The sequence below is a fragment of the Crotalus tigris genome, unplaced genomic scaffold (genome assembly GCF_016545835.1).
Source record: "Crotalus tigris isolate CLP2741 ecotype Arizona unplaced genomic scaffold, ASM1654583v1 scf7180000017639.5415321, whole genome shotgun sequence".
In the NCBI taxonomy this organism is placed as follows: Eukaryota; Metazoa; Chordata; class Lepidosauria; order Squamata; family Viperidae; genus Crotalus; species Crotalus tigris.
This window is the reverse complement of record NW_024096532.1, coordinates 497829-625105: the sequence shown is the minus strand read 5'-3', so window position 1 is coordinate 625105 and position 127277 is coordinate 497829. Positions and strand designations below refer to the sequence as shown.

General features: G+C 42.4%; 3 protein-coding genes across 17 annotated transcripts; all 3 read right to left on the bottom strand.

Moving 5' to 3' along the window:
- Positions 1 to 9567: 9567 nt before the first annotated feature.
- On the bottom strand, positions 9568 to 34484 carry LOC120304438 (D-box binding PAR bZIP transcription factor). Of its 2 annotated transcripts, none has more exons than XM_039334993.1 (5): positions 34180 to 34484; positions 33228 to 33481; positions 24665 to 25000; positions 17714 to 17934; positions 9568 to 11343 (listed from the first exon to the last, which is right to left on the bottom strand). In XM_039334993.1, the coding sequence occupies exons 1-5, from the start codon at positions 34284 to 34286 to the stop codon at positions 11128 to 11130; spliced, it is 1134 nt and encodes a 377-aa protein (XP_039190927.1). In that variant the 5' UTR covers positions 34287 to 34484; the 3' UTR covers positions 9568 to 11127. The 2 variants fall into 2 exon arrangements, with proteins under 2 accessions (XP_039190927.1, XP_039190928.1); XM_039334994.1 differs by lacking the exon at positions 34180 to 34484 and adding an exon at positions 33942 to 34172.
- Positions 34485 to 36383: 1899 nt separating this feature from the next.
- ISOC2 (isochorismatase domain containing 2) lies at positions 36384 to 45705 on the bottom strand. 4 transcript variants are annotated; one of them, XM_039334988.1, is made up of 6 exons: positions 45553 to 45705; positions 42768 to 42906; positions 41073 to 41285; positions 38235 to 38305; positions 38018 to 38135; positions 36384 to 37190 (listed from the first exon to the last, which is right to left on the bottom strand). In XM_039334988.1, exons 2-6 carry the CDS (start codon positions 42897 to 42899, stop codon positions 37110 to 37112), a joined length of 615 nt encoding a protein of 204 aa, XP_039190922.1. In that variant the 5' UTR covers positions 42900 to 42906; positions 45553 to 45705; the 3' UTR covers positions 36384 to 37109. The 4 variants fall into 4 exon arrangements, with proteins under 4 accessions (XP_039190922.1, XP_039190923.1, XP_039190924.1 ...); XM_039334989.1 differs by lacking the exon at positions 45553 to 45705 and adding an exon at positions 45502 to 45550; XM_039334990.1 differs by lacking the exon at positions 45553 to 45705 and adding an exon at positions 45497 to 45547.
- A 4243-nt stretch (positions 45706 to 49948) lies between these two features.
- Positions 49949 to 126918, bottom strand: LOC120304436 (myosin-10-like). 11 transcript variants are annotated; one of them, XM_039334976.1, is made up of 44 exons: positions 126843 to 126918; positions 114065 to 114423; positions 111621 to 111777; positions 110349 to 110376; positions 109276 to 109378; positions 107887 to 107913; positions 107123 to 107215; positions 104519 to 104582; positions 104082 to 104180; positions 102740 to 102883; positions 100168 to 100263; positions 99513 to 99631; positions 98618 to 98770; positions 96462 to 96635; positions 95943 to 96116; positions 94509 to 94623; positions 94171 to 94239; positions 91563 to 91756; positions 90798 to 90919; positions 90326 to 90395; positions 90047 to 90207; positions 88076 to 88184; positions 86906 to 87037; positions 85227 to 85433; positions 84222 to 84359; positions 82072 to 82195; positions 81569 to 81740; positions 78878 to 79090; positions 78584 to 78728; positions 77680 to 77886; positions 76748 to 76852; positions 75147 to 75299; positions 74439 to 74687; positions 72949 to 73161; positions 70679 to 70891; positions 66835 to 66996; positions 65288 to 65416; positions 64650 to 64738; positions 62795 to 62918; positions 62487 to 62695; positions 61225 to 61333; positions 60367 to 60539; positions 57408 to 57431; positions 49949 to 53385 (listed from the first exon to the last, which is right to left on the bottom strand). In XM_039334976.1, exons 2-44 carry the CDS (start codon positions 114419 to 114421, stop codon positions 53196 to 53198), a joined length of 6108 nt encoding a protein of 2035 aa, XP_039190910.1. In that variant the 5' UTR covers positions 114422 to 114423; positions 126843 to 126918; the 3' UTR covers positions 49949 to 53195. The 11 variants fall into 11 exon arrangements, with proteins under 11 accessions (XP_039190910.1, XP_039190911.1, XP_039190912.1 ...); XM_039334977.1 differs by lacking the exon at positions 107887 to 107913 and adding an exon at positions 107366 to 107386; XM_039334978.1 differs by lacking the exon at positions 57408 to 57431.
- Between the last annotated feature and the right edge of the window lie 359 nt (positions 126919 to 127277).

Genomic DNA, 127277 nt, shown 5'->3' with positions numbered 1-127277 from the left:
GTCAACTAAAGCTCAAATTTGAATCAGCACTAGATAAGGGTCAGTGGAATTCAAGGGGAGCTGGACTTGAATCGTTTATGGCAAGGTAAGGACTCTAAGCTTACGAACATATTTAATTCCACCCCCCGGCACAGTCTGCTCTTCTACAAAAAGCCCTTTATAGCCTGAATCCAAACTACCTGAGGAACTATCTAATCCCAGTGGGATTGGCCCCTCCCACTCCTGCAGAAGGGGCATGCTGCAAACCCCATTGACCAAGGACTTTTGTCTGCTGGGATTCAGAAAAAGAGCCTTTTCTGCCATGGCTCCCACTCTCTGGAACATTGTGGCCCTCAAGGTGAGACCCACCTCCCTTCTTGGCCTTCCAAAAGGGCTTGAAAACAGGCTCTGCCAATTGGCTTTGGGACTCCAATGGAGCAGTCTGTCGGGTATTCTGGGAATTGAAGTCCACACATCTTAATATGGGGAAACTATACTATGCTGTACTATGTTGAGACAGCCTAGAATGGCATTTAATTTTTTTTAGCAACCACATCACACTGTTGATTCAGTTTAACACATGGCCTGTTGAAGTCCCTAAATTATTTTCACACTTATTTTTTACCTGTTTCCCACCTGCACATCTCATTTGCTCCTACCTCAATGCAGAATTTTACATTTATGGGTAGCTTGCTTCCTTTTTCTCCTGACTCATTTCACCCTCCTTGTTGAAATTATTTTGGATGTGACTCCAGTCCTTGACATTTGTTTGGACTGCAAATTGAATGACTGTTTCTTACCACCTTCATCCAGGTTTATAAGGCTGTTCAAAGCAATAGCATGCCCGAGATTCATTTTTAACTTCTCCCCTGAATGACAAGCTGTTGGGAACAGCCACTTCTATCATCTATTAATTCTTTTTTAATCAGCTTTGATGATTAGAAATCTGTTGACTGTAGATGAGTTTATTGGTTAACCATGATGAGAGACTAACAGCTCCTATGCTTGTAATCAAATCCAATCTAACATACAGATAGAAGGACACTGAAAAAAGTGATGTAACTATTTTATACAACTATTGCAGCATCCCCGTGATCATGCAATCAAAAAAATTCAGATGCTTAACAACTGATTCATATTTATGATGGTTGCAAAACATTTTGACACACACATGATTTCAAGAGCAGACAACTTTTTAGTGGTCAGGAGGTAGATAGACAACATTCAGGGTGGAATACCGGAACTCTTAAGTATGGAACTATAATTTTGGTGGAGTCCTGGCAAAACTGGATTTTTGTTGTTTTTCCTGAGGTTTGGAAGTTTAAATGTTTAAACTACAACATCTGCCTTTCCCCGGTCCTTGGGAAGGACTCGATAGGTGGATAAAAATACCAAGCCCAGTCTAAACATCTGACTGACAGTGCAACAAACAAAAATAACAACAGTATTGTTAATAGAGGAATCAGTGCAATGGCAGACAGCAATGGTGAGGACACTCATTATCATCATTGCTGTTTGTCATTGCATTGATTCCTCTGTCAACAATACTGAACAAGTTAGGCCTGTCAGGCTATCCCACCTTCTTTACATGGACAATCTGAAGCTGTATAGAAAAATAATCTGAAATAGAATGGGTGCTCAACGCTGTCTATAAATGCAACCAAGATTTTGCAATTAAATTTGGTCTGGACAAATGTGCCCTTACCATCAACAGAGGGAAAATAGCGAAAGCTTAAAAAATGAAAATATCCAATGGAAATAACATGAAAGAGTCTGAATGAAGAAGACTACTACAAATACCTGGGCATCCTTCAAGTTGACAACTTCAAGCAGACTGAAGTCAAGAAGAAGGTTAGACATGAATACATCATGAAGAGTGAAGAGGATCTTAAAGTCACTGGAGGAAATACCATCAAGGCAATTAATACTGGGGCAATTCCAGTTATTAGATGCACAGCTAGAAAAGTGAACTGGACTCAAGCAGAACTAATAAGATAGGAAGACTAGAAAGATAAAGACAATGAGTCGTGCCCTTCCCTGTTTGTCAACAAGGAGCATACATGGGTGTGGAATGTTGCAAGTACACCAGACAGTTGAAGAAGAAGAAAAAGAGCCCTGGAAGAATATCTGAAGGGCACTGAACCTAGTATACCATGGAGGGTTACTACCAAATTAGCCTACAAGAGATAATAAATTAAAGAATAACTTTAAAAAAAATGGCAAGGCAAAGTATTACATGGCTGGTACAAAAAAAAACCCTTAATGGGCGAAGCAGATAACAAGACCTGGCAATGGCTAAGAGCAGGGAAGTTGAAGAAAGAGTCAGAGGGCCTAATTCTGGTTGCACAAGACCGAGCTTTAAGAACAAAGATAGAATTGAGAAGAAAGTAATAGAAAATGTCACCTCTGCAAAGAAGCTGAAGAAACAGTGGACCACCCAGTTAGCTGCTGCACACAGACTAACTACAAACAACAGCATCACAAATAGCAACAATGCTTAATAATTATTATAAGAAAGACAAAACAGTCTGGATAGTGGATGTTGTAGTATCTGGAGCAGCAGAATAAAAAGAGAAAGAACTGGAGATAGTCATCAAATACAAAGATCTGCAAACAGAATTAGAACTATGATAAAAGAAGGCAAAGATAGTATCAATAGTACTATAATAGGCGCCTTGGGTACAGTCCCAAAACAACTGGAGCATTAACTGAATACCATTGGTATTGACAAAATCACCCTCAGTCAATTGCAAAAGGCAGCTTTAATGGAACAGCTTAAATCAGGGGTCTTCAAACTTGGCCCTTTTATGACTTGTGGACTTCAACTCCCAGAATTCCTCAGCCAGGCACGCTGGCTGAGGAATTCTGGGAGTTGAAGTCCACAAGTCATACAAGTTTGAAGACCCCTGGCTTAAATCCTTTGATGATCCCTTTAATAAAATTAAACAACATCTGCCTGCCCAGGTTCTTAGGAAGGACTCAATAGGTCAGGGGTAGGCAATTTGAATATCTGGCTGACTATGCGACAAACCATGAAGACCAACACCATCTAAGGAACTGGCAGCTCTGATTTACCACTGTTGTGTATAATAATAATAATGGGGTTGCACTACAATTTTTGTATGTTCCATATTTTAAAAGAATGAGAAAGATTTTGGAGGGGGCTATGAAGAGAGTTGGAGAGGCACCGAGTATTTTTCCCCTCCCTTTTTTATCAAACAAGTACCCTAGGAGACCTAGAATTGTAATTGTAAGTGCGACTTTGGTCACAAGGTGGCAGCCATGTTGTGGATTAAACATCTTTTTTCAGCAAATGTTAAAAGTGTCTGTAAACAAAAACCAAGGGAGGGAGGCAGAGCGTAAGTATGAACTTATAAATAAAATGAGCTGCAAAAACCTTGCTTCGGCTTTTCTCTACAGCATCCTAAGAAAAGTTTCCTTCTGTCCTTTGGCTTCTTCCAGCTGAGGGTTATCTTGTAAATCAGAGCTATTTAAAGCTTTACTTTAAACCTCTTTATAAAAATTCATATGTAGGCACCTTGATCCACAAAAGATATCTCGTATGTATCCAAATGTGCAGCCCAAATGTTGGAGATGTGGTTGTTTGGATGCAACGTATTATCATATTTGGTGGTCATGTAGAAATATAAAGGTTTTTTGGATCAAGATTTGGTGGAATATTCAGAAGATTTTTAATAGAAGGATAAAATTTACACCACAATTGTTTCTGTTAGGTATTATTGATGATTGTGATGGTAAAGAGATTATTTTAATGTTGAATTTAATTACAGCAGCAAGGTTGCTGATTGGGCAATACTGGAAGAAGGATCTCTTGCCTACTTTAGAAGAATGGTTTCTTAAAGTTTCTTATTTATCCGAAATGGCAAAAATTTCGGCATATCTGAAAGACCAATCGCAAGACAGAAATATTTTGGTGTGGAAAAGATGGGTGAATTTTATACAGAATAAATATGATATTAGAAAGTATTATTTAGCTTTTGAATAATATATATCTAAGGGTAAGCTTTTGAATAACTTATGTTTAAGGATGGTAATTTTTGTTTTTATGTATTGGAGTTAAAGTGTTTAAAATTTTGCTTTTTGGATGTATATATAATTGTTTGATGTTCATTTAAGTTGTATGTTTTTTGTTGTTTTTAACCCTGTATTCAGCTCTGGGAAGTAGGGGGGAGGGGTTGGGGGGTTGGGAGGGGGGAGTATTTTATTGTAAAATTTTATAAACTTTTAATAAAAAAAAATTCATATGTAGTCTTTTCCTTTTCCAGATTCAGTTTGACCATGACGATGAGCCATCATCATTTAATATAGTAGAATGTTAGCCATATTGGGCTTGAAGTTGACTTAATCTTGGTTTCAGGTGACATTCATACTATGTATATTTTATTTATTTAACTTACTCTGTTGGCAAGGGTTGAGTGTTGTCAATGATTTATCTTGCACTAAATAACAGGGAAGGTTGGTTGATTTGGCTCAACAGGGGGCCCAACAGCTGATTGTCTCATTTCTCTCTCTCACACACACACAAAAACACACATAAACACAAACACTGTTAAGAAGCCATGGTTTGTTTTAAACATGGCTTATTAAAGATTCAAAGCATTCCAAATCCATTTTACAAATGAACCACGTTTACATGCTTTGTGGTTTGTTGGTCAGCTCCTGTTTTGTTTCCCCTCCCTTTTTTCAAAAGTTGATTTGTATCACTCTCCAGACTGTTTACAGTGTTTCTCAACCTTGACAATTTTAAGGCATGACAATTTTAAGGCAATGCTGGCTGTGGAATTCTGGGATTTGAAGTCCACGTGCCTTAAAATTGTCAAGGTTGAGAAATACTGCCTCCAGAGGATTATTTACAACCTTGGTCAGAGTTTTGTTTTTCAAAAAAGATAAAGAAGAAGAGGAAGCATAAACCATCAGCTCTATAGCTCCTTTTGTCCATCTGCTAAGCAAGAAATGGTCAACCTATGATACGTGTGTCAAGACATTTTCGATGATCTGTGCCAACATTCACCAACATCAATCAACAATTATTCTCAAAAGCAAGCCCCGTCCTCACATGATTTTCTAGGCTGTGGAGCTGTCTGTGAGAATGGGAGGTGCTCTTGAATGGCCTGCAGGTCCTCGGGAAAGTCAGGCAAGAGGGCTCTGCTTTTTCAGTGCCTCTGGAGCCTCTAAAAATTGGGCAAGAATGGGGCATGCTTTGCATAGTTTTCAGAGGCTGTGGAAGAGCATTCTCCAAGGCCACAGGGGGCTATTAACAGAAAGATCCTGGGGAGTGGTAAGTTACTGGGGCAATTGTACCATTCTCCAAAACTTGCACAACTTGGGGAATGGTGCAAGGAGGCCTTTTTGAGTAGCTGGGGTGGCTCTGGGACTGAGGTCAAAGCCTGGGTTTCTACTTTATAGAGAATTGTTTCTCATGCGCACACACATATGAAAGAGAGAGGGAGGGAGGGAGGGAGGGAGGGAGGGATACCAGTAGAGTCAAATTAGGCATTTTCTAAAGTTGTGTTTAGATGTTTAGACCTGGTCCAGTTAGTCACGCATCATGCTCTGTTTAAAATTCCCCATGCCATTTATGGCTTAGCACAGTTTACCTAGCCAGTGATTGTCTCTTGCTTTAAAAAAAAAATATGTACTGTTTGAATGTTTTCATTTTTTTTTTACTGTAACTGGGGTTTCCACAACGTATTTTAACTTTTGACAAAGTCCCATTACAAAAGTTATTTGGAGTCTGCTTATTCTTTCAGATGCTGAATAATAATAATAATAATAATAATAATAATAATAATTATTATTATTATTATTATTATTATTATTATTATTATTATTATTCAGCATCTGAAAGAATAAGCAGACTCCAAATAACTTTTGTAATAATAATAATAATTATTATTATTATTATTATTATTATTACTACTACTACTACTACTACTATTATTACATAACTACTTTGCTTGACTTTCTAGTTCATGTTGGCTAGCCATGCAACTTTCCTACTGCAACTGTGACTAGTAAACAATTCACTTAATACAATGGGATGTTGTTGCTCTGAGTAATAAGAGCTATTATTTTATCACTTTCAGGCTTTCTTTGTGGGTGTGTATTCATTACAGAATTACCCTCTCCAGGCTCTGTTCTAAAAATATGCATGGACTAGCTATGATGTGGGAGGCTTTGACCCAAGTTTGAAATAGCTTGCATATCTCCAACCATGGAGAGGTGTTGCTACTAGTTGGTCTCCTTTCTAATCTAGACCCAGCTGCTAATTTGACTTGAATCCTGTTAATTACATGGAAGAATAACCAGCAGGAAATGGGTATTGCAGGATAGCTCATGAAATTAAGGAATTAGGAGCAAGTCACTCCTCTGCTGTTGCCAAAAGGATTCCAGAAAAGAGTCTTTGAAGTCACAAGGAGTAAAGACCCTTTGAGACTGCAGTTTTATTACATCAATGTAGGGCAATGTGAGACATATCTTAAGGTTACAAAAGGCCACTGTTGCCTGGAGGGCTGTGTGTGTTGAACACATCTATGGGGATGAGCATGACAAGTCAGACAGAGACTAACTTGAGCCTGACAATAGCAGCTGAAAACTACAGTTAGATTTGGAGTTGTATTCAAATCTCAGTGCCTAATATTTTATCTAGAAGCACAGAAGCTGGAATTGGAGCAAAGGTTTCCCTGTCCTCAAGCTACATGTAATGGTATATGGCAGGGATAGGCAATCTTGGTTCTTTTATGACTTGTGGACTTCAACTCCCAGAATTCTGGGAGTTGAAGTCCACGAGTCATAAAAGAGCCAAGGTTGCCTACCCCTGGTATATGGCAATGACTTTGAGGAAGAGGGGGGAGGAAGAGATGATGTCTAGAGAACAATCAGATAAGAGACAGCATAGCCCCCAACTTTATAAAGGGCAGAGAAAGAAACCCAGAAAGAAACATCCCTAACTTCTCAGGCTGTGAAAAAGATGGCGGGAGGTTTATACTGTCAGACAATGCAAGATTCTGATGAAATAAAGTAGAAGTAATTCATCTGGTCCTGTTTCCTATCTGGGAAAGTTGACATCCATTTTACAAATCTGAAAATACAATTCTCCTGTCACATTTACAGCCTGAGAAGGCAGTTCTTTTCTTGATCTCTGCCTGTTATGCAGCTGGGGGCTATGGCTTCTCTTATCTGATTGTCTGTTATACCTCCCTCTGAGCCTGAATCTGCAGAGGAAAATGAACTGGAACAGGACCCTATGGAGCCCAAGGGAGAGGTATTTGTGGCTTCAGAGGAATGTGGGGAAGAGCAGGCCAAAGCAGGCCAGGTCCCTTCAGGATTGGAACAGGAGGAACAGGAGAGACAGAGTTCAGGCGATGAGCAAGGGCCACCCCCACCTGATCCTAGAGCATGGAGAGTGGAGAGGAGGGAACAATGCAGGCAGGCTCAACTACTCAGGAGGAGAGCATCTCACCCTTCTCCACAAGGAACACCTGGAGAGCGAGATTTAAGGAGATGCTGTGGGGAGAGGCATTTGTTGGAAACAAGTGCTGGTTCTTGGAGTGTTGTGTATTGTTGCTGATCTCTTGTTCTGTGACTTCTGTTTGGAAATCTGGAAACTCGAACTATTGGATTGACTGACCACGTTACTTGTTGTTTAAAGACCTCTGATTGTTATTTCAGATTCTCTTTTGAAAACTGCTCAGGCAAGCTAGGATTCAAACAGGCTCATTAAGTTTATGTTTCCTTCTTTGTTATCTCTATGGCCTTGAGTACTTTCTTCTGCTAATCAGACTGTATTTGAACCTACTTTCAGTCAGAGTCAGCTGAAGGGGTGTGTGTATGTGTTCTTTTGTTGGAGGATTGCCAGCAAATGTGGGAGCATTTGGGGAAAATTTGGAGCAATAAAAGAACTGTTTGAATTGCCAGCTGACTGCATTGCCTCTGTGCTGTGCCCTGGGTCATCACATTGTCCCTTAGGCAGCATCCCTTCCCTCTCCCTCATTTCCCAAGGTCACTCCTATATACCATTATATTGTGTGACATCCCAACAGACGGAGTATAGGCTTGCAATGGCCTATTCAAGATTTGATCTGCTCAACCCTGGCTGGCTTTACCTATGCTTCTGCTATGCAACTAGATCTCATTCATGTCCTGCCTAACTCCACCAACTGAGAGGAGGATATTAAAGTAGAGTTTCCACCAACATGTAACTTGATTAAGGAACTTTTGGCCCTACAGATAATGCTGGCTCTCTTATAAGCTCTAGCCAGTGTTGCTATATTTTAGGATAATGGGAAGCTGTCAGCATTTCAGGAAGCTACAACTTTAAGCAGTGAAACTCCTGTCTTACAGGACACCCTTCATTTGCCTTTATTCCATGCATCTAATGAAATACTACTGCATAGCAATTTATCTACATAGATCGGAATCATGCAAATGATGGTAGTGAGGGGTCTTTGGTGCTGTCTGAGCTTGGTTGTTTTCTTACAGATGTTTCATTACCCAAACTAGGTAACATCATCTAGCACTGATGATGTTACTTAGTCTGGGTAATAAAATGTCTGCAAAAAAATAGCCAAACTTGGAGAGCACTAAAGACCGTTCGTTTCAACCCCCAGCTACAAATATTCTCCTTTAATGGTAATCCATAGCATTCCCTGACACTATGGAAGCAAAGGTTGGACTTTGATGAAGTAAACATAAGGAAGGGTATTGACCCCTTTGAACATTGGTGTTGGAGAAGATTCCTGACAGTACATGAACAGTGAAGAATACAAACCAATGGATCAGAAATTAAATCAATCAGAGTTCTCATTTGAGGCACAGGTTCAAATTATCCTACTTCAGACACATTATGCGAAGATCTCCCTCCCTGGAGAAGACTCCAATGCTGGGAAAAGTGGAAGGAAAGAGAAGAGGGTGACCAGCAACAAGATTGTTCCAGTTAGTCGTAATGAGAGCTGAAGACTCAGTAGGGACAGATCATCATGGAGAAAACCTCAAGTCAACAATGACTTGATGTGTGTAATCATGATAGGTAGTTCTCAATTTATAATCATTCACTTAATGACTGTTCGAAGTTACAATGGCACTGAAAAAAGTGATCACACTGTTGCAGCATCATGTGATCAAAATTCAACACTTGCTGTCTGGCACGCAGCCAGATTTACTTAACTGGGGCAAGAAAGGTTCTAAATGGGGCAAAACTCACTTAACACTTGTCTTGCTTAGCAACGGAAATCTTGGGCTCAACTGTAATCATAAGTCAAGGACTACCAGTATGTGGCAACATTATATATTAGTCTTTCAGGTGTCACAAGATGCTCTTATTAGAGCAAAGTTGTTTTCCTTCTTCAGTCTCGCCCATGTGTGTAGTCTCCTCCAATCTTTATAGCAAGTGAATTGTAAAAATAAAAACAAAACAGGAAAGTGGTTGCTTGATCCAAAGCCAAAAATGACCCAGTCTGTAAAAATAGAAACTTGATACAGTGCAAAGGAACTATCTCGTGGGTATGTTTGCATTACATCTACGGACAGATATGTGAACAGAGACAGAAAAATTATTTGGTGATAGTATTTTTTTTAAAATCCCATCTTCCTTTATTCCTCATTGCTTGTAGCATATAATTGTAAACATCTTTTGGGAGAGTTGGGGAACTGCCCTCAAAGCCCTCTCGAAAAGTTCTTAACAACACTGTTACATGGAAAATTAAAAAGATTAGGAATCTCTCCAAAGGAGATTTTAAACATGTTTGCCCAGCATTTCCTTTCTGTACGAAAGAACCCTCCTTCCCTTAACAGAAGAGCATAATCTCACAAGTCTTGCCTGGAGTGAAGGTGGCTGTGTGTATATACACGTATATACACGCACACATACAACCACACATTTTGTCTATTTTACAAAAAAGTGATGAAACAAAAGTTTATATATACACACACACATGTGCATATATATATAGTGTGTGTATATATATGTACGTGTGTGTATATATATATATACATGTATATATATATGTATATGTACATATATATATATATACACACACATATGTACACATACATACACATATACATATAATATAATGTGTGTGCATGTATTTATATAGATTTCATATTTAGAAGGGACACAAATGAGGTCTCGTGTTTTATCATTTCTGTACACATGACACTACGCTGGGCAGTGCTAGGAGGAAACAGATGCAGTCACTTGCCTTTTTTTAACTAAAAACAGAGAATAATATAATTGAAACAATTAAACTAAACCCCATAGCTTTGCCATCAGATGTAAAGTCCCCTTCGGCCAAGTGTGAAAATAAAATGAGACCCGTTTGATTTAATTTGGCATTCTATAGACAGAAGAGTCCTGATGTTTACTGATCTCAGAAGAAAGGATTTTTCCATTCAGGGTGTCCAAGATTTTGAGGCTTCCTCGAGAGGGGCATGTAAAGTCATAGTGGTTTATTGGGGTAGGGCTGAGCCCAGAAAACCTGGATATCACATCCACTTTTGTAGTCGGTTTGCCTGTCCCTTAATCGCAACTCCAGAGTCAGTGGATGAAATGAGAAAGGGTTAAACTGTGTGCAATCATCTGCTGAAAAATCTACTTGTGTGTGACCGAGCTTAGGCACTGAGATTTGCCTAAAGAGCTCCTTGGTCATCCATATCCAAGTCCCATCCAAATGCCACACAGACAGTGGTTTGCAGCGTGATGGTCTCTGACTGAATTGCCTTTTGGATCGAGAGTTCATCCACAAGCCAAACCCTAAGATACAGGTGTAGAGAGAACGTGCGTGCACATGTTAAGTGTTGTGTGTGCAATACATCTTCCAACGTGCTACAGAGCCCTTGTGTCTTCCAGGTATCTACGATGCCCAGTTCAACATCTTGGCTGCTGTCCTGTTCTGGGTGAGGGGCAGGCCATGCCCACCCAGGAACTCTCCTTTGCGCACCCAGAACCATGGTTAGTCCCTGCAGGTGGAAAGTGCTCAATGCAGACCTTTCCCTCATTCCAAACATCTGTTGTTGGATTATTTGTTTGCCCGGTTCGGGAAGACAGGGGGTCTGGGTTGAAAAACCAGGGTGGCCCTACCACCTCGGCGGGATCTTGGAGAAGAGCACAGCGCCCTGCTGTGGATTTTACAAGGTGCCGTGCTGAGATTCATATTTAGAGAGGATGCTGCGGTAGCGGGTTAGTTCCTGGCGGATATTGGCCACTTCTTGGCGAAGGACCGCATTCTCCTTCTCCAAGAAAGCCGCCCGAACTGTGATTTGATTCTCTTTCAGGCGGCGTGCATCTCTTGAGCGTTTTGCTGCCTCATTGTTCTTGTACCGCCTGTTCCAATATTTTTCATCCTGGTGCAACATGTAAAAGGGGGGGGGGAGAAGAAAAAAGTGGCATGTCAAAGAAAGAATTACATAAGCATTGCACACTAGATAATTCTAACCATTTCCCACAAGGCTCTGCACAACTTAAATGTTCATAGGCAGCTCCTACACGTACTTGACAACAGTTGACTGTCCAATTCAGGGTGAGATTTGTGCTCTTAAAAAGCAATACACTGTACATGAATACCAATGGCCATATCCCTGGATGGTTTCATCTTCCAGGCTGAGGAAACTCATGGTCAAATCTCCATTCAACCACAAAACATCACCATGGACGAGTGATCTGAAATCTAAGGAAGGTTTGGCTTGCCCAGATAGGAGACAGTTCTTACTTGACTTTGGATAATCTAGGAAAGAGCAAATTATACCAAGCGGAATTTGAATCTTGCAAGTGAAGGCTGTAAATGCAACCATCTACCAAAAGGCAAGACCTTTAGATGGCTTCAAAGATTTAACTCACCATGTTTTGTATCCGGATAACTGAACTTTCAGAACCTCGTCTTCCAACGCTTACAGTAATATCTGTGTGAATGCATTCTACTCTCTCCGTGAGCTCAAAGTTCTATGAAGGTCACAGAAGACTGCCATGTTCCAATATATTTCCAAAAATAGTTTAGCAACAGGCATTCATCCACTGAAGTGGATTCAGACTTGGTCCCACAAGAGTCAATGAAATCCATTGGCCTTCCCTCACGTGATTTCAGAGCCTAGGTACAGTTAAGTCAGCTCCAGCCAATTCGTTTCAATGATCTGGGCTATGAGCAGATGGAGAGATCGATATAACTGGAGCAAAATGCACAAAAATCTGGCTTTCTTCTCTTTTTAAAAAGTAGGGGAAGGGAAGAACTGGACTGACACCATGATGCCGTTAAAAAGAAGGTTAAGGGTATTCTTCTATTCTTATGCAACATTCTCCTCTTTCTCAATTTTTTGTTTCCCATATTTAGAGGGGATTGAAAGGATATAAATGCTGTTTTACTTTTATGAGGCAAACAACACTAGGAAAGGAGACCAGGCGTCCCCAGCCTTCTGCCAGCTGCATGGGCTTAACGCATGCAGCTGGCAGAGGGTTTTAAATGGATTTTAAAGGTATCTTTAGGTCCAGTGTTTGGATCTAAAATGGGAAATCTGGGACAGTCTTTCTTGCTGACCTTGTTGATGGCAGGCTCCTTTAAAAAAAGAGACTGATAGCTATGGTGAGCACACCCACTCTGGATTTCCCATTTTTTGATACAAATATTCACTCGTTTTGAATAAATTAGTTTGGTCTGGTGGTTAAGGCATCAGGCTAGTAACCAGGCGACTGTTGAGTTCTAGTCTCACCTTAGCCATGAAATCCCACTGGATGATATTCTGTCTCTCTCTCTCTCTGTCTCTCTCTCTCTCTGTGTCTCATAGTAGATAAATAAAATACAGTTTAGCTTTAGATAGTGTGCTGTATGATGCCAGCTACTCAAAAAGTCCCTGGCTCTTTCCTTTTGCTAGTGTGTCTTTGTGATTCATTGTATTGTGGGAACTAACTAGAGCCTTGTCAAGTTGAGCTTATACAGCCATCGTATTAAACAATCATGTGGTTTTAGTTCTCTGGACATAAAATTTCATATGAACATAGGATTGCTGTCATATTAACCAGGGATAATAGGACTGGCACAAGCTATTTACATAAGCAAAAACTCTAATATCTAAGCCAAAGTATACTAACTTATCAACTGCAGTGATTCACTTAACAACTTTGGCAAGAAAGGGAGTAAAATGGGGCAAAACTCACTTAACAAATGTCTCACTTAACAACATAAATGTGGGGCTCACTTGTGGTCATAAGTTGAGGACTACCTGTATTTTGTTTTTATCACAAATACTCTGTAAACCCATTGTTAAGTAAATATCTTTGCCCAATGGCTTTGCTTGCCAGAAGATCACAAAAGGGAATCACATGATCCCAGGACACAGCAATGGTCATAAATATCAAACAGTTGGCAAGTGTCTGAATTTTGATCACATGATCCTGGGAATGCTGCAAAGGATGTAACTGTGAAAAATGGGCATAAGTCACTTTTTTCCCCTGTGCCATTGATAACTTTGAATGGTCACAAAACGAACTGTTGTAAGTCAAGGACTCCCTGTACATGAAAGTTACTGAGTATAGTTAAAACCAATCTCCATTTTCATCCTGGCCCTGCCTACTGTTAAAAGTGCATCTTTGGGTGACCCTCTAAACATGATCCCTGTCCTACCAGAAACAGTGGGTTCTTAATTTAGACTAGTGTTTTTCAAATTGGCTAGGCTAGGGAATTCTGGGAGTTGTTGTTCTATACATTTTCAGTGGTGCCAGAAAACAAAGTAGTCCATCCATGCCAAGAAAAAAGAGAGGAGAGAGGAGAGAGGAGAGAGAGAGAGAGAAGTTTTAGGATCATGTACATTCTTTTATTTTTATTTATGTGTCAGTATTTTAATAAACACCAAATAAATATTGGTGGTGGTGTGTGCCGCTATTTGCCCAATTAAGGAGAAATGGATGGTGCCTTCCCAAGTGAGGTGCAGATTTTGCCAAGAAGTGTGAAGTGATACTGATGGGGAGTTTAATTACTCCAATATCTGCAAAGCTTCCTAATTTGTCTTCTTGGCAACATTCTCCTTCAAAGAGCAGAGGAAAAGTTTAGCAGCCATTTGAAAAACAAAAATGAAACATTATAGGCAGGTGGCCCAGAATACTAGAAAAAATGCCAGGAAATAGAACTGAAAGAAGGAGCTGAGTAGATGAAGGATGCTAGAAATAATAAATAAGAGCCTTTTTAGATAAATACAGAATAAAAAAAAAGATTTGGCAAATTAAACAGGTGAGCAAAAATGGCAAAATGATAACGAAGAAAAAACAGATCTATTCAACTTCTATTGGTACTCCATCTTCTCTAAGTTGAGAAGTGGAAATGAATGAACAGGACTGAGATAAAGTAAGGAATTACAGATAGTCCTCAACTTACAACCATAATTGAGCCAAGAGTCACAGTCGTAAATCTTGCAGGCTGTTAAGCAGGTCACCAAAGGACCATGCCTGATTCTATAACCCTTTTTTGTGGTGGTCATTAAGCAAACATTGAAGTCACTAACTAAATGGCCACAGTTGCTAAGTGAACACTGCAGTTATTAAGGAAATGCTGTAGCTGTTAAGTGAACTCACTGTACCCAATGGGTCGTGTTTGTTGCCAAAAAACAATAAATTGTGGTCATGTGACTGCAGGACACACCCATAAATATGAGCCAGTTCCCAAGTGCCCAGATCATGTGACCATGGAGGATGGGGGGGATAGGAATTTTGAAACCCAGTTCTAAGAACTTTTTGAGGGGGTCCGTTGTAACTTTGAAGAATTGCCAAGCTACCAGTCATAAGTTGAGGAATACCTGTAGCCTGCAGTATTTGGCTCAAAAGCAGAAAACATGTTTCAGAGCAAATGTTACTTGCTCTCACCTGAACTCCTTGTCACTATCTCCCTAACTCAAACACATCTCCCAGCCCAGGAAAAGTTCTGAATACACCTGTATTGGATCCAATAGCACCTTTTCCACTCTGTAACCAAATATTACACATGTTTAAACAAGAATGCTTCTTAACTTCGAATGGGTTTCGATCTCTAGAACAGTGGTTCTCAACCTGTGGGTCGGGACCCCATCTGGGGTCGAACGACCATTTCACGGGGGTCACCAAACAACACAGCCCGCCATTTTTCCCCCCTTTTCCTTAGCTGTGCTACTCCCTTTTATTCTATTGGCTTTTGAAAGCCAATAGAATAGACTCTCTTGAATAGAGTCTAATTCTATTGGCTTTCAAAAGCCAATAGAAATTGTCCAGGCTGTCTCTGCCCTGCTGAGCCTGCCAAAAGTCCCATTTTGCAAATGGTGCTGCACCAGTTGAGTAGTCCTCAATTTACGACCGGTTGAGTAGTCCTCGACTTATGACCGGTTGGGGGTTGCGGCATTAAAAAGGTTGAGAACCACTGCTCTAGAACAAGATGAATAGCATTCTAGAGCAGAGGTACCTTTTGGCAGCAGGGATCAGTTCTGTGGGGAGAGGTTTTTCCACGGCCCAGAGAGCACATGGTTTTGTGTGCTGCCTGCATCTCGCGGGTGGGGCTTTGCTTGTTTGTGCAGACCGGTTGCTGGTATGCCGTGGCCCGCTACCGGTCCACAGACCAGGGATTGGGGACCCCTGTTCTAAAATACTAAGTCACAAACCTGTCAGTCTAGCACTGATACCTAGGAAGATCCCAGGGATCATAAAGCAATCAATCTATAAGCACCCTGAAAACAACGCAATAGTTACCCAAAAGTCAAGATGGCGACTTCAGGATCAAGCTTTTCTAAATTAATTTTACTTATTTGACTGTAACTTCCTGGTCGATGATGGGAATGCCAAGGAGGATTATTTCCAGATTACACAACTAATAGTTTCACTACATCCTACACAGGTCAGATTCCCCAGTCAAATTGGCAGCCAGTTCTCCAAGGGCATTGCATTTGAAGAAAACAGTGAAACCAAATCAACTGGCTTGGGAAAGATCAATGAACACAATCCTGGGACAAGAAACAAAGTTCTATAAAGACAGAACGGAAGAACAGGGCACAGTGGGGCTAGGACAGCCCTACAGAAATACTTACAAAGATGTCATGCATGACTAGAATAGCAGAACATGGAATAAATGGATTTACATTACAAGAAGGCTTTGTAGATTAGAAACAAACATTTAAGAAGAGTAGAACTACTTTGGCAGTAGAACATGATGCCTGGAGATGGCGTGTTCTTCTTCACAGATGCATTCAAGCAGAAGCTGAAACCCCTCCACTGAAGAAGCCTTAATCTGATTTCCTACACTGAGCAGGAAATTGGCTCGATGGCACTAAATATCCAATGCATCTTTCTTCAACATCCCCTCCCTGCAGATGTGCGAAATTCAACTCAGAATTCTTAGCAAGGGTCATGAAAGTGCCCCGGTGAGGGTGGGATATAAATCAATAAAGAAACAAATGCTAACGAAGGCATTCTGAGATCAAAGGATAGGCATCATAAATAGGGAAAAGCAATCAAATGAATAACAAGTGAAATCCTTCAAGGCAGTGGTCCCCACCCTTTCTGGCACCAGGGACTGGTTTTGTGGAAGACAATTTTTCCATGGACTGGGGGAGAGTGGGAGGGTGATGGTTTCACATGCAACCTAGATCCTGTGCATGCACAGATGAAGCTTTGCTCGTTTGCCTACTCCTAACAGGCCAGGCACCAGTACCAGTCCGTGGCCTGGGGGGGTTGGGGACCCCTGCTTCAAGATGTTTGACCACTTGTAAATATTCTCCTTCTTTTGTCATCATCCCCCCCCCCCGCCATTATAAAGCTATTACAATGGAGGGATAGGACTAGGAAGAGAGAGTTAAAATCCTCACTCTACCATAAAGCTTCCCTGAGATTCATTTCTATTTTTAGCCTCATTGTTGTGAAGAGAAAAAACTGAAGGTATCCCATTTTCATCTCTCTGTGCTTAGGGCCATGGACATTTTAAAAATACTCAGACCTAACCTAAGCAGAGCACCTCTGTGCTGTTCATTGAACCATGCATTTTCTTTTTAGCCTGAAATAGATCATACAGGTAATTTTTGACTTAACGTTCACAACTGGAACCAAAATTTTGGTCACTCAGCGATCCAGTTATTAAATGAATGATCATTAAGTGACCAGATTCGTTTTTTACTGTGATCATTAAGTGAATCACATGGTCAGTGAATGAATCCCATGGTCATTAAGCAAATCCAGCTTCCCCAACTAGTTTTGCTTGTCAGAAGATCATTGAGAAGGTTGCAAATCAAGATCACGTGACTGCAAGATGCTGCTGCAACAGTCATAAATGCAAGCTGGTTGCCAAGCCCCAAATTATGATCATATAACCACAAGAGTGATATGATGGTCAAAACTTTGTCATTTTTTCCCCAAGGCCATCATAACTTCAAACTGTTGTTAAATAAACTGTCATAAGAGGGGGTCTACATATAAGTAATTTAAAGAACAGCAGAGAAAGACTGGGCTTGCGCTAGATCTAAAACCCTCCTCCTAAATCATTCTCAATCAATGCACAGCCTGACTATTCATTATATGTGCAATTAATACATAAAACAGTTTATGATCTTGCTTTTATTGCTTGGTTTGTGAGTAACTTTGTTCTCTCTTGATCTGAATACTATACTCCCTTCCTTAAAGAAACAGCCAAGCTATTTCAACCAGGTTAAGGAGGATGGGAAAACGAAAGCAAGAGGTCTCTGAACCCCAAGCAGTGGCCTATGCTTGTTCTCAGCTCACCTTCTGTTCATCAGGAACCTGTATTTTCCGGGCCTTTTTCATGATGGGCTGGGGTTTAAGCTCCTCTTCTGAGAACCGATGCTTGCGAGGGTCAAAGGTCTCGTGGCCTGGAATGCTGGACAGTGCCAAATCAGCAGGGTCAGGGTCAAAGTTCATGAGGACCTCCACAGTCTCAGGGTCTACCGGGCTGGGTGTGCTTCGGGACACTGGAGTGATAGGACCTGAGGCAGGTTAAGGAGGAAAGTAGATGAATTTTGCACAAAGACAGAAAAGCACCAACAAAAGTATCTGCTCGTAACCTACCTCTACCTGATGATCATATATGCAACCATCCCTTTTGCTTCCCGGTGCATCTCATCTCTTCACGAAAGGGATTAACTGATATTGTGGAGAGCAACAGGGACACAGGGTTATGTCTCTTGATAACCTAGTACATTTAAGTCTTCCTGAGGATTAAAGGCATGCAGAGGGGCTGGGAAATTTATGCAGGTTAAGCAGCACCCCAACCCCATTCAAGTAAAGGTGGATTTTCTGGAGCACTCCGTGACTGACAGGGGCTTAAGAAACAGCCAGAGAAGAGGCATAGGGGCAAACTTGTTCTGGCAACTGCAAATCGAGGGATGGTTGAATTAAAAGAGTGTGACTCAAATCTCAGCAACTTTAAGAAGTGTGGACTCCAACTCCCAGAATTCCCTAGCCAACTGGCTGGGGAATTCTGGGATTTGGAGTCCACACTTCTTAAAGTTGTTGAGGAGGAAAAACGCTGCTTTAAAAGTTTATTAAGTTACCCTGCCTGGGACAATATAGCAGGGAAGGAGAAAGGCATTTTGTGGCTGGCAGAACCAGAGAGGGCTTAGAGTTGTGCAATGTTGAAACACGCCTATGCAATGGAGGAGGAGAGCAGTTGCCAGAAAACAGGGACTCAATATATCTGAGAGTCCTCCCAACCTTTAATTCTCCCCTAACCTGGAGCAGCACCCCCCCCCCCGCTTCTAACTTCAAATTTCCTGGGCCCTCCTCCCTCTTCCTCAAGGTTTAAGGATTTAGAAAGTGAGCTTAAAATGCAAGGTCACAAAGCAAATATAATCTCCACACATTATAATATGCACTTTTAAATGCTCACCCCCAACAACCTGCAACTCAATCAGCTGTTAAGATTCATCCTGGATCCAAAAGTCGCTTTTTCACTTAACCTCCATTTCCTGTTCTAGCCAACATTTTCATGGCCAGCATTAAAGCTTTTTCTTGCTAGCAAACAAGAGCATTGCTGTCCTTTTGTCTTCTCCTGTAATGGAGCCGCTTTCTGTGGAGGAACTCAGGTACTTGTGCCTGTTGGAGAAGCCAGGTACCCTTGTTTCCCACAGCCCCCCTCCCCCTCCCCCAGACATCTGCCAGTTACCCCTTGGAGACCCCAAATGACCGCCCTGCTGAATTGCTCCACCCACCTCTGTTTGCCGGAGAGCCCCAAGGCTAATCTGCCTGGCTTTGCAACCCCCTGCTGCTGGCCCCTCGTGGGAACCTGCCTGCTGGGAGAGCCACACAGGCACCCCTGGAGAGGCCCTGCCCGCCTGCCTCACACCGCAGCCCCACGTGCCCGCTCGCCCCGCCCTGCGCCGAGGAAGAGGCAGGCTGCCAGCTGGCAGGAGCAATGAGCGCAGAGCCCAGCCGAGCGACATGTGTTCGCAGAGGCAGGGTGAGAAACGTGAGCGAAAGCAGGAGGCTCCATGCACAGACACGAGACTGGGCCTTTCCAAGCGGGCGTGGTTGACACAGGGCTCTGGCACAGCAGTAACACGGGATTCCCCGCAGCCTCCTGGCACGCTAGAGCTGAGTCTCTACTCCAGGATATATGCACACGCATTCAAACGTGCACGGGGAGGGAGGGGGGGGCTTCAGGCTTCCTCCTTTAGGTGGAGAGGGAGAGACCCACACCTGATGTTCAGAAAAGGGGGAAACTTCATCCCCTCTTATAGGCGGAGGGGAGGAAAGGCCTTATGTCTAGGATCCCCAGGTTGTGGGGCAGTGTTTGGGCAACAGGGAGGCTTTCCTGTTTTTAAATGGAGGCTGTTGGTATCCAGAAATGCTGACAGAGCTGATGAAGCAATAGGAAGGGGGGGGAGGATGGGGGGGGGTAGTACAGGGCAAATATCAAGAGAATATTTGTAGTTCAGGATTGAATTGTGGGGGTCTTTGATGCTCTCTGAGCCTGGTGATTTTCTTGCAAGACGTTTCATTGCCAAACTAGGTAACTTCATCAGTGCACTAAAGATGTTATCTAGTTTGGTAATGAAAGATCTGCAAAAAAAACCAAAAAAAAAAAAAAAAAAAAAAAAAACCCCACCAAGCTCAGAGAGCACAAAAGACCCTACAGAGTTTTTAGAGGAAGAGGTGACTTAAATGTAAGAACATCTAGAGAGGGGGAGGCAATTTATATTTAATGTTTTGGATTATATACCCCCCTCCCCAGATATAAGAGCTCCAGTTATTTTCTTTAGATTTAAGTAAAAGAGAAAAGTGTTGGCAGTGGTCTTAGATTCACTGATTAATAGATCTGGATTAATAAAACAATTCCTGTGTTCATTTCACACAGTGTGCTGAAACAATTAAAATGTTATGGCATAATGCGATGGCCTGATGCATACCACAGACTAAGATGATGGCTGCATTGCCTTTCCATGGAGCTTTACTGTGTAGTGGGAATCCAGCTTATGTCTTAAAAGGAAGAGATGGAGCATTCAGGAATGCTGAGTGTTCCAATTAATAGTGAGCTAACCAAGTTAGAGAAAGTGAAGGATCATAATTGAGGAGAAACTTTATAGGATGTAGGGGGAAGGAGGAAGGGAGAAGGAAGGGAGGGCTGATGTACCATCAAGTCTTAAAAGTTTGAGAGGGACCATATACATTTATCAAACATAGGAATTAGAAATTCACTTAAAAACATGCATCATTTGGACATCAACTTAATTACATCACCTTCACACAGTATTGATTACATTGTTTGATGTGATTAAATCATTATTGATATGTGAGTCAATCTGGAGCACCACTGATCTAAGAATAACTCCAGAGCAGTGTCTCTCAACCTCAGCAACTTCAAACTGTGTGGACTTCAATTCCCAGAATTCCCCAGTCAGTTATGTTGGGAATTGAAGTCCACACAGCTTAAAGTTGCTGAGGTTATGCTGCTTGTAGAGTACAATTCCGTGTTGCATATCCTCCAAGGAGTCCCAAACATTGTGGATGGAATCAATTCACCTTCACTAATCTGCTCCCTCGATATTTTTCACCTTAAACAGCAAGCACCAGATTCCCATCCGAAGCTCTGTAAACTTCCTCTTTTCTCTCAACCTCTCAACAATCACACTTTGAAATGGAAGCAGAAAAGCCATATTCGGAATCAAACCTGGAGGATCGCTTTCTAAATATTATCCAAACTTCTTATTATTCTGTTTTTAAAAATCCATACATTCCACTTTTCTATTGGGAATCAGAACAAGGCTCAAGTCAGAAATGAAGTCTAAAAACAATATTATTATCACTCTGAGCTGGGGTTTGCACAGTGCTGTGAATTTGATTACTGAATTAATTCATTTTCTGATGTTGCTGAAGCATAAACTATTCAAACAGGTTGGACTTGTAAAATGTGCTAATCCTTCCACCAAAGCCTAAACAAGGCTAAAACTAACTAAACACAGCATGTTGTGCAAATCCAGATAAAGAAATGGAAGTTTAGAAGTAATTGTCTTCAACATGGGGGTTGAATACAATACTTAACTTCTCAGAAGTCCCCGGAGCCTATGAGACTGTTAAAGTAATAATAAAGCTGAGTATATACATTCATTTGCAATGTTTTTACTGTTGTAAATTGTTTTAAATCTCCACTCCTTTCTATTTATTCTTTAATACATCAATTCTATTATAACATAGAATTTTCATCCATTGGATCAATTCTCAACAGGTATACCTCTAGCTATATGGACTACATCTCCCAGAATCCCTTGCAATATCTATAATTAAAATTCCCTGACTGGGAATTCTGGAAGCTGAAGTTCAGACATTGATGAAGATTGCAGTGAACTTTGATCAAATCAGGATATGCTTATTTTCAGAACACCGCATCTTCAGTTGCTTCTAGATTAGTCCATAAAATCTCTTTTCTGATCCTCTCCACAATAAAAATAGCTTAAAACTTCACTGAAATTCTAAAACTTCCAACAGGTAGAGAAAAGAATTGCTATACAAATCAGGATAGGATCAAAAATAGTGTTCGTTCCTAGGTGCATGGTGTGTGTGCTAGCAGTGCACAATTCTTTATGTATCAGTCTGTATGTGGCAAGTGAAAATCAGGGTAGGAATGAGAGGTTGGACTTTTCAGCAGCCAGGAGAAGGCTGTCACTGCCACCACAACCAAAAGGTGGGACTGAAAACTATTCGCAATTAGGAGGAAATGAAACTGACAGTCCTTGCCACAATTAGGCAGGTGCTTGAAACTGCCTTCCTTCCCTGTTCTGACCCAGTGAGGGTGCTAAAATATTTTTTTTTATCACCTCCACACCAAATACACCATGTTTCAAAGAATAGTCTTTTTGCTGATATCTATGGAGATTCTCAGTCATCCAGGTCATACTTGTCTCAAAGGTGCTTTTTTTCCTTCAAAAGGCAACTGAATTGTTTTTTCCTTGAGGAAGATGAAGGAGGAGAAGGAGGAGGAGGAAGAGGAGGAGGAGGAGGAGAAAAAAAGAAAGAAAGAAAGAAAATGTTTCACTTCTCATTCAAGAAGCTTCATCAGTTTTGATGAACCTGTCCTTCCATTCCCCCCCCCCATCCTATCAGAACCTTTCCTTCCATCTTCTCCCCACCATCCATTCTCAACTGTCAGTACCTATCCATCTCCCTGCCATCAGAACTGATAAAGCTTCTTGGATGAGAAGCAAAACTTTTTTCCCCCTTCTTCTTCTTCTTCCTCAAGGAAAAAACAGCCCAGTTGCCTTTTGGGGAAAAAAAGCATCTTTGAATCTTTTTGCAGATGTTAATCCAAGAATAAATATGATTTGTAATAATTTTAGAGTTCTTTTTAAAGTAAGGATTGGTCAAACAGGATATAAAAGAGAACATTTCGCACAAGGGTCAAAATAAGGCATTAAAATTGAGATCTGGAGCAGAGGGAAGAAAAATTGCACCATTCTCTGCTCAGAGCACTAAGTCCTTTTCTCTTCATACAGATTTAGCCACAGGAAGAAAAGTAGTTGGGAAGGAATGATTCAGAACAAGAAAATTCTCTAACAGAGGGGAAACTCTTCTCTTTTGCTGCTTTTTCATTGCAAATCATAGCTTCCACAACCTATTTTTGTATGAAAAATATTTTGTTATATGCATCCATGTGTAACCTGTGGCACATTCTCAAGATTTTGTGCCTTTAAACAAAAAATAAATTACAATATGACTTTGCCCTCTACAGGTTCAAAGAGCAAGTTTAAATTACGCTTTCTTCTTATCCCAAAGAGCAGGGATGGGGAACACTATGGCCCTTTTATGACTTGTGGACAACTATGCTGGCTCAGGAATTCTGGGAGTTGAAGTCTATAAGTCATAAAGAGGCCATAGTTCCCATTTCTGTCACTGAGGCACTGCAGAAGGAAAACAAAACATATAGCAGTGATGGCAAACCTTTTAAAGACTGAGTGCCCAAACTGCAACCCAAAACTCATTTATCCATCATCGAGTGCCAGGTGGATGTGGCCCATTGGCTGGGTGTTGCCAATTGGGTGGGTGTGGCCAATTAGGTGGGCATGGCTGCAGTGGTAATGGCAGACTGGGTGGGACTAAAAAGTTCAATCAATCAATTCCAACTTTGCAAGATCTTTTTTTTCCCCACGAGAAGTTGAAATTGACTGATTGAACCTTTTTTTTTTTTTGCACACGGCGGCAGAGGCCTAAAGCAAAAAGGTTTTATAAAACCCAGCTGAAGGCCTAGGATTGGGGTGACGGCGCATGTGCCCACAGAGAAGGCTCTGAGTGCCGCCTCTGGCACCTGTGCCATAGGTTCACCACCACTGGCATATAGCAATGCCACTTGGAATTTGCACCCTAGCTTTATAAGGGTGTTTTCATAATACTATCAACAAATATTTGTGTGAGCATCTGTGGTTTTAGGCCTACAATTAGTGTGTGCAGGATGTGACATCTAAAATGTGTGGAAGCTGAGGGAAAAAAAACAGACTGTGCGGTCCTTGGTGGTTTCTTGCAGACATTTCATTACCCAACTAGGTAACACCATCAATGCAAATGTTGCCTAATTGGGTAATGAAAGGTCTCCAAGAAACCACCAAGCTCAGGGAGCAACAAGGACCCCATAGTTCAGTGGTTCTCAACCTTTTTAATGCCGCGACTCCCAACCGATGGTAAGTTGAGGACTACTCAACCGGTCGTAAGTCAAGGGCTACTCAACTGGTGCAGCACCGTTTGCAGAATGGGATTTTTGGCGGGCTCAGCAGGGCAGAGACAGCCTGGACAATTCCTATTGGCTTTTGAAAGCCAATAGAATTAGACTTTATTCAAAACAGTCTATTCTATTGGCTTTCAAAAGCCAATAGAATAAAAGGAAGTAGCACAGCTAAGGAAAAGGGGGGAAAAATGGCGGACTGCGTTGGGGTCCCGACCCACAGGTTGAGAACCATTGCCATAGTTCAACCTAGCAAAAACAGACTTTGGGAAACAGTTAAATGGAGATTCTTACAGTTCTCTTACAAATCTCATCCCAAAAGCAGAACCACAGGAGCCAATCACTTTTTTTTTTCATCTTTCCCCCCCCCCCTATACCAGGGGTAGGCAACCTTGGCAATTTCATGACTCGTGGACTTCTGGGAGTTGAAGTCCACAAGTCATAAAAGAGCCAAGGTTGCCTGCCCCTGCCCTACACCATCCTCTTGCCCAAAGTACAGCCAAATTTACCTGTTTTGCTGCAGTTTTGGTCATAATCACTGCCTACCAGACCTTCACCAGATGAAGAACAGATCGAAGACGATGACGCGCAAGAAGCTGGCCGACTAAGATCCACCACTACCCCGCTGGAAGGCGAGGCGGTGGGCTGGCTGCCTGGGGAATATGACTGATGGGCTGGACTTGGGGGCAAACCATTTTCCAGCAAAAATTCATCCAAGTCAACGTATTCAATCTCATTGTAGGGCAAGGTGCGTTCCCACAGGAGGGACCCCAGATATGCACAGTGCCCAGGTCTTGAGACGCTCATATCGTCCTCCATCTTACGCTCCTTGTCTTTGATCACACCTGCAATGGAACAAAAGCAGCAGGGGAGAGCAAAAGGGAGAAACGCAGGTTAAAGAACAAGATTAGTGAAATGTGTATAATCTAAGAATAGGAATCTACTGAAATGCGATCAAAAATAAGACAGGCAATTAACTTGAAAGTCAGAAATCTGGAAAATTGGACCAGAATTTGCTCATGCTGTGAGGAGAAGGCTGAAGGTGATAAATCTGCAGTGGATGCTTAAGGAAACTGCAAAGCTTGTACCAAAGCTATACAACAAAGTCTTGGATAAGAAGAGTTGTTAATAAATGAAAATTTGTTTCCCCAATATGCCACATGTTACAACTTAAATGTCTAAGCTTGTACTGTAAAGGGACAAGGGCCATATCTGGCCAAAGCAGCTTATAATTAAAAAAGAAAGACATAATGTGAAGTGGAAAGGGGAAAATAATAAATGAATATAAATTAGAGCTACATATATGTAAGCATGGCTGGCTCAGGAATTCTGGGAGGTGAAGTCCACAAGCCATAAAATGGCCATTGTTCCCCATCGCTGATTTAAAGGAAAGTACAATTCAAAGGGAATACAAAATGCCTTTAGCAATGATAAGGGTTTTTCCCAAACCAAAAGTTAATCCTTCTTCAAAAGCAGACAACATTAAACTTCATTATCTTCCAACTCCAGAATGTTAAAAATGTTTAGCTCCAATTCTATTTATAGTTCTCTAACCTGAATTTCTGAAAATGGCAATACAGGTAGTCCTTGACTTACAACCATTTGTTTAAGGACTGTTCAAACATATAAGAACACTGAAAAAGGTGACATACGACTGGTCTTCACACTTACGACAGTCGCAGTGGTTACATGATCAAAATTCAAGCACTTGGCAACTGGCATGTATTTACAATAGTTGCAGCATACTGGGGTCATGTGATCACCATTTGCAACCTTCCCAAGAGTTTTTGACAAGCAAAGTCAATGGGGGGAAACTGGATTCGCTTAACAGCAGAAAAAAAGGTCATTAAATCAGGCATGATTCACTTAATAACTGCCCATTTAGCAATGGAAGTTCCAGTCCCAATTATGGTCATAAAATGTATGTACTTGCATTCAACTGGAGGCTTCAGAGTGCCAAATTTTCCTTATCATGCCTAGCCTACCTAGAGCAACATTATTCAATAAACAAAGTCAAGATGAACTTGTTGTCTGGAAGGGATACAGAATGCAATATAAAAAATGAAAACTAATTAGCAGTAAGTCATTATAATTTGCACTTTAAGTGAATTACACTTAGCACAGCTCTGTTTGAACCAAAGGGAAGGCTGCACCATCAAGTTACTTACAGGGATTAAAGTGTGCTGTGGAGAGACCTATAAAGTCATTCCAACCTCATAATCACCATAACTGTATAGCAAAGGTTTTACAGGTTCCTCAATGACTCCGTTATTTCAGAGGAAGAAAAAGTTGGCTTGGTGTTAGAATATAAGACATGGAAAGATTAATTTAGGCTATCCATCTGCCTGTTCAGTGCAGAGACCAGATTTAAAGGTTCCTGAACAGATGGCCTTCCAGCTTCTTCTTGAGTGCCCACCACTCTCAGCTACTGGCTTTCTTATCCCTTCGTTGTTTTGAAGTTTCTCCTGATATTCACCTGCATGGAGGCAGGTAGTTTGTGGATAGATAGTCAAGAATGTTTCTAGATCAACAATTCTGGCAGTTTTAATCGAAGTATTCACCATGTACCATTTATGCTACCTAGACTGAAACCACCTACCCATTGCATTCTATAATTAAGGCTTTGTTGGAAACTATTTTAATTGTACAGTAGTGCTTCTCAACCTTAAGAGGCATACTGGTTGACAAATTCTGGGAGTTGAAGTCCACATATCTTAAAAGTTGTTGATGTTGATGCTTTTCAGGGACCGATCAAATCAGAGGCACACTATATAACCCCAAATAGTCCCAATCCCAAGATTTTTAAAGTTTTACAGTGGTTATGCATAATAATAATCCTATGTGTATGAGTGTCTGCAGGAGGGGGAAACGGACAAATGAGAGAAAAAAATAAGCGGAGGAAATCACCACACAAACACCATAACTTACACCCTTGCATCGAATGTCAGGATGCAAATATATAAAGGGTGGCAGCTGTGTGATGGTGTCACCAGGCACATGTTGATATTCTGTCAATCACTGCTGTTTGCTGTAGATAAGGCTGCCCCACGTTCTACCTCTGATCTGTTTGGTGGCTTGATGCAAACTCAAAACGAAGTTTCCACTGGGTTCATCAGCAACTGGTATCTTAAAAATTTGACCTGTTTTTGAACGTGGAATGTGAAAATCTGTTTCGGGTTCAAAATTGCCTGCTTCTCTCATGTTGTTTCAATCAGTTCTGTTCTGAATTTGGAACGATCCCAAATGATCAGAACAGCCTGCTTCACCCTTGAAACAACTGTTTCAAGCTAAAAATGGAAAAAGGTTTCAGATCAGAAAGATTCTGCACTCCTCTAGTAACAAATTAAGGATGCCAAATCTTCCCTCTATCTTTCTGCAAGTGCCAATCTTCCTCAGGATTTGCATGATTGCTCTGAGATTTTTTTTATTTTATTTTTTTACACTGCAGACATGAACACGTATCTGATTGTGCTGGATCATAATAATGTTTTTGTTTAGCTTTTAAAATATCTGGCAGCAAGGAAGTTCCAGTCTGGGAACGTTTCATTAAAATGGTTCTGATCTATGGCCGTGGTTAATTCAAGGGCTGAGAAGCAAGGACAAGCTAGATCACTGAGGCTGTAAAATGCAATCGCTGATATCTGTAGTGTAAAACTGCTGAAATTTGCCCAGGACCTATCCTTCACTTTCTCCGCCCCGGAGGCCTGCCTGTTGTTCACCAGCAAAATACAAGCGCAGCTTTACCCCAGCTGACCCCTGCTGCGTTCAGCCATATCTGATCGGCTTCATCAGCGCTCCTGTTCCTTCGCTGCCCCCTTGCCAGCCTGAAGCTCAGACAAGGCAGCTGGGAAGGTAGCTCTTTTCAGAGAAACAGCTAGCTGGCCTTTCAAAGGAACTAATTTCTCAGGGACTCTAATACAGACACACACACCCCAGACCATTAATCTGGGGAGAGTGTATGGAAAAAGCAGGATTTTCTGCGTGAGATAGCAGTCTAGCCCCTGAATCCACCGGCTTAGGCTCAGATATGATTGAATCTACTCCTGCCTAGTGCCTAAATCTGGGGCAAAAGGGATCCATTTCCCTACCACCACATACACACTGCCCTTTGGTTGCCCCAGTTTGTTTACAGCAGACTGCAGAGATTATTATTCATGAATGGGTTAAAATAGAAGAAAATGCCAGGAGGTGAGTGGGAGAGGATACAAGCATTTCTTCAAACCTCCTTGACATGACTCCTACTACCTACCTACAAACACACACACACCTCTGCACCCTCTCTCCACTGCACCTGGGCTGCCTCCGCTCCCTCCCCAATCACCAGGTCTCTGGAAGCTTAGGTGGTTGTCTGCTTTACAAGTGTTCAACCCACACCATGAGGTTCAGACAGGCCTGGGAGTGGTGCTCCATACCTGAACTCTTACGCTGCCTGTACACGTGGAAGAGAAGTCCAGGCCCAGCTGATGGGCTGTGGCAACACCAACCTGGCGCCCCGAAACTGGGCGAGTCAGTCCCAACGCCCCATGACTAGATTAAACCCACATACAATTCCCAATTGTGAAGAGATGCCCCATACAGATTGATCCCGGAATATTTTCACTCCTCCCTCCCTCCTTCTCTTGCTCCTCCTCTCTTCTTCCAGTGCCTGGATCCACCCAGGCAACTACCTGAAACTGGCAATTATGAACTGCTGGATGAAATCTTGACCCAGTCACGGGACTCATCAAAACAGTCCATGGCCATTTTTGTTAAAGCCTTAGTTTTCCCTATCTGTAAAATGGGAATAATGAACTACCTCAGCAAGGGTACTACAAGGATAAAATGCCTATGGGAGATAAATAATGGCAAAGAACAGGATATAGAAACAATACTGCTAATATTATTTAAAATATGGGGAATGATACAGTGGAGAAATAAAAATGATAAATATTTTGTTTCCATTCCTCCTTTGCCTTTAGTCCTGACTCTTAAGCACAAAGATTTTTTCTGTGTGACACCAAAATTACCTTCTAAACTGTTCCCTCAGTGCCTCAAAGTTTCCCATAAATTCCCCCCCCCCACAGCCAATTTAATGTAATACGAAGATCTGGACCTCAGCATATGAGCCTTGTTTTCTAATTCTGCCCCACTAGCTATTGCAGGTGTGAAAACTGTTTCAGAATACAAAGTACTTCAAGGCTGAATTCACACAATATATTTAATCTGCATTATTCCTAGGCATGTATTACATATGTGCTGTAGTCAACAGAACCATCAGGTAATCCTAGCTTGGGGTCCACATAATACTATACTCTCACCCACAGACCACATACTACTTTATAACTAATGTGACTCAGGATATTTGGCGATCAGATGTTAAAGGAATATAATGACACAGAGCTGGGAAATAGTTAATGGTCAATATTCAGGCTGTGGCACCAAGCAGAGTGAACACCACAAAAATTTTATTTTTATTATTGTTATTTTGAACCCAGGCTCAGCTTGCTCACTGCAGTCATAACCTAAACCAAACGAAAACAATCAAACCTCCAAACACAACCAGCCTCACCAGTGGTTGGAGTCAACAGCAGCAAACCGAGCCCCCAGCAAGCAAGCAAGCGAACATACAGGGAGAAAACAGGAGCAAAATGCTCTCCAAAGCAACATGCACATGGCAGAACAAAAAAACAAAACAAAACAAAACAACCCTTGAACATTGATATGGATGGTCAAGGTTAGCATCAGCTCCTGAAATCCAGGGGGAGGGGAGTGAGGAGGTGCAGGTGAAGGAATACGTCTCACAAGGCAGGCACTGGACTTGGGGGAAGGGAGGGCTTAAAACATACAACTGTCTCCCCTCTACACTCAAGGATCTTGTCTTAATGAGGGTCACACAGCAATGAGGAAAATAAATATTAAATAAGGACTAAGGGGGTGGGGTGAGCCCATAGAACAGTGGTTCTCAACCTGTGGGTCGGGACCCCATTTGGGGTCGAATGACCATTTCATGGGGGTCCACCAAACAACGCAGTCCGCCATTTTTTTCCCCTTTTCCTTAGCTGTGCTACTCCCTTTTATTCTATTGGCTTTAGACTCTCTTGAATAGAGTCTAATTCTATTGGCTTTCAAAAGCCAATAGGAATTGTCCAGGCTGTCTCTGCCCTGCTGAGCCCGCCAAAAGTCCCATTCTGCAAACGGTGCTGCACCAGTTGAGTAGTCCTCGACTTACGACCGGTTGAGTAATCCTCGACTTACGACCGATTGGGGGGTCGCGGCATTAAAAAGGTTGAGAACCACTGCCATAGAAGATTCTGCCCAGGTAGGCTAAGCAAGCAGTGTTTCTCAACCTTGACAATTTTAAGGCATGTGGACTTCAACTCGCAGAATTCCACAGCCAGCATTGCTGGCTGTGGAATTCTGGGAGTTGAAGTCCACATGCCTTAAAATTGTCAAGGTTGAGAAACCCTGGTAAGGGATCCGACTGGCACCCTGGATCCTCTCTTCAAACCTTGATCTGGCTTACCAGCTGCCCATCCCCACATCATGGTCCCCACTATGCCGAGGTACCCACCGTCTGTATCCATCTGTCCCCCTCTCATCCTGACTGCTAACTAGAATATAATTGCCAGCTTGTGGAGAGCAGGCGCTCCCCCCCACACACTTCTTTTCCTCCCCCCTTCTTTCTCCTTGCCAGGGAGGGGTTTGCTGACCCTGGGAAGTGCCCTGATGTCCCCACAATATCCTGGCTGCTGCCACCCCACCACCCCTTGCCCGCCCGTTGTCTGTTGGCTTGTGTGAAAATCTTAAAGATTGTTTCCTGGGGCGAAGCTCCACGCCGGCACGTTTCATTCCCTCCTGCTGTGTCCCGTGGCTGAGCTGTGTGCAGCTTTAAGGGATTTACTGCTGCCAACCAGCAGATGTGTGTGTATGTGTGTGTATGCAGGCGCATGTACAGAAACACCCCTTGATGGATCACCCTGGAAAACCCTGACGAGTGGCATCTCTCCAGCAGCAAAACCCCTGGTTCCACAAACCTTCTCTCCAGGAGGGTCTTAAAAGAGGATCCCCTCCTCTCTCTTCCCCTCCCAGCTCAGAAATCCAGGATCTCACATCTCATCTTCTCCTAGTCTCCTCCTGCAAGGAGGCTATGACAGCCATTTCCCCACCTCAAAACCTGATACCCCTCCCCAGCCTTCCATAATAATTTAAAAAAAAAAAAAAACAACCCTCTACGATAGTACTGCATTTTGAGGCACTGAGGCAGACGCATTTAGAGGAACTGAATTCCAAAACACTAGAATTCCAAAAATCCATTTCAAAAGGAAGGAACCGCAACGGCAGACATGGCAAGTGTTCCTTAAAGATGTCATTACAGGGAACGGGGAGAAGGATAAGTTAGAAATTCCTCTCTCTCTCCCTCTTGGGCCCCCCCCCCATCCTGATCTTTAAAAATCCTGGTTCCCACCTAGGTCTGGGCCAAAAGCCTTCCAGAAGCAAGCATCTTACATATGGGTCGGACTACAACTCCCACCCTCCCCTTCCAACCACTGCTGCAGTCCACTCCAGTAGAAGGATGCCCGTTTTGAGGAGAACAACTCAGAAGTGCTCTGGGTCTAACACCACCTACTATATTGTATTCTATTTATAGGGCTTTGCTCTCCTGTGGAATTCTCAGATCTAAGCCCCTCCCAGCCAAAACCTATGAGAGAACACTCCCCCCCCCACCCACCTTCATTAAAATGATGATCCCATCAAAATTAAAAGAAGGGCCGCATCTTCCATGCACGTGGAAGGCACGGGAGCTCTTATAAGCAATTTCTTGAAAAAGAATCTTCCTTGAACACAAATCCCGTTCTTGCAATTCACAGTACAGGAAACAGAACAAAAAGGGGAAGTAACAGTGGCAAGTTGAAATGAGGACAGCGCATTAATGGCAACACTCCCTCTGCTCCTTTCCCCCCCCCCTCCTCTTCCCAAATCCAGATGGCAGAAAAGGTAGAAGTGAAAGCAAGCAGAAAGCTACAGCTAGGTGGCCTTTCAGCACTGGTGTGTTCCTGTTACTTTAAAAGAGACTAGCCAGATTGGGATGGAAAAGACAATCCAATGTTGCAAAGAATTCCAAATGAGCAGGCAGATTGGAAAACAACTGTAGTTAGGAGGAAAAATGAACAAGATGGAGTGATAACTGGAAGGATATTTATTATAGGGTGTGTGTGGGTGTGTGTGTGGAACATACACACAGAGCCCACAAAAACCTGACACCATTTATCTTTAATACAGCACAAGACACCTAATTATTTTAAACTGCATCCGTGTTATGACATTGGCATGTCTCCAGCAAGCTAGGCAGAAAACACTTGGAGTATTAAAATGAAATACCTGGGAAAGGTTTTGCAAGGTTCAAGTGATGGATGAAAAATAATACTGGCCCAGAGGAAGCCTTCACTTTAATTCTGCACATTGACTCACAAACCAGCCAAACATAACATATCTAATGAGTGGTGCAAACTGGCCAGCCATGTCAAGTTCATGGCTCAGTTAAGTGGAACAAGCCCATAAAAATGGGTTGAATAAACCATGATTTGGTTCATAACCAGAAAATATGCTTTGCAAATATGGCTAATCTCTTTCTCTCTCTAGGGTGGCTCCTCTCCTCTTGGTTCCCAAACTGTAAAATGGAACTAGGAGCAACACTATATATAGTTGATGGATGATGTGGCATCAAAGTTGTTTTTGATTCCTAGCAACTACATGATAGATAGATGAGATAGGTAGATGAGATATAGACAGAGAGGTGATAGATAGACAGCACAGAGTAGATATAATGATAGATGGATAGATACCATATAGCAGCTAGCTAGCTAGAATGCCGATTGAATAGATAGATGACCCATAGATGTTAATCCGCACACACAAAAAATTGCTTTAGCAATTTCTAAACAAATAAATCAGATCAAATCAAATCCCTCCACTGTGAACTGATGAAGCAGTTGGAAAGCAGCAAATATTTTGCGTGGCTGCGAGCACAAATGTTGGTTAGACCTGGCATGAGGCAGGGGGTGGATGGGGGCGGGGTGGGGGGAAATCACTCACATGAGCCCAGTTCCTTGGCCCCCCGGCGTTCAGGACTCTTGACCGGTCCTTGCAGGAGGCTCTTGAGACTGACCATAGTGGAACTGGGGCCGCCGACCGCCAGAGGAGGAGGCGACATGAGGCCGGGTGCCGGACTGCCCTGGGCCATGATGAAGCTTGCGGCGGCGGGGGGGCAGCAGTTAATTCCAGGAGATGCCCACCGCCGTCGGTGGGTTTTTCCTTTCCCTTCGACGATCTCCAGCAAACTGTCCCGACTTTAGAAATAAAGATATAAACAAAAAGGAGCAAAAGCATCAATCTTCGATCCAGAACCCGACGAAAATCCACCGACTATGCTCAGGAGGGGAAGGAAATCTCAGGACCTCGATGATTCTCCCCCCCCCCAAAAGATTTCTTTCCCGCCTGCCCCCCCCGTTCTCTTTTCACCACCAGCCTCGAAACAAGCCTCCAGGGCGCAGGCAACGGCCCCCGCTTTGCCCCGCTCCAAATTTAGCAACCAGTCCGCACCAAGAAGGATCTTCGCAGAAGATCTGTTAGAAATATTACTTTGCAGGAGATGAGGAGGCTGGTTTGGGGACGGGGGAGAGAGAGATTTATTTTAAAAAACAAAAAAATCAGGAAACAATAATGAAGGATGATTAGGAAACGGGGGGAATCGATTCTCTAACTCAGAATTTTTTAAAAAACGGATCTTTTTTGCGAAAAATTAATTACCCTTGGGAGGTTGTTGTCCGAAGCTTTTTAGCCTTTCCTCTCTCTCTCTCTCAAAAAAAGAAAAGACTCAGCGGTGTGATCCCTTCACTAATAGAGCCTGCTCCCTCTAAACGGCGGCGGTGGATCAACTCGCTTTTTCCTCCTCCAGCTAAATCCTAGAAGCACTGGAAAAAGCAATCTAGATCTCCAAGGAGGGATCTTCTCGGGCGGGCACGGAGGGAATCCGAGATTTTCGCACCTGCTTTTCTGCCAGGTCCCCGTTATACTAAGGAGGAGAAACCGAAAGCGGATCCCGATCTGTTCCGGAGTCCTATGCAGGCTTCCCCCAGAAGGGAACCAATGCATTTGAGCTCGACGCGTGCAATAGACAGATAAATGCAGATATAAAATTGCAAAAATCTCTCGTTACTTTCCTCAACAAACACTTCGCAACTATTTCCGAATTCGCCCCTCCTTTTGCCACAGAGTAGGAGGGACCAGGCAGCGAAACTGGGCGGGGCTTCGCAAGCCCTTCTCCACCAACCAGCCGCCCGAGAGCGTGAGATTTGCAAACAGTGCTCCCCCCGCAGCTTCTTCTGTCATGTGCGTCTGCCATGGGGCAGGTGGGGCTCTGACCTAGATTTGACCAATAGGAGGAGAGACGATGGGAGGAGCCTGACCCAGTTTTGACCAATAGGAAGGCGCCAGGGGGGGAAGGCGACAGTTCAGCGTTTGCAGCACGCGGGGAGGCACGTGTCCTGGTGTTGTGATGGGGAGCAGAAAGGGAAACCTGGGTCTTAAAGGGACAGCGACTAGTCACTGGAAAGTAATGGGAGGGGGTGTTTACTCTCAACGAGGATGAAGAGGGTCGACAGAACAAATCTGGAGTCCTACCTGGATATGACTTTTTTAAAAAATACCCTTAAGGTTGGATTATCCTTCAAATTCTACCCAACTGCCTGAAGGGTAGTATGCTCCATATCCACAGAACTAACTTTCCTGCATCCTCTAGATATGCACAGAGTTTTGTTATGAAGCTATGGGAAGTCAGCCCCCTCCCAGAGAAGGAAATATTAAAAGGGCAGAATATTATATTTCCTCAAAGGATCTTAAAGAGGCAGAAAAGCATGCCCAGTTTTTTCTTAAGTCCCCAAGCAGAAACCAGCTCTGTAGAAATGCAGATGTGGTAATTCATTCAGGAAGGTTGGAGGCCCCCAGCTAGAAGCTTAGGAAGACAAAGGCCCTTAAAATCTACATACCCCACCCAAACTCTAAGACAGGACATAATAGGATTGACCTGCAGATGCCAAAGGGGCACACTCAGACTCAGATCAAAATACATGACACAGGAAATACAAAGCCTCAAACAGGAGCAGGAAACAACCTCAAGAGCCCCAGCGGGTATAAAAACTCACTCCCTACATGTGCTCTCTCTCTTTTCTTCAGGAACCATCTTTCTGTCTGGCTCTTCTCTTCAATAAATTGCAACTTTCTTTCTAAAGCAGTCGCCATGTTGTTTATTCCCAGCTTGGACTGAACCATGATGAAGACTTTTCCTTCAACAAAGCTGTAAGTTAAAGCAGCCTCAACATCAGAAGCAAACCTCTTTTCTCTCCGGCTCATCATGGAATGATGGACACAAGATTTCTTGAAAACCTTTCCTGTCAAAATAATGTATTTTCCCATGGTGATGCTTGGCTTGGACAGATTCTATGTAAAACAAATGTGACTTTAGAGCAGGGTTTCTCAACCTTAGCAACTTTAAGATAAGTGAATTTCAATACCCAGAATTCCCCAGCCTGCTGGCTTCTGAGAGTTGGAGTCCATACATCTTAAAAGTTGCTAAGGTTGAGAAATGTTGTTTTAGAGCAGGAGTGTCGAATTCATCAGGTGACGTGACATGTCGCAACATGTCACGACTTTTTCCCCATTGCCGAAGCTGGGGTGGGCATGATTTCGGCATGACACATCTAGCCCGTGGGCCAGCAGTTTGACACCCCTGTTTTAGAGTCTTAAAATGTGACCTGGCCAGTGAAACAATCATTTTGTTACACAATTAAAAGCAGCCATCTAGTGCTATGCTTTTGATATTCAGAAATTAGCAATTGAAATTTCTCAGGAAATGAAGAGAAACTTCATAACTTATTAATTTCTCCATGTGAAGCTAGTAAGCTTTTTTTTAAAAATACAGCTGGAGCTTATTGAACATTTGGCAATTGTTAGGGCCTCAAAATACACATTTCACTGTGTTGTACACAGCATGAAAAATGGCCAACATGGAATTGTGAGGATCTGTTCTTAACCCACATGCTCATGATTGTGAGCAGAACTAAAAGTTATGTAAGTAGGAAAAGGGAGGACTTTTTCAAATTGTATGATTACCTGTACAAATTCCTCCTTTCCTGTGCACAGCTACTTATCTTTCTGTCAATAGAAGTAAACTGGACTCACATCAGACTTGAATCACGTTTAGATTACATTTTATGTGAACTCAGTTAAATGCAGTTAACTAAAACCGCGTCAAAACTGTAGTTTATTCAAAAAAGCAACAAGCATTACGTATGAACCCATCATCTGCTTACTTTCCCACTTGTTTCCTAAATCTGCACTAAAATGTAAAACCCAAAGGTGCTTTTTCAAAAGGAAACTGGACTTGGTTTTTCCTTGAAGACATTTCGCTTCTCATCAAGATTGTTCGGCAGCCAAAACTGAAGCTTCTTGGATGAGAAGCGAAACATCTTCGAAGAAAAACCAAGTCCAGTTCCCTTTTGAAAAAGCATCTTTGGGACAACCATGACCTGGATGACTGAGAATCTCCATAAAGTGTAAACAATTCCAGATATTATTTATACACCCTCACAAGAGAACTGTCACAGTAAAATGTGCAAATTAAATATATATTTGTACACACAGAGTCACATTATGAGCTGAGGAGGCAGAACTGATGTTTCTTAATAGAAAAAGACCAGGTCAAAATGTTACCAGTATCGTCTTTCAACCATAACTATAGAATAACTATAGAAAGATCACGGGTCTGATGCAGCTTTTCAGCTAGGTTTATAATTCGTCATCTTCCTCTTTAAAGTCAACTTGAAGAATCTTGATTTTGCTTCTTCCCATTCAGAAGGACATCAGATGAAATGGCTGAAGGTGCTTTAAAAGAAGATTATCATCCTTGGAGCAGCTAAGCTAACTGAAAAGGGGATTTGGCACTTTTATGAGGGGCAGAAGGCCACTGTCAGGGGCAGGATCCATAATCAATTTCTGAATCTGAAAAAGAAAGAGGAGGAGACAACAGCTGGAGAATCATCCAGAAACTATCCGACCTGCTTTCTTTAAAGGCAGCAGAAATTCATAAGATTCACAAACATGGATTTCCTCAGAGGTCTGGCCAGAGGTTCTCACCAAAACTTTAATGTTCATTGTGGCTGAAGGGATATACTATTAATTTAAAATAAGTCTGATAGTTTCAGTCCTAGTGCTATCCAGTGGCCTAATCGTCTATTGAAAGATGAGTATAGTTCTTATTTTCTCCAAAAATGTGCTCCCAGGCAAAGGTTGGTTTAATTCTGCCAGACCACATTTCCTTGGGCAGAGACATAGAACTGGTTTGTTCAGATTCAGATTTGCTTTGATCAGGTGGCCTCATTTGGTCAACCATATTGCCTTACAGCTAAATAGAGATGAGAGCCTAGAGTGGCCCTATAGCAGGGCTTCTCTAGGAATTCTGGTAACAAGTTACAACATTCTCCTCCTTTATGCCCGTGACCAAATGAGGAGATAAGACACAATAGAGTAACGTACGAGAAGGATATGTTCTCCTCCCATTATCAGCTCATGATATTGCTGATCCCGATCAAGAAACTATGGGTTTTGTAGTTTTATTGTCTTATCAAAAAAGAAACATGCTTACTTCTATAAAGGTGGCTGGGATACCACCAAAGGTGGTTGTTTCTGACATCAGTGGGACTGTTTCACACTGAGCTGATTAAATCCCACTGCTTCACCAGGGGTCATTTATAGAGCGGCACTGGCCAAATGAAGCAGGTGAATGAAGCTGGCAACTTGGATATGTGCAAAGAAATTTAGAGAATTACCTCTCGGAAACGCGGGTGAGCTGCATCCCGGACAAGCTGCAGGATAAGTCCCTCGCTAGTGGTAAGGAAGGCCCCGCTCTGACGCAGTCTGGAAAGAGCTATGATCCTGTCCATCTGGCTAAGAAAGGGAGACAGAAAGAAAAGTACCCAATAAAAGATATGAAGAAAATAGAAGGGGTGATGTTGGACTCTTCTCCCCATCTGTCCCACTGATCACCTGCGGGAAGAGCAAGCATCCACCACGATGTGAACGTCCAGACCTCGCTCCATGACATCCAAGGCAGTACTCTGGATCCCCCCAAAAAAGAAAAAAGAAAAATCAAAAGAAAACGCCTTCAGTTTCTATGAGAGAGCAATCATTCCTGTGGTGGCACTCTTCAGAACTTTGCCACTCCCAGGGTTTTGCAACTCTTTCAGTTCTTCAACCATCTCCCAGCAGGTCCTCTGGGTGAAGAAATGTGGAGATGTTTAGTACCAACATGTGTTGTGGAGATGCCTATGCTGGGTCCTCATTCCCACCATGAATACACCCACTGGTGGTAAGCTGGCTACCTGCATATAAAGTGCTGCTTCTCCTTTAATTCATAGGAGCAAATTAGCTTCATGCCTAGTTCTAAATTCTATACTAGGTAGACTTAATAACTACAATTCAGACCAGAATTTCCATTGCTAAGCAAGACAGTTGTTAACTGAGTTGAACCTATTTTATTTTTGTCATGCTTTTAAGTGAATTACTGCAGTTATTAAGTGAATCACATAGTTGTTAAGCAAATCTGGTTTTCCCCATTGACTTTGCTTATCAGAAGCCATCTGGGAAGGATGCAAGGACCAGCTATAAATCACTGTTTTCAATACTGTTGTAACTACGAATGGTTGCTGAACTAATGGTTGTAAGTCGAGGACTACCTGTACATTATTTGGGCCCCCCTTTTTTAGCTTGAGAAAAAAAAGAAGTGCTTTGTTTTACCTCCTCCCAGGCTCCTCAGAATTTGAAACTATTTGCCAGGCCAGCTACATCAATTAAAGATTCAAAGATAGGAAGAAATGGATACCTTCCCAATTTTACTCTGGCACTTAAATGCTGGTTTCAAACAACACATGCAAGCATAGTTTACTTAGCCATGGTGTGCTGAATAAATTAGCATGTTGGGTGAATCTAGCCACATGCGTCAAAACCAAAGAAGTCATATTACATGGCTGAGTATACTCATGAGATCAAAATATGGTTTGTTTTTAAGTGAACAAAAACCTATGAAAAAAAACAACCAAGCTCAAAGAACACCAAGAACCTAATAGTGCATTCCTGAGCTATGTATTTTCTCTTCTGTTGGTTTATCTACAGGTAGTCCTTGACTTAGGACCACAATTGGGACTGGCACTTTCGCTGCTGAAGAAGTCATTAAATGAGGTATGCTCAATTTCACAATGTTTTGCCATGGCTGTTAAGCAAATCACTGCAGTTATTAAGTGAATCCGGCTCCCCCCTTGACTTTGTCAGAAGCTGGCTGGGAAGTTCAAAAATGGTGATCACATGACCCTAGGACATCAGAACTGTCATAAATACATGCTGACTCCAAGCACCCAAATTTTGATCACGTTACTGCAAGGAGAGCGCAATAGGTAAAACTGCAAGGACCAGTTGCAAGTCACTTTTTTCAGCACTGTTGTAACTTTGAATGGTCATTAAATGAATGGTTGTAAGTTGACAACAACCTATACATTGTATGAACCCAGATAGGATAGCTTATAAGCATGGGTTGCAGTTTACTCCTTTGGTGAATCCAGCAGCAATAATTAATTCAGTAAACTTGATTTAGCATGTTCTATAAAAAAAGCTACTGGCTTATTTGAACAAGGGTGATATTCCTGGTCTCTGTTGTTGTTGTTAATTGCGAAGTCGTGTCTGACCCATCGCGTCCCCATGGACAACGTTCCTCCAGACCTTCCTGTTCTCTACCATCTTCTGGAGTCCATTTAAGTTCACACCTACTGCTTCAGTGACTCCATCCAGCCATCTCATTCTCTGTCGTCCCCTTCTTCTATTGCCCTCAATCTTTCCCAGCATTAGGCCCTTCTCCAGTGAGTCCTTCCTTCTCATTAGGTGGCCAAAGTATTTGAGTTTCAATTTCAGGATCTGGCCTTCTAAAGAGCAGTGGGGGTTGATCTCCTCTAGGACTGACTGGTTTGAATGCCTTGCAGTCCAAGGGACTCGCAGGAGTCTTCTCCAGCACCATAGTTCAAAGGCCTCAATTCTTTGGCGCTCAGCCTTTCTTATGGTCCAACTTTCACAGCCATACATTGCAACTGGGAAAACCATGGCCTGGACTATACACACTTTTGTTGGCAGGGTGATGTCTCTGCTTTTTTGTATGCTGTCTAGATTTGCCATAGCTTTCCTCCCCAGGAGCAAGTGTCTTTTAATTTCTTGGCTGCAGTCCCCATCTGAGGTGATCTTGGAGCCCAGAAAAATAAAATCTGTCACTATCCTGGTCTCTATAAATCTTCTATTTATTGGTCAGTTAAGCTTCTAACCCACTTTTTCCTCCAGGAATACAATGTGATTTAGATAGGAATCTCTCTTCCTTTTAACTGTACAATAGCCCTTTGCAGCCGGGTCCACAGGAGGTGGGGAACAATGATTAAAGCCATGTCCTGGGGCAGAGTTTGAAGCATGATCCTTTATCTCTTATTTTTGACAAGAGGAGCAAGTTCCTGCAGATTCCCAGGACCTTGTAAAGAATAATGACCTAGTGAAACTAGTTCAAACCCTTGAAAGCTGAAGGTGGTTTAAACCTGAACCTCCCATGTTTTACTTCAAGACCTTAACCACCGTATATACATATGCAGCACAAATAGGAGGGGAGCTGAGTTTACTGCCTTTCTGCTGAACATTGATGAAACCAAGCTCAGAGAGCATCAAGAACCTCACAGTTCAACTATGAGCTACAAATACCCTCTTCGGTTGGTACACTGATAAAAGCTGCATAGGTAGCCTGTCTACCCTGGTATCAGTTCTTCTGCCTTACCCCCAAAAGCCAGTTTCCTGATCTCATACCATGATGCAAGCCTGTGTCTCGATCCCACAGAGAAGTACGGATTTCAAGTTGGGAACAGATTCCATCTCTTTTTCCACCTCTGGGATAAGCATGCTGAAGCACGTTTTGGTGTATTTGGGCAATTTTTCAGCTCCCAGCTCCGGTACTGTTGGACCCAAACCTTTGGGGTATTGCTCGGTGACCACAGTGCGGATTTCAAGAGCTTCAGCAACCTGGCGGGAGACAGAACAAGGCCTTGGGGATGGGTAGGGTGAAAACAAGCTGGACTCCCAAATTGGATAGAGAGGTGAGCTTTTCAGATGCTGATTTTATGCTGACCCCTGGTGTCCATCTAAGAAATTGCATAAGACACCTTAGCTTTGCCTTAACGGCCCATGTTTTATGAAGGCCCTCTAATACGGTGGTTCTCAACCTTTTTAATGCCGCGACCCCCAACTGGTCGTAAGTCAAGGACTACTCAATCGGTAATAAGTCGAGGACTACTCAACTGGTGCAGCACCGTTTGCAGAATGGGACTTTTGGCGGGCTCAGCAGGGCAGAGACAGCCTGGACAATTCCTATTGGCTTTTGAAAGCCAATAGAATTAGACTCTATTCAAGAGAGTCTATTCTATTGGCTTTCAAAAGCCAATAGAATAAAAGGGAGTAGCACAGCTAAGGAAAAGGGGGGAAAAATGGCGGACTGCGTTGTTTGGCGACCCCCGTGAAATGGTCGTTCAACCCCAAATGGGGTCCCGACCCACAGGTTGAGAACCACTGCTCTAATCTAATTTGTGTAGTGGCAATGCAGAAGACCACTGTTATTTTGAGGAGTTTGGTGACATATTTTGATTTCTCTTTCACATTAAGAAAAGTCTAGAAATTTAGAGCTCATTCTGAGCTAGCCTCTTGTTTTTTATTCCTGTTTCCTAGATTTTCACATAGCTTTACTCACAGTGAAAGTCTCAGGCTTTTCATTCCCATCCCAGAGTCATGTGCCATCAGTCAAGATCAGCAGGCCCTCTTGCAATCTCCTGACCATAGCAGGGCCATGAAGTCATGTTACCAGGCATTGATAAAAATCTGAGGGGGAGGGAGTGTTTGTTGTTTGCTGGGAACTTCAGCCTGAAGCCTAGCACCAGGTACCATGGAAATTGGCCCCCATTGGGACATCTCTGCTGTCATTATTAAGGAGCTCCTGGCAGCTTATAAGAAATTTGGGTATTATCTTGCTTGGTATATATGTGTTTTATGTTATGCTTTTACATCTGTTTGCTTGAGTTAATAACAGAGCTTAAAATCTCTATATTTGTTGGATTGTTCATTGTCTTCTGGATCCCAAAGAACCAATTGCCTAGGCACCTGATCACACCCCTGACACTTGGCAAAAACAATATGTTGTGATGCCTGGTTTTGCTAACACTGACAGCAAATGCTAAACATTCTTGCTAAACAGCCCTCAAGACAGTCACTAAAATTTGGGCAATACCTACTTCAGGATTATGGACTAGATTCAGTCTTGGAGGAACCTGCTGGGTAACATCCCTAACAACTAAAGCCTGGCCTCCTTGTGACACCTATATGAATTCTGGAACCCATTATTTAGAATCTTGAATTTAGTGAAATAAGTAATTTCTTTCCCTATCCTTTCATATCTCTTTCTCTCCTGTCTCTAGATCATGTCAAACTTCTTTGTCCTTACCCTCCAGTGTTTACCTTCAGCATCCGAGCTGCCACAGACACAATCTGAGGGAAGTAGCTGATGTTGGGGCGGAATTTCTCTTGCATGTCACACAGGAACAAGATGCTTGATTTGGGAACCACTTTTCCAAGCCGTGCCAGGGACATTTCCAAGCTGAGACCAGATTAAAATATTAGAAGATCCTGAAAGTTTCCTTTTAAATATATTTTTCTTGTTTTAAAGCACTACAATTTATTTTGATAACTTCAACAAAGACTATACGTACTGTATATGTAAAGAGTTGTGTACAAAATGGGTTAGATCCAAATGTAGTGGTACAAAATCAACTGAACTCTGATATTTACATGTTATTGTAAGAATTATATTGAGTATTATATTTATTTATTCATTCACCATATATTCACTAGCAACTCAAGATGTTGGTTACTACCTTTAAAGCCCTGTATGGCATGGGCCTTGAGGAATCATTTATTTGAGGAACCATCTCACCCCAATAGGACTGGCCCATCCAACCTGCGCTGACAGAAGAGGCCTCTTGTGGTCCCTATCAGTCAAGGAATTTCAATTGGCAGAGTCGAAGAGAGGGCCTTCTCTGCTGTGGCTCCTGCCTTTTGGAACATCTTACTTCCTGAGGTGAGATCAGCTCCCACCATCCTGACCTTCCGTAAGGGCCCGATTGTGATTCCATTTCTATCATTTTAGAAATGTTTATCTTTTATATTTTTAATGCTTTTAATGCTGTAAGCCTCCCAGAGCTGCCTTGAAATGAAATGGGACAATACATCTAATAAAAAATATTTTTAGGCTGCTGAACTCCAAAATAATTCTTGCCAGCTTCACAGTGATTACAGGTTGTCCTTGACTTACCACAATTCGCTTAGTGACTTGTTTGAAGTTACAACGGCATTGAAAAAATGACCATTTTCACACATTGCAGCATCCTGATGGTCACATAATTTACATTCAGATGTTTGACAACTGACTCATATTTGTGACAGTTGCACTGTCCCGGGATCATATGACTATCTTTTGCAAGCTTCTGACAAGCAAAGTCAATGGGAAAACCAGATTCACTTAACAACTGTGTTACTAATTGAACAACTGCAGTGATTCACTTAACAAACGTGGCAAGAAAAGTCATAAAATGGGACAAAACTCACTTAAAAATTTCTCACTTGGCAACATAAATTTTGGGCTCAGTAAGTTGAAGACTACCTTATTAGCTCAAATCAACCTAGAATAGGATTAAAAGTTCCTCACCTGACAGTTATAGATCATAAGCAGCCTCACTGGTCCAGTATGGATTGGTAAATAATTTTTTTAAATTTCCCAGTCTAGTGCTGAGAGAGAGAATAATTTGCCCAAAGTCACTGGGCAGTTTCTGTGCTTAAAGGAAGATTAGAACTGGTTCTCCTCACTCCTAGTTCAGCACCTGAACTACTCCATCACACTGATTCTCATGTAAATATCTCATAATTTGGACTTCAGTTCCCATAATTGCTCCATTTCAGATTTTCTGAAGTTTTCCATATTTTTGCTAATGCATGTTAACAGACGAATGAAGGTAAATAAACATGTCCCAGGAAAATGTTGCAGGATCCAATCTGGGTTGGTCATCAGGACCAAAGATTATGTCTTCTGAGCACCCAGATTGTCATTTTTTTTTACTGTGGGTACAATGGCACACATTAAAAATGAAATTTAGTTGCCTGCTCTCAAAGCGTACACATACATAACACACATTTAAATGTACTATAAACAACATATGTATAGACCTACACCCTTACACATAAGTAACATATAAATATTAATCACTGTCCAGCTTGAATACATAATGGAAGGAGGAAGCTTTAGAGTTCACAAGGTTAATACTGTATGGAACAAAACTGTGACTGAATCTGGATGTTCTGCTTCGGATACCATGGAGCCTCCTCCCAGAAGGTAGCAAGGAAAACAGGTTGTGAAGAGGATGTGTAGTGTCCCAGACAATCTTGCAGACCTTGCTCAAGCAACGCTTATATGCTACCTGGCATTACATTGTCAATTGTTTTATATATTCTATCCATGAGTTTTTTTGGTAAAAATACAGGAATGGTTTAACTCTGCCTTTTCCTGTGCAGTATAAATTGCTGCCTTTGCCATTATCACTAAAGTGATAATCTGTTTCCAGCATCTTCCTATATTGCTGCTGCCCAACATACAGTAAACACCTGCTTGTTTTAGTGGACAGCTGGAATAACCTTCACACTTTGAGTGATCCAGTTGGGAATAGATACACTTGGCATATACTCCCCCTGTTCTTCGTTCATTCCTCCCAGGAATATCCCTTCTTCATTCCCTCCACCAAATATGAGGCAGAACAACAGGACTTGGGGGGGGGGGTTGAGAGATCTAAAACCCAAAGTTAGAGATAAATCATGATTGAGAAGATTTATCTTTGTATCTGCTAAGTGTTGACAACAACTTGGTAGCACATAATCATAAAAAAATCAGAACTCGCTTATTTCTTCTTCTGGGAACTGAAAACCCGACTAGAATTTAACTATAGTACTTAAATAGGATCCCCTCCCCCTCTCAATGTGCTTAATAAGGCTGCAACAAAAGAACCAAGAAACAGCTGATAGTTCTCTCCGCAGTCCATTCAGGCTGCAACACACCATCCACAGTCACCAATGCAAAGCGCCTGTCCCAAAGGGCCCGAGCCTTCCAGTTTCTCAAGTCGGTTAGATGCCATGTAAATTATCTTACTTTGCTCAGACCCTCCTAAAGATTTCAGCCACGACTTCACGGGACACTCACCTTTGCAGGCGCTCTAGGGCCACTGCGAACTGCTAGCCAATCAAAAGCGGAATCTCTCACCACCACCAGCCACGCCTCCAGAACAGCCACTGGCCGAGGATCTGACTCTTGATGAACAGTAATCCTTTCCTTTCGGCCAATGGCGTCGTTTCTTCGGGGTTCCACGCGCAGCCGTGTGGAGACACCGCGTTCTAAAGTCCTCTTATCAGGAAGTCAAGGAAAACTGAGCTGATTGGCGGCGCACGTGAAGGAATATGCAGTACAATACATGCGTGTGTGTTCGTGTATGAGTGTATAGACAGGCAGACAGACTACAATACAACACAACACAATACAATACAATTATACAAGGCTGGCTATACAGTAGTTAATTTAAATATTCTTGATGTGCTGCCTTTAAGAAGTGAGGAACACTCATCTAGTACCATCTGTCTGGGAGTAAGTCACATTGATCTCAGTTTCTGAATGGAAACCCACTCCCAGTGAGTGTATATGGCCATAGATTATGTGGAATCTGTATGTTAGATCATCCAAATAACTGCCTTCCTTTCACCTGTTCTGGGCAAACTGTCAGTGCAAAAGCAATCATCTTCACCTATCTTGTGGATAGGAGAGAAAAGCAAGAAGGTAATTATAGTGAAGGCATGGGGGGGGGGGGATACAGTAATAGACAAACAATAGGGAGCAACTTGCCTAAATTTTCTCCTCTGAGATTTTGGACAAGAATACCAGCAAATGTATGTGACTTTGGTCAGATACACTTCAATTCTTAGGTCGAGCTAGTGGGAGATTTGTATGCCCTCCTAAGGTCCTAAACTAAATCTGGGATATAAATAAGTTTAGTTCAAAATAACTAAAGTTGCCCTCTAATGAAGCTGATTACTACTTATTTGTTCACAACTTTGTAAGAGAGCTCACTCAATGAAATGAAAAGAGACTAAATATTTATAAACAGCAATAACATGAGTCAAGTATGAATGACAAAAATGGTAGGCGTTCTTAAGAACATTAGTGCAGCCTTTCTGCATCAGGGTAAGGGCCATTTTAGTCCAACATTTTGTTTCTTACAAAGGGCAACCAGCGCCTCATTCAAGCGTCTCTCTCAAATATTTCCAGTTGACATATATATTATGTGCTGTGTGAAGTAGTTATTTCATATATTCTAAATCTCCCAGTTTTATTGGGTTAAGAATTTTCTCTGTCCACTTTATCGCACCAAACATGATTTTGTATAGTTTGTGTCCTTCAGTTGCCTTCTTCTAAGCCAGGCATGTCAAACTCGTGATGTCACGTGACGTATTGCGATGTCGCACGACATATCGTGTCTTTTTCCCTATTGCTGGCAATGGGATGGGCGCAGTTTCAGTGTGACGCATCCGGCCCATGGGCCGGCAGTTTGACATACCTGTTCTAAGCTAAGGAGTGAGACCCACATGTTCTGATGATGATCATGTGCCATCAAGTCAGTATTAACTTCTAGAGACTGTGTAGATAATTTTTCTTCAAGACAATCTATCCCCAACCTTGTCTTCCAATGGTGCACGAACTACCACTAATGAAGTCCATCCACTTTGCTGCTGGTTCTATCCTATTTTTTTCCTATTATAGATCCATTTTCAGATGTTGAAATCCAGATATGGGCATACAATAGATTTATAATAAGGGCATTACAATTTTTGCAGTCTCTTTCTTAGTGATTTCATGTGTGGAATGTGCTTTTTTTTCACAGCTGCTAGACACTGAGCTAACAGCTTCATTGAGTTATTTGGTATGATCCAGCATCTTTTTCCTCAGTGGTTACAGATCGTCTCCATCACTGTGATGTGCTGATAGAAGAGGTTGTTCCAACAAATGCTTCACGTCACCCTTACTTAAACTACTTTGCCCTCTGATAATTATCATTCACAAATTTGGTCAGCTCACTGCTTACCCTTGTCAACATAATTTGTGTCTCAATAAAAAAGCATCAGGCCTTCCACTGAGAAAATTGTCCCTTTAGTTTTACTATTTGTTGGTCCCTTGCCGTAAAAGAACAGATCCTTTTTTTTCATAACTGGTATGTTTATTCAAGAGCCTTTCTAAAGGTATGTATGAAAGTTTTTTAAATCCAAGAATAGAGGGATCTTTTTGGTACATCTGCATTAAATAACTTTATTAGTCATTTATATATTAATTGTTCTAAAGTATTCTGCTGAATCTAAGCTAAGATTATACCTTACAGTGCAGATTTTTTTGTTTGTATTTGATATTAGCTGACCTTTTTTTCTAATAGTATTCTGTCTCTAGCCAAACAATAATGCAAAGCTTACCTACAATAAATCAAAAAATTTTCAAGGATTAAGAATGTGGATTGACACACCACTCCAGAATGGATCTCTGGGCTGGTAGATTAAGAAAAGATTCTTAAGTCGGCTTAGTCAAATGTCTCAAGTATCCATTGTCCTCTGAGCAGTTTCAGAAATAAACTGGAGGCCCCAAGGGATGATAGCAAAGATACTTTACTGAAGTGCTAAAAATCATGCAACCTTTTGTGAAAATACAGTAATCTTATGAATGTGAATTAGTAAGATCTTTATTCTAAGCAATCAATATAATGATATAAATATAGTTTCACCACAGGCCTTTGGTATCAATATATTTTTGCCTGTTTCAGAATGGGAAGGCTACTAATATAGTTTTTGGGAGCAGCATTGAGGGAACATTTTATTGCCTTCATCTAATCTACATCATCTTCCTGAGCATTTGAACAAAAGTCAGGTTGTAAATCTAATTAATAAATACAAATTTAATCCTTTTTATCTGAGCTAGCAAGGCTCGGCTTTTGTGAATGGCTGGTGTGTGCATAGTTTGCCAAATTCCAAAGACAACAATTCCAAAATTGGAGGAAAAAAATGACCATAGTCCTTGACTTACAACCACAACTGAGCCTAGTATTTCTGTCGCTAAGTGAGATATTTGTTAAGTGAATATTGCCCCATTTTACAATCTTTCTTGCCATAGTTGTTAAGTGAATCACTGCAGTTGTTAAGTTAGTAACACAGTTGTTAAGTGAATCTAAGCTGTGGTGGTGCAGTGGTTAGAATGTGGGGTTGGAGGCTAACTCACTCTTCACTGCCAGGAGTTCGATTCTGACTCAACCTTCCATCCTTCCAAGGTTGATAAAATGGGGAGCCAGGTTGTTGGGGCCAACATGCTGACTCTGTAAACTGCTTAGAGAGGGCTGTAAAGCACTGTGAAGCGGTATACGAGTCTAAGTGCTGTTGCTAATCTGCCTTCCCCCTTGACTTTGCTTGTTAGAAAGTCGCAAAAGGTGATCACATGATCTTGGGACATAGCAACAATCATAAATATGAAATAGTTGCCAAGCGTCTGAATTTTGATCACCCGACCATGGGGATGCAGCAACGGTCATGTGAAAAACAGTCATAAGTCACTTTTCCAGTGCCATTGCAACTTTGGACAGTCAAAGACTATCTGTAATTGGATAATAATAAGTAGACAAGAGCTACAAAAATATGCTGGAGGCTGCATTGTCCAAAACAGGGCAATCACAGTATACAATAAAAACAAAAATTGATTTAATTAGCATTTGATTATGGTTGCAGTGATTGCTATCTGCATGTTTAGTATTTCCCCCTTCGGCCACATTAAAAAGTTTCTATGGAGTTGTGCAGTCTTGATAATAAAAACTATTACAATTGGGAAATAACTCTCAGAGGAGCTTTGATGGCTGCAGCACGTGCACCTTTAGGCTGCCTTCCATGGATTATGAGTTGTTTCTTGGCTAAGGAAAAGCCTTACAGTGCAGCTTCTTGCCAATCTGGGTCCTCCAGATCCTAGAACAGGGGTGTCAAACTGCCGGCCTGCAGGCCAGATGCATCATACTGAAACCGTGCCCACCCACATTGCCATCAATGGGAAAAAAACTCACAATAGATTGCGACACATCACATGATGTTGCGAGTTTGACACCTTGTCCTAGACAATATTGGGGTTCCACTTGTTTAGAAGACTCTTGAAAAAGTTGGCCCCATTCCTGTCCTGACAGTTTCCAAAGAACCCTTCATGAAGACGATATAATTATCAAAAAGCAGACTTTTATGTTCAATTATTGGCTCCTCTAGCAGTGTCTCTCAACCTGGGCAACTTTAAGATGATGGACTTCAACTCCCAGAATTCCCCAGCCAGCACAGAATTGAGTTATATATTTTGGAAGCTAAAATTCCAGTATTGGATTATATCCGAAGGCTAAACTGAAATAGAGGAACAACTAGCAGATTTTTCAACAGAAATCTCCATACCGTAATTCCATCACCGTGATCTTTCATAATAAATGAAACATGATAGCAAACTTGGAAATAAAACTAGAAGCGAAATAAAAATACATATAGAAGTCCGGTTATCTGAGATGAACTTTTAATAGAAGTCATACTTTTTCTTAGAAAGTACTTTTTTTTCTTTTTTAACAAAACAAAACAAAAAAGAGTAGGGTATTTGCTATGGCCCTTTACATTAGGATAAGAAAATTCCAAACAGATTCAAACAGCAAAGAAAAAAAAAGGGAGGGGGGAGACAAAAATATTTTTTAAAAATGCAAACCCACTGGGCTTGAAGTAAAACAATGTTGTTGGGGGGAAACTTTTGTTAGAAACAAATAAGACAGAATTAAAACAAATTAAGACAAGAAATTATCATGCTGAAAATATATATAAATATATATATATAGAGAGAGAAGGCAAGCCCACCTCCAGAGCCAATTCCTTGTTCCAGAGAAGCACAAACCTCTGGATGAGTTCCTATGAGTCCAAGCTAAGATTTGCAAACCCTTAGTAGCGAACTCTTAAGTGCAGAATTAGGCTGGACTTGTATTTATTTTTTCGTTTGCTACCCATTTGCTGCTGCTTTATAAAAGGTGCACATCATAGGTTAAGTTCAACCTTTATACCATGTGAAATCCTTCAAACACACTAAAGTGCTATGTAAGTGCTAGAGATTATTAGGTTTACAACTGATATTTTATACACTTACCTTGGAGTAAACTCCTTCTAACACAGGGCATTCTGCTTCTGAATAAACATGCATAGGATTGGATTGCAATGTCTCAAAACCTGGGGCCTATCAATAACTTGCCAGCTGTAGTTTTGTCCCAATAAATAAAGGGGTGTGCAATGAGGATTGGCATGGAATGTGCACCACTAGTAAGGAATTAAAATCAGAAGCTGCAGTGGAGCAAAATCAGAGGCCTCTCAATGCGCTTTCCTTCCACATTTTATGGCAAGAACCGCTTCATACAACAGACACTGTTTTCCCAGAGGAAAGCAGCAGTTGCTTCCAAAGATGGATTGCATGAGACGCTAATCACACATTTTCATATACAATATTTTCCCCACATGCTGGCTATCTGTGTCTTGGAGACAACTGAAGGTGCAAAACAGCACTACGTCTTCATAGTGAGGCACTTGTTATTCCTAAAATAAGGGAATGCAAATATCGATCAGGCTCCATAGTATTGCAAGCCAGGATACTTATTTTTGGCAAATCAGGTCCGAATCTCGGCTCTGTTATGCAAGAATACCCTGTTGGATTATAATTATGCAATGTTTAACTCCATCTTGTCTTACCGTGAAGCCTGATGTTTGTATTTGGGGATGGCGGGTGATAGAGAATTTGGACTTTTACTTTGGTAAGGAGTTGCGTAGGTAGCAAAAATAGCTTCAGGTGTGAAAGTAAATGATTGTGATAAGCAGCTACAAGCAGCAGCAGCAGCATATGCAGATCAGAAGAAAGACGTGGAGACACAGCATTGATTCTTTTAAAGTTACTCTATTTGTTCTTTCTCTTTCTGAGGGGGAAAGCAATTAATGCAAGGACACTTAATCCAGGAGAAACATGGATTTTCACAGAGAAGGGCAGTACAGTTATGTGTGTCATTTTGATGTTGCTGCAGCTTTTACCAAATGCTTATGTCCAGAACCCAGATTCAACATTTGTTGCATACAAGTAGTCCTTGATTTATGACCAAAATTGGGACTAGAATTTTCATTGCTAAGCAAGATGGCTGTTAAGAGAGTTGCTCCCGATGTTAAGACCCTTTTTGCCCCAGTTGTTAAGCAAATCAGTGAAGTGAATCATGCAGTCTTTAAGCGAATCTGGCTTCTCTCCAAATTGACTTTGTCAGAAGCCAGCTGGGAAGGTCACAAATAGTGACCACCTGATTCTGGGATGCTGCAACCTTTGTAAATAGATGCCAGTGGTGGCCAAGCACCTGAATTTTGGTCATGTGACTGTGGGGAATGCTGCAAAGGTTGTAAGTGCGAGGACTGGTGGCAAGTGCAAGGACTGGTTGTAAGTCACTTTTTTCAGAAGCCATTTTAACTTCTAACAGTCACTAAACAAACGGTTGTAAGTCAAGGGCTACCTGTCTAAAGTCTACTCACATGCAATTAAGCAAGATTAAATAAGTACAAAGAGTCTTCTCCAACCTGATTCCCCTCCCTCATTTCCTCCCCCCTCCCAAATGCACTGTCATTCCAATAATGGGATGGCAGCCTTCCAGTTGAGGAAGGGTAATGCTAGGATATAATTTTGAGGTTATCTTGGTTATTTTGCCTACGGAGTTTGCAAATCCTAACTTTTATCATCATAGGTTTTTCATTTCATTTCATTTCTTTTTTAAATCACCCATCACCTCCCATAGCAGTTTTAGCAATATTAAGAGTAAGGGATGAGGAGGTGACAAATCAAAGTGCTCTTTGGCTGCTGGCCATGATATGCAGAGAGGGTGGCATCCAAGTCCCCCTTCAGAACAGAGAAGGCAAGCTGAGATGAATGGTTTTCAGTTCATTTACTCCCGTTAGCCCAGACCCTGGGCGGGTTCTACTAGCAGCAAATGGAGAGTCAAAGTCACTCCAGCAAGCCAAGTCTGCTGGAAGAAGCAGAGATGATCAAATCTGGACCTCCTCCAAGAGGGAACCTGAGAAGGCTCTGCAGCACACCCTGTCCCCAGGAACAGGGAGCCCAAAAGTAGGACTGAGATGAAGCCAGGAAGTTGGGGGGGGGGTCAGGGGGAGCAGAAGGCACCCCAAGCATAGCTGCCTCTCAGTGGTGCATGGAGGGAAGGGGGGTCTTTGTGGAAAAGCTGAAGGCATCTCAGTACCAGCAACTTTACCAAGAAGCCACAGCACAGTGGCAGAGAGCCATTCCTTTCCACCCTCTGTTGCGTTCATGAACCCCTTGGCTGCCCCGTTTCCTCTTTGGGCTGGGAATCTTTTGCATGTTCAGACTAGAGTTGGAAAAACAAGAAGAAAACGGTCGGGGAATAAAAGGTGCAAGAGAAAACAATGGCTATTTGAGTTGGGAGTTTTCATTAAGAAAAACAGAGTGAAGATCCAGACACCCCCCCCCCTTCCCCCATTTTCCTCCGCCGCCGCCCTATTTTTTCCACCCCTCAGGGGTGAGTTGATATTAAAGTGCAGCTGGATACAAAGAGATTGCTGAGAGATCCAAGATTGCAAGTGGCAAGAAAGGAGGGGGGGGGAGTGTTTTTTTTTTTCTTTTCTTTTCCTTAGAGATGCCAGACATTGTGCAAGGGTAGGGTCCCTATCCTCTCCCACCCCATCCAATTGGAGTCTGATTCTTCCCATTTATTGAGTCTGGGCTGGCTCTTCGGCAGCAGGTACTGGTGACTGGCCTTGGGAGGGCACCAGGGGCTGGGGAGGCTGGTGGTTTGTAGACGGCGAGTCGCTCTCGGGGTCCTCGGTCTCCTCGTCTGAGACGCCATCAAGACGGAAGACCTGCCGCACGGTGCGGGTGGTGAAGCTGAGAGGTGTGCGCCTGCGAATGGACAGCAGAGGAGAGAGGAGAAATGCTGCTGTTACATCCCAGCACTTAACCTGAGCCAACATCCTGTTTATAAGCTGGACTTGCCCTCCGTATCACACAAAGACACCCCCTCCCCATTATATATATGTCATTCCATTAGCTAAGCCAGGACTAGAGAAGGCCAAGTAAGTGTGAACCCACAATATCTGGGAGGCTGTCTATTTTGTTTTCTTTTGCCAAGTTCAAAGAAGCTAGAAGTATCTCACATACATAACAGATTTGGGCAAATTCTTAATGCAGCTCCAGTTGTTCAGTTTAAAGCCACAGTCTTATCGGGTTGCCAATGACAAGGAAAGCAGGGCAGTCCCCAAAGAGATGCAGAGTGCAGTCGCTGCCATCTGCATTCAGGGAGCACCACGACCAAGGTCAGCCTCATTCATTTTTCTCCGAAGGTTCAGGGCAATGTAGGTTTCTATCTACAATGTAGGTCTCTATTTGGCAGCCTGTTCCACTCATGTTCTTCTCCTATCTAGTGTCTTTATGGGACCCAGGGATGCTTGGACTTCTGCTTCTAATATCTGATTTCTGATAACTTCCACACTCAGCATTTCTGTAGCACTTTCTAAATGACATAATCTAATATTGTGGCTGCACACTGGCTGTCTCCACAAGCAAGAGACCGTTGTATATTTCCTCAGAGGCCTCAGAGTAGGCTCTCAAAACTAATTAAGAAGTCTCCAAAGCTTTTGCTTCTGACTGCTTTGTGTGCAACGCAGTAATACACAGGTAAAATTTTTCATCAGTTCACAGTGTGTGTGTGTGTGTGTGTGTGTGTGTGCGTGTGTAATAACTAGTTTCCTGTTTTTTCTTTTTCAATGTGAAATTGTGCTATTTCATAAGAAAAAAGAGAAACCCGGTAATTAAGGCATGGCTTTATCTTCCATAAGAGAGAGATGATTAATGCTGAGGGTGATTAATTACTAATGTTGTGCCAGGTTGAATGTTCAGCAATTAAGAGGTTTTAAGAAAGAGGCTTCTAAGAAAAGGCTCAGTAGTCCCCCAAATACATAAGCACACTTAGTCAGCATTAATTCGTCTAGCACTGTTATATTTAGGTACCCTGCCTCCCTCCCCCCAAAAAACCCCCAAATCAATGTGGGGAAAAAAAGAATTAATTAACCCTTCAGAATATCAACAGAAGAGAATATCTGTAGCTCAGGGTTGAACTGTAGGGTCCTTGGTTGTTTTCTTGCAGACATTTCATTACCACACTAAGTAACATCATCAGTGCTGCTTTCCTTTGAACAGCTTCTGGGGATTTCAGACCCAGCCAAGGGTGTTAGTGGATAGAAGGTATTTTGCAAACAAGGTTGTTTTCCTCCTTTCTCGGGAAAACAATGCTTCTCCTTTGGCTTTGCTGCTACCTATCAGCAGCCATATCCTCACACTCTTTTCCAAAGGAGAAAGAACAGAAAACATTAGCAATTTGAGGATTCGGGTTCAAAACATGGGAAAGAGCGAGATTGTGGGTTGCCAGTGGCAATGATAATCTTAGCATCACAGAGTTGGTAACACTCTTACTGATAACTTAAAAGAACACATTTAAACTTGTATTCATTGCTTGAAAACTGCTTTCATGAGGCCTTTTACATACCAGTGCATGTACATAACATACATTTCGATAACATTTTTCTTGCATACTGGCATTATCCTAAAATGCCTAGTATAAAAAACAAAACCCAGAGCCTTATTAGTATATTTCCAAATAAATCAGGTGCAAGGTTAACTCTTTAAGTTGAGATACTGTAATTCACTAAAAATGGCCAGAGAAAGGTGTTTTATATTGAGGTGTGGAGTTGCTACCCTTCCCTCTATACACCAGTTTTAAAAATATACAGAACACATCCTCTTTTATCTTCTGATGTATTGTGGAGCCCTTGGTACTCTCTGAGCTTGGCTGTCTTCTTGCAGCCGTCTCATTACCAAGCTAGGTAACATCATCAGTGTTTGGGGTTTGTTCCCATTTTATATACATGACAGTATTTGTGGAAAAGGTCTTGGTGGTACTCCAAATGAAGAACAGCCAAACAAACTAACAATAAACAGCAGCCCAATAAAGGAATTACCAAAACCACACTCCCACCAACACTGACACAGCAGGTCACTAGTATATAAAATGAGAACAAGCTCCTCTCCCTACTAGCACTGATGTTGTTACCTAGCTTGGTAATGAAACGGCTGCAAGAAGACAGCCAAGCTCAGAGAGTACCAAGGGCTCCACAATACATCAGAAGATAAGAGAGGATGTGTTCTGTATATTTTTAAAACTGGTGTATAGAGGGAAGGGTAGCAACTCCACACCTCAATATAAAACACCTTTCTCTGGCCATTTTTAGTGAATTACAGTATCTCAACTTAAAGAGTTAACCTTGCACCTGATTTATTTGGAAATATACTAATAAGGCTCTGGGTTTTGTTTTTTATACTAGGCATTTTAGGATAATGCCAGTATGCAAGAAAAATGTTATCGAAATGTATGTTATGTACATGCACTGATATGTAAAAGGCCTCATGAAAGCAGTTTTCAAGCAATGAATACAAGTTTAAATGTGTTCTTTTAAGTTATCAGTAAGAGTGTTACCAACTCTGTGGTGCTAAGATTATCATTGCCACTGGCAACCCACAATCTCGCTCTTTCCCATGTTTTGAACCCGAATCCTCAAATTGCTAATGTTTTCTGTTCTTTCTCCTTTGGAAAAGAGTGTGAGGATATGGCTGCTGATAGGTAGCAGCAAAGCCAAAGGAGAAGCATTGTTTTCCCGGGAAAGGAGGAAAACACCCTTGTTTGCAAAATACCTTCTATCCACTAACACCCTTGGCTGGGTCTGAAATCCCCAGAAGCTGTTCAAAGGGCTGCACTTATCACAATCACAAGGATTCTTGCCATTAGACTAGCGGAAAAACCACAAAGAAGAGCTAGCACAAGCCTATTCAGCGTTTTTTGTATCCCACCCCGCTTTTGCTGGGATAGCTAGGCATAGCTAGAAGCTCACATGGATAGCAAGCCCTCCCTGCCTTCTCCTGCTGCAGTTTAAGCATTCTTTGGCCTGGGATTCAAAGTTGCCAGATGCATCTAGCAAGCGTTTCAGTTGTTTTTGCTGGAACAGACATATGGGGCCTGGCAAAAAAAACAAAGGGGAAAGCAATTGATCTGTACAGCAGGACTGGTGGAAGAAGTGCTTGAATCTTAATCCTTGTGCCACTGGCCAGTTCCAAATTGTCCCCAGGTTGTATTTGCATTGCAAAAAGAAGGGGGAGCGTAGTTACAGCTTGTCAGAGAAGAACCCTAAGACCTAGGTTCAAATCACCACTCAGCCATGAAGACTGACCCCTCAGCCCTCTTCCAAGGCTGTGGAGAAGCTAAAGCAATGTGAAACAAATACAAGAACTATGCATGCCTTCTTCAAATCCTTGAAGAATGGGCAAGGAAGCAAATAAGCAGAAGGCTGGAAAGTTTTAGAAGTGTCACATGGAAAGTCACTTGATCTTCCAGAGTTGCAGTTTAATAATGTTTGTGAATCCGAATGCCTGTGTTGTGTACACGTGCGTGCAAACATTACAGACTGCAACTCACAGAAAGTCCAACATTCAATTCTTCTTGAATTAAAAAGGGATCTTTTCTCTCCTCAGAATCTACATTCACAGCCTGAGAAAACTGGATTAATGTAGTTAGACAAATAACTTGTGTCTTACATGAGACATTTTCCTTATACGAGGGAAAGAATTAAGCACCTCTTCCTCCAGTCATAAATTGGGAGTGTCCGGCAGCTATATTTTGTGCTAAAAAATGAGAACAGGAAGCCAGCAAATCATGGGTCTCTGCTGTCAAGTCTGTTTTAACTTTAACTGGGAACAGGGAAGCAGAGCGTTTCTGTGCTGCAAGTGCACACCCACGCATATACAATCCCACCTCAAAGCTACACAACACACACATGCAGACATGGGGAGGGTGAGGGAGGAGAGTGAGAACATACTTCCGTTGACGTCGTTCTAACTTGCTGTAGAGTCGAGAAAAGGATGAAATGGAAAAAAGGAAAAAAAAGGAAAGATGCAAACATGAACACATGATCTGGAAAGAACACCACTCTGAAAGAGGAGCAGAAGCATCAAAAAGGAAACAAGACGGGTGTGAGATAGGCAGTTCAGGTTCTTGGGCAGAAGAGCCATTGCTTTAGATAAAGAACTGACTGATTTTAAGTTGAGGATAGAGTAAGGACTTAAGTGGCTACAGAATTAGCCTCTCATTTGTGGGAAAATATTAGAAGGTGTGCAGAATCAACAGAGCATCAGATTTAAAAATGGCTGCAGTCAGGGGAATTATACGTCAAGTAGTCAACTTACAACTATTCATCTAGTGCAGGGGTAGGCAACCTTGGCTCTTTTATGACTTGTGGACTTCAACTCCCAGAATTCCTGGCTCAGCTTGGAAACTCTCCCTTTCCCCTCAGCATGACTGGCTCAGGAATTCTGGGAGTTGAAGTCCACAATTCACAAAAGAGCCAAGGTTGCCTACCCCTGGTTTAGCGACTGTTTATAGTTATAACAGCAACAAAAGAAGCAATACGACCACTGCGGCATCCTCATGGTCATGTGATCAAAATTCAGATGCTTGGCAATTGGTTCTTATTTATGACAGTTACAGTATCCTGGGGTTACTGTATGTGATCACGTTTTTTGACCTTCTGACAAGCGAAGCCAATGGGGGAAACCAGATTCACTTAACAACCATGTTACTAACTTTGCATGATTCACTTAATAAATGAGACAAGAAAGATCATACTATGGGGCAAAGCTATCCTGCTTAGCAGGGGATATTTTGGCCCCAATTGTGGTCATAGGTCGAGGATACCTATATATCATCTTTGGGCAAGGGATTCTTACAGTTATCCTTGACCTGTGACTGTAATGGAGCCTGCCCATCATGGTTGTAAGTCCTGATAGTCAAAAATGTGACTGACCTGATTTTACGGCCTTTTTGGCAGTGGGTGTTAAGTGGATCACTAGTCACTGAATATCACAGTCATTAAGTGTACTACGTGATCGTTAAGCAAATCTATGATTTGGTATGGGCCCAGCTTTGCCGAAAACCAGACGTGCCGGGTTTTGGCAAAACTATTGTAAAATGTGGTCCTATGATCCTGGGACATGCAAACAGCCATAAATGGGTCTGTCTTGTCAAATTCCCAATTTTCAGTCACATGACTTGAGGGGAACAACCGTCGTAACTTCAAATCCAGGTCATAAGTAATTCCAAGGTTGAACAGTTGCTAATCTTGAACAGTTGCTAAATGACCTGTCGTAAGTTGAGGACTATCCCTGCTTGCTTGACATCTCCAGCATTACCAGAATCATGTTGTCAATACAGAGTGTTGAATTTGACTTAGAGAGGTCTCAATTCAAATTTATAGTTGAGCATAAATCTTAGCAAATGACCTTAATCTAGCCACTAGGACCCATCACACAGACTTCTGTGAACCCCCTGGAAAAACAGCAGCATACCACGGATCGGTATAAAGCTTCTGTCACAAGAAAATATATTTCAGACTCCCTAAGAATAAACATATGACTGTTGTTGTCCCTTCTATAAATAAAACAGAAAACCTTTTAGATGGGGGGGGGGAACTATAACAACTTTACGACCTATGGACTTCAACTCCCAGAGTTCCTGAGCCAGGTCATAAAGTTGCCATAGTTGCCCACCCCTGTTTTAGATCTTACGTTCTGGAAGAATTGATGGGAGCTAAGTTCCAACATTTCTGGAGAGAAACAGGATGAGGAAAGCTGTTATGAATGCTCTACACATCCCACACAGTTCATGGAATTCCTTCAGATAGGCAGACCAAGCAAAAATAGAGTAAAAAACAATTCGCTCCTGTTGTAGACACAGAAATGGAAAATAAGCAAGAACTACACCAAACTGTTCCACTATCTGGTGGCCCTGTGGCTCTCAAATTGTTCTGTTCTAGCTTTTTCTCCTATTAAAATGCTACACTGCATCTGGCTGCAGCTTCTTATTTTTTACCAGATGTTCTGAGGCTACGTGGCGAACCAGTATTTGTCTACGTGGGCAACTTCCAGATGTGAACTTACAGCTCCCAGTATTTCCTAGCCATTCTCTCTCTCTCTCTCTCTCTCTCTCTCTCTCTCTCTCTCTCTCTCTCTCTCTCTCTCTCTCTCTCTCTCTCTCTCTCTCTCTCTCTCTCTCTCCCTCCCTCTCTCCCTCCCTTCCCCCTCTCTCCTTCTGGCACTGAATTAATATTCTGTAGTCGGATGTAGGTGCCCTCCAGGTGGTTTGGATTTGCATAATGGTATGGGATCTTGTGATCTAAAACATCTGCCAGATGTTTTAGATCACATCTAAAGTAGACTAGGGATGGCAGAAATAATGAACACAGCAAAAAGAGGACGAACAAGGACCAAACTATACAGTGTCCACAAGCACGTTGGGGTAAAAATATACATGGAGAGAGATTAGCAGGATAATCTTTCAGGATTGGTTTGGGCTAAAAACATTACAGAGAGAAGCATACTGTTTTTAACTCAATCACAGGTGGTCCTTGACCACTTCTTCAGCAGCCATTCAAACTTAGAATGGTGCTGAATGAATGGTAGTTACGACCAGTTCAAGCGTTTATGTCGCAGTGTCCCTGCAGTTACGAGATCGCCATTTGCAAACTTCTTTGCTGGCTTCCTACAAGCAAACCAGTGGGGAAGCTGGCAGGAGGTTGCAAATGGTAACCAGGTCACATCCTTTTTTAATGAGCTGCGGTAAGCCGTTATTGTTAAATAATGGCAACCAGAACTTGGAATTTCCGTTTTTAAGTGGTATAGTCATGTGACACTGCACTTTAGAAGATAAATTCCAGTTCGATTTGCTGTTGTTAAGTGAGGACCATCTGTACTACTGAGCCCTGACCACATGACACCGCTCACCTGAGACGATTCCGCAGGCTGGTGACTTCGCGATTCATGGATTCTGCTGATTCAGTGACATCCTCAAGTTCACGCTGCATGCGACGACGGCTGGCGTTGGCCCGTGAGGCTTCTTCTTCCGCCTCCTCCAGCTGACGTTTCAGCTGCTTCAGCCGCAGGTGGCCTTTTTCAACCTGCCAAAAACAGCCACAGAAGCGAAGCCTTTATCTCTGCTCCTGAGATGAAGGCACTTACAGAGTAATTCTCTGCGGGTTCAACAGTAAGGGGCCTCACCATTTTAGCTTCAAAAGCTATAAAAATGAAAAAAAGATTCCCCCAAAAGTATAAGTTACTTTAAGAGTTCTTAGCAAGACATGTACATTTTAGCTTTCTTTATGGCATAGCTCGGTTAGTTTATTTTAATGCTTAAAAAGTGCAAAATAAAAGAAAAATATACACTATATCTAAAAAGTAAGGCATCAGGAAAAAAAGATAGGAAAACAGGCATTTGTATGGCACTTTTCAAAAGTAAGTTACCCTTTTCACTCTTTCCTCCTTTCCAATCATTGAACCCTGAACCCAATGTCCAGGATGAAAAAATAAGGATAGGTTAGCCCAGTGTTTTTCAAACATGTCCACTTTTAAGATGCTGGCTGTGGAATTCTGGGATTTGAAGTCCACACATCTTAAAGTGGTGAAGTCTGAAAAATATTAGGTTAGCACAGGTGTCTTCAAACTTGGCCCTCTTATAACTTGTGGACTTCAACTCCCAGAATTCCTCAGCTAGAATGCCAGGCTGAGGAATTCTGGGAGTTGAAGTCCACAAGTCATAAAAGGGCCAAGTTTGAAGACCACTGGGTTAGCACATCTATAACATACCTGATCTTTATACTGGTCAGCATTTCTCCTCTCTTCATCAACCTGCAGAAGCACTTCCTTGAGTTTCTTCTCTGCCCTTCTCACAAGTTTTCCTGACAGCATCCTCTCTCTAAGAAAGGAGAGAGCAATTTAAGAAGAAATAGATGAATCCACATAGAGTCAGTCATTATCTAGAGCAGAGACATAGAAATCAAGTGGATTTAAGAGACTCATAACTAGTTTATTGTTCCGCTAAATTCAATGGGCTTATTTTGACAGTATGAATACAAGCAATGAACTCTTCATCCTCTTGATTCTCCCAGCCCCTACTCATGAGAATATTTCTACAGTTCCTTACTCCGCCTTATGCCCTACAACAGGGGTGTCCAACCTTGGCAACTTTAAGACCTGTGGATTTCAATTCCCAGAATTCTTCAGCCAGCATAGTTGGCTGGGGAATTCTGGCTAGAGAATTCTGGGAGTTCACAAGTTCCAAAGTTGCCAAGGTTAGATACCACAGCCCTACAATATGGGAGGAGGATCAAATACACACCACATGTGTTATTCTTTACCATACAATGAAAACATAGAGCATGGGTGGCTAATATGCGGCCTCTAGACCTGTTTTCCTTTCTAAGGCCTCCTGATCACCATCATGAGACCGAAACACATGATAATGGTAGCATAAACACTAAAATAGGCTTAAATTGTTTAATATTTTTAAAACTTAACACTCCCTCCCTCAAACTGAGGAAGAAAATAGAAAGCCGCAGTCCTGGCCATTTGCAAGATATGGCTCCAGCTACTCTGAATTGACTGCCCATCCATAGTAGACCCTGGATTCCACCACTAACAACAACAACACCAACTTTATTGTCACTTTGAATGTACACCAATCAGCATACATCAAAATGAAATTTCATTGCACTCAGCTCTCAAAGGGCCACCACCTCCGATATACACTCCTTGTCTGTGTCCAGCTTAAGTTTCAGAATGTCCATTTTAGTCTCTAGGGAGCAAACAATGGCAAACAGGACAGATGGAAACGGAGCTACATGTGGATTACTCTTCAAATTAGCTTGTATTCCTCCAGGACAACCTCCTTGCCTCCTTTCCTTTTTCTGATCCTGTCTCTTCCACCTTTAATCAGGATGGCACCTGGCCTTCCAAAAGGATCGAGCCCTGAGATGTCTGATCTTATTCTCATGGCTTTCTAATTATTCTGCCAAGCCGTCTTCAGAGCCCAGAATTCAATGCCAGCAGTGATGCTGTCATCGCCTCACCTGGACTCCTGTTCCAGCTGTTCTTCTAGCTGGGCCACCTTGGACTCCAGAGTTGCAATGGCCAACTTGTACTTGGACTTCACAGATGAGTCCATCTCACCCAACTTGGCCCTCAAGTCTTTGTTCTGGCGCTCCAGCTGTTGCCGGGCGTTTTCAGTCTTCTGAGAGAAGCTCCGCTCCGCCGCCAATTCGGTGGTGATTGTTTCCACCTGCAAGGAGGACAGAATGAGAGAGAAATCAGAAGGAGGTTTTGGCACTGGCTGAATTTTACAGTCCAGATTCAACCTGCTTAGAAGCAGCCATCTTACCTGCATGCTGAGCTTACGGTAGCGGTCATTCATGAGTTCCATGTTGCTTTGCTCTTCATCCAGTTCCTCCTCCAGCTGTGCAATTCTTGCCTCCAAGTGGCGTTTTTCATCTAGAAGAGCGGACCTTAAATGGAGATTAAAAACAACAGTGGTGAATTAGGGCTTGGCAGGAAACTAAGAGGACATCCTCAAGAGCATTGAGGCTGTTTCTACACGATTAGTTTGAGTCATTGCTTTGTCTGCAATCCAACAGGCACAAAAGAGAGATTGCACACCATGGTTCTGGGTCAGATAAAATGGCTAAAACTCTCCTGGCATATTCATGTCAATGATCTCATCAAGCAAAGTTCTCTATTATTGGTGTTATCCGCTAATTGCCTCCTGTGCGGTATGGCAACATTATAATAAGCTTCTAATTGTGGTTCCACCAGCATATTTTCCTTGCTGAACATTTGGCTAGGCTGGCCAGCACAAACTGACCCTGGTACTGACAACTGCATTTTACCATTTTTAAAAGCAGTCACAAAAATAGATGAGAACATAACAGGATGAAAGATTGTCAGTAAAAATAGTCTGTAGTAAACCTTATGGCAGTTGTAGAATTAATTACTATAGGTCAGGGGTGTCAAACTCAATTTCATTGAGGGCTGCATCAGCATTGTGGTTGCCCTCAGGGGGCCGGATGGCTGTGGCCAGGGTGGGTGCGGCCTACTGCGTGAGCATGGATGGAGTGGGTGTGGCCTACTGGATGGGCATGGCCAGCTCTACATTGTTCGCATCAAGGGTGCCTGTGGGGGCCTGGGCAGGAGTGGGACAGATCTGAGGGTCTCTGGCAGAAGGGGGTGGGACCGGGGCAAGTGCCAAGGCATGGTCCACTGGAGGAGCCTCACTATTACTCTCAGGCCATGCGGCGGGGGGGGGGGGCTGGATGGTGGTGCAGGCTGCCCAGAGCCCTGGGCAGCAGAGGTCAAACACCCAGCCTGGCCCTTGAGCATCCGCGGCACCAAGCCCAGCCCCACTTCTTCAAGGCTGCTACTCAAGGTTCTCCAGGTTCCTCGCTGTTTCCAGACAGCCTTGTGGAGCTAAGACTGAATGCGTTTCAGCATAGATAGCCACCACAAAATTGTACATTAGCTCCCGGCTGGCCTGGGCCAGGGCAAAGGCAGAGGGGGCTGTTCCCTCACTATTTCCAGGATGGCTTCGTAGGCCACATGAAACCACTTCGTGGGCTGCATCCGGCCCCCGGGCCTTGTGTTTGACATGTCTGCTATAGGTAGTCCTTGCTGAACAACCATTAAAATCAATGATTGTTTAAATTAACAACAGCCTAGGAAAGGGTGCTTTATGGCTTGTAAAATACTTCTGACCATCAAAAAACATCACACACACACACACACACACACACACACACACACACACACACACACACTGCGGTCATGTGGTCTCGATCTGGGTGCTCGGTAACCTGTTCAGACTTATAACCAGTTACCAAGTGCTCTGCAATCATGTGATCACCACTGCAATCATCTCTGCCAGGTTTCCCAGAAAGTCAATGGGGAAACCTGCAGAAGGTGCAGAATACAGTAAAAAGGATTTTAATGTGCTCCTTGCCTGCATGCTAAAGCACACTACAAGCCTTAGCTGCCTACCTGTGTCCCTACTATTTAACCACTGCTTTGTTTAACAACCACGATTCCAGTCCCAATTATAGTCCTAAGTTAAATACTACTTATAGAATAGAGGCTGTTAATCAATCCAGGTCAGATTAATTATGAACAATCCATTCCATACAAAAGTTCCATGAAAATGGAATTCAGAAAGTGGGAATAAGGGAGTAAGGTTCCTGTGCACTTACTTGCCACTGTTCCCATTGGCCAGCTCATCTGCCAGGTCATCACGCTCCTGTTGGGCCTGCCTCTTGGCTCGCTCTGACGCTGCCAGTTCCTATAAGTGATGGAAAACATGTAGCAAAAGATGGAGTGAGCTGGATATGATATAGCTTCTTGGAAGAATCTTTGATCAGAGAGCCATGGTGGCGCAGTGGTTAGAATGCAGTAGTGCAGGCTAATTCTGCCTACTGCCAAGAGTTCGATTCTAACTGTTCCAAGGTTAACTCAGCCTTCCATCTTTCCAAGGTTGGTAAAATGAGGACCCAGATTGTTGGGGGCAATAGGCTGACTCTGTAAACCACTTAGAGAGGACTGTAGAGCACTGTGAAGCAGTATATAAGTCTAAGTTCTATTGCTATTGCTGTCAATTGGTATATTTCCCACTGCCTTCTGATTCAGAACCTTCCACCAACAAAGCGGGGATTCCTATCTTACACTTACCAGAAGCTAAGAGGTCCTATTTTGTTAAGGAATATATTTTGGAGGCTCAGATTGAATATGTTATGCATATCTGCTCTGGGACATTCTGGGAGTTGCAGTCTACATCTCTCTCCTAGACTCATATTCCTGTTCAGCACCACACATTGCAGAGCCTCCTGCTCACCTCTTGAAGCTGCAGTAGTTCTGCCTCCAGATTTTTCAGCTTCTTCTCACTCTCACGAGACTGAATAAAAATCTCCTCACGAGCTGCCCGGGCTTCTTCAACCTCTCGCCAGAGTTCCTTCATCTGGGCCTGGAATTAAGAGAAAAATGAAAGTAGCACAAGGTTATCGGTTTGGGGGCTGCACCTTAAGCCAAAGGCTATGTACAACAGATGGAAACTAACCAAGGAGAGAAGCAACCTAGAACTAAGGAGAAACTTCCTGACAGTGAGAACAATTAACCAGTGGAACAACCTGCCTCCAGAAGTGGTGAATGTTCCAACACTGGAAGTTTTTAAGAAGAGATTGGACAGCCATTTGTCTGAAATGGTATAGGCAATGGTTCTCAACCTTTTTAATGCCGCGACCCCCCAATCGGTCGTAAGTCGAGGACTACTCAACTGGTCGTAAGTCGCGGACTACTCAACTGGTGCAGCATTGTTTGCAGAATGGGACTTTTGGCGGGCTCAGCAGGGCAGAGACAGCCTGGACAATTCCTATTGGTTTTTGAAAGCCAATAGAATTAGACTCTATTCAAGAGAGTCTATTCTATTGGCTTTCAAAAGCCAATAGAATAAAAGGGAGTAGCACAGCTAAGGAAAAGGGGGAAAAAAATGGCGGACTGCATTGTTTGGCGACCCCCATGAAATGGTTGTTCGACCCCAAATGGGGTCTCGACCCACAGGTTGAGAACCACTGGTATAGGGTTTCCTGCCTGAGCAGGGGGTTGGCTAGATGACCTCCAAGGTCCTTTCCAACTTTACTACTACTACTATTACTACTACTACTACTACTACTACTACTACTACTACTACTATTATTATTCAGTATTGATGGATACTCTTTTGAATGTAAGTTTACATATAAATATCTATATAAAACTAGAATAATAGTACAGTACAGATAGTCTTCATTTAGCAACTGCCACATTTAGCAACTGTTCCCAGTTAACAACAGTAAAGAAAAAGTAACTTGATGACCAATCCTCTCATTTACAACCTTCACTGTCTATAAAGCAAAGCTGAAGTAAGATTGTAAGCATAATCACACTTTCATTTAGCAAATGCTTTGCTTAATGATCAGTCACCTGTCTGAACTGTGATCGCTAAATGAGGACTACCTGTATGTTCTTCTCTGTCAGGCTCCAAAAACCAAGAAACCATGCAGAGTTACTCCTAAGCGGTTTCTTTTATTGTTCCTCACTTATAGACTGAAATTTTGCCAAAGCAAAGCAACTACTTGCATGACTAAAGATACTGAGAACTTCCAGGGAGGAGCTGTCTGAACACTTTTTCTTCCAACCAAATTATCTAAACTTCACAGCCTCTTGGTCCTCTGGAATGAGGCCCCTCCCTCCTGGGAATCCATACTACATTCCACCACATCCCCCTTTTTACTTATTTAAAGATTTCCCCCATGCCAATGCTCTCTGGAACAGAAACACAACTTCTTATACTATGAAAGTTGAAACTTTCTCTCCCTAGTTGCCTACATTGACACCGAAAGATACCTGCAACTTGCGCAGCTGTTTCAAAGCTTCGTCCCTTCCCTTGGTGGTAGCATCCAGTTGTGCCTGGGCTTCCTGAAGATCCATCTCCAACTTCTTCCGGGCAGCAAGCGCTTGGGCCCTTTGCTTTCTCTCGGCATCCAGTTCTGCCTCCAACTCTCGCACCTGCGGAGTTGAAAGGGAGAAAGCGTCAGCAGAATGCTGCCGCTTTGTTCTGCGGTCAAGGTTATGTCATGCTCTGAGACTTCACTATCCTGCTGCAACTTGGAAATGGAATAAAAGATGCAGAAGGAACAAGATACACTTTGACAGAGCAGCAAGATCACTTCCGGATTGCATTGAGAGCAATCCTAAAAGGAACATTAAAAACTAAGAATGCTGCTTGCTTTTCTCTCTTTTTCTGTCTTTTGCAGATGGGATTATACCTCTCAGAAATTGTCCAATCAAAGGGCTGAATGGATGACAGCACTAAGTTACTAGTCATGATTGCCCTAGGTCTAGGTGCAAAACAGCAGCTGAAGGATAAGATTTGTTCAAATAGAACATAAACAAAAGAAGGAAGGAGTTGCACTGTAGGTTAAAAATATCCATTCCTGCTAGGAATGAATGAATTTGAGAATCTTGTTGAAAAAAATCTGCATTAAAATATGTGGCAATGCAAATAAAAGTAATATTGTGCAATGTTTCCCAACCTTGGCAAACTGAAGATGAGTGAATTTCAACTCTCAGAATTCTTAGCAATGGTATGCTGGCTGTGGAATTCTGGGAGCAGAAGTCCTTATACTTAGAAATTTGTCAAAGTTGGGAAATCCAGCTAGCATCACCACTGCTTGCTCAACCAAGGAAAAGACATAGGTTGTAACTTGCTAAAACCTCTCTGAATTTTTTTTTTATCCTAAAGGATATTTAATTAGATGTTGGTATCAAAATGCCAACCAAGATTGAGCAGCAGGTTGCTCTTTATTTAGACAAAGATCTAGAGCTTGGTTTTGCTTTAATTATTATAATTACCAAGGTCAATATAAGACATGAGTTGGGCAAATGGGAAGGAAAGGGTGATTAAAAAACCTTCCTTCCTTCCTTCCTTCCTTCCTTCCTTCCTTCCTTCCTTCCTTCCTTCCTTCCTTCCTTCTTCCCTTCCTTTGCTCTTTCCTTCCTTCTTTTTTATATAAATATTTTATTAAATTCAAGTTTTACAATCGTAAGTACTTAATAAATAACTCGGTGTCTGGGTTCATCATTCAGTGGTACATATTAACTTTCACTCAAAATATCCAATCCTACACCATCCAGTGTTTCTCTGATCCTCTGTTCTTCCAATAATAAGCATTTTCCACACTATGCAAATATAATTCTTACTATTAATATCTATACAATTAAATATAAACATCTTCATCACATGTTTCTAATGTTATACATAGTGTCAATAATATCAGTTTAAAATATCTTCTCTAACCAAAACATATCTCAAATGTATTTGCAATCAGAGTTCCCTTATCAATCCGTATCCTGTTTTTTCTCTTTTTTTTCAATTTTAATTTCACATCAATATTCAAAATAACTTTATCAATTATCATTTTTCTCATAATTTGGGTAATTAAAAGCTTCCCTTATACCAACCCTCTCAGTATTTTCATATTTCCCATCTTATAGAAAATTATGTTATCCTAGTTACAAATCACATCCTTCTAATTTATAATGGTCCTTTTATTTCTAACAATTGTCTATTTTTTTAAATCATATCAAACATCCATTAGATTAGAGGTCCCCAACCTTTTGGGCACCAGGGACTGGTTCTGTGGAGAGAGGTTTTTCTGCGGACCGGAGGGTGCATGGTTTTGTATGCTGCCTGCATCTCACGGATGGGGCTTTCCTAGTTTGTGCAGACTGGTTGCTGGCATGCCACGGCCCAGTACCGGTCCATGGACTGCGGTTGGGGACCCCTGCATTAGATGGTATAATACCTCATCTAATTAGTCAGGACCTCTATTTTCTTCAGTCTTACTCTAGCTTTCTTCCTTTGCCAAATAACTTTGCAAGTCAGTGCATTTAGCTCACCAAGTATTTCCTCCTCTGTTTCTATATATATTATTTGGAATAAAAAAGACAATTTAATTAAAGTGTTTTTGTAAAAATGCTTAATCTATTTATATTTGTTAAACAGCCTCCATTTTCTTTCTCCTTCAGTTTCTTTTAATTTCTTGTTCCCCAGTTTTCAGCATTTCTCCTAACAGCTCTGTCATCTATTCTATCAATTCTTCTTCCTTGTCCTCAAATATGTTCTGAAGTCTTGAAAAGTAAAATGTCTTTCCCATTTCTGGTATTATAGCTGGGTCTTCCAAATTTTTATTTATCTGTACCTGTCTGTTGGTTTCTTCTTTCAAACTCTCCATCTTTATATCAGTTTCCTCTATTTTTTCTTCTGGTTTCTGAGTTACTAGTTCATTCTTTATGGTCATTTTCTGAATGTTTTTTGCTTGTAAGTTTAAGTTGGAGAGTTGCTCATTTATGTTATTTAATTTTTTTAGTCTCCTCATAATTTAAAACAATTGTCTCTTGAACTGATTTCAACATGGAAATAATTTCTTTCTGAAGTCCATTTACACTTTCTTATTGATTATCCATGTTTTTTCCAAAGAGAAATATTCCAGGAGCAACTTTCCCACTGTTTCCTAATATTTCTTGATAATTCTTGAAACTAAAAGTCAGTCAATATTTGTAATCCAGGCCGGCCAATTCAGAATGGTTTATTGTCTCCTTCATGCAGATAAAACAGCCCAAGGATTTCCCCCACCTTTTCCCAGCTGCAGTCTGCAAAAGTGAAAGTTTCCAGGAACAACAAAGAGCCTTATCTATGTCTGGGCTTCCTGCCAAATTTTCTTTAAGCATAATAAATTGTAACGCCACGGTTCGCCACTAGATGTTGCTAACATCCATCTTCCAGCTTTTAAGTCCAAATTTATTTCACCAATTTCCCAAATATCTTTTCAAAAATAAGTCTTAAAAATATTTTTAGTCCCCAAATTTGTCAAAGCTATGTCTCTATATTAAATCCAAATTAATCTTGTAGTTTTCTCTAATTTCCCCCCAAGGAAAGTTATTCGCCGCTTCTCTCAAAATCTTTCAGAATTGATGTGGGCTAGAAATACTGTCAAATAAACTTAAACTGAATTTGCAGATGATTTAAAGAGCCACAAAAGGAGATTTTTACATCTACTGAGAGACAAACTTTGTCAAACGCAGGAAATAACGGCTTATCTTGCTGGCAACTTTCTTTTTTACAAGGTAAAGAAAAGCGCAAGAACAGCAATCATTTTAAATTGATACTAATCAAGAAGGAAGACTTAGTAAAGGATGTTGAATGAGTAAAAACTTGGGAAGTAATCATATAATGCTGGAGTTTTTGATTGTAAGGGAACTAAAATGAGCGTGGTTAGTAATAAGTTCATTAAAAGGAATAAAAAACAGATCTGCTGCTCAATGAGGATATGTGAACAGGTAGTACAGGAGAAGCAGATGTACTTTGGTTCAACCTTCCCTAGGAAATTGTAAAAGCAAATGAATGGATAGGATTGTAGTTTTGAGATTGCTAGAAATATGGTCAGGGAACACTTCTTTACTTTGCATGAACATCAAGTCAGTTTCTCCATCTGGGCAGCTATAAGATGTTTGGATTTCAACTCCCAGAATTATGGGAATTGAAGTCCATACATCTTAAAGCTGCCAAGTGGGAGAAACATTGCATGAAGCAGTTCCCAATCCCTCTTGTTGATCTTAATCACTTCTAGATCAGCAAAGACTGATCAGATTTGGGGGGCCACCCATCTCCCCCTCTCCTCCCTCCTACCTGCTTGCTGAGAAGTTTCTTCTTGTCATCATTGGCATCATCCCGGTTCTGCAGCTCCCTCTCATGTTGTGCCTTCAAAGCCTGCATATTGACCTCCAAGCGCAGCTTCCCGTCCTCTGCAGCCTGCAGCTCATCTTCCAGTTCCTCAAGCTGGGTTCGCATCTCTTGAACTTGCTGTTCCAAGGCCCGCTTGGAGCGTTCAAGCTCATGCACCTGATCCCAAACCAGAAGTGTCAGAAACAGAAGAATGACATGTATTTTTTACAGAAATAGGGGACGGGTGGGTAGGTTGCCTCAGAGAACGTTGACATATGGTGCCATCACAATGCCATTAGCTCCAGAGACCGATGGCCTGGAAACCACAATATTCTTGAATTACTAAATATCCAGAATTCTAAAAAGGTAAAAATCCCTTGGTAAGAGATGAATTATCTGTGGTCTACCTCATAAGACTGACAGCATTCTCCTTCAGGGTCAAAAGTACTAGGACAGGGGTGTTAAACTCAATTTCATTGAGGGCTACATCAGCATTGCGGTTGTCCTCGGGGAGGATGGGGGGTGGTGGCCAGGGTAAGTGCAGCCTACTGGGTAGGTGTGGCCTACTGGGTGGGCATGGCCAGCTCTACATCATTTGTGTCGAGGATGCCTGTGGGGGCCTGGGCAGGAGTAGGACACATCTGATGGTTTCTGGCAGAAGGGGGTGGGACCGGGGCAAGTACCAAGGCATGGTCCATTTCTTCATTCCTCATAAAGGGTGACACCTCCCCAGCATGCACCCAGGGGGTGAGGCCAATGGGCAGGGGCTGGTTCCTTGCTGTTTCCAGATGGCCTTGTGCAGTTAAGACTGAATGCATTTCAGCATAGATGACCGCCACAAAATTGTACATTGGCTCCCGGCTGGCCTGGGCCAGGGCCAAGGCAGTGTGGGCTGTTCCCTCACTGTTTCCAGGATGGCTTCGCGGGCCACATCCGGCCCCCGGGCCTTGTGTTTGACATGTCTGTACTAGGAGAATCCTTCTTTCATGACTATTATACAACGTTGACATGTCCCATCCATCGACCACAGAAACCTGTCTTCCTCAGAAGCGCCAATTATACTGTACCAGTGTTAAAGTAAATATTTAACTGGATATTTAACTGGATTATTAGAGCCCTAATGAGACCACACGTGGAATATGGCAATCAATTTTGGTCACCATACTACAAAAAGATGTTCAGACTTTGGAAAAAAATACAGAGAAGAGCAACTAAGATGATCAAAGGCCTGGAGACTAAAACATATGAAGAACGGCTGCAGGACTTGGGTTTGCCTAGTCTAAAGAAAAGAAGAAATAGGGGTGACATGATAGCAGTGTTCCAATATTTGAGGGACTGCCACAAAGAAAAGGAGTGCCACGTTATTCACCAGAGGGCAGGACTAGAAACACTGGTTGGAAACTGATCAAAGAGAGAAGCAACCTGGAATTAAGGAGAAACGTCCTAACCAGCTTGCCTCCAGAATTATGGGCGCGCTATCACTGTAAGAGACTGGAAAGCCACTTGTCTGAGATGGTATAGGTTCTCCTGCCTGAGCATAGGGCTGGACTAGAAGACCTCCAAGGTCCCTTCCAGCTCTATTCTATTCTATTCTATTCTATTCTATTCTATTCTATTCTATTCTATTCTATTCTATTCTATTCTATTCTATTCTATTCTTTTCCACTCCACTCCACTCCACTCCACTCCACTCCATCTCTATTCCATTCTATTTCCCTCAGAACAGGATTCAGAGAAGAAGAGCATTTTTCCCATTTCATCAAGGCTTTGCTGTTTTAATTCCAAGCCATCTAGAACTGTTTCCCTAATGAAATCAGAAGACAAGCGGATTAAATTTATTTACTTACATCCTGCCTTTACTATTTTTATAAATAACTTAAGGCAATAAACATACCTAAATCAGAAGACAAGCAGATTAAATTTATTTATTTACATCCCGCCTTTACTATCTTTATAAATAACTTAAGGCAGTAACATACCTAATATTTCTTCCTCCTCCTAACTTCCCCACAACAACAACTCTGTGAGGCAGGTTTAGCTGAGCGAGAATGACTGGCTCAAAGTCATTCAGCCAGTTTCATGTCTAAGGTGGACTAGAACTCTGTGTGTCCTGGTGATTTGGCCAATGCCAACCAACTGGCGTTCGGGCCTAAGGTGGAACTAGAACTAGAACCCTTGTTTCTTCCTCAGCACTTAACTGCTAGACCAAACTGGCTATAAATAAATAAACTTACATTTTTGCCAACATCATCCTTGGAGCTGACCAGGTCATCCATTTCTGCTCGCAGCTGCTTGTTCTGCCTCTCCAGCTCCTCCCTTATTTCTAGAGCCTCTTCCAAGGCACGGCTCAGGGACAACACCTTGGTCTCCTTCTCACGGGCATCAGCTTCTGCACGGTCCCTCTCCTCAGCATGGCGGGCTGAGATCAGCTTTTCCTCAGCCAACATCTGTCAAAAGCCCAAACGTGGCTTAGTAGTACATGTTCTTCACTAAAAATATGTGTATGAACACATGAACTGTTGCTACACAAGAAATTCCTGCTGTTTTCCTTTTCGGTTCCAATTTAATCATTGCAAAACTTTAGAACACCAAATTACAACTTTCTCTAGATCGATTTTATCCTTAATGATTTCATTCAAATTTGGAATATTTTTCTAGTTCTATTAATAAAGTAATTATTAACTGTCTGTACGGACCGTCCTCATTGAATGTCCACAATTGAGTTGGGTTGTAAATCCTTGCAATACTTAAACAGGTCACTATGTGAACTGACTGGGTTTTACAATCATTTTTATGACAGTTGTAAAGCAAGTAACCATGGCCATTAAGTGAATCACATGGCCATTAAGTGAACCGTGTAGTCACTAAGCAAATCCATTCTTCCAAATGGGTGTTTTTTATCGGAAGCCAGTAAAATTGACAGAAACTGGCAGAAAAGTAAAAAAATTGTGGTCACATGACTATGCAATGGTGCAACCAGCCATAACTTCAAGTTGGTTGCACGGGCCCAAGATTTAATCACATGACCATGGGGCAGGGTGGGGTAGTGCAGCAGTCATAACTTTAAGGACAAGTTGCCAGTAACTTTTTGGAGTCCTTCACAGCTTTGATTGTTAAGCAAGAACTGGTTCTTAAGCGAGAGCTATCTGTACAAATGGTTTGGATAGACAGAAATATTTTCATTGTTTTTCTTACACTTGCTTTTGTGTTACTGTTTTTTCTTCCCTTTGTAACTATGTTCAATATTTCTGATATGTTGTTTGCACTAGCAAAAAGACAAAATCAAACAAAACAAATTCAAGTAAACCAACCTTGGTTTCCCGTTCTTGAAGAAAGTGTGTGTGTGTGAATAAGTGAAGGGGTAGGGGGTTGGGGGGAAAATGGGAAGAGAGGATCCAAAATTTCCATATTAAATGGGGGGGGGCGTTATTTTTTTTCTCCCAAGTTTAACAATTTCATCAAATAAGCAGATAGGCAGCAAGGCCACTTGGCCTGAAGAGGCAGCTTAGTTATGAGGATGGTTGTGATGAAGATCTCTGAGAGGATAAGAAGGACATCTCATTACAAGGGAGTTAACCTCAGTTTATGGGGATAAACCCTTTTTATTTTAGAGAAACAAAAGGATTTAAGATCAGAATTCAAGGCAAGACTCCACCATTGTAGTGTATAAAGTGAAGAAACATAGTTCTGGGGAAAGACTTGATAGATGACACAAAGGCCTCACCTGATCAAATTTCTTCTGCTTTTTCTCGAGGGCAGAGACCACCTGGCGCTGTTGGTCAAGGGCCACGGTGACATCATCCAACTCCTGCTGCAGGCGGGTCCGCCCTTTCTCCAGCTTGTCACAGGCCTGAACCCGTTCGTCATAGCGCAAGGAGAGAGCCTCTAGTTCTTTGGTTGCCCGACGCCGAGCTTCCTCAATTGATTCTGCTACTCCAGCATCTTCCTCCAGTTTCTTTTTGGTCTCCATCACCTGGTAAGAAGGCCAAGAAAAATCACTCAGACTCTATCCATCTCCGCTACGAAAGACGCTGAGGGAATGGAAGCTTATTGCAGAACACAAAAGTCTGGTCCTCTCCTCCATGACCTTCATGATGTATCTCCATATGATGTCCTCACAGAACTGTTTTAAAATATAACCTTAGGGTGTTTTATCAAGAGGCAAGGAAAAGAGATTTGGCAGAACTAGGCCTGGAACCATATTTTCCTAATCAAACCCCTGAGGAAAAAAGAATAAGTTCTGATTGAGGAGAAAAGAGGAAGGAGGAGGAGGAGCTTTATTAAATCAAGTAGCCACATCAAATATGTAAAACGATACAAAAATGCATCGTTTGATATTTTCTCATTAAATTAGACCTTTTTATTTCCTTTGATGATGTTTTGCTTAGGTTGTGTTTCCTTCTGTGGCCATATCTTTCTCCTCCTACCCCACCTGCTGCTGCAGAGTCTGGATCTGGCGACTGAAGTTGGCCTTGGCAGCTTCTTCCTCCTCCAGCTGCTCTAGCAGAGCTCCTTTCTCCTCTTCCAGTTGCCGAACTCGAGAGCTCAGATTCAGCTTCTGCCTCGTCTCTTCTTGGAGTAATTCCTGGGATGAAAGGTGGGAGAGAAGGATAAAAAGTGTAAGTCAGAGATCTTATAGAGATCTTCCTCATAGGAATCAGATGACCATTCTCTCTCTCTACCTACCTACCTACCTACCTACCTATCTGTATCCCACTCCTATTATTTTTACAAATAATTCAAGGTGGTGAACATATCCAACACCTTCCTCCTGTTTTCCCCACAACAACAACTCTGTGAGTTGGGCTGAGGGAGAGTGACTTCCCAAAGTCACCCATCTGGCTTTCATGGCTAAGATGGGACTTGAATCTATGGTCTCCTGCTTTCTAGCCTGGTGCCCTAACCACTAGACCAGGGGTCTTCAAACTTGGCCCTTTTATGACTTGTGGACTTCAACTCCCAGAATTCCTCAGCCAGCAGCCAGTTTGAAGACCCCTGCACTAGACCATGGGTAGGCAACTAGTGCCCCTCTACAACCTGTGGACTTCAACTCCCAGAATTCCTGAGCCAGGCAAGTTCAGGAACATCTATAAAATTCCAAAATAACTTCTCTTTAGCAAGCTTTTAACAATGTTTCCATGTTACGCCTGGGACTATATGGAAACCTGAATCGGAAAGCAGAATGGGTGAGGATACATGCAAATCTCTTGAGAACTCTTTGAGCGATCTGGGGACTTGAAACCTGATGCTTTATCTCAGGAAAAGACATAGCTGCTTTTAAAGGGTTCATACGTGCTGTATGCAGGCTTCAAATCACATTTTGCATTTTAAACCCAGACCTCTGCATAGTTCTTTTACAACTAATTAGAAACTATTATTATTGAGTGTACTGGCCATAATCACATTTATGACCATGTTGCTTTTAATTGTTTTTATTATGGTATTCATATATAGCTTTTATGTTTTTATGTCTATCTATGCACTGTCCAGTGTCACTCTATGAGGGGTAGTCTCTATGATTGATACGTAAGTAAATAAATGTATTTCTTTATTTGCTAAGATTATTATGCCCCTAAATTCCCACGGGCTGTAAGGAGCTTAAAGACTACCACAAGGGATAGTAAAAAATAATTCCAACATATAAAAGCCCCCGAACCACCTTGTGGGAACAGATCAAACCTCAACGTACTCAAAATGGCCTCCTAATTAGTCAGGCCTTTATGGCCCTTCAGAAGCCAAAAATGTTGGAGAAGGACTGGATTCCTTGGATGCAATTCCTGAAGTAGCTGTGCCACAAGGGGAGATTTCAATGTGCTCATAGCTACATAGACAGGTATCTGCTATTTCACAAGCCCAAGCTATAAGTTAAAGTCCCTGTGGATGTTTTTCTCCTCCACTCTTTCTCTTGGCTTCCAAGACTCTCTCTGAAAATTCACCAAGAATCAAAGTACATATACTTTTACATCCTGATTCACAAACAAATGTAGTTCTCCCAGCTGCTGGGTTTCTTTCACTCCCGCCCTTCCTATGTACCTGAGTATCCTGCAGATGGGATTCAACACTAGCCAAGTCCTTGGCAAGCTTTATTGTCTTGGATTCTGCACTTCCCAAGGTACCAGAGACTCCATCAAGCTCATTCTTTCCAGGAGATGGAAACCCAAGGCAGATAGAAAAAAAACAAAAAAACAAATATGGAAAAATGAAAACGCATCCAAGAACATCAAATCATCAAATTCTCACAAATGGAAAGCTAAGGATAAAGGCAGAGCTTCATATAACATTCATTCCACCAAACATTCAAGGATGTGGCATCTGGCTCAGACGATATTTTGCGAAACTCATCTTTGAAGCATGAACAGTTCCCATGGTTCTGCAGAGAAGCCTGAAAATCAAACTAACCATGATTACTGAAGACTCGGAAAGTAGAGAAGACCGTGGCCATGGCTTCATAGCTTTCAGCCAGGGCTATATCAGGGATGCCCCTGGATACCACTTTTTCCCCCACTGTTTGCCAGCTTGCTCCCATGAATTCTGTTGATCATCCTCACACCTCTGCTGTTAAACATCAATCAGCTAACTAGCACTTCCCCTGTCATCTCACAGCTTCCATCATCTTTGTAGCAAAATTATGCAAAGAAAAAAAACCTTTGCATAACGAAAACTAAACATAGAATTCTGTGGGTTGCATGGCAGAAAATCAGCAAGGCACAGAAGGACATCTAGAGACATATAAGAGCCTGAAATAAAACTGGAAAGATGATTCCCATGACAACTTTCTGTAACCTCTGTGTCATGGTTCAACTCCTTTAATCGACAGTTAGGCTACGTGGTCAGGCTACAGAAGGATCCAAGGGTCCAAGGATCTAGGAAGTGCTTTGTGGATACAAGTACTTTGAAGCAGAACACAGCCATTCAACATTCAGTTCTTTTTTTTTTAATGCAGACTCACGAATGGGTTTACACACCTGCAGTTTCATCAGTCTGTCGGTGAGCTCAGACTTGACTCTTTCATTCTCAGCTGCCCGGAGTTGCAGTTCCTGGACTTGACTCTCCAGCTTCTTGCGCCGCTGCTCAGATTCCAGTCTGGATCCTTGCAGGATCTTCACTTCCTTCTGCATCTCTGCATTTTCCCCTTCCAAGACTTGCTTTGCCTTCTCCAGGGTAGTTTTGAACTAAGCAGAAAACAGAAGTAAACTGTGAGACATTTCCCTCCTCTCCTGCTCTCTGGCTCTAGCACCATTTATACTTCTTAGAGTAAATCCCGTTCTGGGCCTGACTTTCCACGTTGAGTAAGTCTCAAGCTGCATTTCCACACTTCTACAGATAGGCAGTCTTGACTCGCAACCATTTGTCTAGTGACCACACAGGATTATAATGGCACTGAAAAAAAGTGGCTTATGACCATTTTTCACACTGTTGCAGCATCCCCATGATCCCCATGTGATCAAAATTCAGATGCTTGACAACTGGCACATATTTATGATGGTTGCATTGTCCTGGGATCATGTGATCATTTTTGCAACCATCTGACAAGCAAAGTCAATGGGTAAGCCAGGTTCACTGAACAACGGTGTGTTGCTAACTTAACAACTGCAGTGATTCACTTAACAACTGTGGCAAGAAAGTTTGCAAAATGCAAAACTTTAACAACTGTCTTGCTTAGCAACATAAATTTGGGGTTCAATTGTGACTGTAAATAGAGGACTACCTGTACAAAAGGACTACAGCTCTACATTTAGGCAATAAATAGAGTAGGCAGTTCTGCACTGTCAGAACTACTACAGCTGAACCCATCAAGTCCTTAGAAACCCCCCCCCCCTTCTCACTTCATTCTAGCACACCTAGCAGGCTCCACGTCCGGCTACATACCCGTCGTGACTGCTCCAGCTGCTCTGACAGCTCCTCCAGAGCACTGGTGTGGCGCTGGCGCATGTCTACCACCTGTGCTTCATGTGCCTTGATCTCATCCTCAATGGTCTTCTTCAGCTCTGTCACCTCCAGCTCCCGTTTTGACCTGAGAGAGGAAGAGAACGGATAAATGAGCAAGGGGAGACAACCCGCTTCCATGGCATTTTTGGACTTATTGGTGAGGAACGAGGCTGTGTTCTGCACCCAGATGCCTCACCCGAGGTGCAGTAACCTCTGGCCATGTCCATCTTTTACCGTAGCTCTTGCTGTGTGGCTGTGGAATCCAGAGTGTCCTCCAGTTCTGTCTTTAGAGCTTCCAGCTCCTCCCCCAGGTCGCGCCGTTGTTTCTCAGCTTTGGCCCGGGCCATCTTCTCCGACTCCAGGTCCTCCTGCAGTTCTGATATTTGTGCTTGGAGCTCACGCAGGGACTTGAGCACAGCATTCTTCTGGGATGATTCGTCCTCCACTCTGCATGGTGAGTAAGAAGAACACGTCAAGGGGACCAAAGGAAGTAGGGATTAGTTGCAGCAAGGATCCAGGGAGAAGGAGAGCAGAGCCCAAAGACACCCCTTGTAGTCAAACCACCAGAAGTTCCCAAGATTCTCAGGAAGAAACCATGACATCACATAAGGATTGGGGAGTAGGCCTCTTATAAGTGATTAGTCCAAGAGTTCAGGCAATACATTTTATAATTTTCTCTATCTCTGATAATCAATAGCTTTCATCTTTTTTGCTCCAGAGCAGTGTTTCCTATCCTGACAACTTTAGAATATGTGGACTTCAACTCCCAGAATTCCCCAGCCAGGTGGTTGGGTGGGGTACTCTGGGAGTTGAAGTCCACACAACTTAAAGGTTGCTAACGTTGAAAAGTACTGCTTAGAGATTTCCAGTCTTTAGCAACATTAAATCCTCCCTCTAACCTATGTGAAAATTATCTTCAGAAATCTTGTTTATTCTATCAACAGGTTCTGTGATTGTTTATATAGTTTGGTAAAAATAACTATGTCACTGTTCTTTTTTCATAATTTTCATATCAGAAAAAGGAACATCAAAAGTAAGAAGTATTGGACCCTCTATCTGAGCCCCTGTGGGCTTTGCGGAAGATAAGAAGAAAGCCTACCACAGCTGGGAAGAAAGAGAAAAAAGATATTGTAACTATCAAGCACCACATAGCTTGGCAAGATCAAGGAAAGCAAGACCTACAGAGATTTTATGTGTCTTTAATGGTAGTCCTGGTATGAATATAGAATCTTGGAAACTTCAAAAGATTTTATAAAAGAATATACAGTTTATAAAGAATTTATTGAGGCATAGGTTCTTTGAATGACTTTACATATTATTTACTGGGTTTCTTGCCAAGTTGCCACAAGATAAACTATCAATGAACTCCTCTTCTGTTTGTTAATGGTTTATTACTAATTTCCCATTTGGCACATGCTCCACCTCCCCACAATCTCTCACAATTGCTTAGATCAATGTTTTTCAAACTTGGCAACTTTTAAGATGTGTGGACTTCAGCTCTTAGAATTTCCTAGCTGGCATGCTGGAAGTTGAAATCCATAGATCTTAAAGTTGCCAAGTTTAAAAAAAAAACACTGTTTTAGATATACATCTGAGACAAGGTTCATCTTGGCATTTTTCCAGTTTTCTCCTCTTCCCCCAATTTCCTATGAGGAAATCTTCTTCAGACTCTTGGCTTAATTAACTCACTCTCATAATCTTGATATCATGCTGTTACCTTCTGCATTGGCCCCAGAATTCCAGGAACTACCAATAAGGAGAATGCAACAAGATTCCCAAACAGATACATTGGCCAGTGCCAGAATTGATTAAGTAAAAAGCAGATGAGATGCCTTTTATAGTACATAATTAATTGCTGCACAACTGGTTTTTAAAAAAGTGAATTAAAGAGACAAGAATCTTTGAACTACATCAGAATTGCATGGAGAAGAAGGAATGGAAGAGTCAGTTTGGTGTAATGGTTAAGGGGTTGCCCTAGAAATCAGGAGACTGAGAATTCTAGTCTCACCATAGGCAGGAGAGCCGGCTGGATTATTTGGGCCAGGTACTGTCATGGTTGTTGTAGTGGGGAAAATGGGAGGGAAGAATATTAGGTATGTTCATCACCTTGAAGCATGTATAAAAAAGGGAGCATAAAAATCTAATAATAATTTATAACAGCTACCACTTGTTCCTCCTCAGATTAGTACCCACTGCTATAAAAATAAATTAAGGCAAGTTATATAGTTAACTACCATAAACACACCCTGTTTTCTGTAATACCAGGTTGTATATTATAGATAGTAATATACTATATTATTGCTAATAACAAGGTTTTGTTGATGGTTACTCTGAAAACTCACATATCGTACAATCTCTTCTGGCAGCACAGAAAAAAACAAATCTCAGAATATTCAATACAATTGCCTGAATGAGTTTCTCTTTTGGAAGTATACAGATATAGAGGGAAATCTGGATGGGGTTTCCCTTCCTTCCCTTTCTCTACTCCATCTCCCTTGCAAATTGTTTCTTCGAAAGCCATTCACGTATATTCCAAATGACCTGAATGTTGCTGCCATCTGTTTTGATCCTTAGGCTTGAGATGGGCCTTCTCAATGTTCCTCCTGGATATTTATAGCGTAGCTTGAAAAAAGCCCTGCATTGATCTCATCTCAACAGAAGCTACACAAATTGTTACCATTAAATTGTTATCAGCATGTCACACATTTCGAACGAAAAAAAGAGAGGTCCTTGTGGAGTAGTGTTTCCCAACCTTGGGCGTTTTAAGATGGGTGGACTTCAACTTCCAGCAAAACTGGCTGGGGAATTCTGGGAGTTGAAGTCCACCCATCTTTAAATGATTAAGGTTGGGAAACTGTTGTAGGGAACCTCTGGGTTGCTTCACTGTGTGTCTTTTCCTCCAGGAGAAAGAAGGAACATGCTTACCTGGCCAAAGCTGCCTGCAGCTCAGCCTCTTTCTTTGCCAGTGCTTGGCGGAGCTCTTCCAGCTGCTGTTGCAGTTCTACCAGCTGCTCCTGCAGGTCGCCTGCCTCCCCGTCCAGCTTCCGTTTCAGCTTCTCCAGCTCCTGGCGGCCTTTTTCTTCCTTCTTGAGTCGATCTGGAAAGATGAGAAGAAAGAGAAATGGGAAAAACCAGGCAAGAGAAAGGACCCCACTGCATTTTGGTGCACAATCACATGCCTAGGAATATTAGATGCCTGGGACCAGAATTGCTCTATGTCTATGGGAAATGGCCCCTCTAGAATCCTCTTCTCTATCTTCCTACTGTAGAGGCTCTAGTCTAGGAGTATTTTACATGCAAGTCATGAGATAGTGGCTTAGGTGCCAAGGGATGAGGAATGGGCGATGTCTACTTTGCCAGCCCAAAGATCCATACTAAATATAATCTGGGTAGCTGATCACTGCAGACTGCTCTGTTCTCTGGCATACCTTCCATGTCGGCGATGACAGCTTCGTATTTATTGCGCAGTTTGGTCAGGCTCTTCACCTTCTCTTCCTCTTCTGCCATATGAGAAGAGAACTCTGATAGGCGTTCCTCCACCAGCTTCCTCTCCTAGTGGAGGCAATAACCAGAAAGGGAAGAGAATATATGAGGTTGGGCAGCTGGAAAACAAAATCTGGGTACCCCACCATGCCTCTTATTGGTCAATGTCCAGGTTCTTTATTGGTCTCCAGTTTCTTAAATGCAGCTTTCATCTCCCTTGCCAGGCTTTCAGTAACTATACAGAAGATTTACCCGCTAGCTATTACAGTGATGGCGAACATTTTAGAGACTGAGTGCCCAAACTGCAACCCAAAACCCACATGCATCGTCGAGTGCCGGGTGGGTGTGGCCCATTAGGTGGGTGTGGCCCATTGGGTGGACATGGCCAATTGGGTGGGCATGGCTGCAGTGGTAATGGCAGACTGGGCGGGACTAAAAAGTTCAATCAATCAATTCCAACTTTGCAAGATCTTTTTTTTCCCGTGAGAAGTTGAAATTGACTGATTGATTGAACCTTTTTTTTTTTTTTTTTTTTTGCACAGGGCGCTGGAGGCCTAAAGCAAAAAGGTTTTATAAAACCCAGCTGAAGGCCTAGGGCTGGGGCGACGGTATGCGTACCCACAGAGAGGGCTCTGAGTGCTGCCTCTGGCACCCGTGCCATAGGTTCACCACCACTGAGCTATTATGTCTAGCAGTTATGAGAATTGTAGTCTATCATGTTTGAAGGTGCAGAAGAGTTAAGGGATTTGTTGTCTCCAGGGGCATACCATGCTGCACTAGCAGTAATGGTTTAAGTTCAGGCACCTTAAAGATTGCTTCCTCTAATATCATCCCATTCCCGGTTTCAGATCAGGTGGGAAACCATGTCTATGGTCCCACCAGTAGTCTGGTTCATAGCACAATGGCCTGGACTAGGATCTTGTCATGACAGTACTCCAGTTATGGAATCTTCTCCCAAAGAGATGTTCATGAAATGATCTTCTCTCATAAAGCAACTAAAAATAATCCTGTTTGTTCAAATACCCAGCTAGGTAGCAGTAACTAACCAACTCTTTCTGATCTAGGAAAGTTAAATAGGGATACTCCTTGTTACTATAGCACAGTGGTTCTCAACCTGTGGGTCGGGACCCCATTTGGGATCGAACGACAATTTCACGGGGGTCACCAAACAACACAGTCCGCCATTTTTTTCCCCCTTTTCCTTGGCTGTGCTACTCCCTTTTATTCTATTGGCTTTTGAAAGCCAATAGGAATTGCCCAGGCTGTCTCTGCCCTGCTGAGCCCGCCAAAAGCCCCATTCTGCAAACGGTGCTGCACCAGTTGAGTAGTCCTCGACTTACGACCGGTTGAGTAGTCCTCGGCTTACGACCGGTTGGGGGGTCACGGCATTAAAAAGGTTGAGAACCACTGCTATAGCATTTGGAACAACAGGCCATCCAGAAATTCAAAAGATAAAGGCCAGCTTGGGAAGTTTAAAAAAAAAATCCCAAAAGGTACTCATGGCAAACAACACAGATGTGTCCATGAAGTCATCAGGAACTGAGCTCAACCAAAGGAGAGCTTCTTTTATTTACGGTTTAGGCCAGGGGTCTTCAAACTTGGCCATTTTATGACTTGTGGACTTCAACTCCCACTATTCCTCAGCCAGGCACGCTGGCTGAGGAATTCTGGGAGTTGGAGTCCAAAAGTCATAAAAGGGCCAAGTTTAAAGACCCCCGGTTTAGGCATTTAGAGGTTAAAAATTACTCTACGACCAGACTGCCGTTAATTTTGTCATTGTTTTGTTTTGGCTTTTTACTTATGAATTTTTTTTGGATGTATGTATATACTCTTTTGGTTTTCTTTAAGATTTTGCCACCTTCTCTTGTAAACTGCTCTGGGCTTCTTCAAGGAGAAATAGCAGAAGCAAAATAAAATGGAAATAAACAAACAAACAATACCAATCGGGTGTAAATTGCCTTCCTTTTCTAGCACCTATCAGTCTGGATGACCAAAGAGAAACCCCGTATTTATGAGGAGAGCCCACATAACAGAAAGCACACTCCCGCACATATTTATTTCCCTCCATGGCAAAAATGGAACGCCCGCAACTCACTTTATGCAACTTTGAGTTTTGGTCTTCGAGCACCAGCAGATCTTCTTCCATCTTTTTCAGCTTGGCTTCTGTGCTAACTTTCTCCAGTTGCAGCTTTTGCCGAGCAGCCTCTTCTTCCTCCAGTTGCTCTTCAAGGTCCTAAAGAACCATGAAATACCCAATGGGTCAAAGGGATGGCAACACTTCTGAATCAAGTATTGGGTTTTTCTAGATAAACAGCAAGCTTAGTAGAACTTTCTAAACTCGTGGTGGTATTTATTCCGTTGAAGAGCTAAAATCATGTTGCGTTATCACCTTTTCTCCATGGGTGACCTCCAAATGTGTTAAGACCAGTGCTTTTTTTCTTAAAAAAAAAAAAGGTGCCAGAATTCACACACATCATACAACCCGCCTTGCCTACCCTACAAGGTTCCATCCAAAAAAGGTGCCAGAATTCTGTTCTGGGTGTTCTATGAGGGAAAAAAGCCCTAAGACCAACATTTTCAAAATCCTCTGGCCAACATAGTTACTGGCCACATTAGCTGAGGACTGTTGGGAGTTTAGTACAACATACATTTGGAAAGTATGAGGTGGGGAAGGCTGGATTAGAGTACAGGACAAGATCTGGTTCAAAATCTTTCTTAGTCCTAAATTCAGTGGATAACTATGAAACAGTTTTTTTATCTAACCTCACATTGCTTGCGAAAATACGAACTTCACCATGTGCTTTGGAAGAAAATGTCATTTATATCCTACAAAGCTTATCTAAACAAATACTTTTTGTCACCTTCTCAGAAAGGGCCTGAACCAAACAAAACTTTCTAGAAAAAAAGTTTCAGATGCTCAATGCCAGCATGAAAAAAAAAAATCCTGTGCTATGTAATGAATGATCTACATAAGATTATGGTTGTATGTGCTGAGTGTTCTGCCACTGGAAGACTGACCTCTCAATCAACCTTACAAAATCAGGCAGGACTAGCGACTTCTATGACTGCACCTCTTTTTTAGCCAAGAGGGTTTCCATACCTGAACGTGCTGTTGCATCTTCTTCTTGTCCCCCTGTAGCTGCTGGCATCGCTCCTCCTCCTCCTCCACCCGTGACTCCAACTCATGCAGGATGTCCTCCAGTTCTTGCTTCCGAGCTGCCAGCCGGGCCCGCATCTCTTCTGCTTCAGCAAACAGCTCCGTCTCAGCCTGCAGCTGCTCAGCCAGGATGGCCTTCTCCTCGGAAAGCTGCCACAAAAGTAGGATCAAGAGAACTGAATGTGAGGTTCATGAGCGCTCTTCTTCAGAGCACCACAACGGATGGAGCTGCCCCATGATTTAAGCATCTTGGGTGAAGGTCTTCCTCTCCCTCGTTTCCTGAGGTTCTTTTACAGGTTATCCTCGACTTATGACTGGTTACTTAGCAACCATTTGAAGTTGTGAAGACCCACCTCGGAGCTACTTAAGATCTGGATTCAAAGTTCCAATGGTTGCCTCCCACATGTGACCAAACTTCAGGTGCTCAGCTTCACAGACACATTTACAGCCAGGTGATCATGTTTTACAACAGTTTGCCAAAACCGATACTTACTTCCAGTTTTGGGTGAAGCCATACCTGTACGGAACTACGGGTTCAATTAACAACCTTCACAAAAAAGGTTGTAAAATAAGGTTGGTCATGTAACTATTTTACCACTGTTATGACTCACAACATGATAGGCAGGCTCCATTATGGACATAAGTCAAGGACTACTTTGACATGATTGATTAGGGGACTGGAGGCTTGATTAGGGGACTAAAGGCTAAAACATATAAGGAACGGTTGCTGGAATTGGGTATGTCTAGTTTAATGAAGAGAAGGACGAGGAGGGATATGATAGCAGTGTTCCAATATCTCAGGGGTTGCCCCAAGAAAGAGGGAGTCAAGCTATTCTCCAAAGCGCCTGAAGGCAGGACAAGAAGTAACGGATGGAAACTAATCAAGGAGAGAAGCAACCTAGAACTAAGGAGAAACTTCTTGACAGTTAGAACAATTAACCAGTGGAACAACCTGCCTCTGGAAGCACTGAATGCACTAACACTGGAAGTTTTTAAGAAGAGACTGGACAGCCATTTGTCTGAAATGGTGTAGGGTTTCCTGCCTGAGCAGGGGGTTGGACTAGATAACCTCCAAGGTCCCTTCCAACATTATTATTATTATTATTATTGTTGTTGTTGTTACTACTACTACTACTACTACTACTGCTGCTACTAATATTACTACTACTACCTGTAAATTGGAAATGCTGCATGGAAAATCAAGCTAGGGTTCTGCTACCTCTTAGAGACCCCTTACGGAAGACACTGGAAAGAGAGTCTTTGGAATACAGGCACTGAGAGCTAGGCTGAGAAAATGGAACATAACTCTCCAATGATGAGGGCTGATTCAGAAAAAGGGAAGTGAACAATCAAGATCAGGGATAATTAAAGTAATTAGCATAATGGAGCAGACATCCAGTGCCAAATGCTACTAGAATCTAGTGAGAAGTTTCCTGGCAAACCAAAAGAAACTTAGAACAGCTCAGCAATCCTAGCGGAAGAAAGATAGGAGGCTGTAAGAAGAACAATCCCATAGATCAGGAAGAAAAGTGACAAAGGAATGGATAAAAGCTCCAGCTGTAGGAAGACCACAATTGTGTGCTGGAGGGAAGGATGGCTGGTTCTCCATTATTCCTATTTACCTGTTGGTATTTGTTTTCTAGTTCCTTAAGGTCCAGTTGGGTTTTTGTGTGCTTCTCTTGGACCTTCTGTAGTTCTAGTGCCTTCGCTTGCATCACCTCATCCTGGCGTGTCACCTGCAACAGGGGCTTCACCTGGAAAAAAAACAAGTGTTGAGGAAATAAGACTGAGAGAAGTTGTGCAAAATTTCAGTCTTGTAAGCTTGTTGTTGTTGTTAACTGCGAAGTCGTGTCCGACCCATCACGACCCCATGGACAACGTTCCTCCAGGTCTTCCTGTCCTCTACCATTTTCTGGAGTCCATTTAAGCTCACACCTACTGCTTCAGTGACTCCATCCAGCCATCTCATTCTCTGTCGTCCCCTTCTTCTATTGCCCTCAATCTTTCCCAGCATTAGGCTCTTCTCCAGTGAATCCTTCCTTCTCATTAGGGGGCCAAAGTACTTGAGTTTCAACTTCAGGATCTGGCCTTCTAAGGAGCAGTCGGGGTTGATCTCTTCTAGGACTGACCGGTTTGAACGCCTTGCAGTCCAAAGGACTCGCAGGAGTCTTCTCCAGCACCATAGTTCAAAGGCCTCAATTCTTTGGCACTCAGCCTTTCTTATGGTCCAACTTTCACAGCCATACATTGCAACTGGGAAAACTTGTAAGCTACCCAAGCTTATTTCCCTTCTGACTAAATTTCATGACCAGAAGGGAGGTGGCGGAGGGGTAGGGAACTGTGCAAAACTGTCTTTTACACAATGGCTTTTCCAGATATTTTACTGGCTTTCCCCTACACTCGCAAGCTGGATTTCCACTGCCTCCTTCTGAGATTTTTCTTCTAACTTCCCAGTCTAGCATAGTTACCATATTAAAAATGTTCCTTTCTATGCAATCCGTGAAAGGAGAAAATAGTCCTATCCCAGGAACCTTATATTTGGGAGGAATGACTTGTGGCTCTATAAATCTGTGAGATGTTCAATCTGCTTCAATTTAATAGAAGTGAAATAGCTAGCACAACTTCCCATCTGTCCCTCCCTCCCTCCATTATTTTGAAGCCACTCAAGACTCTTTCTAGAAACCCAGCCGTTCCTGTCTGCTTTCCCACTTTTCACCACCCGATAGTGGAATGGTTAAGATCTCCTATCTAATAACAGATGGCTTTTTCCAGGTCTAACCATTTTGACCCACCTTGGTAAACAGACGCCACCACTGCCAATGGCGCAGTTTGAGGTAGGCTGCACAATTGCGTTGCATAACTTTGAGGGCGCTCATCTGCTGCTGCTTTTTCATGAAAGCTCTAGGAGATGTGGGGAAAAGAAGACGATCAATGAGTCTCATGATTACCACACCGACAGCCATGTTTAGGAAACTAAATGTGCCTATTCCTACCACAACTTTCCTTGCCTCTCTCTCCTATGCCAAAAGAAAAAGTCCATGTAATTTATATTTTATACAGGCTGAAGATTTTAAAAAAAGAAAAAGGGAGAGGAAAGCCAATGGGGATGGGTTATAGGGAGAATTAAATATACTACGTGTGATGCTTGACTGTACTGGAGTCTGCCCATCACAGTCAAAAGTTGTGAAGGGTGTAAATCGGGTCACCTGTACAAACGATTCTATTTTATGACCTTTTTACAGTGGTTGTTAAGTTAGCCCCATGGCCGTTAAGTAAACCAATGCTTTGGTATGGGCCAATTTTACTGAAAACCAGAGGTAAATACTGGTTATCTGCAAAAACGTCGTAAAACATGGTCATGTGACCATAGAATGCTGCAAATAACTGTAAATGTGGGCTGGTTGCTGAGCACCTGACAGGAGTCACATGACCATGGAAGTGTGGTCATCAGAACTTGGAATCAGGTTGTAAATACACCCAGGGAGGTCAGTTGTAACTTCAAACAGTTGCTAGGAGACCAGTCGGGAGGTCAAAGGCTACCTGTAACTATATCTGTTAAGTTATCAGTTAAGAGGATTTTATCTTTTAGGGCAGAGCTTTTCACCCACCGTACCACTTTTAGGATATGGCAACATCAGAGTACCACCAGTCGCCTAGCAAGGTGTCAAAAACCTGATGACCCCTCCCCCAAAAAGAAAAAAATTGATAAAGTACAAGTAGTCCTCAACTTACAACAGTTCGCTTAGTGACTGTTCAAAGTTACAATGGCACTGAAAAAGTGCCCAAGCCACAGCTAAGCAAGACACCTACCTGCCCAACCAGTGGTGCTCTTCCTCCTGTCCAAGGTTTTCATTATTGTGAGCATTTCTGTTGAGGATTGGCAGTGGAGGTGGGGTGGCGGGTGTTTGGTTTTTATTCCCCCCTGTCTGCTGGGTGGTTGCAGCAGGTTTTGGTCACTTCACATGACTCTGGGACACTGTGACTGTTATAAATATGAATCAGTTGCCAAGCATCTGAATGTAAATCATAAGACCCTGGAGATGCTGCAACATTCCAGCTGATCGGCGCTTCTTCTGGGCTCAGCAGAAGCGCCAGGATCAGGGCCGAGCTCCAGCTGGAGCCTGGCGCTGATCCTGGTACTTCCACTGAGCCCTGACAGCCCCGAAGCGCCGATCAGCTGGAAAGCGGTACTGATCCTGGTGCTTCCGCTGAGCCCTGACAGCCCTGCAGCTCCAGCCATCTCTCGCTTAGGCTTGTGAGGTGCTGCCACCGGTTCAGCTCATTCTCCTCCCCCGTTACCACTTTTCTAGCATGGTCACGTACCACCTGCCAGGTGCCAGTGTACCACAGGTGGTACCCGTACCACTGGTTGAAAAGCCCTGTTTTAGGGGACAGTTGTATCATGTCTTCTTCAGGAAACTGTGGGTTTTCATCTGCTACCAGACTTATTTATTTATTAAACTTATATCCCACCCATCTCACCAGAGGCAACTCTAGGCAGTTTACAATCATTCAAACTTCAAATATAACAGCTTAATAGGCATTGCCAATGGTTAGAGCTTTCCCCCTCCACCCCCAGCTTCACGCCTATGATACTCCCAGTTCAGTCTCATATTTAAAAGATAATCAAATAACAAGGCAGGGAGAAGTTATAATCTTGAAGTTCAGGAAGTTGGATGCCATCAACATAGGGAAGTCTATTTTAGATCCTTCTGTCCATGCTTTTAGATCCACGTCATAATTCAACCCCGCTCAGTGCTCACTTGCGTGCTAGGTATCCCCTGGCCGCTGCCTGGAAAGACACGATTATATCAGTAATCTTCAGATCTCGTTCCTCTTCCAGGTGAGCCAAAACACCAGCCCGGAAGAAGATCTTACTCTGGCCAATGCGGTAGAGATTAGGGTCCAGCTCCAAAGCCTTGATCTGGAATGACAAAAAGGCAGAACAGATGAGGATGAGGGACCTACTCAAACCACTCTGGGAATGAACTAGTTTAGCCCAGATTGCCTTGATTGTTTTAACAAGCAAACTTCCCACGTACCATACGCTCACAGGCCTGTTTTCCATCCATGAAGCCTTTGGGAATGGCATTTGGTGTCAGGATCTCATATCTGTTGAGGAATATGGGGAAACCAAGGAGTTAAACATTTAGTGACATTTAGCCACATTGCCTACAATTTATTTCTATTCCTTTGATTTTTATTTTATTTTTTTTCTACACAAACTCAATTGAGGGGTTTGTCTTCCATTTTAACAGCCACAACAGCCTACTATCAGTGGGATGAGAGACAGCAATCTTCCTGGGCCAAATCCAACATTTTAATATTTCACTCTGGCACACAGCAAAATATGAGCTACTCAGGCCTGACTATCAACTGCAAGTCACAAGTAACATCTCCAAATTCAAAGAGCATTAAGGCTGAAGATCAAATCCTAAATGACTGAGAACTGTTTTGAACTTTCTTCCTGCATATGTCTCCTTTTGCTGAGGATCCATCACCAAAATGCTGTACCTTTGGCGGAATTCCTGAAAGATAATACGATTAGGGAATCCCTGGCGGCAGATGCGAATTCCCTCAAGGACTCCGTTGCAGCGCAGCTGGTCCAGTACTAGATGTGGCTCCAGTTTTCCAGCCTATAATGGGTGTCAAGAGAAGGACATGTGAGAAAAAGGCCACAGGAGCCACAACAGGATCTGTCCTGAAGAATCTGGATGGGAATTCCTCAGCACTCTAAAGTCAGTCACTAACAATATCGCTTCTTATTTTTCTTATTTCTTTTTCACATTTATTGTCAACTTTTTTGCAGATAGCTCAAGCCATGCTGCTCACATTCATAACAATTTTGCGAGAGCAATGAGGCTGAAGATACATGGCTGATTAGTTCTGTAGAATGGCATGGCTGAGTGAGAATTCAGCCCTAGGCTTCCTTTGATTCATATTCAATATTCTCATATTGTATCATCTACATTCTTTTACACTCAGAGGACACACACAATAGTTTTCAACCTGAAAGGGGGGGGGAAAGCCTTCACATGTCTGAGTAACAGGGGAGATCTTAAGGCCATATTGTATCACCTACATTCTTTTAAATTCAAAGGTCACACGCAATAGTTTTCAATACAAAAAAAAAAAAGAAAGAAAGCCTTCAGATGTCTGTATAACAGGGGAATTCTTAAGGTCTTTTGATCTGTCTAAGAAAAAGGAACGGTCAACATTTTTCATGGCTTCCTTCAGATAAGGAATGAATGGATCCCAGGCCCCAAAGCTCCCACTTACTCTTTTCTCATGGTTGGGTATGATGCACCGCACAAAGTTGGGGTTGGTGTTGCGCAAGGTTGACATAAGTTTGGAGAGAGACTCCTTATACAGTTGTCCTACAGTCCGGAACATTCCTTTCTTGGTCTTGTAGGAGGAGCCAAAGGTCAGGTCTCCCATCCCGCTTACTTGATCCAAACCCACAATCCGATCCACTAGGGAGAGGAAGAAAAGGCTTTTGATCTTTCCATCCCATTCCCCATACTGAAATTCCAATAACGTGTATTTCCTCAGTTTCTAATCTCCATCTCAAGTAAACATATATCTGTGAGAGTTACCCTGTGGGGAGCAGAAGTTACCCAATTATTAAATTATAAGATAATCTTTATTGTCATTTTTTTTACTGTGGGCACATTGGCGCACATTAAAAAATGAAATTTAGTTGCTTGCTCTCCAAAGTGTACACATACCTTACACACATTTAAACATGCTAGATACAACATATGTATAAATCTTCACCCTTGCATATAAATAACATACAAATGTTAATCACTGACCATCTTGAATACATTATGGAAAGAGGAAGCTTTAGAGGTTCAGAAGGTTAATGTTCTTCTTCGGATACTTTTAAAACTGCAGGACTAGATAGAATATGCAGATAGTTTGGGTGGGGCCGGGGCAACACGGCCACATCAAACCTTCCCACATTTCTTTGCAACTTCCAGAATGGATGAAGGGACTGGAGAATTTTAAGCAGTGTTTTTCAACTTTGGCAACTTTAAGAACACTACACTTGATCTTAGTCAAAAGGCCAAAAAGCAATGGCAACTTTAAAATGTGTGGACTTCAACTCCCAGAATTCCCTAGCCAGTAAACCTGGGACTTCTGGGAGTTGACATCCACACTTCTTAAAATTGCCAAGGTTGGGAAACACTGGGTTAAAGCATCAAACACCCAATAAGCACTGCAAATATCTCATCTTTTGGCCAAAAATATTGGTGCCGCCCATTTTGGTGATATCATAACATTCCCATTTGCAACCTCTACCTTTTAAGGACTTTTTTTTTTTTAAGTATGGCCTTGAGACAGTTGAGTCCTGTAAGGTTCCAAAGCAAGCTCTTTGAAGATTTTGGACAGATACCCACTTACCCGTCTCCATTTCTGAAGCCACTCAATTTAAATTGTAAGCAGCATGGAAACTAATATGTTGTAAGTATTATTCGGCTATAAGGAATTGATTTCTCTCAATAGTACCTGGTTCTTAGTACTAATAGGTCATTAATCTGCCACTACAAACTGCATGCAGAATTGCTATTTTCATTCTACACTAGGTGGTTAGGGGATATTGTATATTTTTTTGTGTTTATGACTTACCAAAATAGCAATCAACAGAAAGCCTTCCCCCATCATTTAAGAAACTGTATATATTGAATTACATGATCAAACTTTATCCAGTAGGAAAAATGAGGAATAACCATTGGGAAACAAGGCAAGATTGCAGATAGTCTTCGACTTACAACCATTTATTTACTGACCATTTGAAGTTGCAAGGGCATTGAAAAAAGTGATTTATAATCTCACACCTACAACCTTTGCAGCATTCCCATCCAACACTGGAAGTTTTTAAGAAGAGACTGGACAGCCATTTGTCCGAAATGGTGTAGGGTTTCCTGCCCGAGCAGGGGGTTGGACTAGATGACCTCCAAGGTCCCTTCCAACTTTACTACTATTATTATGATCCAAATTCAGGCACACTTGGCAACCAGCATATATTTATGATTATTCCAGGGTCATGTAATTGTCATTTGTAACCTTCCCAGCCAGCTTCTGACAAGCAGAGTCAATGGGGAAAACTGGATTTGCTTAATGACCACATGATTCACTTAACAACTGAAGTGATTCACTTAACAACTGTGGCCAAAAAAAGGTTGTAAAAGTGGGTGCAATTCACTTAACCAACAAAAGGCTTTTGATGTCTCCATCCTATTCCCCATATTGAACTTCCATTAACGTGTGTATTTGCTTTGCCTTGCTTTAGCAATGGAAATTCTGGTCCCATTTACGGTTGTAAGTCAAGGACTACCTATACAAACCAATGATAAAAAAGTATTTAAACATCCATAGGAACTCCACGAAATATCCTCATCTAAAAGTGACTTTAAAAAGTGTACGAAACAGAGTTTTGAATAAAGAGAGGCGAGGATACTTTAGCCAAGCAGCTCAATCCAAAAGAAAAGAGAGTGGAGAAAGATTTGGAACTTCAGTTCTCAAATTCATTAACAATTTTTAAATGGCCTTTCTAAAACACCTTAACTCAGGGATCCCCAACCCTGAGTGGACCATGCCAGCAACCGGTCCACACAAACAAGCAAAGCCCTATCCACAGGATGCAGGCAGCACACAAAACCACACACCCTCCGGTCCGTGGAAATACTTCTCTCCACGGAACCAGTCCCTGGTGCCCAAAAGGTTGGGGACCTCTGCCTTGGGATTCAGCTCTGTGTTTATTTAGCAAATTAAATCCCAAACTCAGAGGAACTGATGCGTGTCTCACTAATTCCTAAGATAGACCCATAACCTTTCTGACTACTTGCAGGCATGTCTTACAGGTTGAAAGGAAGAAACGTACTTTCTGCTGGAACCTGAGATGCCACGGCATAGCTGTCAAAGAAATAAACCTTCTGTATATTCTGGATCTCTGGCGACAGGACAGGACAGAAGAGGCAAGTGGAGAGAAGGGAAGGATAAGGTTTCACAAGATCATCCATTACGAGACAGGAGAAGTGGAACAAGAAAGAAGAAAAGAGAAACAGCAAATAGCAGAGTGGTTAGTATCAGCAGTGACAGAGATTTCAAGCCAGAAAAGTCGTGTTAATATTACAATCAGCAAGCCAACTTCGTTAACTGGCAACAAATATTATGAAGGCGAGCGGATGCAGCTGAAAGCAGGATTTCAACCCCTCTTACCATCTTTCCACAGTTCAGCAGTAAACTTGTCCGTACTCTGATGAAGAAGAGTGGCCACATTGTCATTCAAGGGGTCCATATTTTTCATAAGCCATTCATCCGCTTTGTAATCAACCTTTCAATGAAAATGGGGAGGGGGAAGAAAGACGAGAAAGAATCAAAAGGCTGAACGACACCAGAACCGTTTGTAGCAAACCCATCTGGTCTCGTACAGTAGTCCTCAACTTACGACCACTTGTTTAGCCACTGTTCAAACTTATGATAGTACTGAAAAAAGTGACTTACAACCGGTCCTTGCACTTACGACCGTTGCAGCATCCCTATGGTCACTTCATCAATCTAAGTTTGGGCCCTTGGCAACCAGTAGGTATTTATGATGGTTGCAGTGTCCCTGGGTCACGTGATTATCATTTGCAACTTTCCCCACCAGATTGTGACAAGAAAAGTCTGCGGGGGAAGCTGATTTCCTTAACAACTGCATCATTCATTTAACTACCCTGGTGATTTGCTTAATGGCCATGGCAAAAAAAAGTAATAGGTTTGGGACCAAATCACTTAATGGTCACCTCACTTAGTAATGGATATTTTGGTCCCAACTGTGATAATAAGTGGAGGGCTGTGTGTATTGCACATTCTGGCATTCCAGGCATCTTCAGCTAATATCAAGCAAAAGTGTTGAGATTCCACGTTCTAGAACAGGGGTAGGCAACCTTGGCTCTTTTATCACTCATGAACTTCCAGAATTCTGGCTCAAGAATTCTAAAAGTTGAAGTCCACGAGTGATAAAAGAGAAAAGGTACCCCTGTTCTAGAATTTCAAAGGCTTCAGGGATTAAGTATAGTCCAGTGTGATGTAAAGTGCAGGAGACACAGTGTTTAGCCCTCTCGTAAGCATGAAAACCTATGGATGACCTTGAATCAGCCACTCCCTCTCAGCCCTAGTCAGCAGCAAACTCTGTCACAAGCTGGCTGAAAAACAAAACCTCTCCTTACATCAGCACTGAACTAGGCAAGCACAATGCACAACTAGTGGACCCTGCAATCCAGCTGGACAAACTCCAAGAAGAAAAACAACTGGGCAAATGAATGGAAGAAAAACTGATAGGAAATCATGTTCTCTCCAAAATAGCTGCTGTCTGGGTTCTCTAGTTGTGCTATCTCAGATTCTTGATGCTATCTCGGATTCTCTGAGTAGAAATTTAATTCGAAAGCCTCAGCTATCGTAGTAAGCTATCGACATTTTCCTTAATTGCCAACATTAGAGGATTTCAATTTTGGGTCCTCGGCTGTAACAGACTACAACTGCTGCTCTTTTGAGATAATAACAAGTCATAATTCAATACAACTGAAAGTGCCAGTTGGGGAAAGGCAAGTGAAACCAGTAAATATGGATGTGTCAGTAAAAAGGGAGGGAGACAACAGAAGTTGTAATTACCTTGCCAGCATAATGGATGATACAGAAGTCAGCTTTATCCCGCAGCTGCCGGGGTTTCTGGAATTTGGGATGGGACCCTTGCTCCTGGGAAACTTTTTCCACAAAGCTCTTATCGGTGGCTTTAGGGAACCAGCACTCTTCATCTAGCAGAGCCAGCAGCCCTGGAGGGTTTGCCTGGGAGAACACGAGATAGACCCAAACCATTAGCAAAATTCCAAGGGCTGGAGGTAACATAGGTCAGAGCATGGAAGGAAATGGGTTAAAAAAGGAACAGCAATTGTATCGTGCCTGAGATGTTAGGCAAACAATTATCTTCCACTGAGAAGATAAGGCAAAGGTTTACGATCCAAGTTAAGGACCTGATCTTGACTCCCACCACAAAGAATTGTCAAAAAGGTCCATGCCACCAGTAAGGACAAATGAAACAACCACTGGCGAGGGAAAGGTTCTCCGAAGAGCTGGAGGTCATCTTTTCTTGGCCCTCCACATAACAACTACACAGCATTCCAGGTCACTCACTGGTCTTTCAATGAGATCAATGCAGGGTTGAAGGTCCAAGCCAAAGTCAATGAAATTCCATTCAATGCCCTCTCGTTGGTATTCTTCCTGCTCTAGCACAAACAGGGTGTGGTTGAAGAGCTGCTGGAGCTTTTCATTGGTATAGTTGATGCAGAGCTGTTCAAAGGAGTTCAGCTATAGAAGGGAGAGAGAGGGAGAAAAGAAAATATTCACAGGGGATTCAACATATGATGGTGAGGTCATGCACTTATGTTTCCTCCCCATGAAACTACTGACAGGTCAAGATAAGTTTCTTTGTCATTGACTTCATCAATTAGAAGTTTATTGAATGACAATGCCCAGGATAAGGATATCAAGAGAGCTGTAGAAAAGTAGAAAATTCCTTGATTATTATAATTGCTACCTGTAAATTGCTACTGAATTATTATAGTTCTATTTTTAAATCTATGTATGTCTTGCTTTTTACAACACTGACATTTCCTTTCTAAGATACTGATTATTTGATTATTATGAGCTGTCCAGAGATGCTCAGAGTCAGACCAAATACTAGTTTAATTTTTTATTATATGCACAAAAGTATGAAATCACAGCGGCCAGTTCTTTAGCTGGTGTTAGCTTTTATTTGCATTGAGAATTTAAGAATTTAAGGTGTCATCATGTATCAGCATGTGTGCAGATCCAAGCAGTGTGGCTAAGAAATTGACAGATGGATATTTTGTCAACGTGCAGATTTTCTAAGTGTCATTGAAAATATTTTGCCAGTGTCCCAATACTCTCTGGGACTACCACTGCCCTAATTTTCAACTCTGATTTTTCAGGTCTTGATACTTCTGTGATCTTCTTTAATTCTTTGTCTTCTATTCTACTATTCCCTGGCATTGCCAACATCAACTGCCCATATTTTCTTCTTTTCAACCAAAATTAAATCTTGCGTATTATACGCCAAGACTAGTTGAGAGCCTTCACTGGGGACTTTCTGCTTGATGAATTTACTGTTTATATCTTCTTTCCACAACCTAATGCCCTCTAGTTATGTCTCATGAGAACTCAAGGCAACTCAAGGGCATCAGGTTGGAGAAAGCGGATTTATATTTATTAGTATTACAAAAGTATTTAAGCATCTTTCTAGATAGAAACATTCACAGGACTTGTGAATTATTACAGAAGGGAGGATACTGGTATAAAATCATTTTTTGTAGGAAAGACTTAGAGTGCTTATAATTTGTTTTTATTTTCCAAGTCCAGAACATCCTACATTAAAAAGAGGAAATATGATATTTAAAATTAGTATAATAATCTAAATAAAGAAAACTTTGAATAACTATAAAATGAGTATAAAAAATAAAAGACAGAATGAACTTAAGACACTTATGTGACATTATATGACATTTGAGGCCCAGAAAACAGTGGTCTGAGTAGCTTTATCATAGTCCAGGAATAAATTGTCCATTGCACATGATCCATAACAATTGTGGCAGGACTCTGCAGTTCCTCACATTCGCAGTTCTCATTTCCTGTGATATAGCCCCATGTTTTCAAGTTATTCTTACGTGACCCCCTTATTTTCAATCTGTTCATATTCCATATGAGTACCCAAGGCATAGATTCTTCCAGTGTTTGTGATAGTAAAAAATGAGAAAATTGTAGCCCTTCAGAGATTGGTGAGCCATAGCTTCCAGCATGCCCTGGCCATATTGGTTGGGATTTTGGGGAACTGTAACATGCCACTCTAAATCCAACATGCCCTCTCCAAGAACATCTGCCAATATAGTTCTCCATGTCTCACTTGAAGAACATGAAGACTATTGGCCTAAAGTAAGAGTCTTCAAACTTAGCCCTTTTATGACTTATGGACTTCAACTCCCAGAATTCCTCAGCCAGCATGCCTGGCTGAGGAATTCTGGGAGTTGGTCCACAAGTCATAAAAGGGCCAAGTTTGAAGACCCCTGGTCTAAAGTTTCTATTGGAAAGAACTACAGCTCTAGAAACAAGAAAGATGGTTCTGCTGAAACTTTCAGGTTTAGTGAAAGAGAAGATCAACCACACAATTTGAAGGAAAGGATTGAAAACAGTTCTGCAGATGTACAATATTCATCAGCTAGTGAAAGAGGAAGAGGAACCACACTGGATTTTGTGACTAGCAGATCTTCCCTCACCTGAAATATTTCAAAACCAGCAATATCCAAAATGCCGATGAAAGACGCCCCCTGGCGCTTGGTACGATCCAACGCACGGTTGATTCGATGCACAAGCCAGCGGAAGAGCCGCTCATAGGTGGCTTTGGCCAATGCTTCCACAGCAAAGTCAGCCTAGAAAGGGAAGGAAAAGTTGAGATCGAAACAGACTCATCTTGGCCCGTATATTCCATACATACTTACCACGTTTCCCCTAAAATAAGACCTGGTTTATTTGGGGGGGGGTTGTCTCCAAAAGGGGCACTGGGTCTTATTTTGGGGAATGTCTTTTCCACAGTCTCACCTCACTGTGGCGGCAACGACAGCCCCGCTGGCCTGCCTCTTCTATGGCTGCTAGCCACCACTTGTATATATTGCCCCCAACCTCCATTTCGCCATCAGAAGCCTTCAGGAAAGGCCTCTGCAGCCGAGAACCAAGCTCCGGATTGATGCATGCAGTGCCCCCTGGAGGCTGGTGTGTGTGTGTTGCCCACGTCAATCTGGAGCTCGGTTCTCAGCTACAGAGGCCTTTCCTGAAGGCTTCTGATGGCAAAATGGAGGCCATAGGTGTATGCGTGCGTGTGAACAGCCACAGAAGAAGTGGGCTGGCATGGGAGGCCTGGCTGCAACAGTAAATGGGTGCGGGGTGCATGGGGTAGCTCCACCCTCACCCTGCCCTAGCTTGATATTTAATTGTGTGCCTCACCCCAACACTAAGGCTTATTTGGGGGGTAGGGCTTATATTAGGCCCACCCCCCAAAATCAAGCTAGAGTTTATTTTTGGGGTAAATCTTATTTTCTGGGAAACACGGTATTATCTTGGCAAACCCTCCTTCAAGAGTTCAACATGTCAGGCACAGTAATCAGCACCACTGACCTGTTCTTTCGTCTGTGCCTTCTGCACGTAATCTCGGCCGACCTTGATGCGTGGGGTAAGGATAGCACGGGTGAACTCCGTGACATTCATGCCCAGGAGGTGGCAGAGTTTTTGAGCAGCTGCAGAGGCACAGAAGAGACCAATCAGAGCCCTTTGCCAGGTCCTTTCCCACAAGCTTTCTTTTCAATTCCATGCCACTCCCTTCTCCCACTCAAAAAGCAGTTCCCAGCCCACAGGAATGTGAGACAGAAACCTGAATTTTAATATGGTGCTTATTGTGAAATTTGAAATACTGTTTCTTAGAGCCAAAATTGAAATCAATATTTTATAATAATAAAACCAAAAAATGTTCCCCGTACACTTGTATTGTCTTTAACAAGATCCCATTATATCTTCTAAATAAAAAAGGAAGTATGATCTCTGATCACAGCCAAATGCTTACAGTCAGTCTTTGCTTAACAACCAGTTGCTTAGCGACTATTCAAAATTATGACAGACATTCCCAAATCCAACCCGGTTCTGGATTTCCAAAACTGCACCTTCCCCCACATCAGCTTAATGATTGCCATGTCTTACGACTGTAATTCTGGGCTCAATTGCAATCATAAGTTGAGGACTAGCATTTCTGAAAAGTCAAGCTACTAATCTGAAATACCTGTGTTATCTGGCATGGAGGCCTGATCTGTATTCCTCTCTTTACGAAAGACAATATTGCCAAATTGCAGTACAGCTGAGACCATCCGCAGCATACCTGTGTGGAAGGATGATCCTTAGCAAAACCACATTTCCACATTTTGCAAACAGCCCTATTCAAATTCATCCCTTCAAACAGGTTCAGCATAAAGTACAACACAAAACATAAGAATATATTTCATCACATAGTGCAGTGGTTCTCAACCTTTCTAATACTGTGACCCCATAATACAGTTCCCCATGTTGTGGTGACCCCCAAGTGGGTGTGGCCACCAATAAGAGGGAGTAGGACAGCTAGGGAAAAGGGAACAAAATGGTGGACAGCATGGTTTGGCAACCCCCATGAAATGGTCGTTCGACCCCAAATGAGGTCCCGACCCACAGGTTGAGAACCACTGACATAGTGCATTACAATATGCCTCTCTTGCCCAAGCTTTGCAGAACAAAGCCACAAGGTATTTTTTTTTTCGTAAAAAAAATTTTATTTTCAATTTTACATTACATTCATAAAAAATACTTCAGATAAAGAGTAAAATAAATTTATACACACAACTGTCGGTATTGCTCACCCATTTCTCCCCAAACCGCATCCACCCTCTAACCTCTTCTCTCACTTCCCTCTTTCCCTCTTCTTCCTCACTCTCCCCCTCTCCTCCTTCTCCTCAACCTTCCTACTTACTTCTCCCCTTCCTCCTATCTTCTCACTCCAGATGCAGTCCAGGGGAAATGCCCGAGCAATTCCTCTCTCCAAATTAAAACATCAATATTATATACAATAAAACTATTTCTACTTATCTGAGCTATTTAACCTTCTTCAACCCATCTTCCCCCCACCCCCCCACTTCCCAGAGCCAAGTACAGGGTTATACAAACATATTAAACATAATCTATTTAAGTTTACTAATTATACAATAACCAAAATCATACTAACCCTTAACTCTCTTCAAACTTAAACATCATAATTTTATAAACAAATCCATTACTCATAAAATAAATGAAACTTTGTAGTTCCGTATTTCTTCTGAACATATTCTATCCATCTTCTCCATACAATAACATATTTCTCTTGTGAATGGTCCTTTAAATAAGCAGAAATTTTAGCCATTTCTGCTAAATTAGAAACCTTAAATACCCATTCTTCTAAAGAAGGCAAACCAATAATCTTGCTGCTGTTATTAAATTCAACATTAAAATAGTTTCTTTAGCATCAAAATCCACAAAAATACCCAAAAGAAATAACTGGGGAGTAAACTTAATCTTCCTTTTAAAAACCTTTTGAATGTTCCACCAAATCATAATCCAAAAGGCTTTAATATTTTTACACCAAACATGAAAATAGGTTGCATCCAAGCAACCACATCTCCAACATTTAGGTTGCAGGTTCGGGTACATACAAGACAACTTTTTAGGATCCAGATGCCATCTATAAAACATTTTATAAAAATTTTCCCTCAAATTTTGAGCCTGCGTAAATTTAACATTTCTAATCCAAATTACCTCCCATAAATCCAATGAAATCAGTTCCCGAATATTCTGGGCCCATTTAATCAAAAGCTACAAGGTATTTTAAAGATGCATGCTATGTTACCTTTCTCCATTGCCCTCATAATTCTAAATAAATTTAATTTTTGGATTGATGAAACATGTAAGGCTTGATATTCACTGCAACAGGCTGGAATTAACTAACTAACAAGCAGCATTCAAACATTTCAAACCCAAGGATCAACACTTTACAACATTGTTATTTCTCTTTCTGTTTCAATATTGTATTAATGTTATATTAAAATAATAAGAGAAATCACAATGCTCTAAAATTTCTGTGCAGATGGGATACATATTCTTTATCTCAGATGTTCCTTCAAGTTTAAGCCTGAGCTGTGGAATTCTGGGAGTTGAAGTCCACATGCCTTAAAATTGTCAAGTTCGGGAAACACTGCACTACAGCAAACTGATTCTCTATTTCACATTACAAAGTTATAATGAATGTTAATACAAGTAGTCCTTGACTTACAACAATTAATTAGTGATGGTTCAAAGTTACAACAGCGTTGAAAAAAGTGACTTATGACCATTTTTCACAGTTACAACCTTTGTAGCTGCCCCATGATCATGGGATCAAAATTCATCTGGTTCATAGTTATGACCATTGCTGTGTCTCAAGGTCACGTGATCACTTTTTGCGACCTACTGACAAGCAAAGTCAATGGGGAAGTCAGATTCACTTAACAACCGGGTTGCTAACTTAGCGACTGCAGTGATTCCTTTAACAACTGTGGCAAGAAATGTTGTAAAATGGGGCAGAACTCACTTAACAAACTTCTCGCTTAACAACAGAAATTTTGGGCTCAGTTGTGGCTGTAAGTCAAGGACTCCCTGCATATTTTTGTATCAAATATTTTATTCTAAGTCGCTACTGCACTTAACTGAAAGGACATAATAAATAAAACTATGAACCACCACCATAAATGGAATGTTAAGTCAGATACTTCCTTAATTGCAGCAGATATATGCACATTCATTAAAGAGTGACTCACAATGTATCTCCTCATGAGAAAAACCCATGATACGCATGGATTCCATGGTCTCATGGAAGATCTCCTTATCCTGCTGTCCAGGGATGGGCAGATACCCATTCGACAGAAAGCGATACTGATTGAATGGCTCCAGCAGCAGCTCCCCTACAGGGGCATGAAACAAAGCATGTTACAGGGACCACCAGAAAGTGGCATACAAATTTAATAAACAAATAAAATGTACAGTACTTCATACAATGACTCTAGGTGGCTCACAACACATAAAACATAGTTAAACACAAAGGTGCCTTTCCCCCAGGCACTAGAGCAGGGGTCTTCAAACTTGTCCCTTTTATGACTCATGGACTTCAACTCCCAGAATTCTTCAGCCAGGCACACTGGCTGAGAAATTCTGGGAGTTGAAATCCACAAGGGCCAAGTCTACAAGGGCCATAAAAGGGCCAAGTTTGAAGACCCCCACACTAGAGCAAATGACTTTACAGCTCAACCCCCATCCTAGCTCAATGCTTGAGGAAAAACCAGGGCTTCACGGCCTCTGGAGAGCTAAAAGGATAGGGATCCCTCTGACCTCATGCGGGAAGCTGAAACGGACATCAAGAATGTTGCTCTTAGAATGGCAACATATAAGAAGGGAGACCTGGAGTGTGCCAAAACCTATCTAATTGGGCAGATACTTCAGATAGAGGTGGTCCCACAGGTAACCTAACTCTGTGCCATGTAGGGCTTTAAAAGTGATAACCAGCACCTTGGAACTGCACCCAGAAAGCAACTGGAAGCAGTGCAGCTCACGCAGAACTGGTGCTCCTTGGGTAAAGTGTAAAGCAGCCAAAATTGCATGCTGCTTCATTCTAGACCAGTTGTAGTTCTGGATGGTCTTCAAGGGCAGCTCCATGTAAAGTCATTGCAGTAATTCAATAGGAGATAACGAAAGCATTAGTGACACTTTTTTAGTTATGTTGTACTCCAGAGGGCAGTACATTATTAGGACTCATCAGATGTGCACAAAATTTGAGATGGACTAGAGTCTGCTTTGAGAGACCAAGATTCAGGAGGTTTAAAGATCAGCCTAGGTGCTTGAAATTTCTGTAAGTCTTAAGATTTCCTCTTTACTCATTAAACCACCATCACCATCACCATCATTTCTGACATTACAACTTAATACCGTCACTTGTTTTCATTGGTTAGGACTTTCTTTCTGGTGAGTTATTCCCTCTCAGGTTAGTCAAAAAAGTTCTGAGTATTTAGCACCAATCAATTGACTGTCCTTCAGCTTTATTGTTACTCTGTAAATACAGAACACTAAGCCACATGATGCCTGGAGAAATGAAAGGGACAAACTCACCTCTCATGTGTTCACCAGCACCCACTAAGAGTTGATAAAAAACGTGGAAGGTTCGCTCATCCTTGGCCTGGCGAATGGCCCGGGACTTCTCCAAAAGATCTGGGACACTCCGAGTTAAAGATGGCACATACAGACTATTTCTTTCTCCTTAGGCACCCAGGCCCAACAAGGCTTGTCAATCGCCCCACCTGGATTCCACCTGCTCCTGTGGGACTTCTGATATTTGGACCAGATACCTGCTATTTTTGCCATCAGGAATGTTCATGCTGATCTGATGCCCATTCAAACTCAAATTCTATCTGCCTAGAGCAGGGGTAGGCAACCTTGGTTCTTTTATGACTCATGGACTTCAACTCCCAGAATTCCTGAGCCAGCCATGCTCAACTTCTGTTCTCTAACAACTCATTACAACTTCTATTCTCTAACAACAAGGATACATGTCTCTATATTGGCTCCAACAATGTAGCCGGCTACATCAAAATTAATCCGAATAAATTTACCCTGTGGGTAGAAAAAGAAATGGGACAATGAGACAGCAATCAGAAGAATGGTGTGACTGATACAGAAAAATTCTTCGGTATTTTAAATATTTTTTCAGATGCTAGTGAACCGCAGAAGGTGGAAATAAATTCCCCTGGTCAATTCAATTAGTAATGGATCTTTCCTAAATAGGAAGAAACCAGTCACCACAAAAACAAGAAAAGCTAACAGAAAGTAATAACACAGTGGAATGTAAAGCTCACTCTTCTGCCTTTCATCTACGAGGAAGAGAAAACCTTTGTATTTTTCTTTCTTTTCAAAGAAAAGGAGTGGCTAAAAACCAAAAGCATTTCTAAAAAAAAAAAAAAAAATACAAAAGGAAGCGAAAAAAAAGATTTTCAACAACAAAACTGGTTTTTCTTCCAAAGCAAGTATGGAGTTTGTTGGCATAGGGCAGGGGTAGGCAACCTTGGCTCTTTTATGACTCGTGGACTTCCACTCCCAGAATTCCTGAGCCAGCCATGCTGAGGAGAAATGGAGTAGTTTCCATGCTGAGCCAAGCTGGCTCAGGAATTCTGGGAGTTGAAGTCCACGAGTCATAAAAGAGCCAAGCTTGCCTACACCTGGCATAGTATTTCAAAAAGGCATTTATATATTTTGCCCTTTCTAAAGAAAGGAATCGAAGAAATGGTACGTGAAAGTTTAAGGGTATATTTAAAAGGGTTTGCAAGCATACAAATCTTTTGTACTTTGAAGTATTTAAAGGAGCAAAGTGGGTATCTTCAGCTGAAGCCCATCCACTGTACCATTAAACTCTTTTATGCCAAAATATCAGGATAGTTTTTCACTGGAGGGTAAAAGGCAAAAATGAGTGCAATACAAATAGTTCTCATTTAATGTCCAGTCATTCAGTGACTGTTTGAAGTTACAACAGTGCAGAGCAAGAGGTACTTATGACTGGTTCTCGTAGTTGCAGCCAACGCAGCATCCCACGATCACCATTGCGATTCGGGTGCTTGGCAACCAGCCAGCAATTATGATGATGCAGCGCCCTGTGATCATGTGACTGTCATTTGCAACCTTCACTGCTGGCTTCCAACAAGCAGTCACTGGGGAAGCCAGCAGGAGATTGCAAATAGTGATCACTTGATTGTGGGATACTGTGATCACACATGACTCTCCTAACAAGGGCAACTGGGATTGCCAGGACTTCCATCATAACTTGGCATAGTTAGTAATGCCACACCTGATAACTATGTTGCTTAGCAATGGATTTTCTGGTCCCAACTGGAATTATCTGTACTAAAGGCCCATTTATCCCTTGAAAGTGCAAGGAAGGAAGGAAGGAAGGAAGGAAGGAAGGAAGGAAGGAAGGAAGGAAGGAAGGAAGGAAGGAAGGAAGGAAGGAAGGAAGGAAATAAATAACTCCATCCTCTTGAATGCTATCATATCCCCAGCAGTCATGATGAGACATCAAGTGCAGCCCCTGAGGCCAAAGATTTGTCCAGCATTGTAACTGGACAACCCATTCTTAATTTAAGTTTGAGGAGGAGTTGCTGGGAGCTAATAGCCAAGCCAAACAAAAGAACAGTGTCTTAGCCTGCTTTCTGTCCTTCAGATCTCATCATCAGATAGTCGGACGTAACACTGCCTCTTTCAACAACTTTGCTACACAGCTTAACTGTTTTTTTTTCCAGAAAGAAAAAGATTTTTTTTAAAAAAAAAAATCCAGATTTACCAACATAAGATGATCTACTTTTAAATTTAGAATCATTTTGGCAATTTTCTGTAACTTTTTTTTATTCAGTGGGAGGTAGGGCCTTTTACACTCCAGTATTATTATGAATGTCTTGTATCACAGTTCCAATCTCTGCAATGCATTCACCATATTGGCTGGGGAATTCTGGGAGTTGAAGTCCACACATCTTCAGCTTGCCAAGTTAGAAAAACACTGCTGTATATATATGTTCTCCACTTTGGTGCCTTGCAGATGTGTTGGACAATATTTCAACTCCTAGCCAGCTAAGGAATTATTGGAGTTGTGTTCCAACACATTTGAAATAGGCGAAGAGTGAAGCAGCTTAACAGATTTCAACAGAAGAGATTATTTTACAAGAAAAGGTGTCCTTATAAGTGTTTGGCAACTGTTGCCACTTGCTATAGCTGTGTGAGAAGCAATCTTAACCTGAAGATAGGAAGACCACACAGAGACACACACATAAGGTGACAGAATAATTCATTTAAAAAGGGTAATAACTACCTATTAGAACAGCGTTTCTCAACTTTGGCAACTTTAAGATGGATGGACTTCAACTCTGAGAATTCTGGGAGTTGAAGTTCACTCATCTTAAAGTTGCCAAGGCTGAGAAGTACTGCATTAGAACAACTGGGGTTTGATGTTCCAGATCTGAAAATATTTTCCACTGCTAAAGAAGATGCTATCTTCTGTCTGAAATCCAGGGCTCAACTGGTCTGAAATTGGAAGCTGCTAAACAGGATCCTCATTCCATAGATTTCTGATGACTGGGTGGGAGGGGATTTATCCATCCACAAGGACTTACGAATCGTGAGGAATTGTCGTTTTTCACTGTTTTGGCATTGCCGAAGGCCTCCAAGATAGGGTTGGCTTGCAGCAGCTGATGCTCCAGTTCTCCCTAGATGAAGGAAAAGGAGGGAGGTGGGAGGGAAAAGGAGTTAGCAGCAACCTATGCAGGCCTCTGGCCTTGCAAAGCTTTTGGGCCGAGGAAGTACTTGGAGAAACTCCAAGGCCAGCCAGGAGGAAGCTGTTTCCAAAAATTACTCACGTAGGAAGCAGGGCTGGAAGTCTATGGAGGTTGGGATGGGGATGACATCACAAAAAATACAATGGGAAGGCAGAGCAGGGAGCAAGACAGGGGAAACAAAAACACAAAAAAAAATCAAAGGGTTAAATTAGATGATGAACAACACAACAAGAACTCAACTACAATAACATAAGGACATAAATTGGGGACCAGCACAACAGAAAAGGGTAGGAATAGGAGACCCCCAAAACCTGGCTTCTTTTCCCGGCCCTCCCCCAAAACCTCTTGAACCAAGTTTTTTCCCCCAGCGAGCGTGGCATCATAACTCTGGTGAGGAAAGGGGTTCAAGGAAGTGACTCTGGCAACAGGCAAAGTGTGCAACTGATGAAAAATGCATTTGACTCAGAAGAGCAATTCTAAGTATAGGTGGGACCAGGAGCAGCAGCCAGTGACAGGGAGCCACAATCAGCACTGGAGGATGAGGGTGAGGAGTGGGGTGGGGGGAAGCTGGCATCTCAGCAGCATGCATTCGGCTTTCTTGCCTGTTTGGCTTCATTGAGGAACTCCAGCTGAGGCAGCAAGACAACAGAGGGGTATTAATATCATCTTCCATGTGGGAACAACCACATACACAAACATATACTCGTAGAACCTCCACCAAGACTATAGAATTAGGAATGGACAAGGGAAAAAGATGGCTTTTCGTGCAATCAGAGACGGGAAGCACCAAAGGGAAAAATAAGGAATTTCTCAACGTGTTGCACGCAGGAAGTTTCAGGGCTGATGTCAGATAAGTTTTAGGCCCAACAGAGGTGAGAAGAGGGGTTCAGGTTGGCCAATAGTTCCTTTGGGGTATCTTTGTGAAGAGACAGGGAACAAGAAAACCTTCATGATTCAGATTATAATCTCTGAAACGAGATGGCTAGAATAACTGGAGCCTAAGTTCTTCCTCTAGGGCAGGGGTAGGCAACCTTGGCTCTTTTATGACTCGTGGACTTCAACTCCCAGAATTCCTGAGCCAGCCATGCTGAGGGGAAAGGGAGAGGTTTCCAAGCTGAGCCATGCTGGCTCAGGAATTCTGGAAGTTGAAGTCCACGAGTCATAAAAGAGCCAAGGTTGCCTACCCCTGCTCTAGGCTTATGTCCACAAGATGCAAGAACATTTAAGAGAAGATCACACAAGTGTCCTAGGACAGAGGTCCCCAATCTTTTGGGCACCAGGGACCGGTCCCATGGAGAGAGGTTTTTCTGCGGACCGGAGAGTGCATGGTTTTGCGTATTGCCTGCATCCCATGGATGGGGCTTTGCTTGTACGTGCAGACCGGTTGTTGGCCTGCCACGGACCGGGGGTTGGGGACCCCTGTCCCAGGAGATCTGCTGGGCCCTTGCAGTTGAACTCTAAGATTGGGAGGAAGCAACCAAAAGGGCCCTGAAACTATATAAGGGAAAGAAAAGTGTGATTAATGGCTGGCATATTGGCTGAAAGGAATGATGTGAAAAGGCCAAGCAAGGACTCATTTCCTTCAACAAAGAAAACAACAACGTTAATTCAAACGCAACACTGACGCTCAATCCTCCCTGGGTGGGTGCCACAGGCATGGAAGCCAAATTCCAGATGGGCAGACAGTAGGTGTGTTGAGTGACAGAAGAGGGGAAAGCACTTTTGCATGAGTTTGAAAGGCTCTTCAGGGGATCACCTTTTCACACATGCCAGGGCCATCCGCTGGTATTTGGAAGAGCTTCCAGACTGGCCCTGGCTCAAATTAGATGTTGGGTTATTTCCTAGGCATCAGATGGGGGAGCCCATTGGCTCCGCTTCAGGAATGCAAAACCAGAGTTGGCAAAGGGGTCATACCAGAATGCCATGCCCTTTCTAGGTTTGCAACCCAAGGGAGAGCAGGTGACTAAAACTGGATGTGGCCTCACACTCACCGGCACATTATGGTCCTTCCGGGCTTTATGAGATGAAGCCACATGTGCTAAGTACTGGATCACTTTCTTCGTGTTCTCTGTTTTGCCAGCACCGGACTCACCTCTGCAGAGAACCGATGAGAAAACAAATGGAACACACTCATGCTTCTCCATCTCAGGGCCGAGCTTAGAGCTGCGGTTTCCATAGAGAAGAAATCAAGTTCAATATTTTACTTCCTGAATTCTGAATTTTTGCTTTCTGAACCTATCCTGTCAGCAGCATCCTCTCAAAAAGTATGGACTGGGAACCCAGAAGGTCTTTGGCTCCAATTCCATCATGATCACAAACTCACCAGGAACAATATTACAGTAATAATACTAAAAAAATATCATGGTCAAGTAGTGGTTGGACTTAGAATATGGACAGTCCTGATCTAGGGTAACTTTTGTCCTGTTAAAATTGTTCAACAGCCTAATTTAGGGAAGCGTAAGAAAAAAATGGATATATCTTTGTCCATCAGAACAGCTGAATAAAAAAAAACAACTTATAACATTTGTCATCATCTTAAAGGTTTATTCACAAGGACCGCTGAGGAAAATATGAAAAGGGATTTGGGCACACTAAAGCAGCCTTTTCTAATTATGTAAAATGGGAATTTTAATCCCAGCACATTTGGAGGGCACTAAGTTGGTGAAAGTAGAAGGGAGCAATGCATAGTTTCTGCTTAATTATTGATTCATTTTCAATGAGATCAAGTTCATAGCTTCTATCCCAGGTTAGAACAAAATTTGTTACAAGGGGAAGAAAATAAAATAACTTCTTTCCAGTCTGAAGGGAACAGGAATGAAGCTAGCAGTTGGCAAAAGACCTTTTTTAAGACTGTAGGATTGTTTAAACCAGGTTTTGTACAATATTTCTTACAGGACCAAACTAATAGATTGCTTCGATTCCAATTATAATTGTACGCAATGCAATGAAGGGCTAGCACTTTGGGCTATCAAGTTTTTAGAGCCTCTGGTAACATCCATACAGAACAATCTTTGCTCTTTCTCCTCTCTTTCAACAGCCCCTCCCCTTGGTAAGCCATACTCACGTGCACAAGATCGACTGATCTTCTCGATCTGGGGGCAAGAAAGAGAAAAAAATCAGATCAAAATTGTTTGCTCCCATTTCCTGAAGAACATTTTCCCTCTGCAGGAAGACATCTGAAACACATTTGCAATTGTCCATCCACCAGCCACAGAGTGCTAGACTTCATCAGCTCCCTGTCTCTATCCATCTGCACTCTATCCAATATACACCCTAAAATTATCCATTCTTCTTCTTTCTGCTTCGGCCTGGAATAGGGAATTCTTTAAACTAGTGGTTCTCAACCTGCGGTCTGCAGACCGCTGGGGGGGGGGGGCATGATGTTGTCACAGGAGGATCCATGAATCATTCGTTAAGTCTAGTGCTTTAAATCTTGAGTTAAGTCTTGAGGGTCCATGGCCATAGTCTTATAGCCACAAAAGGTATTTAAAGGGGGTCCATAGTGAGGAAAATTTGAGAACCACTGTTTTAACCTTTCCATTCACAGCTCCTCTGGCCCTTTTATTGCTCACAGCAAAGTGGGTAACCTAATTTTAATTGGGGATGTACTTCCTAGAGAGCAAGAAGGAAAATTAAGAGGGAGCAGGGCCTGAATCAAAAATTGAAAGGGCCGCTTAGGTTTTCTTTTTCAGACCAACTCAAATCCTCTCTCTTGTTCTTATAATATTGTCATATAATATAGGTGGGTATATGCATAATTCTGTATTTATTTATTTGTTTATTTTTGTCATATTTTTTGTAGTGTATATTGGAGGTGGTGACCCTTTGAGAGCTGAACGCAATGAAATTTCATTCTAATGTATGCCGATTAGTGTACATTCAAAGTGACAATAAAGTTTCTATTCTATTCTATTCTATTCTATTCTATTCTATTCTATTCTATTCTATTCTATTCTATTCTATTTCTATTCTAAATTCCTGTTCTATTCTATTCTTATTCCTGTTCTATTCCTGTTCTAATTCCTATTCCTATTCTATGCTATGCTATGCTATGCTATACTATTCTATGCTATTCTTATTCCTGTTCTATTCTATTCTTATTCCTGTTCTATTTCTATTCTATTTCTATTCTATTCTTTCTGTTTCCCCCACAGCACATTGCTAGACTTGGAGTGAAGCATCTCAGCCGAAGCTTGCAGAAGGCTTTTGAAATGAGGCGGAGGGTCGCATGGAATCAGCCCTATGAGCCTCCCAGATTGTGCTTTGTCCACTGCTGACATATAATAAATCCCCCTTTCCCCTCTCGCCTCCCTTTGATGGGTCTTCCAGCGAGTACCTTGCAGCATGCTTCGGTAGGCAGTCTCAGAGATGGCATAAATGTGGGGAGGCATCTCGTGACGTTTCTTGCCCCGATACATCTCCACAATCTGTTCTGTGTAGATGGGCAAATTCTTGTAAGGGTTGATGACCACACAGAAGAGCCCTGAGTATGTCTGCCATTTGGAGGGAAGACGGAAAGTCACGTCAGAATAGCCCCCCCAATGTGACTGCAGTTCCTTTGTGTATGCACAGCTTCCTGGGTTCTATAGGTTCCTACCAAATACTCTCCTTTCTAAGATAATAATAATAACAATAACCATAACAATAATAAAATAAAAAAGTTGGAAGGACCTTGGAGGCCATCTTGTCCAACCCCCTGCTCAGGCAGGAAATGGCTGTCCAGTCTTTTTTTGCCGCTTCAAAAAAAAAAAGTATTTAAAAAACGTAGTTTCTTTCTGCTTCAAGAAAAAAAACTGAAAAAAGGTCAGAAAATAAAGAGAGAAAAGCCAATTTCACTGCCTGCTATTTTTAACTCTAAAGCATGACGATGACCTAATTCACACATCATATTAAGCCAGACATGCCATTTGTTTGGGTTCATCTTTACATGAACCCAGACTTTTGGGCTATTAATCCAGGGCTAAGAGCTAAGCATTATGTGTGGATTAAGGCACTAGAATTTTTCAAAAACAAAGGCTTAACGTGATGTGTGATCCCAGACAGACAGGGAGATGGATGTTAGAAACAGCACCCGGAGCCTAACCCTAACCCCTGGGCTAGGCAGAGATGGACACTCACTACATTGCACGATGCTGGGGTCTCAAACAGAGCCATGTTAATCATTAAGCCATCATGCCTTAACTACGGAGCCATCCTGCTTCCCAGGGTTGGGAAGGCTGACCAAAAATATCCCATTGATTTTTCATTTCAGCAACAGGGGGGAAAAAAAATCTCAAGTTTGGAACAGCAGACATTCCCTTTTCTGCATACATTTTTGCTTCTGGCATACTATTGCTAGCCTACCTACTTTCCAAACAGGTTTCCAGCTCCATGCCAACAGACGAATTTTGTCCATTTGACCTCAGTCACCTGACTCCATCGACACTGGCTGACAAGAAGGGAAATATGCAGAAATGACCTTCCCTAACCTGGAGTGTTTTCAGGTGCATTGGAATGTAACCTCCCATTATTCTGTTAACCACCTTGCCCAAGGATCTTAGGAATTGAATGCATCAAGAGCTCAAAAAGTAGGGGAAAGATTGCTGAGGGTGAGGCTAAAAATGCTTTTTGCTACAGGCTGAAATACCTGGGAAGGAGCAGCCTGAAGAGCAAACTGGAAAAGAACAGACAGATAGAAGTCGATTTACAAGAAAAACACCAGCACTGCTGTCAAAGGAATTGCGTGGGAAGGCTGAAGAGTCCCCTTCTCAGTAAAAAAATTTAAAAAAAAATTCGTTCATCTTAAAGATGGCTTCCATGGGGCTGAATTGCACAAATGCAGGCTGCTTCTTAGGAGAAGGCAAGAGTAGAGTTTGCTGCTTCTAAGAAGCAGCGTGTTGTCGCGGTTGACGGCGTTGCCCTCGGGAAAATTCATTTCACACCCTGACGACTACTGTTCTGGCTGAACAGGTCTAGTCCGTTCCCCACCCCGATACCCAGCTAGAGGGTGGAGATCATCAGAGGCAGCAGGGGGAGGAGGACGTGCACTGCGCTGTCTGCGAGTCAGAGACGACGACGTACCGTTGAGGGAATGCTTTGGCACAAGGCCTCCCAGGGTAGCCTTGTGCCCACTTGGGTGCCAGGGAAACCAGTCGGGCAGAAGAAACACATGTCCCCTGCTCATTCTCTTTGAAAGGAGCTCTGCAGGGGAGGTCAAGGCGGTCCAACTCACCCTTTCTAGCATTATTGCAAATACAGAGACACTTCACAAGCTGGGAAAAAACCCAACTTTCTGTCCCAAATCAGCTCTTCTCTTCCAGTCCTGACGTCTGCTCGGAAGGAATAGCTTGGCGTCTAACCAAAGCTGCATTCCATTCAGACAGGGAAGCAGTCCAGCACGTCATAGTTTAAAATCTGGAACTTTTCTTCTTAAGGTATCTTGATAGGTATCAAGAATGATTGGACCACATAATTCCCATCACGACTTGCAACTTGGTCATGCTGGCTAATTGTTGAAGTCCAAACCATCTGGAATATTGGCCGTATATTCCTGAGCTAGGCCATCTAAGAGAGACATGACTGCTGCAAACCAGAATTCCTGGATTACGTTTGGAATTAAACAGGGAAATGAAGTGTATTAAGTAACAGTTAGAAGTACTAGGAGGCTGGACTAGTGGACTACAGGTCCCTTACTTTTATGTCATGAGGAAGATGCAAGTGGTTAAAAAGTGTGAGAGACAGAAAGAAGAGAAGAGAGAGAGAGAGAAGCATGGAACCAAACCATTCCATAAGCCAACTCACATAGATAAGACCTGAATAGTAGCGGTCCTTCAGATTATGCAACACCGAGGCTTCATTGAGGCAGGTCAGCTCTGCCATGTCTTCCACCTTGGTAAATTTGGGTGGGTTCATCTTCTGGATGTCGTCTTTGGCCACCACCATCTGACGCCCATTCTCAGCAAGTTCCACCAACATCTCATCTCCCCGTTCTTCACGCAGCCCAGCCGCCTCAAAGCCATGGCGTTCAGATGGGACCCATACCAGGCGTTTGGCCGTCCAATCAGCTTGTGAGGCTGGATTGCCTACATGGTTCCGGTCCACAAACAGGTATCTCTCAGCGGTGGCGTCACCCCGTTGTACAGGGGTCCGGACAGCCATGGCTGAAAAAGAAGAGAGGAAAGTCCAGGAAAAGTTAGGCATTGATGAATGCTACAATCATTAGTCTTAGTATCATAATGCTAAATTCTCCATATCTCTTAAATGTGACAGCTCTCTACAGACTATTCCCTACCATTTACTTACTTATTTACTTACTTACTTATTTAATGTTAAAACTGTCCATCTCCCTCACAGAGGGACTCTGGATGGTGCACCTTTTATTTTAACTTCATCATACCAGAATATCCCCAGAAAACAATCATCTATGCTATAGCATTTTTTTCAATGGTTTCAACAATTTTTATACTTTCTGTTGCTTTCCCCAAACTCAGGAATGCAAACGGACAGAAAAATTGGAGTGGTTCAAGAGAAAAGCAGTATGACATTTCTCCCCCTCCTCTTCCTGAGATGGAAGCAGAATATTTGTAGCTTTTACTTGACCCCAGAATGTAAACTTGTCCAAAACCTTCAGGCTTAGAAACTTCTTATATATATAAACATCATCATGCCAACAGAATGTATTTACAAAATAATGACTTAAGAAGTAAAACCTGGGGGTTGGGAGAAGGTGGAAATGAAGACAGCAAAACAGGGGTGGGCAAATATGGCAACTTTACAACCTGTGGACTTGAACTGTCAGAATTCCTAAGCCAGCTTTACACTCGTTGTAAAGTTGCCATACTTGCCCCCCTTGCAATAAAAAGTGTATAAAGTCAAGAGCTATCTAGTTCAGGGATAGGCAACCTTGGCTCTTTTATGACTGGTGGACTTCAACTCCCAGAATCCCTGAGCCAGCCATGCTGGCTCAGGAATTCTGGGAGTTGAAGTCCACGAGTCATAAAAGAGCCAAGGTTGCCTACCCGAGATTCTAGTTCTAGTGTACTCTGAATTGAGATATATGAAACACATTATTTTCTATTTTGTCTACCACTATTCACCATGGCTGGGAGACAATCTTAAATATAGGTAGTCCTTGTTTTATGATGATATGTTTAATGACCATTCAAAGTTACAAAGGCACTGAAAAAAGTGACTTATAATCATTTTTCACACTTACAGCCACTGTTAACATGTTCAAAATTCGGGTGCCTGGCAATTGGCTTGTATTTATGACAGCTACAGCATCCCGTAATCATGTGATCACTATTTGTAACCTTCCCAGCAGGCTTCCAACAGGCAAAATCAATGGGGGAAGCCACAGTCGCTTAATGATGCATGATTCGCTTAACAACTGCAATGACTCAGTTAACAACTGAGGCAAGAAAAGGTACTAAAATGGAGCGCAACTCACTTAACAACTGCCTTGCTCAGCAAGGGAAATTTTGAGCTCAGTTGTGGTTGTGAGTTGAGGACTATCTGTAACAGATTTTCTGTAGTCCCTTTTCATCATCACTTGCCCTCCCTTTTACATAAAAGCACAAGGAAAAACTTTGTAAAGAAAATTTACATACTTTGGAAGATAAGATCCTAATTTTGTATGCCGTTCTAGGCTGGGCCTGAACTTGTGAAAATAAGAAGAATGCTGATGTGACAGCCGTTGAGTTATGTACACAAAATATGCAAACTCCAGAAAACATTCTGCATGCGCATTCAAACCCATGTGACAATCACGGTTTGCTTCCTGGTTGGTGTAAACTATCATTCTTCCATACAAAATAAACTGCAGTTAATGGCAGCAAGTGACAGAGCAAACGCAGGAAGAAATCTTTCCTATACTTAAGGATGTTCCAAGGGTTCTTACAGTAAGCGCCATCTTCCTCCTTATCCCTCTCCCGACCCTATCCAACTTTTTTGTTCTACAAGCTGGAAGAAGCTAAATCTTTTTCCATCTTTGTGCTCTAGCCACAATTAGCCAAACTCCTCTCAAGAGACTTAACCAGAAAAATGGAAATGGAGTTAAGAAGGAACACCAGAAAAACGCAGGCTCCAAATGTAGCTAAAGAATTCAACTTGGCCAGGGATACAAGGAGAGACCAACAGAGGTCTCAATGCTGCCTTTCTAAGTATCTAAGAGTCCACTTTCTCCTCCCTAAAAATCCACATCTCTCTCCCCTCCGGCCTGGCAAACAGTCCAGACTCTGGTTGATGAGCAAGATTTTCCAGCCCTCTCCCACCCACCCCCTTTCCAGACCCTCAGCAGAAACTTTGTCTGCCTTATGTCGCTAAAGCCAGACATGCTTGCCCTTGCTTGGGGGCTCGTTCTGTGACCAGACCCTGGGTTTCTTACTTGGAGAAACCAGAACAATGAGGAGGTCTCTTTGATCTTCTCTGCTCAATCACACTAGCCTTACAACTCAACACCTTCAACACCTATTGCAGCGTTCTTAAATCTGCTGATTGCTGTCTGCCCAGGGTCAGAAACAGGCATGTCCGGACACAGAAAAGACACCGGGAGCATAAACACTAGACGTGTGGGAGCTCATAATAGTTACTCTGCAGGAATGGAAAAGCACTCTGTGTAGGCTCCAAGCCACCCAGCTCCTTACTGCCTTCTCTTACACGCTGTAGAGATAATTACCGGGACTAATTAAAAAGTGACTAAAAAGCATTAAGCTATAACTCACATGCCTTTTAAATAAAATTCGTTTGTTAGAAAAAGAGCTACCAAACCCTTCCTAATTTTCCTACTCTGTAGCCAATCTAAACACGAAGGATACAGGAGCAAAACCTCCAGGAGTCTGTCCTAAAAAGCTGCAGAACAAATTAAAGAAATTATTTGCCAAGCAGATTCTGAGCTTGGTCAGTGCCTTAAAAGCAGAAATCTATTTGTATACAGTAGACCCCTGAGAAGGCTTTGGTGCCCAGCATCCCTGAGCCACGGTTACCATCCCTACAGATAGTCCTCGAGTTACGACCGCAATTGAGCTCCAAATCTCCCTTGCTGAGCAAGGCAGTTGTTAAATGAGTTGCACTCCATTCTACAACGTTTTTTTTTTTGCTAGAGTTTTTAAGAATTGCTGCTTCTAAGTGAGACAGTTAAGCGGGATTTCCCCCCATTTTACGACTTTTCTTGCCGCTTGTTAAGTCAGTGGTTCTCAACCTGTGGGTCAGGGCCCCATTTGGGGTCGAACGACCATTTCACGGGGGTCGCCAAACAACGCAGTCCGCCATTTTTTTCCCCTTTTCCTTAGCTGTGCTACTCCCTTTTATTCTATTGGCTTTTGAAAGCCAATAGAATAGACTCTCTTGAATAGAGTCTAATTCTATTGGCTTTCAAAAGCCAATAGGAATTGTCCAGGCTGTCTCTGCCCTGCTGAGCCCGCCAAAAGTCCCATTCTGCAAACGGTGCTGCACCAGTTGAGTAGTCCTTGACTTACGACCGGTTGAGTAGTCCTCGACTTACGACCGGTTGGGGGTCGCGGCATTAAAAAGGTTGAGAACCACTGTGTTCAGTGAATCCGGCTTCCCCATTGACTTTGATTATCTGATGGTCACAAAAGGGGATCACATGGTGCCAGGACACTGCAACTGTCATAAATGTGAGACAGTTGCCAAGCGGTTGAATTTTAATCACATGACCACAGGAATGCTGCAACAGTTTTAAGTGTGAAAAGCTGTCACAAATCACATTTTTTTCAGTGCTGTTGTAACTTCGAACGGTCACTAAACAAACTGCCGTAAGTTGAGGACTGCCTGTATTTCCCAAAATGCCCCAACATTATAATACAGAAAATTAAAGTTGTCATTCCCCAATCTCCAGTGTGGGTCGTTTCAAGAGGAACTTGGCAGGAAGAGGATATAAGAGGAAAGTCTTCAAACAACACATCACTGCTTTCTCTTGAAATCTGGCTCACGTCCCATCCTTTGAATTCCACACTAGAAGATAACAGGGACTTTAAAAAACAAAACAAAAAAAATAACAGATACTCTTTGATCTGCCTCCTTTCTGATCTCTCAATACTTTGTTTTTACGGAAGAGGCTGCAAGTAACAGGAAAGGCGGGTGTGCATGTCTGTATGGGTTTGTGGGCACGAGTGGACTGGACAAATTAAAGGATCCCAGGATAGAAAAGGAGGAAGAGAATTGGTAAAGGGCTAAACGGGCTGGAGTTATGGAAAATGGCTCCAGTTATTCCCAGAAGACCAAAGGGCGGTAAGTGACACCCTTTGGCTTCCAACCAAGACAGGTGCAACGTTGAACGTTCCTGCACCTGGCAACCACCTGCTGAGGCTGCCACACCCTTGCCCAGAACCCAATAACTCCTACTTGCTTTCTGGTTAACACTGGGCTCTTTAGCAGAGAAACCGTACCTGCCGGTTTACACAGCGGTTAATTCTCTATTACCCACAAACGGCCTCCCACAGCTCTGCCAGGAAGCTCTGAAATCACTGTAACTTATTCCCCAACCAGTATATCTTCTACTCCACAGAAAGGCTCACTTCTATTTACCTGGGATTAATTGCTTTCCAGTTCCCAAGTGCTTACCCCAAAGCCAAATACTGGTGTCCCAAAGGTGCTTTTTCAAGAGGCAACTGGACTTTCTTGTTATTCTTTGAAAACGTCTCGCTTCTCACCCAAGAAGCTTCTTCAGCTCTGACAGGATGGTTGGGGTGAATTCTTCAGTCAGAACTGAAGAAGCTTCCTGGGTGAGAAGCGAAACGTCTTCAAAAAATAACAAGAAAATCCAGTTGCCTCATGAAAAATCACCTTTGGGACAACCATGACCTGGATGACTGAGAATCTTCATAGTCAAATATTGGTGGTGGTCATTCGCTTTCTAAACTTTTGACTCACACATAGCATTCTGTAATGGCCCAGTTCCTACATCTTTTAGAACTTCTTTTTATACACATTTTTCCCTTAGACACCCCACTTTTTATACACAACCAGCTTTCCCCAAGCTGGTGCCTTGTGAAAATCATTATTAGATAACAGAGATTTAAAGGTTGAACTAGGATAGGGATAGGCAACTTTGGCTCTTTTATGACTCGTGGACTTCAGCTCCCAGAATTCCTGAGCCAGCCAAGGTTGCCTACCCCTGAACTAGGAGCAGGCTGAGTCTTCCCTCAGCCACCCAAGCTCACTGAGTGGTTTTGGGCAGGTCCATATCTCTCAGCCCAAACCACCTTGCAGGGTTGTGGTCATAGGGTAAAAACAAAGGAATAACAACCAAGTTATTCAAGTACTGTTGTAGGGGAAATTTAATCCCAACATTTCTGGAAAACTGCTACAATTCCACTATCTTCTCCGGCCTTCTGTTATTCCAGCAGAATTCCAACTATTCCGTTGAAAATCCTGAAGTTTTCGATTACTGCATTTGAGAAAGTTGTTTACCAAAAAGTGTGCAAAAATGATGGGTAGGAATGCATTGTCTTTACACCACAATTACCAGCTCATGAGGTAAGCCACCCCTGCATTTGGGCCCAGCCTTTGTGCTCGGAGCAGTCCTGAATCTGAGGCTGCCAAGCCAAATCCCTCTCTAAACAAACTCAGTCCTGAGATGAGCCTCCTTTATGCACTCATTCATAGGCCAATTTCCTTCTCCTCCCAGCTCCCAGCACATTCAATGCTGCCTCCCACTAGGTCACATTCCCACCCAACCTCTGGGGATTGGACAAGACCTAACCAAACGAGTCAGAGGCGAGACAGGCGCCAAGCTACTCAGAGTCCTGCCCAACGGTGCCCAACCAAATGGCAGTAACAAGCCTGGCACTAACAAACCAGCGGTGCCCTCCTTGGCTCATTAATTTCATGGGCATTCCCAGGGTGAGGCCGTTACGTGGTGGCAAATAATTGCCTCAACCCTCTTGGGGAATTAATGGAGGAGTCCTTTGCTTGACAATACCCCTCCCTAGAAATCATATTTCCTTTAAAAAAAAAAGGAAAGAAGATCCCACCAGAGAGCGGGGAGAGAAATGAAAAGAAGTTTGGGACTTCAGGAGATACAGTATTCCTCCAATGTGGCTTTCTAGGTGCTGCAGAACTACATTTCCCAGCATTCCATACTATTGGTTATGCTAGGAACTGTGGTTCGTCAGCCTCTGGACTGTTGTGTGTGTTATATGTAATTCTCACTTAAACAAAAAACTGAGATTGAAACAGAGATTTCTCGCGAAAGAAGTAGGCCCCATACTTACAACCATCATTGAGCCCAACATTTCCATTGCTAAGACAGGTAGTGGTTAAGTGCGTTTTGCCCCATTTTATGACCTTTCTTGCCACAGTTGTTAAGGGAATCACTGCAGTGGTTAAGTTAGGAACACAGTTGTTAATCAAATCTGGTTTCCCCATTGAGTTTGCTTGTCAGAAGGCCGCAAAAGGTGAACACATGACCCAAGGATACTGCAATCGTTGTAAATGTGAGTCAGTTGTCAAACATCTGAATTTTATCATGTGACCATGGGGCTGCTGCAACGGTTATAAGTGTGAAAAATGGTCATGTCACTTTTTTTCAGTGCTGTTGTAACTTCAAACGGTCATTAAATGAAAGGTTGTAAGTCAGTAAGGAAAAGGGGCTCCAATTCAGTGCATAGCTTGATATAAAGCTGATATCTGAATCCTTTTAAATATGTCCTAAAGCTCTTTGAATGTTTTGATACTACAGCTCCTATAATCCTTTGCCATTGGCCATATTGGCTGAGGCTGATAGGAAGTGAGTTCCAAACTGTTGGATAAACTATGGCTCATAACAAACTCTGGATTTGAACCCATGCAAATGAAACGATGTGCAAATGTGTGGATCAACATATTTTCTTATAAATGGACCCTCATTATCTTTGTCCATCAGTCCTGTAAAGACTGATCAATGCATCACCCATAGGGCATTTCCTACTCTCTAGCCTACCCCCTGCAAGCTGCTTGTCAATCCCCCACTTCAGTCAATGGTGCTCTAAGACTGGCAATGCCCGCAATGGAATCACAAGAATGCCCTTGAAAAACCCACAACCTAGCTGGCATTGGCAACCACGGCAACCTGATCAGCAAGGATAGCTCCAAGCCTTCGCCTTCCAGGCACCAAATGGACAAAATGAAAGATGTAGCTGGGCAGTCTTGGACGAAGGAAAAGGAAATGGGGGGGGGGAAGGGGATATAATAAATCTTTGGGACATTTGCCTTACACTGAAAAATACAGAGCTTTTAGGCCTAGGGAGCTGATCTAGCCTGCATCTTCCAAAAGGAAGCCACAAGGTATGGCGCCATGCCCAGGGGTAATTGGTTCCAAATGCGTCTCCTTCTGGGGTGTGGTGTGGGTAAAAAGGCAAAAAGCACAGATTTGGGCAGAGATGCAATTGAAATATCACATCTTCAAAGCTGGTTGAAGATGAGGAGTCAGAAGGGAGTGGTGCCCCGTATTCAAACAGGGAGAGAGGCTGGGTGCCAGGACTACTGAGTTCTCTTGGCCAGGAGAAGATGGTGTCAGATCAGGATGGACTTGAGTGGGTTAAGAATAGGAACCAGCATCTTGGGGACTGAAGCCTTGCTATAATTGTTAGTTCAGATAACCACAGTTTTTTTTTTTTCCTTGGGATGGCTGGAATATTTTTTTGGCAGAGGCTGCCTCCCCTACTGCCTTAACCTCTAGAAGGCCGGTGGCCTGAATTGCACAATGTATTTGCTTGATTAGAGCCCATCTGGGTTAAGAATGATTTTCCTCTGTTTTTCATCCATCCAAACTTCTTTTTCCAACAATCGCCCCCTCGACCCCAATGAGAGGACACACCAAATCTCAGAACATCTCATGCCAAACACAGACCATTCCCAAATGAAGTAGCTTTATTCACTTAGCAGGAGCTCAAAGGCTTCCACAGTTATCTTACTGCCATCAACCCAAGAGGTACCCTGTATGACTCCATCCATTTCCATTGACCAAGGACTGTATATGTTACTTGCTTAACCGTTGGTGAGCAAGACGGACTAAGTTTGCCATTAAGAAAAATAAGTGATATTCCCCTTCAATAAGGTGAGGTGTCACACGCCATCAATGACACTGTGAAATGTTAGGGACCACTCTTCCCTCCCCCTCCCATTTACCCATGGCAAGAAGCAACCGGCACGGGGCAAGCAAGAACTTATGGCATTCAACTCTTCCCACCACATTTGAGTGGCACAAACAACTGCAGTTGCCAGGTGCAAATAACCAGGCACATTTGTTGAGTTCAAAGCATAGAAGAGTTTATTATTGCTACCTATACACAAGAATCCGGTCAACTAATAGTCAAAGCTAAATTGACACTAGATAAGGGTCAACAGAATTCACAAGGGACTAGACTTGGGTCTCTTGTGGCTGCACAATGACTCCAAACAGATGACACATTTAACTCTGCCTTCCAGCTCAGCCTGCTCATCTCCTACAGTATCAGCACTCGTGACTTGTTCCCCATTTGAACTACAACCCAACACACAAACACACACACCTTTTAAGGCTAAAGAAAGACAACCAAGAGAGCCATTATCATTATGGCAGCTATCACTCTCCCAGGTCCAAAGGTAGCACTGATGACAAAACATAATTGCATGTGATGCATGATAGATGCCTGGGAAAGAGATAGGGAGCCTAAGCCTTCCTCAGGCTTTGCTCCAGCACATCAAATAATCTGTCACTGCACATGCCACAATCCTGATTTTCTTGAACCTTAATATAGCCTATTTTTGTTTTCTTTATCTTTTAGACGAAGGCAAAAAAAGAGATGAAAGACAAATATAATAAGCACAGCTCTGCATTTTCATAATGCAGTACAATTATTTCACTTTCAAATTATTTGTTGGCAGATAAACAATGTGTGCCTAAGAATAACTAAGCTATTCCAGGGTTCTGTTCCTATAGTACAGCACTATGTCACCGTAGAAAGTACCAACCCTCCATTCAATAATTCAACGGCAAACTCACATTCCCATTTCAAAAATACACATTTAGTCAGTCTCCGAGGGATTATCTTTCCCAGGTGTAACCATTTTAACACACTGAGATCCAATTAAGGCAGTGAGATCCAATTGTATACTCACGTGAAGCCGATGGTTCTGCTACAAATAGTCAATGAACGCTTTTAGAAACCTTCTGAATGAAGGTCAGGCCTATAAAATGGGACTAATTTGATCCTCCATGCCAGCCCACAACCAGACAGGCCTCACAATATATTCTCTGTAGAGACGGCACATATTCAATTTCCTTAAAGTGACATCGCCATCATATATGTCCGTACAAATACCAGTTCTTTCCCTCCCTCCCTCCCTTCCTTCCTATCAGAAATCTGAAGTCAGAAAAGCTGCCTTATTCTTGGGAAGGTTGATGTTATCTATAGCAGCACTATTTACCATCCCTGTGCTGGCTGAGGATGGCTTTAGGACTTCTTAAAAAGCAAGCAAAGAGGGGAAAATGATAAGAGGGTAAGCTTTGAACTTGAGATTGTGCAATACACAATGTAATACGCACTGAATGCATTAAGGTAGGGGGTTTCAAACTTATTCAGACTGTGGAAAGTTTGCTTTTTAAAAAAAAATGTGTTTCTTGACAATGCCCACTTGAGAGATAAAATTCTAAATTATTAGAAACTGACAGCCTTTCATTGATTCCGCCCCACCTCCCCACCCCAGAATCTCATGGAGTTCTAGGAGTCCATACAATGTTTGGGAAAACTGCTTTAGAGCAAGGGGACAAACAGAAGGAACTTTTGGAAAGTAAGTGGCTGGGCTTGGGAATACTCGAAGGCTCTCTAAGCTGACAGTCACTATCTTTATAGCTACCACAGTCACAGGCTGAAATAACAAACCTAACTCAAATGTGTGTCACTGGCTACGAGTGTGTGTGTGTGTGTGTGTGTGTCAAGTTTATGTCTGAGAGTATATAACTTCTGAGCCTGCCCACATGGCTCCTACACTTCCCCCCTCCAGGGGTTACCAGAAGCCTGCTAATTGTTTTCCCAGGCAGTTCATACAAAGACTCAACGGCTCTAATGTTTTCTGTCAAGTTCCCTGTCCCATCCAGGGGGGGGGGGTGAAGGGGGGGAAGGGGGGGGCAGAGAGCAGGTTGCTTTCATGGCACTGGCATGCTGGTTGCTGCTATAAATATCAATTGCCTACAACGTAACCGTTTGGTGCTCAAGTCCAGCATAAACAAGGCCTAAGGAAAAACCCTTGAGAAACAAAGAAAATCAACCAGCTCTCTTCTCAAGTGCCACGTTCAACCAGATTATTTAGAACCCACTTCAGAAAAAGAAAAGAAAAAAAATCACTCTTCTAGACCATTACCTAACCCAGAGAGAGGGAAAAAACCCCTAAATCAGCATATTTCTTCTTAAAGTGGCTGGTTCTTTCACCTTTCCCATAAAAAAATTGCTAGCATCTCCAGCCACAGAAACATTAAAATACATGCATTCCCAATCAAAAATAGAATATTCAGTTCTTCAAATATGTGGAATGAAACAGCCAGCAAATGTCTCAAATAGCACTTAAATCTGATCTAAATAGCAAATATAAAGGAAAACGAAGCTTTAGATAAAAAAATACCCTGCCAAATGAATTTTAATAACTTTCTACTTTACCATTTCTATGATTAAAAAATATATAGTTTTAGAGAGGGTGCTTAATGATTACAAACTTCAAAATTCCAAGCACTGTCAAATTTAATCATTTGCATAGTCTCTCATCCCTTTTCCTTTTGAGGCTCAGCACAGAGTTCAAGAGTTTCCACTCTTTTGTTCTTCAATTTACAGAAATTATCTCTAGTTCATAACAGAACTCTATGCCATATAAAATATTTCTCTTTAAGGGCCAGTGTTATTTTCTTTGTAACAGACTAACATTGCTACCCACCTCTGGAATTCGCCATTCTGTTGACATAGCAAGTTCCAAATGCTAAACATTCCAGGATCTGATTTGTTCATTTTGGTGGACATTCAAATAAAATACCTAATTGGCCTAATTAAATTCAGACTTTTTCCCAGCTGCTTTAAATTAGAGGTTAGACACATGTAGAAAACCTCAAAACTTCAATTTAAGAATGTTCCCCTTTCTCATTCTGGAAAAATACAACTACATTCCTGGAATAGCTGATATTATTTTGAGAACAACACAGAGAAATCCCAACTGCTTTACTGTAAATCCAAAGAATGTGTGCAGCACCCATCACACTTTGCTGCCATGGGGTGACTTGTCCATGGGTAGTCTTCTTATTACGTGCCTGAACATGGCAGATATATTACATGTAGACAGTGCATGCAATGTCATGAGACTGAAGGGAGGGATGTTGAAAATAGCAGAATAAAGTCTTTGAACCCAGAAGCCTATCTTAAGTTACTTGGGTGTCCACAGCTAGGCCAAGCCTCTTCTTGTTAGCAAGTCCTGCAATATGGATAATATAACGTAACAGAAGCTGTAATACATTCTCCTTTGTCATTTCCAAATACCTCTAGATGAAGTCTCCTTCAGTGATGCCAATTCACTTTATGCCAACCTCTCTTCTCATTAAGCTTCATAATTAGACACAATGACCCACTCAGGAAGCAAAAAAAAAAAAACTTTATAAAGAAAGGCATAGCCTCATAAAGGTATGTTCTCTCTGGCAAGCACAATAATTTCCACCCCTTCAAAGCAAGGGCATTTTTATACTACCAGTCACTAGCTGAATGAAGAGAAAGGAATGTCTATCCATAAGAAGCAAAGCTCAGAAGGAAATTTAAGCAGGGATGGAGGAAGGAGAGAGCTAGCTCAGAAAGGACTCTGCAGAAATTTGGCAGCCAGGAAGGGCATAATGAAGTCTTCCTCAACCATATATCCTCCTCTCCCAGATGCTTTTCCATAATCTACAGCTAACATGGAAGCTGCTTCCATGAAACGTCTGGAGGATACCAGGCTGGGAGAGTAAAGGATGATGAGATGCACATATTTAAAGAATATCTGGCTGGGGGAAACTGACAGATGAATAGTGAAATGGATATAATCAGGTAGCAGAGCCATAAACAACCACAGAGGGAAGGGAATTAAAGGCACAGATTGATGAACAAAAGCTAGGCATTTACTAGACAAACGAGGGCAAGGAAAAGCAGGGGCCCAGTTTCACCATCATGGGCCACAGAAGTACGACTGGATACAAGCTGACTGGTCTCTTCTCACTCAGCCCACTTTCAGGTAAGGTGGATGGGTAAAACCATAAGCAATTTGGATTTTTTTTAATTAGGGGAAGCAATAAAAATCATCTGTGCTGATTTCTCTACCCAGTGCAAGTAAAATGCCACCTTTTCTGCCCTCTGAGGGATTTAATTAAGCTCACCCCAATTAACTGAAAAGGACACACCTCTGCACAATCCATCAGCAATTTAGTCTTTCATACAGTAAAGGCAGATTTTGCGGACCCAGAGGCTCCCCTCCCGCCGTTTCTCCAGACTCGCCAGATTCAAGGGGAGAAAAAACCCAAAGGAAATCAGCCATATAGAAAATTTAAATTAGAAAAAAAGGAGGGGAAAATAACGAATAAGCTTTACGGTACCTTAGCAGATCACCGAGTGCTACCCGGACGCCTCCAAGGCCCAGCCGCAACTGAGCTGCCAATGGCTAGGGGGCGGGGTCCGGCTGATGTAACCCCGCCCACCACGCCCAATCAGAGAGGAGAGGGTGTGGCCGCAGTGCTGCTCTTAGGGGGGATCTTGACTGCAAGAAGAGAGGCTTGAAAGGATAGACCCGCACACTCCTTTGGCGGGGGGGGGAAATGATTGACAGACGAGTTCACCAACCACAGGAAACAGAGTAGAGGGGCCCTTTGAGAAGATGACTGGGCTTCTTTATGTTGGAACAGTTCGGGGAGAGGACGGGAGGGGGGAGGGGAAGGATGAATGAGGTCTATTGTCTATTGGGGGGAAATTAGGATGACGTCAGAGGCTAGACCCTCAGGGGAAGAGGAGGAAAAAAAGCAAAACCAGCTCTC

Bases quoted from the DNA above. Each gene is read 5' to 3' on its own strand.
- ISOC2 (XM_039334988.1), bottom strand. From the start codon at position 42,899: ATGTCCCTGGCACGGCTTGGAAAAGTGGTTCCCAAATCAAGCATCTTG. The intron at 38,136-38,234 runs GTGATCAGTGGG...TCCCTTTCTTAG, and splicing joins GATGCTTGCTCTTCCCGCAG to CCAGATGGACAGGATCATAG. The intron at 37,191-38,017 runs GTAATTCTCTAA...TTTCTTTTTCAG, and splicing joins CTCACCCGCGTTTCCGAGAG to ATTCAGAAATTGATTATGGA.
- LOC120304438 (XM_039334993.1), bottom strand. From the start codon at position 34,286: ATGCATTGGTTCCCTTCTGGGGGAAGCCTGCATAGGACTCCGGAACAG. The intron at 33,482-34,179 runs GTGCGAAAATCT...TTATTTCTAAAG, and splicing joins GGGACCTGGCAGAAAAGCAG to TCGGGACAGTTTGCTGGAGA. The intron at 17,935-24,664 runs GTAAATTTGGCT...AACCTGCCTCAG, and splicing joins CCAAAACTGCAGCAAAACAG to GTCCTATCACTCCAGTGTCC.
- LOC120304436 (XM_039334976.1), bottom strand. From the start codon at position 114,421: ATGGCTGTCCGGACCCCTGTACAACGGGGTGACGCCACCGCTGAGAGA. The intron at 79,091-81,568 runs GTAAGCATGTTC...CTCACCATGCAG, and splicing joins CTGCAGGCAGCTTTGGCCAG to AGTGGAGGACGAATCATCCC. The intron at 64,739-65,287 runs GTGAGCAGGAGG...CATCACTTATAG, and splicing joins AACTACTGCAGCTTCAAGAG to GAACTGGCAGCGTCAGAGCG.